The following is a 144,179-nucleotide window of genomic DNA, read 5'->3' on the forward strand; positions in this document are numbered from 1 at the left end:
TAGCGAAAATTACACGATGACCTATTTAGAGCAGCAAAACCCTAAAATCGAAAGCCCTGATACCAAATGTTATGAAACCAGCTCTGATACCAAATTTAGGGTTTCTAAAGACCCCCGAATTACATTCCAAACAGGTCACCTTGGAAAACTCATCATAACTGTCTCTCTGAGCATCATATTGAAATTGTGTAAGAAGTTATAGAAAGATGACGGACTTTAGTTTACCAAACAAAAACTAACACTGAAGCAAAGGATGTTGAGCTTAGAAAAATTCATATAGTCTCTTCAGAACCAATACATAATAAATTGCTACAACCCTCTTCGGTTTTCAATGATCCAATAGCCAGTTTTTTGGATGGTTTCTGCAGTCAAATTTATCCTCCTTTAGATAGTTCTGAGCCTGAAAACATGGGTCATGAAAACTTGTTTTTGTAGCCAATATCATTGTCTTGTCCAATAGCAGTTTCATCACAAAGGTCACATGAAGATTTGTAGCCTTATCATGACAACTGTAAGATGAAAATGCATGAAAGAAAGGATTTAGATAAAAGTTTGTATTCATGGTATGTAGACCACCTAAAGAAGAATTACAATATATTGAATAAGATGAACTTCAATGTTCATTCATTTGAGGATACTTTTGTAGTGTTATTGGAGTTAGCAAGTGGGCCTAAGTTCTTAAATTTTGTCGAAGTTGAATTAGTTTGAAATTTTTTACTGGAGTCATTATTTAGTAGGTTTTATATTTTTCTCGTGAACAAGCACATGCAAAGAACTCAACCATTGGATAAAGTGATTGTGTGGTTAAACAGGTTGTTTGAATTCACTAAATCAAGTAGCTTGTGGATTAGTTAGAGTGGGTATGTGTGATGAATAAGCTCAACACCTTGATCATTATTTTCATTTTCAGTTTTCATTTGGCTTCAATTGGAGAAGGTTGCAGGTCAAAGAATATTGCAGTTGGGAGCAACCCAATGGATTAGGCTACTAGTCTACAGTGATCTTGGCACCTCATAGGGAGGATGCCATCCCCATTGGAGACAATGTTAGGGTCCTATACTATAGGAATCTCAGTCATTTTTCTCTCATTATTAATTTGAGGTCATTTTTGTAAATATCAATGTTGGTTTCATGAGTGATATGGTCTATAGGGGTCTATCTGTCATAATTCAAAGTGTAATGTCATGAGGGATCATCATTAAAAGGGTAATCATAAGGGGTCAAGTTAAATAGGTATAGTGGTCAAGTTGCATCAAGGTAATCATGAGAAAGATTGTGTTGTCACGCTTTTTCATATTGGGCACATAATTATAGGTATTTTGAGTTAGTTTATGTGTCAAATCATGACTGGTCATGTCATCAGAAAGGGTACAACGACCTGTAGTACAAGTGTTGCGCTTTTGCCAAAGTGTTACGCTTTTGTTTTCAAAATTCAAAATCGTGATTATTTCCATAAACTCTTCTCTTGATCATCATGGGAGGTTATTTTCATGGTTAGATTCATCCAATATCTCTTCTCTTTATCATTCTCATCAAAAGCTCGGTGTGTGGTCATTCTTGTTCGCTGCACAAAGGAGGCAGGGGAGGCACCACACTTTTGCTCCAAGAAGAAGGTTTGGGGTTTGAAGGTTTTCATTTGGCCTAGCAGCATTCTTACAAGTTTAAAATGTTGAATGGGTCATTACATGCCATCCCAGTACCCTCAGCATGTCAGATGATGGTCGAAGGTAGTATAAGCTTGGAGCGCTACACTTTTACAAAATCACCATATTTTCACCATATCTCTTAAAACATGCACCCATTTTCCATGAACTTCTTATAGTAGATTATATGGGGGTGATATTAATATGCCCACTTAATTCGAGGTTAAAATGCTTCATGATTTTCGAGAAACAAGTCACCATAATCTACATCCATTTTTTCATTTTCTTGAAATCCATGAGTCGAATGTGGCTCAATGTTTTTGTGGAGAAGTTTTATGATGATACTAACTTGATGTAAAAAAACCAGTTCAATTTGTCTTACCATTTATGAGATATTAAAAAAATAGCAGCCATTGTCCTTCTCTGCTATGTTTTTGGGTGTGGAGATGAATGTTTGGTGTTTTTTATGAAGAAAGGCTTGAGGGAGGTATGTGATATGATCATTTCAATGTCAGCATCATCATCCAAGTGTGAAGCCTGTATGAAAACATCACTAACCACTCAAACTATGAAAAGGAGGCAGGGGCGCTGCATTTCCATAAAGCGTTGCATTTCTCACAAACTGGTGGTCAAATCTCTTTTAGAGGTGAAAACTTAAGCTTATTTCAATACCCTAGTTTTGAATTGTTATCCAATTACATTCATGAGCTAAGAAAATAACATAAAAACCTGCAAGACACCATTTTCATTATCGATGCGCTTTTTCTTATTTCATCGTGCTTTCTCCTAATCGCTACGCTTCTACAAAACGCTCCATCTTTTTCACTTGCCTTTGTTGAACTGTAAAAATTGATTTAAAGCCTCCAATATAAATATACTCAATCCATTACACTGAATTAAAGCTCCTTTTCATAAATTTGTGTGCTTAAGAAGTGTTTGAAAGCCCATTTTCTCGTGCGCTGTGCTTATGGCGCTGCACCTGTCCCTTTGAATTTTCTGCCACCAGTATCAAACATTTGCAAGTTGTTTTAGGGTTTTTCCAAAGAATGTTTGTATTTATTAGTTTCTTTTGTATAATTTCTTTCCTACTCATCATCAGAGGATAATTTGGAGAGTCCTTGTCATTACTCTTACACTGGTTGCACAAAACAAGTTTTCCTTAAACCTTAGACTATTCAATGTTGCAAAACAAGCATCATGTCAACTCTAGAGTAAATAACTAAGAGCCGCTAAAATAATTGGAAGAGAAAGATAGGGGAAGATTAGACCTATTCGTTGAGGCGGCCAAAATTTGAATGTTGGAAGGGGTGAAGTAACACAATTTTTTATTTTTGATTTTACCTGAAAAGTATGCTTGTTTATATGGTTGGGGTTCCAGGTGATATTGTTTGGCACAAATTTCCCCTAATGACTACATCTAGTTAGAACTCTGAAACTATTTTGAAGAAGCATCTTCATAACATTTTGTGCTCTAGCTAGCATTAGGGTTATTGATGTAAAGTTGGACATTTTGCATTTTTGGTTAAGGGATGATGGAATAGGGTATATAGCATGGTCATTACAATGTCAACATATGGTTTCATATTGTCTACAAACATCCTTGACCAATTAAACTATAAAAAGAAGATGGTGTTGTGCTTTTGAGACAGGCGCTACGTTTTTTGCTACATGAGGATTTGTCGGAGTTTGAGGTTTTGTATGGTAAAGGAAATATTATAAAGGGTAAGGTGTCCATATGCAGGTCTATTTGCAAGTGTTGGAGCTATCAATTAGCTCAGGAACCTACCAGAATCCTCTCAACCATCAAGCATTGCACTTTTGCGCTGCATCTTTGTAGTTCTGGAAGTTTGGGAGTTTGCGCAGTGCCAAGCGTTGCTTCTCCAAACAAGGTTACTTTTGAGAGACTTATGTAAGTCTAAACATGATGTAATTTGTTTTTTAGCTGTTATTAATTGTAATAAAACATTTTACACTCACAAGATCAATTTGGGGCCGAGGAATTAATGTAAAGTGTTTAGAAAAGAGGTAGTTATGCATTCCCTAGTTTTAGGCAGTTATGTGATATATCCTCTGAAAATTTTTCCTGTGTCAGATCTTGATGGTGTTGTGCTTCTTTCATGTTGTAAGTTTGTCTTGTGTTATTTGCATCTCTTGTATGTATGTCTTCATGCTTGGATGAACTAGAACATAATTCATAGTTCATTTAAAGGGTGCTCTAACTTAGTTTTACCAAGTGATCTATGTTTTCTTCTTAAAACGACATTCAAATTTTACCTATAGTTTGATACTCATTGTGTTGCTTCCATTTTTTTCACACTCAATGTTGTTGGGAAAAGTATCCAATACGGAATGACCCTATCCCACTCTAAGGGTGATAGTACCTCAGCAACAATCAAAGCAAAGCTATTTGAGATTACTTCTTTATGAGGTGTAAGAGAGAGGAGGAAGAGATCCACTAACTGATGTCTTCCGCTAATGATTGATCCAATCTTCTCTCTTTGCTGCTTGCTCCCAGCTCCTTGCTCTTTCACTGGCCCAGCTACACCAAGATCCTGCAAAATCACAAGAGAGGGAAACTACAAGGAGCATACATTCATAATTGATTCAAGGATTAGAATAAATCAAATATACAAGTATAACAATACACCATTGAGACACATGCATATAGAAGAACCTCAAATGCTTTATTAATGGAAGAAGTAAAGTTCAAGAAGTGATACAACCATAAAAGGCCCAATCCAGCATCACCTCCCAGCAGAAAGAAATCTCCTCTTCACCTCCTTCAAGCAAATCACCCAATAGTTCTATACTCAAACCAACAGCACTTCCTTACATTCACCAGATTCCAGCCCCCCTAGACCTCATGAGAGATCTCTATATATAGGAGTTTTGGAGAAAGGATGAGTCAGCTTGAGCTTGGCATGGAGCTGACTAGTGTCCTCTCCCACTTCAGTTATTCTTCAGTTCTTGAGTCCACTTGGAGGTTCTTGCTTCAACTTGGAGATCTAGACCCTCTTACTCATCACTAGGCGAATTCTCTGATCCAAGTGTCATTTTGGAAGCTTCCTGGGCATTGACACCTTGAGGAATGACTGTGCCACTTGGCCAAACTCGCCCAGCGCAGGTAGCCTTCTTTGCAGTTGACATTCAGCGCAGGTACACAGTGGAGCAGTTGACATTCAGCGCAGATGCTCAGTGGAGCAGTTGACATGATCCAGAATTAGCTTGTTTTTGAGTGTTTTCAGGTGGAGAACTGATATTCAGTGCTGTGGTTTCCTGACCTTGTTCCTCTAGGGGTAGGAACAACATGTTTAGGGACTTTGGATCCCTTAGATTATTGACATTTCATGCTTCATGCTGTAAGGCACAAAAATGTCTATAACACTCACCCTCCTACAATGAATTAATTCCATCACCAAGACTGCCTACCTTGCCCCCGTGGAAAAACCCTTTCTCTCTTCATCTATCACTGGACAAATAATCAATCTGGCATGACTCCATGCCCAATGGAGTTGTCTCCTTTCTTACCAGCAAACCATTGAAAATTAGACATTATTGAGCACTATACCTAGCCTAATATAAGATTAGTTGAACAACCTAAGTGAGGGAGCCCTCTTTAAGCCTAGAAGACCTAGATTCTAGCCTAAAAGTGGTTTGTGGTGACCTCTTAATTTCTCTCGTTAGTCTATGGAAATTACGAAGTGCTAACACACATGAGAGAATTCCAACTTTGAAAAAACACCTCAAATAAATATAAATGACTATGTCAAAAATAAAGCAACGATGGCAAAGAAACCAAGGAGTGCAACATACTCGTTGATATTCTCAATCCATAGATCACTAAGACAATATGTAAGGAATATGTAAGATGTAGAAATTTAAGAACCTACACTTATTTTAAAGTGCAAGGATTTTTTTTTAAGATAACATTTTCCTTTATAATTTTGACGGACCATTTTTTGAATAATGAAAATTAGTAAATATTTTAAAAGGTTAGAAAATTAACTCATAAATTATATATATATATATATATATATATATATATATATATATATATATATATATATATATATATATATATAACTTAATATTTTAATAACATTATATAACTTAATATTTTTAATAATGTTTTTTTCCCATGGACGAAAAGAAATAAGGCTTTTTGAAATCATCCAAAGAGGAAAAAAGAAAAGAAAAAGAAAGATCAAATAGTAGTAAACGAAACAAATATGTCAGTTATTTCCAAGGGTCAAGAATATATTCTTGCACCTACTCAACCTATTTTTTTAACCTTGCATGTGCTTTGGTCCAAATCTAGCTGTGTCTCCAGACATGCTCAAGAGAGATATCAAAGAAAGATGTTCTAGATTACAATTTTTTTTGAAGGAAGAAATAAATAATTTTTTTGAAAGAAGAAATGAGTAATTTTTTTTAAGGAAGAAATGAATAATTTTGTAATTGAGTCATTGTTATCATCCACATAATTAAATTCATTGAGTTCCCATAAATATGCAATTTTTGAAATCCTTGTTCTTTTACCAATTCTAAAATTAATTTAAAGAAAATAACTTTGCAAAATTGTGTGAGGTTGAACCAATATTAGCACACATAATCTAAAAAAATGTTAAAATTCATATCTAAAATCCCACCAACTCCTCTCACACGACTAGAACCTTGAGCTGCACCATCAAGAAAATCCCAAGGGAAGTATGTTTGAATGAAGGCTTCATGAATGAGGGAGTGATTATTTTCCCTCGTTATTTGTTTTATGTCTCTTAGTGTGGATAAAAGTTGTTAATAATTGCTTTGATTGCTTTATGTTTTGGAATTTTGTAATTTGCAAATAGGTTTTGAGATTTTCTTTCACATATTTTGTGTCCAAGGATAAGTCGTTCCTAAGTACTTTTATTCGTTTTGTTTTGGAATTTTGTAATTTGCAAATAGTTTTGAGATTTTTTTCCACGTGTATTGTGTTTTATTCGTTTTGTTTTGGAATTTTGTAATTTGCAAATAGTTTTGAGATTTTTTTCCACGTGTATTGTGTTCAAAGATAAATGTTGTTTTTTCTATTTGGCTTATTTCCTTCTATACTTCTTTAGAAAAAACAATAAATGAGAGATTGATTCAAATTCAACTTTCTTGTGTTTTAGAATTTTGTAATTTGCAAACAACTTTTGAGATTTTCTTCCACATATTTTGTGTCTAAAGATAAGTGTTGTTTTTCCATTTGACTTATTTTCTTTCATATTTCTTTGGACAATGAACAATAAAAGAATAAATGGGAGCACATAAACAAAATATAGTTAGGAGGGTGGTTTAGTCTCCATATTTTGTTTTTGTAAATTACGCTATTTTTCAGTAGAAGCCACATAAATAAAATATATTTAGGAGGGTGGTTTAGTCTCCATATTTTGTTCCTCCATTAGGAGGGAGCCACGGCATCAATACATGTCAATGGGGTGTCATAAATACACTTTAATGCGAGGTATTTGGACTATGAATTTTAAAGTGATTATAATAATTAAATTTGTAGTTTTGGTGAATTGTTTTGGTAGATTAATTTTCTCTTTTAAATGAGTTATATTCCATATGAATACCATGGGTCAATACCATGGCTTTTCAATACCACGGGTCAATACCATGGGCATTTTTATTTTTATTTGATTTTTATAAGGTTATTTTTATTTATTTTTTATTATATTTTTTTATTCCTTTCTTTTATTTTGACAAATTAAAATATTTACATTACAAGAAATTTTTTCTTTAATTTTTATTTTTATGTAATTTGATTTAGTCAAAATGTCAAACATTTTGTTACAACATCTCTACTATATCGGACTTGAAAGTGCTTCTCGAAAATATAAATTTAATTTAACCTTAAAATTTTATATATAACTTATAATTTATAATAAACCAGGGGTTTTGACAACCCCTGGTTTTTCCCATGGTATTCTTAAGCCATGGATTTGCCCATGGTATCCTTCTCTAATATAGCCTATTTAAAGACATAAAATTCCAATGAATTTTTATTGTTATTAGTTTTTGGATTAGTCTCATATGTTTTGGAATAATAAAAATTTTCTGTGTGGTTCAGGGACACTAGAGATTCGTGATTGCTACATAAATGATGGAGCTTCCCTGGATCTTGCCTTGGTTCAAGGACACTAGAGATTGGATGGAGTTTGCCTTGGTTCAGGGACACTGGAGATTGATGATGAGCTTGGGCTGGTTCAGGGACACTGGAGATTGGATGGAGCTTGCCTTGGTTCAGGGACACTGGAGATTGGTGACTACTACGCCCACGATGGAGCTTGGCCCTGTTTTTTCCCATGGTATTCTTAAGCGATGGATTTTCCCATGGTATCCTTCTCTAATGTAGCCTATTTAAAGACATAAAATTCCAATGAATTTTTATTGTTATTGGTTTTTGGATTAGATCTGAATTTGAATTTAAATGGGTGGTCTCAAGCTTGGAAATTGATGTCCTATGGGACGTATTTTAGATTTCAAAACGTATTTGACAATTATTGAAAAATTTTCACCGTCAAATTTGACATGTGTTATAATAAGTAAACTGTCAAAATGACTTCCAATTTTAAAGTTAAAACATCAAAATATATAATACCTTAAGCACAAGTAAAGATAGCCTACAGTAAAATATTATGAATATTATAATACCTCATTCAACTATATGTAGAAATTATAGTACATTACATTAACTTTATGTCAATAGATTGGTGAGAATTTTAACACTGTATTTATGCTCCTATTTATTAGGAAACCAAACCCCTATGAATGGAAGATGGTTGCTATACATCTGTAATTAGTATTATTTTTCCCTTTTTGTTATCGGATTCTCATTCTGAACTTTTGGGGTTCATGAGCTTGTTTAGATATCATCAACAAATATTGGGTTTCCATTAGATGTGGAATGTGCACGGAAATAGTAAGTTCACACTTCCATCCTTCTATGCATCCTTGCCTCCTTGTGCAGGAATGTGTTGGTGAAGAAAGTTTATGAGCTTATGAGCTCTCGGTGCTTGTGATGCTAAAGTGGGACTTCTAATTTTCTCCTCAACAGGGAAGTTATAAGAATTCACCAATCCCATGTGTGTTCGATGAGTATTTTCCCTAACTATTAGATTTATATTCTCCATAATTCTTTGGAATGTTTGACTTCCCTTTTATTTGCTAGACTATTAATGTGTATTTCCCTAGACTGAATGTTTGATTTCTCTCATTATTATTTGTCACTCTCTATTTACATAAAGTAATGAAAACATTTTAGGGATAACTATAAAGCTATCTACTATTGGAAAGTCTCCACCATTATTTCCAATATAACATGAATACGAAGTTAGATGCATGTTTGATTATTGTTAGATATATTTTTTATTATAAATGATTCATTGTTCTTTCACTTGGAGAAAAAACTCTGGGCATAACTGTCTATGTTGACGTTTTAGGGATAACTGTAAAACTATCTACTCTTGGAAAGTCTCCGCCATTATTTCCAATATAACATGAATACCTACTCTTGGAAAGTCTCCGCCATTATTTCCAATATAACATGAATACGAAGTTAGATGCATGTTTGATTATTGTTAGATATATATTTTATTATCGTTTCACAGTTCCGCATAAATGATTCATTGTTCTTTCACTTGGAGAAAAAACTTTGGGCATAACTGTCTATGTTGACTGGTTAAAGAAAGGCACTAACTTTTATTTTGGACTTGTAAAGCTTTAGATTGATATGATTCATTGTTCTTTCACGTTGGACTGGAGAGAAAATCTTGGGCAGAACTGTCTATTGTTCACTTGTTAAAAGTTAAAGGTATTAGCTTTTATTTTGGACTTGTAAAGCTTTAGATTGATGATACTTCAGAACTAAAATAAACATTTGGCAATTGATAATTATGTAGTCACTGGGTTAAGTTCCAACGGTTTTCGAAAAAGGATTTCCTTACCCTAAAACTCGAGGCTTTCCTTACCCTAAAACTCGAATAGACTTATATTGGAGCTTCAAAAAAATAGAAATTGATAACTCCTTTGTATCCATTTATTTAATTTTTCCAATGTGTGTGTAGGGGGATATTCAATGCACTCAACATTTGTGAAAAGGAGGTATTTCTCTTAAGTGAGCAGAGGTTGTAATTTTTTTTTGTTGGTAGAGGTTGCAGTTTTTAGTTGGCATCCTGCACTTTATGAAACCGTTTGGAAAGTGGTTGTCTAATTAGGGAGGTTGACATTTCTAAATTTATTTAGAACGTAAAATGAAGGGCATCGAAAACAGTTTTGAAAGTGGTTGTCTAATTAGAGAGGTTGACATTTCTAAATTTACTTAGAACGTAAAATGGAAAGCATCGAAAATGTAAAAACGTATGAAATTTTTGTTTGAAGGGAAAAAAGATTTGAATGGTCTCATATGTTTTGGAATATTAAAATTTTCTGTGTGGTTAAGGGACACTGGAGATTGGATAGAGCTTGCCTCGATTCAAGGACACTAGAGATTGGATGGAGCTTAGCTTGCCTCGGTTCAGGGACACTAGAGATTGGATGGAGCTTGCCTTTGTTCAAGGACACTGGAGATTGGTGATGAGCTTGCCTTGGTTCAGGGACATTGGAGATTGGTGATGAGCTTGCCTTGGTTCAGGGACACTGGAGATTGGAGCTTGCCTTGGTTCAGGGACGATGGAGATTAGTGATTGCTACACCAACTATGGAGCTTGGCTTTAATGGTGTGAGAATAATGGTGAACTGAATTAGTGATCTCTCAATAAAAAAAAGGTGCTTTAACAATGAGACTCAACCAATTGAGCTAACCCTCAAAGCTTAAATGTATAAATATATATTATATAAATAATATAAAATAGATATTCATTACTTTTACAAAAAACTTAAATATATTGATGTGATGATGGGTTGAGTATACATATTTTTCCAAAACAAAGCTATATCTACATACTCAAACTAAATAAACTAAATAATTTTTTATTATTTAGTTATATCATATTATATGTTTTTTATTATATATTATTATATTATTTTAAGTGTGTTAATGTGATGATGGGTGGAGTGTCAAACATGTTATACTATATAATTATTTATATTATTTCTCTATAGTTTTATTTTATTTTAAGTGTATTGATGTAATGATGGTTGGAGCATTCACACTTTCTCGTATGTTTCCAATTATCAATAACATGGTGCGTTAATTTTTAATGGGTAAAATGTCTACCATAAATGTTGAATTTTTTCAATATCTTTCTAAAATAAAGATTACCAATAACATAATCACTTTTCCTTTTAATTTGTTTTATAAAAAAAATAATAATAATAATGTAATTTTTTTATCAATTATATTTATTTACATTAATTAATATTATAATTTAAATTAAATAAAAATATAATTAGTTTTAATAAATTAATATGAAATTTTATATATATATATATATATATATATGAATGAGGAAATGAATATTTCTATCATTGGGTCCAGAGATAGAGGTGTTGTAAAATAATATTGAATACTTCTTAATTTTGTTTTAATTTCAACGGGACATATTGAAAAATGTTAAATATTAGATCTTAAATATCAAATTTTAAAATCTAATTAAATTAAAAATAATAATAATGTATTTTTAAAATCAATTTTTTACGTTTATAAAACTTAGGAGTATAACATAAACCAATGTTGTTGATGTTGTAATAATATTAAATATTAAATACCTACATTTGTTATAGTAAAGATTTTTTGAGAAAAATGATTTTATTTATTAGCTACTTATTTTTAATTAAAATAAATTAAAAATTTAATCATAAATTTAATAATATAATATAATATATAATTTAACATTTCGCAGATGTTTAAGTAAATTGAAAGGTTTGAATTTAGGTTTTTGTGATTGATATGAAAGTAAGAAAAAATTTGGTAAAAATCATATTATTAGCCGACAAATCTCTCATAAACTTGATATGGATACAGACAAATCTCTCATAAACTTGATATGGATACAGACGCCTCAATTCAACAATTGAATCCTTGCAGGGAAAAACCATTGCAACCAAAGTTCATCATTTTGAACTAGCAGGCAAACTAAATTTAGACTTAAAATGGTACATATAACCAGTATTTTTGATAACAACTAAATCTATTTTAAAATGAGAAAATTAACTTATAAGCAAAACTTAAGAGGATTTTACATATAACTAAAAAAATATTATAGAAAAACATCATGTGATATGTTGAGGTGTCCAACCTATGGGTAAACATAACTTATTATTTAATGAATTTAGATCATCAAAATTAATTATGTTTCATTACCTACCACAAAATTAATTATATTTCACTACTCAACATTTTATTTAATGAATTTTGTCACATTAAAATTAATAATATTTTATTTCTTAACCATTTTATTTTAAGTAACTATGATTTTGGGATTAGGTCTAATCCAAATCAGAGACAGAATTTGATGAGGAAATTTAATTAAAAAATAAAGTGTCATGGTGTAATTTACCCATTCAAGAAATTTCATTTCCATTAATATTTTAATTAAAATAATCAAAGTGAATATTAAAATTTCAAAACTGTCAAATTTAACTAAATGTTCAAGTTTGCAGTTAGGTATAAAACAAAAATAGAATTTCATAAATAAATTTAATGAACAAATTACCTGTTATAACGTAATTTATCCATCTATACAATTTTAGTATCAACCAATATTCTTTATTAAAATAATAAAAGTAAACATTAAAATTTCAAAAACCGGCAAATTTGACAATTGCTCCAAATTTGCAATTACTACCTTGATCTGAATATTGCATATCCGATACACACCAACGTCCTTTACAAGTCCCTACCAAACAAGCACCTCTAACTACAAATGAACAGTAATGCAGAAAGATTTCCAAAAACGCGGATAAATGTTTGGTATAGTTCAAAAACTAGAACAAATATTTTTTTTTTTAACCGTATAGATTCAAACAAATATTCTCTTTAGCCCTAATGAACTGGTCATGGATATTTTTTTATCCCAAATGAGTTTGTAACTCATTAGAGTGATCCGTAAATGGGCCAAATGTTAACTAACTTAACCAGTTTGCATGGCTGGCCAACATCCTGCAATAAATGACTTTTAGCCCTAATGAACTGGTCCTGGATTCATTCAAACAAATATTTTTTTTATCCCGAATGAATTTGTAACTCATTAGAGTGATCCGTAGAGTTTGCATGGCTGGCCAACATTCTGCAATAAATGGCTTCGCCGCCCCGGACGAGTCGGGATAGGAGCCCGGGGCCATTTTTCTATTCGTTTCCCATTTGATTCCTTACGCAAAAATTCCGTATTATCCGGGGGATTGACTAGATCTCTACGTCTATAAAAATTCTAAGCAGTCGTTGTTGCACCTGCAAAGCTTGGGTACTGTGGGATTGACTAGATCTCTACGTCTATAAAAATTGCAGACAACGTGTCTTTAAATGAGGCAGACAATGAGGCACCTCCCAAAAAGAGTAGGAAGACATTTAAGAGTAAGAAGACATATGAGAGTGAGAAGAATGTTTTGCAGCGCCAAACAAGCCAGGCGACCTTAAGGAACCAGACATGGATTCTTTCCTTGCATTGCTTCAATTTCCAGAATCAACTGGACACGCTGATACCAGTGGAACCAATATTTCTTTGCCAGAAGAATGGAATTTTGATGATGAAATGTCCGAATTGGGTTTCTAAGTTAACCAATGCAAGCTGGAATTTTGATGATGAAATGTCCAAATTGGATTTCTAAGTTAACCCATGCAAGCTGGAACTTTGATGATGAAATGTCCAAATTGGGTTTCTAGGCTAACCAATGCGAGCTGGATGTAGCTCCATCAATGTAAAAGGCGACTTGATATGAAGTTTTGACAGTTAGGCAGTGCTGATCTCATTATTCATTTTGTCTCTAGATTGATATATTCAAGGTTTTTTTTTTTGGCCTCATTCAGTCATTTATATGAAGATGTTATTTGTAACTTCTATCCTCTGCACATTATGAAGTTATTTATGCGCCTTGCGGGATGAGCTTTTTATTGGTTTATCTGGTTTTTGTCATCAACATGGTATGCCAGAAAATATTAGACAGCTGTTGTAAACATTCAAAATCAATTTTAAAATTCTGGCTCTTTTTATCAGTTCTGCAATCATAAATTTGTTGATGCTAGATCACGCTGACAGTCAAAATTCAGAAACTTTATGGCTTTTCATGCTCAGCCAGGGGAACACTAAGAACTAGGCACAGTCGTCATAAATGCCTGTTTTGAACTTTGTTTTGGAGTTGTGATATATGGCGCTCTTTTAGAACTTTGTAGTGTTAAAATACCAAATTTATCTGATAAGTTTTGCTTTCATCCACAGGCAAAGAAAATGCTATGATGACTTGCTTTTGAAATTTGAAGTAACAGAAAAACACAGATGGAATGATTTACTTTTTCATCACAATTTTAACAATCTTTTTATCTGGTTGGTTGCGTTCAGAGTAGTTGTCCAATTCAGTATGGAAGAGATGTGGTAATACAAACATAAATATTTGGTTTTGATAACTTTGTTGATTGTTTTTGGGTTGCAGATTTTGATAACTTTTTTGATAACTTTGTTGGGTCGCAGATTTTGATAACCCAAGGTTTTGGCAATAATGTTTGTCCTCATAAAACTTAAATAAGTATGAAAATCTATTATAAAATGTAAGTGTACCAATCTGGTTAATAAAGTACTTCATTGTATCTGGATAACCATTTTTTAAATCTAGATCTGGTTGATATAGTACTTCATTGTATATGGATAACAATTTTTGATGTGAAATATGTACAACAAATTTTCATGTGAAACTGTTTATTATTTCAAAATAAGATTGACCTGTGACAGTGAACTTCAAAAAGAAACAATGCAATTCTAGGAAATACTGCGGCTTCTTTCATGGCTTCTTCTCCCAGTCATGGATTTATCTCTAGCAACATTGATCTCACTATGGCTTGAGCTAACAGAAACAGGTGGTATTAAATAACTCTGTCTACTGCGTCTGATTGGTTGATTAGGGAGGTTGAATCTAACTCCAATGCAGAACTTTGGTCTTCATCCCTTATTTGCCAATCTGAAGCCCATTTTGATTTTCCTGAAGTGTTTTGATTCTCAGCGTGTTTGAGCTTAGAAGATCTTCTGGAACCGCCGAGGCTTAGTTTTTGTAGTGATTTGATGAGCCTCTGAGCTATCCCACCACCTCCACAGCCTTTGGTAACCGAATGTAATCTCTTAAAATCTGAGTTCTCCCTTAATTTATCAGAGAGCTCATCTTCTGCAGTCACACTGTCACTATTATTTTCTTTTTCTCTGATGCTACCATTGATTTTTTTCCTCATGCATGCCATCTCTTCTTCAAGGTTTCCAAGTCTAGAATTTGTTTCATCCATGTCAGACTTCAAATTGGATGCTTGGCCAATTACTGAATTCTGTTTCAGTAGAAAGCCCAGAGAAGAATCTCGGCCCTCATGCTTTCTGCTTTCACTTTTGTTTAATGGGTGTGGCATATCATGTGCAGATGGTTTCTTGTTGTTGCTGACGTTTTTTTCTAGTGTGAGAGCCCTAGCGCTACTGCTTCTTGGCGGCAGCATGGTGATCTGAGAAGTGGGTGTACGGTTTGCCTGCAGTTGATGTATGTACATGGCCTGCACTATCATTCACAATGGCATGAAGTCGTTCTGGACTGCATGAAAGCAAGTCTCCTGTGATAGCTTCTGGTCGAGGGTTTTGCAAATGTCCAATCTCTCTGCAATTGATGTTCTTGTGTAATGACTCCACCTTATTAAATTATAGAAATTACATACCTCATAAAAAAAATTACGGTAACTATAAAGTTTCTCCACAATATTGAATTCTTGGTATACACGCAGCGCGTTTCTCCACAATATTGAATTCTTGGTATACACGCAGCGCTAGATTTTGTTGTAATCACTATTGTACTAGGGGCATTAATAAGTGCTTTAATTCAGAGGGTTTGGTTTTATGCTTGGTGGTCCACAGGGCTTGCATGGTTCTGTGAATGACTCCACCTTATTAAATTACAGAAATTACATACCTCATAAAAAAAATACGGTAACTATAAAGTTTCTCCACAATATTGAATTCTTGGTATACACGCAGCCCTAGATTTTGTTGTCATCACTATTGTACTAGGGTCATTAAATAAGTGATGGTGGGTTGTGTTTCGTACTGGACAGTGGAGCCTCATTCCACATGAGGAGAAGGACCTTCAAATGCACATAGAGATGGGCAATGATGGAAATTACAGTGTTTCGTGAAGGTATGGTTGTGAGGGAGCATGGAGCTACTCTCACCCTGACTGATGTAAATTATGTGCCTAGACTGAAGAAGAACATGGTGTCCGTCGTTATGTTGGAAGACAAAGGCTATAATGCAGTCTTTATTAAAGGAAAGGAATTCCAGGATAGAACAAGAGGATTGGGATTTGAGTAAAGAACTCTGCACGCTGGAGGTAGATGACTGTGTTGCATTGAGTTCCAAAGAAAATTTCATGCAAAGCCAAGATATTGGCGAACTATGGCATAAAATATTGGGCCACTTGCACCATGGGGCCTTGAAGATCATGCAACATATTTCTACCTAACTTCCCAGGGGTAAACTCGAGCAAGTGGATACATGCAAAGGTTGTACGTTGGGTAAGTATGCAAAATCTTCCTTTCGAGCTGGAGCAAACTTGAGCAAGTGGATACATGCAAAGGTTGTACCTTGGGTAAGTATGCAAAATCTTCCTTTCGAGCTGGAGCAATCTTGGAGCGAGTTCATACAGATGTGTGTGGACCATTCTCGATAGCCTCCACCGCTAAACAAAGGTACTATGTTATTTTTATTGATGATTTTTCTTGTAGATGTTGGATCTACTTCATGCAGAATAAGGATCAAACCTTCTCAAGGTTTTGTGAGTTCAAAGCCTTGGTTAAGAAAGAATCTAGAAAGAAAATAAGGACCTTGCGAAGTGACAATGGTGGAGAGTATGTCTCTCAACAGTTTAAGGACTTATGTGCAGTAGAAGGAATTGACGGAACCCCATAATCCACAGCAAAATGGGGTGGCCGAAAAGAAGAACAAAACGATTGTGGGAGTAGCTGCATGACCAAGGCCTACCACTTCATTTGTGGATTGAGGCATGCAATACAACAGTATACTTGCAGAATAGAAGCCCGCATCGTATACTAGGGATAAAGACACCAGTGGAGGCCTGCTTCGAGAAGAGACCAGATGTGAGTCACTTCAAGATCTTTGGATCATCGGTTTATTTCCATGTGACCAAAGATGCCTGGAAGAAGCTAGAGCTAATAGTTGAGTCGGGGATACTTTTGGGGTACACTGATACACCCCACAACTATCGAGTGTTCTTGCCTACCAATCAAAGGACAGTGCTACACCAAGATCTTAAGTTCGACAAGCAGAAGGCCATGCGAGTTTCCCTTGAGAGGGAGCTCAAGTTGCATGCAGAGGAGGAACTTTTGGTTCCTAAGGAGGAGGAGCCTTAGACTACTTTGGAGCAACCACATGTAGAGGATCCACGAGTGGAGACATCCACTCATGCAGAGGCTTCCAAAGATGGGAAGAAACACTCAAGGGAAGCTGACAGATTGGTGATGGATGAGATAGAGAATGTTGGACAGCCATCCTCTCAGTGCAGACAGAGGAGATCACCTGAGCAGTACACTGGTTACATGGCCCTTGTTGGGGAGTGTGTAGAGACCGAACCATCTTCCTTTGAGGAAGCAGTGCAGCAGCCACTCTAGGTTGATGTTATGGTGGAGGAGTACGACTCCATATTTTGGAACAGTGTTTGGGATGTTGTCCCAAGATCAGAGGACAAGTGAGTGGTGAGTTCCCGATGGCTTTACAAGGTAAAGTAGGCAGTTGATGGTAGTGTTGAGAAACATAAGGTAAGGTTTGTTGCCCGTGGTTTCTCATAGGTTGAGGGGATCGATTATGATGAGACTTTTGCTCCTATATCAAGGTACTCATCTATCAGATCGATGTTGGCACTATCGTCATAGATGGGTTGGAAGATCCATCACATGGATGTGAAGACTACACTCCTTAATGGCAAGATTGAGGAGGAGGTGTACATAGAGCAGTTGGAAGGATTTGAGACCTTCGATCATGAGTCGCATGTGTTCGGACTCAAGAGAGATTTATATGGGATGAAGCAAGCGCCTCGTGCTTGGTACACTAGGATCGACATCTATTTCACCAGGTTGGGATTCACAAAGAGTGAAGCAGATGCGAACCTTTACCACATCATGGTAGAAGGTAAGCCATTGATCATTGTTCTTTATGTTGATGATCTGATATTGACAGGTGGTGATCAGTTGATCAAGTCTTTCAAGGAGGACCTTGCAAGAGAGTTCAAGATGAAAGACATGAGTCTCATGCACTACTTTCAAGGCATGGAAGTGTGACAGAAGGATGGGGAAGTGTTTGTGTCTCAAGGAAAGTATGCTAATGAGATACTCATGAGATTTCACATGGAGAAGTGCAAGCCCATGCAGAATCCTCTAGAAGGTAACTGGAGGTAGGAGGATGCTACTTTAGGTGAGGTAATAGCTACTACTGTTTATCGACAGCTTGTGGGTTCAATGATGTATTTAGTGAAAACACGACAATATTTGTGCTTTGCGGTGAACCAACTGAGTCAAGATATGGTTCAGCCTACCAAGCTGTTTTGGAAGGAAGTGAAGCATGTGGTGAGATACCTCAGAGGCACATCTCAGTATGGATTATGGTACAAACAGACAGAGGGAGTGAAGCTTCAGGGCTTCATAGATGCAGATTGGGCAGGGATTCCATCAGGTTGGAAGAGCACTTTAGGAGGAATTTTCAACCTTGGTTCAGTTGCAGTTTCTTGGTACAACAAGAAACAGAGGTCAATTTCACTTAGCTCATTAGAGGCTAAATACATGGCTTCCAGTTAGGTAGCATGTGAGGTCATTTGGATGCAAAAAATTTTGGTTGGATTGTTTGATAAGAGGATGGATCCAACTTTGATCTATTGAGATAAGCATAGTTGTATCAAACTCTCTGAGAATCCAGTATTTCATGACAGGTCCAAGCACATCGATATCCAGTATCATCATCTTCAAGACTGTGTGGTGAAGAGGATCATGTTGTTGGAGTATGTTTCGATCGAGGAGCAGGATGCAGATATTTTGACTAAGGCATTATCAAAATGCAAATTCGAGTTCAACAGAGACAGGATTGGGGTGACAGATAATCCCTTTCTTGTTGAGAGGGAGTGTTGAAAATAGCAACAAGAAATGCTAAATATAGAAGTGCTAAAAATAGCATTGCTATAAATAGCATTTCGGGATACATTCAAATTTTAGTTAGTCCTTGAACTAAAATTGAGAATTAAAAGTTCGAATTTGATCTTAGCATCTCCTTGAAAAATAATTAATTAATTCATTTTGAGTTAATTAGTTGGAGAAAATCAAACATGAAGTCTATATGAAGACATGCAAGAGTTATCCCTTTGATTGAGGAAGTTATCACTTAATTAAGGAGATAAGGATGAGTTGTATTTTTTAGTTGTAATTAGTTAGCTCAGTTAACTAAGTTAAGTCCAGTTAGATTAGTTCCAACAGCTTGTGGAACTGATTATGAGTTCAATTAGTTAATGCATGCATGCATACAACTAGTGTACTTTAGATAACTGAATATTCTCTCATAAATAACTCATGCATGTCAATTCAGTCAGAGACCGAGTTGAGATCAGAGGATGGGACAATGTACTATCAGTGGCAGGAATATTCCATTGAGGATATCTCTTGCATGCAAAAGGAATTCTTTCCTTGAGGATTGCGTAATTATTTCTGAGGTTTGTGAGTAGTGTGTAAGGTAATTCACATAGGTGGCAACTTTTTGACCCCAAGAGAAACTGCGCAAGGAAATAGGAGTCTTGGAGGACTGGAGGAAGGCATATGTTGTGTCTATTCAGTCTGTGAGCAGCATTGAGGGATTGTACTGAGAGCTGGATAGCTTGTGAGCTAAAGCTTCGTGTAATCTCTGGGATATTTCCACTTGTTTGATAATATAGATAGCAGGGTTTTTAGCTGAGACTTTCCCCAGAGTATTCTTCTGTGTTCATGTGTGATTAATTTCTCATTCTATGTTATATGTGTTCTAATTGATCTTGCTCAAAATCGATTAAGCTTCTACAAATTTGTTTGTAGAAGTAGATCAAGTATTTTGCTTTAGTATATTGCACTATAAGGTGATCTACAGTGGGAATTTCTACACAATCTAGTACCCTCTTTCCATCAGGCTACTACCTATAATCTTTGATAGTGGGCTACTACCTAGGAATATCAGAGGGAAGTCATATCTATGACACACATCAACATAGGAGAGCATATCATCAGTGAGAATATATCAACCTAGAACCATATCAAGGAGCATATCTCAACTTAGAATCTCATGGGGGAGCTACCACTATGACCCCATATCGAGCAATAGGTGATATAGGGGAGCTACTACTTAACCTTTCCTATTTCCTACCGACATTCCCAGCAATGACCCACAATAGTCATGTGGTAGAACATCTGCATCATAATTCGAGCTTGGACGAAATACCAAACTTACCAAGAGGTAAGGATCACACACCTCCAAGCCTCCTCAATCTGTTGGCTAGACACAGAGGGACAATTCCAATAAGCCTTGCTTGTGGTATGATGCCAACTGTGGTATACTCTGCAAATACCAAGATAGGGTGAGATACAACTCCAACCCTATGGGTAACAGATAGGGTTCATACCCTATTTTCCAAATTTTCCTCAATCCTCGGAGCCCTCTATCTCAATTCCTCACCCTGGGAACTCAGACAAGGGGCGAAGTTGGCTTAGCGTTCTCAATCAGTCATGCTCTTTGTATATCTATTTAGTCAATTGAGTGTCCTAAATTGCTTGCATAAATTATCAACCGAGGTTTGTAAGCTGATGAAGTGTGGTGCACTATATGTGCTTAGTTAACCTTTTTCTTACTTTGTTGTTTTGTATTTTATGTTGTTATTGGGGGGCTTTTGTTCTTTGATGTCTAAGAATGTACAACCTGAAACTATGAGAAAATTTAAATGAATCTAATGAATTTTAAATGAAAGTAAATGTTCCTAAATTAATTTAATCTCCTAAAAATGGACCAAGAACTGTTGGCTAGTTAGAACCTAATAAAACAAAACAGAGCATTTATCTTATCCTATCATTAGTCCTAATCCATGGATCTAATTCTTAAAACCAAAAATGAAATTGATGCAGAAAGTAACTCAGTAATTACGTTCATTAAACATTCAACCATTCAATTTTGGAATATGATGAAATCAATCTCCTTGAAATGATTATTGGGAATATCAGTGATGCAACTAAGTGAGGATCTGAAAGAAAAAAACAAGTTAAAAGCATGTAAAAATAACTGTAAACAACTAATGTATTTTTTACTTTCTCCAACATTCAAATGTGAAGAATTATCCTCTTGAGGTGTTGTGCAAGAAATCAATTATACCTTAGTTCCTAAGTTCCTAGGAAATTAACAATGTACTGAGTAAATTCAATCATTGTATGAATCAGACATTTAACCATTTAGTTTAGGATCATCGTCATCTTGAAATAGCATTTGAAAACATCCATTAACACAGTTAATTGACAATTCTGTTTTAAGAAAATGAATGACAAAACAGTAAGAAAACTAAGCAACTGTGTATTCTTATTACTTCAGTCAGAATTGAATTTGAAAATAGAGTCGTTTTTCTCCACGAAATATCTTAGAAGAACAAGGCTACAAAATTTTGATTTATCATTATGCTATTGATTAAAAACTGAAAATAAATATCATCCTAATCTGGAAAATAAACTTGTTGAAAACAGAGTAATGGAAATTTAACTAAAAACAACAAATGAAAAACCTCCTTCAGTGCAGGGGCCCTTTGCAACTGACGTGGCTGGAATTCTAGCTAGTTAAGGATGCACTTTAAACAATCATTGGCAACATGAAATTTGTATTATGAAAAAATGAAGTTTGAATACAGAGTATCAGTAAAAAGCCTAAACTTAACACGTAATTCCTTCTAACTTCTAACTCCTCTTGGTTCCATGCAACCGATATTTAAAGGAAAATAACATAACTATTTATGAGATAAACTTACTACACGTGGCTAATTCGAACTAAAATTAACATGATTGTTTATGAGATAAACTTGCTACAGGTGGCTAATTCGAATTGCAATAGGACTGTTTAAACTTTTGATTAGCTACACGTGGCTAATTCGAATTAGATTTGCAACGGAACTATTAGAATCTTGATTAGCTACGAAAGAGAAAATCAAGAGTCATACTACTTTCGGATCACCTACTTTGACTCCATCTTTGAACATGACTTTAGGCTTCCTTTTCCATCGATTTGGACCGAGTGAATAGGATAGAATCCATGTGGAGATGATTCTAGAAATGTCCATGTGGCCCAATTCTTCATTTGACACCTGGAACTTTCCAAACCATGAGAATAGCTACAAAATTCAAAGTTAGCTATAGAATAGGCTGCGTTCTATAGCTAATTTTCAAAAATCTATTCAAATAGCAAGAACATGAAAATATAATATGGTGATTATTTTAATGCTTTCCTTAAGACAAAACCTATAATTTATCATTGATTGGGTCTATAATTTTATGAGAAAATGAGGGGAAAAGGTGAGAAAAAATGTCAAGGAGAGGGTAATTGTGAGGTTCAACATACCCCCACTGCAAAATCATTGCATGTCCTCATGAAATTTTCCAAAAATGTGAGTTCTTCCTCCCTACTGCATTTTCTTAGACACCTCTACTAGTACATCCAATTTCCTTCTTTTGTTCTTCTTTGAAGTGACTGTCATTCTAGGCTTTCTCATAAATATCTTGTACTTAAGTTCAATTACTTCTGTATTCAAAATCTTATTCTTTCTTTTCAATTTCCTATTTTTCTTATACCACAGTCCTAGATGCATAATGGTATTATCGTGAATTGCCTTGTCCAATTTATTTTGTTCCTTCAAGGTCTCATTTTCCTGTTTGATATGTCTATTTAATATCTATAATTCATAAATTTCTTGTTTGAGAGCATCAATTAGAGGTTCTTGTGGATTGAAAAAAGGTTATGGGTTCATTGAGGCACTTCTCTTCTCTAGTGATTCTATATAGTCATATATTTGTTGCTACACTGGGTCTATGCCTGGAGATCTTCTGCTTGGGCTACCTTCAAAATGATGAACAACAGAATTTTGATGATTGTGTGCAGAAGAGATGTTAATAGGAGATGGATCTGGGTTTCCTCATCTAAATTTATAAACTTTGTCCCTTTTGATGATGTTTTCTTTACCAAACCTCAGAGTCTAGAGCTCCATCTATGTTGTGGAGGAATTACATTCTCCTCATTTGTGACATTTTCTCCTTTCTTATCTTCCCTCTTGCCTTGATTTGCTTCCTGATTTCTGTCATTTCTTCATAGATTAACTTTTCATCATCTTTTTGCAATGAAGGCTCAGGTCTGTTTTCAATAGTTATACCAGTCTTCTTTAGGTGACTCTAGTGCTTCTTGGAAATGGTTTCTAATAAGTAAATTCTCCTAGGTATCTCCTATGTTTTTTAAATGAAACTCAGTCAATATATTTATCAACCCATGATGGTACATGGTTGTATCTATGAATTGTATTATCTTTTGTACATTTGAGGCCATCCTTCTTAAAATATTTAACAGGAAGAAACGAAGATTGATTGCTCCATTTTCTAATAAATTCATCAGTAAATGGATATGGTAGACATACATGCAACCAAACCTCCCCTCACAAATGATAAAATCACTGTAAAACCAAGAGCATGTTCCTCCACTTACTTTTAAGAGCTAAAATGGGAATACCTTTTCTAAAACAGAGACATCCATACATGGGTTTTTGAGTATTACTTTCCATGATTCATTGTGGAACTCCTTGTTCTTGAACCATATTTCACCATGCCTTGGAAGTTCTGTAGCCTCGGTCATGAATGACTCAACCATTGCAAACTTGATATGTCCAATTTCTACCTATGTGCCATCAAAATATCGAACAAAGGCTTTTGTACTCTCCTTATGAAAACCATCAAATTTCTCCATGAATTTAAGCCATCCAACTTTTTGCAACATTTCTTTGAGCTGTGGGAATCCTTCCATGTACTTTGCTCCTACTGGTTCTGATCTGACAATTAGCCCCATGCCTTCTACTACACAGAGTTCTAAACCTTCAAAATTACCCTTCTCGGTTTTATGAAATGAATTGGCTGCGAATATGGTGAAAGGAACTGTGGGTTAGTATGAAATAAATAGACGGTAGGGGTTCTAGAGAAATCTAGACAAGTATGTCATGTCGTAGTCATGACCGTTAATAATCAACGAGGGAGTTAATTATGGACCGTTATGTGATAAAGTATGGAGGTTGTGGCAGATATGTAGTATGATGGAGATTGCAATAAAATCAAATAACACATATTTCATTAAACTTGGAATAAAATAGTTGATATAGAATTTTAAAATAGCAAAAAACCTCAATTCTATTGATGTTCTTGTAATATAAATTTTCCAATTTTAATGAAATGTGAGTTAAATGATGATTTGTCAAGGAAACATATGAATATCCATATTATATATGCTTTATGTTTTAAACTTACTATTTAAAATAAATTTTTGCACTTTACCTTTTAGAACTTAACCTTTTCGTTTGTTGTTTTCTTTGGTGTTGATCCATACGTACCCTTTTAGCATATTGGTCTTCAAAACAAGATTCTTCAATTTCCTGCAATCATCATTTGTTTGTAAGCTATATAATTATGCGAGAGCTACTAAATGAGATATGGTTGTAGAATCAAATTAGCTACAGAATGGAATCACCTTCGGAACATGATAAAAAATGAAGTATGGATATGGAACATGAATGTGAAATGAAATGGAAATTGAATATGACAGTGAAATGGAATGAAAGTGGAGTGAGATTATAAAATGAAATGAATTTGCAGATTGTGAACTGCAAATGAATGTAGATTTATGTCACTACTTATTACAGAAAGAAAATGGAAAATGTAGGATGTGAGAAATCTCTGATTTTCACCCTGTATTTTCTGTATAAGTGTGCCAATTAATGATTGGTTTTCATACTTATACATTTTATTATTTTTTTTAATGATTTTTTATTATATATCTATATATATATATATAGGAAAAATAAAAGCTAAGTTAGTGGAGAAGAAGAATTCTTCTTCACCAACTTCGTTTCAGTGTTATCTTGGAAAATCTTGATAAAATCCTCTCTTGAAATTGGCTTATTATATATCTTCAACCGATGACCATTCACAAGAAGAGGTACCTTTCTTTCATCTATTGTCCTTATTCTCACTGCTCCATTTATAAAGACTTCTTCAATCTCATATGGCCCAAGCCAATCAGTCTGAAACTTGCCTTGAAAATCTTTGAATTTTGAATCCAACAAAAGTGCCCAATCCCCTGCTTGAAATTTCTTCTCCTTGATATACTTATCATGTCATTTATCCCTTTACTTTTGGACTATACTGGTTCTTTGAACTGCATCTTTCCTGATTTCATCAAGCCCATTGAGTTGCTCCAATCTATGTTTCTATGCTTCTGATAGATGCAGTCGCAATTGGACTTCCATCTTGAAGGTTCTGAATTGAAACTCTATAGGGAACATGACTTGCTTCCATAAACAAGCTCATAGGGAGTATGTCCTATTGTGTTCCTCCATGTAGTTCTGTAGGCCCGTAAGGCTTTAGGAAGCCTTTCTGCCCAATCTCTTTTGTGTAGATGTATAGTCTTAGTGAGAATTCCTTCAATCACCTTATTGGTAGATTCAATTTGACCATTTTCTTGTGGATGATAAGGAGTAGACTTTCTGCGTTTGATCTTGTAATCTTCCGCAAGCCTTTCCACCATTTTATATGTAAATTGAGATCCCTGATCTATCACAATTTCTCTTAGAACACAAAAACAAGTGAAGATGTCCTCAAAAAGAAAATTAACTACAGATTTTTCATTAGCAAAAGGTAATGCTTTAGCCTCTACCCATTTAGTGACATAATCAGTGCATACCAAAATATACTTCTTTTTTTTAGATGGAGAATTAATTGGTCCAACAAAACCCAAGGCCCATTTTTCAAAAGGTTCAATGAGTATCTGAGTTTGTAGTGGCATTTCATCTGAAGAAGCAAGTTTTCCTACCCTTTGGCACCTATCACACCTTTTGACATATTCTTTGGCATCTCTGAAGATGGAGGACCAATAATATCCTAAATGAAGGATTTTATAGGCTGTCCTCTTGTCAGCAAAGTGTCCACCACAAGGTTCATCATGACATGCCTTAAGAATTTCAGGCATTTCATATTATCGAACACATCTTCTGATCATGAGATATGGACCTGTTTTATACAATTCATTAGTAATCCATGAGTAACTTGCACTTTTTTGAATGATTTTTCTTTTCTCCTTAGGAAACAAAGGTGAAGGTAATTTTTGAGTGACTAAGTAATTGGAAATATATATAAACCAAGGGGTCTAAGTAGTTACTGCAAAAAGATATTCATCAGGAAATTTATCTTCAACTGGAGTGTCATCTTTGATATTTTGAATTCTAGACAAGAAATTAGCAACTGTGTTTTGTTTTCCAGGTCTATCTAGAACAATGATGTTGAATTCTTGCAGGAGTAATAACCATCTTGTAACTATACCATTAGTAATAGGTTTATTCATTAAGTACCTAATTGCAGAGTGATCTGTATGAAAAAAGGTTTCATAGCCTGTTATGTAATGTATGAACTTGTTACCCGGATGCGGGTGTCCTTAAGAGCTGTTAATGCTGGAGCACGCGGAGTCGGCAACTGGCGAGTAATTAAGAAGGGTAAGGCGGTTCGTGGCAGGTAATTAAGCCGCATTAATGAAGGCCCGAGCTCGAGGTACGCAAATGGAAGTCATTAGCATGGCACGCATTCTCGAGGGTTCATTTGTCTTGGTCTTTTCAGGCAGCAATGTAGTGTTTCCGGTTTCTTCTAGCAGAGGTTTCCTCTGGTGGTCATGGTCTCAAAGTCTTAGTGCAACACAGCGAATTTGGAAGCCTCCTTGGTCTCATAACTGCTCCCATTTGGTTGGTTTCAGGTATATAATTCTGCCTCTTTCAGAAAGCGTCGGGTGCATTAAGTTTGTTTTCTCCATTTGTGTCTGGTGTCTTAAGTCAGTCCTCTGGTTCATTTCGGTAAGGGATTTGGTTTTTGTCCATGTCAAAGGTGTCTGGGTTGGGTACTGGGCTTTCTCAGTCGCCATTGGGTATTTTCTTGACGCCGAGTATAGCTTATGTGTGTTGGGCTTCTGGGTCTTTCATTCAAAGGTCTGGTTTTCAAAATGGTTACAATTGGCCTACCCGTTGCTTCTCCCTCACACCCAGTCCTTTAGCATCCTCATTCCACTGTTGTATTCTATTATGGCCTGTCGTAGGGTTATTCCAAGGTGAGGGAGCAACTCGGGATCCCGTGGAGGATCTGGAGGGCGTGGTAGCTCTGCGCCTCATCGTATATCCCCGCTAGCTACTGCTTCACCTTCCTCTCCGCCATCAGACATTTCTAGACCCTCCCTAAACAGTTCCCTTCATACCTCAAGGTTTAAGTTCAAAAGCAGACTCAACAGACCGCTCATCTCAGCTATAATTACTGTCATCTTCTCGGAGGAAGAAGATGAGCTCACAAGCTCAAACGAAATTTCCAAGGAACAGTCGCTTTCTCAGAATTCCAGTGATTCTCAAAGCAGCTTGGCTGGTGCTGTCCTCAATGTTTCTGCTGCGGTGTTCGAAGAAGGTCAACAGGAGGCTTCTCGCCCTCCGACGGACTCTCCTCAAGAACAGACCATAGTTTGTGAGCCAGCGTGCCTCTTTGGCAGTGTACTGCACCTTGTGCCTGCTACAGAAGGAAACTTGATGGAAGTTGAAGATGAGGTGATGGTAACTTGGGAAAGCTCCCCTAATCAGGTTAATGAAAATGCTATGGATGCGCCACGACAAGTTTAATTACCTTTGGTTTCAGCTACAGGACAGTAAGTCCGTTTTGGTTTTCTGGATCTCATGTGTCATTTTCAGTGTGCATGGCTTCTGATACCAATAATATGAATTTGTTCATTCTCCAGGGTACAATTTGGAGTTCATTTTTTGTATTTATGGTAAAGAACAATTTTTTGTAATAGGGCAGCTCACTCTGGAGCGTTTAGCTCTGTTTAGTCTTGGTCCATATAGTTCTGTTCAGTGTTGAGGCCATGATTATCAGTTTTGTAAACAGAAGGAAAAAAGCTACCTGCAATGTTTCTTTGACAGAGGGCAGGCTACGGCCCCCTCAGAGGTTCAAACCTCTTTGTAAATATTTTTTCTCTTTTTAATCTTAATAGAATAGTCTTTACTTAGAAAAAAAAAATGTATGAACTTGTTGATAGCATGAACAACAACTAATAATTCCTTTTCAGTTATAGTGTAATTTAACTTAGTGGGAGTCAAATTCTTGATCGTGTAATAGATGGCATAGGGGATCAAATCTTTTTGTCCTAATACAGCTCCCAGAGTTGTATCTAAAGCATATGTTAAAATGTGAAAAGGTAGTTTCCAATTTGGACCTATTAAGATGGGTGCTTCAGAAATTTTTTCTTTTAAAGCCTAAAATTCCAACTGACAATTAGGATTCCAGTTGAATTACAATATTTGCTGAGTAATTTGAATAGTGGGGATGCTAGTTTAGTGAAATTTTCTATAAACCTTCTATAATATCCTATGAATCCTAGAAAACTTCTAGCATCCTTTTGACAACTTGGAATTGATAGTTTAGAGATGAATTCAACTTTAGATTTATCAACTTTAATTCCATCTCTTGAAATGTGATGTCCTAAAACAATCCCTTCTGTAAACATCATAAAACATTTTTCATGGCTTAGTGAAAGGTTTGCGTCCTTACATATTTTAAGAACTTTTTCCAATTCTTTTAAAGCTTCTTCAAATGTATTCCCATAAATTGTAAAGTCATCCATATACACCACTACACAATCATGTATTAGATTAGAAAAAATTCCTTGTACTGCTCTTTGGAATGTTGCAGGTGCATTGGACGATCCAAAAGGAACTACTCGGTAGGCACAAGTTCCCCATGGATAGGTGAATGTGGTTTTATCTTGATCTTTAGGTGCTACCTAAATTTGATTGTAACCACTAAAACCATCCAAAAATGAGAAATACTTCTAACCTGCTAATGTATCTAACACTTGATCTATAAAGGGAAAAGGAAAATGATCTTTAGGGTAGCTTTATTCAATTCTCGATAATCAATACATACCCTCAATTTACCATTCTTTTTACGCACAATCACTAGAGGAGAAACCCACTGGCTATCTGAAATTGGGTATTTATGAAGTTTACATTCAGCAATTTTTGCAACCCCTCTTTCACAATTTCCCTAAGATTTGGATTCATCCTTCTTTGAGGTTGTCTGACAGGTTTACAATTTTCCTCAATGTAGATGTGATGTATACAAGTCTTATTACTAGTTCCTTTCATGTCAATGTATTCCCACGCATATGCAGAAGAATGTTGTTGTAATGTTTTGATTAGCTTTTCCTGTTGTAATTTTTCCAAGTTCTTGTTTATGTTCAATGTTTTCCCTGGAAAGATTTCAACTGTAGAGCTACCAAATTATTCCATAGAATAAAGAGACATCTGCCTAGATGAAAAATATTCAATATTGAATTTTTCTTGAAATTGATCATGTTCATATTCTGGTGATGATTCAAAATTTTCCATTATATTTAAGATCTGACTATCTTCACTAACGGTTGAAATAGTAACGAGAGGTTGAATATCATTTTCATCATCAATCCATTCTTTGTCATCTATCTCTGCGATTTTTCTTGCTTGAGGATATAGAGTGAATTTCTTATTTGAGTTGCCATTAGAGGTATACATATCACCAGATCTACAGCTAATGAAAGCATCAGTTGTAGCTAGCCAAGGTCTTCCTAATATAAGTGGATGTCCTCCTAGATTGTTCTTAGGGGCTAAGATCATAAATTCAACAGGGTACTCCCAAGAGTTTAAGGACACTGAAATATCTTCTAACACACCATCTCGTTTGATTATATATCTATCTGAAAATTCCAGTAATGTAGGTGTATAAAGAATATTAGGAAGATTGAGTTGTTCAATGGTTTGTTTTCCCATGATGTTTATTATTGCTCCTAAATCAATCAATGTATCTGGAATTTCAACTCCATTGGTATGTGTTTTTACAACTGGACTTCCTGGGTCTACATATTTTTGTATGGAAATTTTTCCCATCATTATGTTTGCTATTTTTCCGGCCATCTGAATTCTTTTTATTTCTTTTGTTTTTCTTCCTGGTTTCTTCATGCTCAACTCCTTTATTGTTTTAGCTAGAATTGGAATCTCCTTAATGGCTTGTAACAAAGGGATTTTCATACAAAATTTCTCATTTAATCTAGAAAATCATAATTAGGAAACATAATATGCTTTTCTACCCCTCTATCAACTTGTAATATTTTAGGAAAAGGAGGTGTAGAAGTAGATATTGGTGGTTGCTCTATGATATGAGTTGATTTTATTGGTTCTTTCTGTTTTTCATTTTTAGTATTATGGTTTTGAAGAGATGTTCCTTCAAAAATTCTATTTGGTTGTAGAGAATATTTCTCAGAACTGTCTTGTTCTTGAATAACTACAGAAGGCTTTTGTTATGAAACCAGCTCAAGAAAAGATAGAAAAGATAGATCAACGCCTTATAATTCAGCCTCTTCAAGGGGGAAACGTCCTTTACATTACATAAATGAACAATTCTTGGATGATTCAAATGACAAAACCTCCTTTCTATATATAGGAGTCTAAGGAGTCACAATATAATCTAGCCGACCTATCAGTAATAATATAAAGCCACAAAAATAACAATACAGGGATTCTATGGGGCACAGAAATAACAATACGGGGGTGATAGGGGCACAACAATATAAATAAGGGGTATAACTATATTAGTAATGGGGTAATCACTAGTATTATAGGGACCCAACATGCCCCTCTCCTTCAAAAAAGTGTTGTCCTCAACGCTTGAGTAATTCTGGATACTTCTGCATAAAATTCTCACCCACCCATGTGGAATCTTCTGCGGATAAATTCTTCCACTTGATAAGATACTCTGAAATTGATCGATTTCGTAGCTGTCGAGTTCTTGTTTCTGTGACTGCTTCCGGTTCCAATATAATTTTTCCTTCCCCGTCAAGTTCTGGCAATATTGTTTGAATTGGGAGCTTGTCGCCTATAACCTTCTTTAAACATGAAACATGGAAAACTGGGTGCAATCGAGAAGCTGCAGGAAGCTCCAATTTGTATGCCATAGTACCAATCTTTTGCAACACCTTGTACGGACCATAATACTTTGGTGATAGTTTATTATCCTTATTAGCTTGCTTTAGGGACATTTGCTTATATGGTTGTAGCCGTAGGAATACCCAATCACCTACATCAAAACTTCTTTCACTGCGATGTTGATCTGCTTGTTGTTTCATTCTATTTTGTGCCAACACGAGGTTATCCTTTAAGAGTTGGAGGACTTGTTGTTGATGTTCGATTTGATGTTCCACTGCCTGAACCTTAGAATTTTCTCTTAAATATGATGTGATGGATGGTGGTTGATACCCATAAAGTGCCATAAATGGGATCATTTTTGTTGCTACATGGAAGGAAGTGTTATACAACCATTCAGCGAGAGGAAACCATTTGAGCCATTGTGTCTGTTTATCAGATACAAATCGACGAAGATATCCTTCCAAACATTTGTTTACTATCTCAGTTTTCCCATCATATTGAGGATGATAAGATGAGCTATGAGCTAACTGAGTACCAAGACAAGAAAATAATTTTGTCCAAAAATTTCCAGTGAAAATGGGATCTCTGTCACTTACAATAATATTTGGGTTTCCATGTAGCTTTTGAACTGTTTCCATAAATGCAGTAGAAACTGTACTGGCTTTAAATGGGTGTGATAATGCGCAAAAGTGTGCATACTTGGTAAGTCTGTCAACTACCACCATGATGAAGCTCTTTCCCTCAGGCTTGGGTAAACCTGTGATAAAATCCATTGAAACCTCCTCCCAACGTTGGCTTGGAATGGATAAAGGTTGTAATAGACCCAGTGTCTTAATTGTTTCAACTTTATTTTGTTGGCAAACCAAACATTCCGCCACAAACTTTTGAATATCTGATTTAAGGCCATCCCAAAAAAATTCCTTCTTAACCCTGTGGTAAGTTTTTAAAAATCTTGAGTGCCCTCCTAAGGGAGAAGTGTGCAATTCCATAAGAATCTTTTGTTTTAGCTGGGAATTCTTACAGAGGTATAAGCGATCTTTGTACCATAACGAATCATTTTTCCAGCTAAATGTATCAGAAGTACTGGAATCTTGTTGTAGCTTTCGAATAAGTGCCCACACTTCTTCGTCATTCTTCCGTTCCTCCCTTGCTTCGTTTATCCAATCTGGTTGGATAATAGAAATGGCACACAACACTGCTTCCACATCCTCATCCTTTCTTGAGAGTGCATCTGCCACCACATTTTGCCTCCCTTTTTTGTAGATGATTTCAAAGTCATAACCCAACATCTTTGTGACCCACTTTTGTTGCTCTTAAGAGGATAATCTTTGTTCTAAAAAGTATTTAAGGCTATTATGATCCGTTTTTTACGTTGAAGTGTCTTCCCATTAGGTAGGGTTGCCATTTCTTAAGTGCGTGGAGTATTGCTAACATTTCCTTCTCATAAATAGCTTTGCTTAAAAAATTTCCCTTGATTGGACGACTTTCAAAAGCAATGGGTCTTTCATCTTGCATTAGAACAACACCAATTCCATTTCCTGAAGCATCACATTCGAGAATAAAGGTTTTTGTGAAGTCCGATGTAGCTAAGACCGGTGCTTGGCACATTGCCTCTTTAAGATGTTCAAAGGCCTTTGTTTCTTCCGGAGTCCATGAAAATGAATCTTTCTTAAATAATGTTGATAGAGGTGCTGCTATTCTCCCATAATTCTTAACAAACTTGCGATAATACCCTGTCAACCCAAGAAATCCTTGCATATGCTTTATGGATGTGGGGATTTTCCATTCCTTAATGGCTTTAATTTTGCTAGGGTCTACCTTAACTCCTTCATGAGATACAATATGACCCAAATATTCCACCTCTTGGACTCCAAAGAAACATTTGGATCTTTTTGCATATAATTGTTTCTCCTCCAATAGTTGTAGCACCCTGTCAACATGTTCAACATGATCCTTCCAAGACTTGCTGTAGATTAGTATATCATCAAAAAATACTAACACAAATTTTCTAAGGAATGGTTTGAAAATTGAATTCATGAAACCTTGAAATGTTGAAGGTGCATTGGTAAGGCCAAAAGGCATGACTAAAAATTCATAATGACCCTCATGAGTTCTAAATGTCGTTTTTGGAATGTCTTCAATCTTCATTCTGATTTGATGATATGCTGAATGAAGATCCAACTTGGTGAAGCAAATTGATCCATGCAATTCATCCAGTAATTCATCAATGACAGGAATGGGGAACTTATCTTTAATAGTGAGCTTGTTGAGCTCCCTATAATCCGGACACATGCGCCATGATCCATCCTTCTTGTGTACCAATACTACTGGAGCTGAGAAAGAAATTTGACTCGGTTGAATTATACCAGCCTCTAGCATTTCTGCAACCATACGTTCAATTTCACTTTTTTGGACATAGGGATATCTGTACGGCCTGATGCTTGGAGGAACACTTCCTGGAATCGGATGAATAGCATGATCATGATCACGCATAGGTGGGAGACCTTTGGGAGTCTCAAATACCTTGGAATGGTTGTCCAAGACTTTTTGGAGATCTGGAGAAATAGATGATTCCAATGTGGAAACATCTAGCGAACATAATTGTGCAATTACACCTCTTTGCTCCTTTTTTAGAAGCTTAGTCATGCCATTAGAGTTGATTATCTTTCCTCGTTTCCCTGCAATACCCCTTAATTCAATGTTATGAAACCAGCTCAAGAAAAGATAGAAAAGATAGATCAACGCCTTAGAATTCAGCCTCTTCGAGGGGGCAACCTCCTTTACATTACATAAATGAACAATTCTTGGATGATACAAATGACAAAACCTCCTTTCTATATATAGGAGTCTAAGGAGTCACAATATAATCCATCCGACCTAACAATAATAATATAAAGCCACAAAAATAACAATAGAGGGATTCTATGGGGCACAGAAATAACAATATGGGGGTAATAGGGGCACAACAATATAAATAAAGGGTATAACTACAATAGTAATGGGGTAATCACTAGTATTATAGGGACCCAACATGCCCCTCTCCTTCAAAAAAGTGTTTTCCTCAACGCTTGAGCAGTTCTGGATACTTCTGCATAAAATTCTCATCCTCCCATGTGGAATCTTCAGCGGATAAGTTCTTCCACTTGATAAGATACTCTGAAATTGATCGATTTCGTAGTTGTCGAGTTCTTGTTTCTGTGACTGCTTCTGGTTCCAATATAATTTTTCCTTCCTCGTCAAGTTCTGGCAATATTGTTTGAACTGGGAGCTTGTCGCCTATAACCTTCTTTAAACATGAAACATGGAAAACTGGGTGCAATCGAGAAGCTGCAGGAAGCTCCAATTTGTATGTCATAGTACAAAACTTTTCGAACACCTTGTACGGACCATAATACTTTGGTGATAATTTATAATCCTTCTTAGCTTGTGTTAGGGACATTTGCTTATATGGTTGTAGTCGTAGGAATACCCAATCACCTATACCAAAACTTCTTTCGCTGCGATGTTGATCTGCCTGTTGTTTCATTCTATTTTGTGCCAACACGAGGTTATCCTTTAAGAGTTGGAGGACTTGTTGTTGATGTTCGATGTGATGTTCCACTGCCTGAACCTTAGAATTTTCTCTTAAATATGATGTGATTGATGGTGGTTGGTACCCATAAAGTGCCATAAATGGGGTCATTTTTGTTGTTGTATGGAAGGAAGTGTTATACCACCATTCAGCCAGAGGCAACCATTTGACCCATTGTGTCTGTTTATCAGATACAAAGCAACGAAGATATCCTTCCAAACATTTGTTTACTATCTCAGTTTGCCCATCAGATTGAGGATGATAAGATGAGCTATGAGCTAACTGAGTACCAAGACAAGAAAATAATTCTGTCCAAAAATTTCCAGTGAAAATGGGATCTCTGTCACTTACAATAATCTTTGGGTTTCCATGTAGCTTTTGAACTGTTTCCATAAATGCAGTAGAAACTGTACTGGCTTTAAATGGATGTGATAATGCACAAAAGTGTGCATACTTGGTAAGTCTGTCAACTACCACCATGATGACACTCTTTCCCTCAGACTTGGGTAAACCTGTGATAAAATCCATTGAAACCTCCTCCCAACGTTGGCTTGGAATGGATAAAGGTTGTAATAGACCCAGTGTCTTAATTGTTTCAACTTTATTTTGTTGGCAAACCAAACATTCCGCCACAAACTTTTGAATATCTGATTTAAGGCCATCCCAAAAAAATTCCTTCTTAACCCTGTGGTAAGTTTTTAAAAATCCTGAGTGCCCTCCTAAGGGAGAAGTGTGCAATTCCATAAGAATCTTTTGTTTTAGCTGGGAATTCTTACAGAGGTATAAGCGATCTTTGTACCATAACGAATCATTTTGCCAGCTAAATGTATCAGAAGTACTGGAATCTTGTTGTAGCTTTCGAATAAGTGCCCACACTTCTTCGTCATTCTTCCATTCCTCCTTTGCTTCGTTTATCCAATCTGGTTGGATAATAGAAATGGCACACAACAATGCTTCCATATCCTCATCCTTTCTTGAGAGTGCATCTGCCACCACATTTTGCTTCCCTTTTTTGTAGATGATTTCAAAGTCATAACCCAACATCTTTGTGACCCACTTTTGTTGCTCTTCAGAGGATAATCTTTGTTCTAAAAAGTATTTAAGGCTATCATGATCCGTTTTTACCTTGAAGTGTCTTCCCATTAGGTAGGGTCGCCATTTCTTAAGTGCATGGAGTATTGCCAACATTTCCTTCTCATAAATAGCTTTGCTTAAAAACTTTCCCTTGATTGGACGACTTTCAAAAGCAATGGGTCTTTCATCTTGCATTAGAACAACACCAATTCCATTTCCTGAAGCATCACATTCCACAATAAAGGTTTTTGTGAAGTCCGGTGTAGCTAAGACCGGTGCTTGGCACATTGCCTCTTTAAGATGTTTAAAGGCCTTTGTTGCTTCCGGAGTCCATGAAAATGAATCTTTCTTCAATAATGTTGTTAGAGGTGCTGCTATTCTCCCATAATTCTTAACAAACTTGCGATAATACCCTGTCAACCCAAGAAATCCTCGCAGATGCTTTATGGATGTGGGGATTTTCCATTCCTTAATGGCTTTAATTTTGCTAGGGTCTACCTTAACTCCTTCATGAGATACAATATGACCCAAATATTCCACCTCCTGGACTCCAAAGAAACATTTGGATCTTTTTGCATATAATTGTTTCTCCTCCAATAGTTGTAGCACCTTGTCAACATGTTCAACATGATCCTTCCAAGACTTGTTGTAGATTAGTATATCATCAAAAAATACTAACACAAATTTTCTAAGGAATGGTTTGAAAATTGAATTCATCAAACCTTGAAATGTTGAAGGTGCATTGGTAAGGCCAAAAGGCATGACCAAAAATTCATAATGACCCTCATGAGTTCTAAATGCCGTTTTCGGAATGTCTTCAATCTTCATTCTGATTTGATGATATCCCGAACGAAGATCCAACTTGGTGAAGTAAATTGATCCATGCAATTCATCCAGTAATTCATCAATGACAGGAATGGGGAACTTATCTTTAATAGTGAGCTTGTTGAGCTCCCTATAATCTGGACACATGCGCCATGATCCATCCTTCTTGTGCACCAATACTACTGGAGCTGAGAAAGAACTTTGACTCGGTTGAATTATACCAGCCTCTAGCATTTCTGCAACCATACGTTCAATTTCACTTTTTTGGACATATGGATATCTGTACGGCCTGATGTTTGGAGGAACACTTCCTGGAATCAGATGAATAGCATGATCATGATCACGCATAGGTGGGAGACCTTTGGGAGTCTCAAATACCTTGGAATGATTGTCCAGGACTTTTTGGAGATCTGGAGAAATAGATGATTCCAATGTGGAAACATCTAGCGAACATAATTGTGCAATTACACCTCTTTGCTCCTTTTTTAGAAGCTTTGTCATGCCATTAGAGCTGATTATCTTTCTTGGTTTCCCTGCAATACCCCTTAATTCAACTTCCTTTCCTTCCACAGAAAATTTCATGAAAAGTTCTTGAAAATTAAAAGCTATTGTACCCAAGGATTGTAGCCATTGGACTCCTAGTACAACATCAGCACCTCCCATTGGAATGGAAAGCATTGGGCTAGTCAATACATATTCTCCCATGGATAGCTTGATATTATGGCACTTTCCAGAATAATTTATTGTTCCTCCATTTGCAATCATCACTTGACACTCTGGTGCTGGATATAGGAAGCAATTCAATTCTTTTGCTACCCTACAATGAATAAAATTGTGGGTGCTTCCTGAATCAATCAACACTATTACCTTTTTCTTCTTGATTTGTCCTTCTATCTTGATGGTTTGAGGAGTGGTAATTCCCGCCAATGCATTACAAGATATGGTCGGATTTATTTGTTCTTCATCTAGGCTTTGTTCCTGGAATATATCCTCTTCTTTTGACCTTTCTTGCTCCTTTTCTTCTTCCTCTTCACAATCTATGTAGAATAATTTCTTCTCAGCACACTTATGACCTTTTGTGTATTTGCTATCACAATTGTAACAAAGCCCTTTTGCTCTTTTTTCTTCCAATTGTTGTGGTGTCAACCTTGTAGGTTGTGGAAGACTATGGGCAACAACACTTCCGTCTTTATAGTTGTGAATGGTATGCTTCCTAGTTGCCATAATTTTGCTTTCCATTTTTCTTGCTAACCTGAATGCCTTCTCTAATGAATCAGGTTCCCAAAGGCGCACATCATGTTGGATATTATCCTTTAAAGACCCTATGAACACATCAATCCTATGCTCCTCTGGAATATCTTTTACCCTTATGTTCAATTTTTGGAACTCCTCAATGTGCTCCATTATTGAACCCTTTTGTTTGAGACTTATCAATTGGCTAAAAAAAGTGTTGCTTTTTGTATCCTCATAATGTGCTATCAATTCTTCCGTAAAAATTTCCCAAGTGATAAATTGTTTACGAGAACAAATCCATTGATACCATACAATCTGATTTGGTTCCAAATATAAAGTTGCCATACGTACCTTTTGTGTGTTTTGCACATTATTGAGATCGAAGAATTTCTCCATCTGTAATATCCATGTGGCGGGATCCTTGCCATCAAACTTCCTCATATCGATTTTTGGAATATGGTGATTCTTCGATCCAACATTAGCGTCTATGGTATCATGATTAACATTTCTTTTGTTCTCATCATGAGTTTCCTTTACTACCTTTTCACCATTAGTGACCCTTTCTTGTAGAAACTTCTTTTATTCTTCCATATCTGTCTTCAAATCTGCCATGTCTCTCTTCAAATCTGTCTTCGAATCATCCATATTAGCTTCCATGCCCTTTATCTTAGATTCCACGCCACTTATCTTAGCTTCTATTAGCTTTTGTGAGCGTGACATTTGTTGCACTTGTTCTTGTAATTTTGATATATCATGTAGCATTTCTTCTTCTTCTTCATGAGTCATGCTAGAGCTTTCAGGTTCCTTACTAGGTGTTTGCATTTTCTTTCCTCGGGGCATCAGTTACCGATAATAATGCTTTACTATGCCCTTTGAATTCCGTTAAACCAAGCTTACACAAAAATTTAAAAAAAAACTACACACCTTTTTTTACTTTATAGAAGCCTGATATTGAATCTGATGTATCTCTGTAATTTCGGATCATCCAGTTCTGAAATTGCTACCTGTAGTAGCCTTCTGCGTCCTCTTTCCAATGCCACAAGTCTGAGCCAAATTGGATTCTCCAAGGAAGAGTTATGTGAAATCTCTTACAGTGACTTTCTTTTAGACTGGTTCAGTAGAGCGAACTTGTATGACGTGCCATGAGTCACTGTTTCAACCTTTGAATCTGCAACACACACACAAGAAACTACGGTCCGTCCTCTTTCTGTACCTTTTTACGAAATTTCAATCCGATCCTTAGAGAGATAGTTATGACGATTTTCCCCAGGTCACCTGTTTTGAATGTAATTCAGGAGTCTGCAAAAAGGCCAACTTCCTCAGATCATATCTCCGAAACTAGCGTGCAAATATATATGAAATTCGGACCGAAGGTTCAGCTCCAATTCTTCTCAAAGGGTTTTTTTTTGCGACTTCTGAAACGTCACAGACAAAAAGTTATAGCTAAAATGCCAAGATGACCTGTTTGGAGCAGCGAAACCCTTGAATCCAAAGGTCTCATACCAAATGTTATGAAACCAGCTCAAGAAAAGATAGAAAAGATAGATCAACGCCTTAGAATTCAGCCTCTTCGAGGGGGCAACCTCCTTTACATTACATAAATGAACAATTCTTGGATGATACAAATGACAAAACCTCATTTCTATATATAGGAGTCTAAGGAGTCACAATATAATCCAGCCGACCTAACAATAATAATATAAAGCCACAAAAATAACAATAGATGGATTCTATGGGGCACAGAAATAACAATATGGGGGTAATAGGGGCACAACAATATAAATAAGGGGTATAACTACAATAGTAATGGGGTAATCACTAGTATTATAGGGACCAAACATTCAACTTCCTTTCCTTCTGTAGTAAATTTGATGAAAAGTTCTTGAAAATTAAAAGCTATTGTACCCAAGGATTGTAGCCATTGGACTCCTAGTACAACATTGGCACCTCCCATTGGAATGAAAGCATTGGGCTAGTTAATACATATTCTCCCATGGATAGCTTGATATTATGGCACTTTCTAGAGCAATTTGTTGTTCCTCCATTTGCAATCATCACTTGACACTCTAGTGCTGGATATAGAAAGCAATTCAATTCTTTTGCTACCCTACAATGAATAAAATTGTGGGTGCTTCCTGAATCAATCAACACTATTACCTATTTCTTCTTGATTTGTCCTTCTATCTTGATGGTTTGAGGAGTGGTAATTCCTGCCAATGCATTACAAGATATGGTCGGATTTATTTTTTCTTCATCTAGGCTTTGTTCCTGGAATATATCCTCTTCTTTTGACCTTTCTTGCTCCTTTTCTTCTTCCTCTTCACAATCTATGTAGAATAATTTCTTCTCAGCACACTTATGACCTTTTGTGTATTTGCTATCACAATTGTAACAAAGCCCTTTTCCTCTTTTTCTTCCAATTGTTGTGGTGTCAACCTTGTAGGTTGTGGAAGACTAGGGGAAACAACACTTTCGTCTTTATAGTTGTGAGTGGCATGCTTCCTAGTTGCCATAGTTTTGCTTTCCATTTTTCTTGCTAACCTGAATGCCTTCTCTAATGAATCAGGTTCCCAAAGGCGAACATCATGTTGGATATTATCCTTTAAAGACCCTATGAACACATCAATCATATGCTCCTCTGGAATATCTTTTACCCTTATGTTCAATTTTTGGAACTCCTTATTGTGCTCCATTATTGAACCCTTTTGTTTGAGACTTATCAATTGGCTAAAAAAAGTGTTCCTTTTCGTATCCTCATAATGTGTTATCAATTCTTCCGTAAAAATTTCCCAAGTGATAAATTGTTTATGAGAACAAAGCCATTGATACCATACAAACTGATTTGGTTCCAAATATACAGTTGCCATACGTACCTTTTGTGCATTTTGCACATTATTGAGATCGAAGAATTGCTCCATCTGTAATATCCATGTGGCAGGATCCTTGCCATCAAAATTCCTCATATCGATTTTTGGAATATGGTGATTCTTCGATCCAACATTAGCGTCTATGGAATCATGATTAACATTTCCTTTGTTCTCATCGTGAGTTTCCTTTACTACCTTTTCACCATTAGTAAGTATTTCTTGTAGAAAATTTGTCAAATCTGTCTTCAAATCTGCCATGCCTATCTTCAAATTTGTGTTCAAATCTATCTTCAAATTGTCCATCTTAGCTTCCATGCCATTCATCTTAGCTTCCACGCCATTTATCTTAGCTTCCACACCATTTATCTTAGCATCTGTTAACGTTTGTGAGCGTGACATTTGTTGCACTTGTTCTTGTAATTTTGATATATCATGTAGCATTTCTTCCTCTTCTTCATGAGTCATGCTAGAGCTTTCAGGTTCCTTACTAGGTGTTTGCATTTTCTTTCTTCGGGGCATCAGTTACCGATAATAATTCTCTACTATGCCCTTTGAATTCCTTCAAAATAAATTTTCAAACCAAGCTTAAGCAAAAATTTAAAAAAATCTACACACCTTTTTTCACTTTGTAGGAGCTCGATATTGCCTCTGATGTATCTCTGTACTTTCCAATCATCTAGTTATGAATTTGTGACCTATAGTAGCTCTCTGCGTCCTCTTTCCAATGCCACCAATCTGATCCAAATTGGATTCTCCAAGAAATATTTATGCACAATCTCCCAAGATGACCTGATTATAGACATTCCCAGAAGAGCGAAGTTGTATGAAGTGCCACGTGTACAATTTTCGATATTTGGTTATGAAAAAGATATAAAAGAAACTACATTCCATCCTCTTTCTATACATTCTTATGAAATTTCAATCTGATTCCCAAAGAGAAAGTTATGACAATTTTCTCCAGGTCACTTGTTTTGAGTGTAATTCAGGAGTCTGCAAAAAGACCAACTACCTTAGATCATATCTCCGAAAATATCGCGCTAAAAGCTCTGAAATTCGGACCCAAGGTTCAATATGATTTCTTCTCAAATGGGGGTTTTTTTGCGACTTCTGAAATGTCACAAAAAAAATTTATAGCAAAAATGCCACGATGACCTGTTTGGAGCAGCGAAACCCTAGAATCCGAAGATCTGATACCAAATGTTATGAAACCAGCTCAAGAAAAGATAGAAAATATAGATCAACGCCTTATAATTTAGCCTCTTCGAGGGGGAAACCTCCTTTACATTACATAAATGAAAAATTCTTAGATGATTCAAATGACAAAACCTCCTTTCTATATATAGGAGTCTAAGGAGTCACAATATAATGTAGCCGACCTATCAATAATAATATAAAGCCAGAAAAATAACAATAGAGGGATTCTATGGGGTACAGAAATAACAATATGGGGGTAATAGGGGCACAACAATATAAATAAGGGGTATAACTATATTATTAATGGGGTAATCACTAGTATTATAGGGACCCAACAACTTTTTCTTTTCTAATATCCTACCAGATCTTAGTTGGACATCATTAAGATCTAGAGGAGTGATAATATAAGTTGGAAATTGTTGTCTTTCCACCATATAGGTATTCTAAAGATTTTTATTGTTTGGGTTTGGTAATGGTTGGGCAGGTAACTGATTTGGTCTCTGTGGGAATGGCAGTGAAAGTTGAGGATTTTGGTTTTGAAGTTGAGGCTATTGATTTTGTTGAGGAATTTGTTGGGGAGGATAGTTTGGATATGATGGAGGATATTGATAGTATTAAGAGAATCTTCCATAGGGATTTTTCATTCCTTGAGCTCAAGGTTGAGATTGAGATTGAGATTGAGGCCAAGATTGCTGCAAAGAATACCAATTTGGTGGGGGTTGAATATACATTTGATTTTAAAACCCTGGTTGTGTGGCCTCTGCCAAGGTCTTCTAGAGATAAAGCAAAGAGATTCTGTTGGATTTGAAATTGTTTCCTTTTGAAAAATAGCCTTAAGACCGGGAATTGAAGGACAACTATTGGTCTCATGGTTTTCTGAACAAATCACACAAGTCTCTATGATTTTTTCATCCAAAGGGCATTCTCTTAAAGCATGCTTCTTTCTGCATTTGGGACAAAATATAGCTAAAGCATCATCCTCATCTTTCTGCTTGTTTTGTAACTTAAGTGTGTCTATCTATTCACTAAGGCTCCCTAGAATATCTATTTTAAATTCATCAATCATGTTTCCAATTTCTTCCCTACTCACTTATCCAGTTGCAAATTTATTCACTCTAGCAAGAGAAGGATCTCTTGGACCTTTCCCATTTTTGGGTTTTCCTCTTGAGACATGAACACATAATTCTCCAATGTCATTTAATGGGAGTTTAAAGATATCCCCCTTCCCCATCATGCTAAGGATATATATCCACTCATCTCTAATGGCTTTTAATAAAAGATCTTTTAAAGTATCTTGATCTAAGTTATCCATTTTTTCTCTTTTTAAGTTATAGTTGAATATTTCAATTAAATCCTCCAAATTTTCATCCTCTCTTTGCATCATTTTAAACACTTCATCTTTGTGATTGATATGAATGCAATAATCCAAATACCTATCCAAAAATGCCCTCTTCATGTCATTCCATGTTCTAATAGACTGAGTGATCAATCCCATGAACCATTTTAAAGCAACTCCTTTCAATGTTGAAGGAAACAATTTAAGTTTTTGAGAGTCTTGTAAATAATCATAAGTTTTGCACAAGACCTCAAATTCAAATAAAAATGTTTCAGGATCTTCACTTTTTAATCCATGAAAATTTGGGAGGACATAAGGTGAGATATTTTTCATTGTGGCATTTGTTTCTTCATCAACTATAGGGAATCCAAAAGAATTATCAACTTCCCTATTTCCTCTACCTTATCCATCATTTCTTCTACCTTCTCCATCATTTCCCCTACCTCTTCCTCTACCTCTTCCTCCTCAAAATAGTGCAAATTCTCCATTCAGAACTCCCTCTCCTTCTTCTCTTCCCGCCATTATAGATTCTTCAGAGTTAATATAAGATTCAACCTACAAGGTTAATTGCTCTTCCTATGGTTACTCTATCAATGGTATGTGGAAGAAAGGTTCTACTTCTCCCTCTCCACTAGGAATTTCTAATTCTTCAGCTAAAGTATGTTCCCCTGTAAAGGTGAAAAAGGATACTCCTTCTGTTGGAAATCCAAGATTTTCTTCCTCTACGACTACCTCAGTAGATGAAGTAGGAGATCCTCTTAATTGGATTTCTGACCTTAGAACTTCAGGAAGTCTATGGCTAGTGAAATGTGGAATATGAGTTTGAGATGGAGGTGTATCCCTTCTTAGTCTTGGTGGAGCAAGTGGTGTTGTAGGAATTAAACTCCTACCTCTAGCTATGAATCTACCCCTAGAGTCTCTTTATCTATGCATATCATTTTTTTAGATGTAAGAGATGAGGTTACCTAATTACACTTCCCCGGAAATAGCGCCAAAATGTTTAGTTAATTTAGTGTCCTAAATTCCTTTCATAAATTATCAACCGAGGTTTATAAGCTAATGAAGTGTGGTGCACTATATGTGCTTAGTTAACCTTTTTCTTACTTTGTTGTTTTGTATTTTATGTTATTTTTGGGGGGTTTCTTTTCTTTGATGTCTAAGAACGTACAATCTGAAACTATGAGAAAATTTAAGTGAATCTAATGAATTTTAAAGGAAAGGAAATGTTCCTAAGTTAATCTAATCTCCTAAAAATGGACCAAGAATTGTTGGCTAGTTAGGACCTAATAAACAAATTAGAGCATCTATCTTATTTTATCATTAGTCCTAATCCATGGATCTAATTCTTAAAACCAAGAATGAAATTGATGCAGAAGGTAACTCAGTAATTGCATTCATTAAACATTCAACCATTCAATTTTGGAATATGATTAAATCAATCTCCTTGAAATGATTATTGGGAATATCAGTGATGCAACTAAGTGAGGGTCTGAAAGCAAAAAAAAGGTAAAAGCATGTAAAACTAACTATAAACAACTAATGTATTTTTTACTTTCTCCAACATTCAAATGTGAGGCATTACCCTCTTAAAGTTTTGTGCAAGAAATCAATTATACCTTAGTTCCTAAGTTCCTAGGAATTAACAATGAACTGAGTAAATTCAATCACCGTATGAATTAGACATTTAACCATTTAGTTTAGGATCATCATCATCTTGAAATGGATTTTGAAACTATCCATTAACACAGCTAACTGACAATTCTATTCTAAGAAAATGAATGACAAAACAGTAAGAAAACTAAGCAACTGTGTATTCTTATTACTTCAATCTTAATTCAGTTTGGAAATAGAGTCGTTTTTCTCCACGAAATATCTTAGAATAACAAGCCTACATAGTTGTGATTTATCATTATGCTATTGATTAAAAACTAAAATGAAATATCATCCTAATCTAGAAAACAAAATTGTTGAAAACAGAGTAATGGAAATTGAACTAAAAACAACAAATGAAAAACCTCCTTCAGTGTAGGGGCCCTCTGCAACTAACATGGCTGGAATGCTAGCTAGTTAAGGATTCACTTTAAATGATTATTGACAACACGAAATTTGTAGTATGAAAAGAACAAAGTCTAAATACAGAGTATCAGCAAAAAGCCTGAACTTAACATGTAATTCCTTCTAACTTCTAACTCCTCTCGGCTCCATGCAACTAATATTTAAAGGAAAATAACATAACTGTTTATGAGATAAACTTGCTACAGGTGGCTAATTCGAATTAAATTTAACATGAATATTTATGAGATAAACTTGCTACAGGTGGCTAATTCGAATTGCAATAGGACTGTTTAAACTTTTGATTAGCTACATGTGGCTAATTCAAATTAGATTTGCAATAGAACCATTAGACTCTTGATTAGCTACGAAGGAGAAAATCAAGAGTCCTACTGCTTTCAGATAACGTACTATGACTCCATCTTTTACCATGACCTTAAGCTTGCTTTTCCATTGATCTGGACCAAGTGAATAAGATAGAATCAATGTGGAGATGATTCTAGAAATGCCCATGTGGCCTAATTCTTCCTTTGACACCTTGAACCTGCCAAACCATGAGAGTAGCTTTGGAATGCACAGTTAAATACAGAATAGGCTGTGTTTTGTAGCTAATTTGCAAAAATCTATTCAAATAGAAAGAACATGAAAATATAATATGGCGATCATTTTAATGCTTTCCGTAAGAAAAAACCTAGAATTTATCATTGATTGGGTCTGTAATTTTATGAGAAACTGAGGGAAAAAGGTGAGAAAAAATGTCAAGGAGAGGGTAATTCTGAGGTTCAACAATATCATAAACATATCATCGTGTTCATATATGGTAATCATCTGTATCAATAGAAGTTGTCTCCTGTTCATACAAGACATAAAATCAAATATCATATTAGAAAAAAATATATCACAAAAAGGATTCCATAGTTATCCTCCCTCTAAAGGAGGTGCCAACCACAAGCTTGAGCTTATCTCGTACAACAACACTGTCTCAATATATGAAGGTAAATCAATCCCAACTATATGTGGGATTCTCTACCAAACAGTTCCCACTCTTTTTCATCATAATATATCCATGTCATATCTAGATCTTGCTCAGATGGCTCTCCAAGGAGCTTCTTCATCCTGCTACATAGCTAGTCATGCTAGAAATATTGTATTCAACCTTAGTTGTGCTACAAACCTCTCATCAAAAATAGCATGGCAGATCTCATACTAAGGAAACATCTAAATGTACTCATCAATAATAATCCCAAACATCGTCCATACATCCATGCAGTCACATATCATAGAATGAATATCTCATATCAAAATTGATCGTCCCATGCAAGTATCTCGAAGCATGCTTAGAAGAAACGCAATGTATATGAAGTAGCTCAATCATGAATTCACTCAAGTTCTATGTACATGATATATATATATATATATATATATATATATATATATATATATATATATATATATATATATATGAACAACTGTTCAAAATGGAACATCAATGCTTCAATCAACTATCAGTTTCCAAGTCAAGTTCAACAATATATCTTCACAACTTCTTGAAATTCAATCAGAGTGTCGAAGGATTTGCATTTCCACTTTCCAAAAATTCTTCAATAGCTTCGCAATATAGATTTTCTTTTTCTAAACTTCAGAAATCGATTCATCATGACATGATTCATTATTTTGAGCTTCAAAATCCATCTCCCTCTTACTTTTATCATCAAAGGCTCATTACCTATCAAGAGTATACCATCAATATATAAAACCAAAATCAAAGCCACACCTTGGACCACTTTTGAAGTAGATGTTTGGATCAACACATCATCTTGAGTTCACCAAATAGTTGTCAATGCAGACATATCTAGATCAGTGAGCTTGCTTCATCTAAATTTTTATGCAAAGATAAAAATTTACCAAGGTAATATGCTTAGCCTTACACAAATCATTGTTGTCATATCAAAACTAATATCGAACTCATCAATATCATTTGTATCAAATTCTTTAGACCAGGTGACATGTAGAGCTCTCATCAAGTCATGACTTCATCTATTATCATGCCAACAAGTTGTCATTTATCAAATAATATCAATCCAAATTTCATCAAGTCATCCTCATGATCATAATATAACTCACTAGATGCAAATGCATACACCAAGAATAAGTTATGCATGTTCCATCCATTCATTGTCACATTGCTTCACACTGAATCACAATTGTCAATACTTCAACCAATGTGCTAAGAACCAGGAGGCTAATACAAAACCATCACCAAATACCAATATTAGTCACTATTCCCACATAGAATTTTCATCAAGGGAAATCATCAGTCGTCAAATCAAATCATTAGTCATCAGGTGAAATCCCAAATTCACTATCGTAGTGAGATATATAGTCCAAAACATATCTCAACATCAAGTCAAATTTCTATGTCATTATAAAGCATCATGTTGAACATCCAAACACTTATCTATATTAAGCAACCAAATTATGTCAAACTCTTGTAGCACAAACTTCAAACATAATGACATATCTATATGCATGTCCCGGTCACCCGCAAACACAAGTTCAGTCTATATATTCATATTATAGTGAACATTCAAACTTTCCTACTCACAGATATTTTTGTTGTTTTCTCCACATTTGTAGGCCTAATATATTTCAGGTGTACTTCTGATTTTATACACATAACTTCATTCTTATGTCTAGCAGGCATAGTCACACCCATAGGCCTTCCCTGCGAGCAGTTGGGAAGCTACATTCATAACCTTCACCTTACTTGCATGCGACTGAGAGGCTACAATCACACCCGTAATACTACTTCCATGTGACTGAGGCTTAGAGTAAGGGAAAACTCTATCTTCTCATATCAGAAATTTGTTGCAGATGAACACTATCATATATTTTTCTATTCGTGCCCATAAATCATACTTCAATAGTAGAGAATATACATATAATTCTAATTGTAATAGGAGTAAGGATATTATGGATATATTATCCCTCTAAATGGGAAGCCACTTCAGTCATATTCATTCGAGTTATGAACCTGTCTATAATATTGTCATGCATTAGTAGATTTGTTAGATCATAAAGTTAGAGTATATCACATATTCATCATGATCATATATGTTAGCATTAGCTACTTCACCATTACATCATGAAATAAATCTTTCATTAAGGGTTAGTTTCAAATAGATAATAGGAGTATACTTCAAGAATCATGATCACCTCATTACTTCTTTGTCACATAACTCAATCCATAAAGTCGGGGCATTCATTTTTACCATATTCGATAATTACTAAACACATCAAAACATAACCATGGTCAATAAAATATCACAAATATTAATCTCATTTTTTTATCATCATGGCTACCATGCTTTTCACAAACAATATCAATAGTATCAAGTTACCATATACTAGAATTAAGGTGCTAGCCTTTTATGGAATCAACATATCCAAAATGATAGATGTTAGCCAAATATCAAGTATACCACCATATCAAAGATCAATATTAAGTAGCTTCATAGAGTCAAGAAATTCATCATGTCTAAAAGGTAAGATACTTGTTTACTATCAAGTGCACCATTTCATTATAAGAACCACGCATCCAAATCATTTTTCATATGCATACATGAGCCATCTGAGAAGGAGACATTCTTATCATAACTTGGGACTTACCTTGCCGTCCAATATTACAACTAAAACATAACATTGAAACAATATACCATGCATACCTTTTAGTATTCAAATACCTATGCACCTTCTCACTTTACATAGGCAACTTGTAGCACTTTGTCACTTTTTCATTAGGTGCCTCATTTTCGAGTTCTTCTCTTCTTATACTAGCCATGGTCCTCAAGAAGGATACACTTATCATAACTCGTAAGGAGGTTAGAAACATACCAAATACTCAAAAATACATGCAAGAAGTATAAGTAATGATCAAAAAAATAATCATATCCATAAGTCTAAACAAAAGTAAACATATAAAGAAGCATAATAAATCAAAAAGTACTTATTTTCAATGAGAGGTGATCATCTCCCTCTTGAACCGGCCTTTAAGAAACATCACTGTCCATTTTCCATATAACAATGCTTCCTTAAATATTTCAACCAACTCTATTAGCAACCAGGTATAATAGAGACTATCCCATCTATGGCTTCATCAACTCTGATACAAGTACTTGAACATTTCCACATTGACATGCTAGATTTCATATCTCATATCTTTTCCATAAACCATAGTTTCTCTCAAACCTTAACCTCATAATATCCATCAAACAATAATACACAAATTTCCTAAGGTTTTCTTCAAACCATAGAATTATTTTAGGTCTCCACAATCCTTTCTTGCATCCATAAATGATGTCATCATAGGGGTTATCTCCATGACTTTTCTTCAGCCCACCTCTGATACCATGTTAATTTCTCATAGGGGTATATTGTTGTTTAATTTGATAATTGCATTTCTTCATTAACACATTAAGTTCACCCCATAAGATCATAACATTATTCATATTTACATCCTTATTCAGTATCATATGTAACTATGTAGAAAGAAAAATATCATCATCATCAATGCAACAAAACATAAAGGAACAATATAAGAAAATAATTCATGGATAGAGACACCAAGATTGGTCAGAGACCAGGGAAAATCCCACTATGGGGAAAACCCTTTCAAATTCTTCTTCTTCTTAGATTGTCATCAAATGATTTAGAAAAAGAGATTACAATGGTCCATATCTTCATCTATGTAACTAACCAGCAAACATAACTACAACATCCATAAATGAACCGAACAAAGCTTATACTCAAAAATTTGATTATTAAGTCTATAATGAACTGTCACTCTCTTCAGTCAACTGTCGAACCCTACGGTCACTGAGAGAAATCTTCAGGCATCTAATATTCCATCATTTAGGTCTTAGTCACATGGAGGAGGAGGAGTGAGAGTGATTATAGTAACCTGGTCATACCCTTAAGCCTGGCATGCAAGTGACTGGGGTCGGATTGGGTCTGAGAGAAGTGAGTGGCCGTGATTTTGAAACCCTAACTCCCAGTCACATGGATAGAGAGTTTTCCATGCACTTGGAAGGCTCCAGTCACATAGATGACCTTATGTGCAAGTGATTGTGGTCGATTTCTTCCTGTGTTGTGCCTGCGACTATGGCCCAAAACTCTAAAACTGAGATGCGAGCTCTGAACCCTACAATTTCACCTCAGAGTGAACTTGTTCCTCTGTGAACGATCCTCAAACCTATGTGAGTCAAAACCCAAGATATAAGAGTGCCTCGTGATGGTGTCTAAATAAGGTAGAGGTTACTTGTATTTATAGGCTTCCAAGGGTGTCCACTTCTCTTTATGGCCAACCTTGTCAAATGTGCACATGTGGGATTTTCTTCATAATTACAATTTCCCTTATCCGTTATGAGTGATATTTAGTTTGATTTTGGTTCTCTTGAAAAGAGGAATTAAATGAAATCATTATCCCCATCAAGTGAGTATTCAAAAATGGAATTTTACCGGAAGTTAAGATGGACATCTAGAATTTAGTAAGTGGAAACCAAAGGGGAGAGGACCAACACTTGTTGAGTCGCTTCCTAGTTGAGAATTTGTCTTTCACCATTATTATAAGGTTCTTGTTTACAATCCTAGAAGTTAGTTTCTTGAACATAGACATAAGCTCCAGTTGGTATAGAAATCGGGGTAGTCTATTAAAATTGAGAAAATTCTCAGCACACCAAATTTATCAAGTATAATTTTGCGGCAGAAGTGATCCATCTAATTTCATCGTGGAGCTAAGAGGATTTATGAAAAGGGAATGAGATGGAAAACTAGAGCCTGAGATTATAGAGGAGGATGAGGTTCTCTTGGTGGTCATTACTCCCGTACTTTTGATAACAACAAGTATACCCCATAAGAATTATGTGGAGCATTTTTCCCCCATGGTAACTCTAAATCCTCTTAGATTCATTTATCTTATAGTTGCTTTCTTTTAAAGTGTGTAGCTTGTTATATTGCCTTTAATCCTCATCTCTCAGTGTGAGTTATATTACTACTTGGTTTAATTGGTTTAAACGAGGCAATTGTGGTAATTTTGAGTTTAGTCCTACGTATTTGGGAATGTTATTAGTTGTGGTCGTCAAGCCCTATGTGACTTCCTACTTATTTTCTCTAGTTTTTTGTTTTACTTTTTGTCTTAGTTGGGTCGGCTTTATTGGGAATTTTGTGCTCCAAACCTAGTCGATGTTTGAAACCTTGTGGTTCTTCACCTGTGTATTGCCTTTTGGCCATATCTAGATTTACCTCCATTAGCGAGACACTATGCAGTGTCAACGCATGAGGAGTAGGAGAGGATGGGGGGAGTTGAGGTCCTCAGAGATATAATTGAGCCAAACAACAAGCCCAAGAGGTTGTTGTGGATTATCATTTCGAAATACCCAATGATATTATTAATGAGGTTTAGACCCTTACAAATAAGCATGCTCTTTTTACTCAGACACTTACTAGAGGAGTTTGGGTAGATGATTTTAAACATTGGACATACCATGGGATGAAAAAAACAGTGCGTCAAAGCTCTATTTCTTTACTGGGATATGGAAACCCTTATTGGAAAGACTTTTATGGAAAGATGGATTGATTAGTATAATATCTTCACTAACCTTGTGGATGTGAAAAGAGAACAAAGAAATATGATGTTCCACATAGGAAGCATGGACTCTCACTTGGATCAAAATTGAGCATCATATCCCATGCATATCCACCTCATCTATTCCCCTAGGATCTAGTGCAAGAGATCTACCACCAATTACTTTTTTTTACTCATAGTTTCTAGATGTTTTCTATTAGTATTTTATGGCATTATGTCTATGTAGATAGTCTAGTTATGTTGAAAATGTTACATTTTCTATAGTTTTGGACTTGTTACTCTATAGGAAAATGGTCAAAAACACTTGGTTTCCCACTTGGCAGGTTGAGACCATCTTCCATAAAGACAGATGATAGTGGATGGTCAACTATGTATTGAAAACATTGTTTATGTGAGGTAATAAAATCTTGGCTTACATAAAATAAAATTAATAATTCATATTTATAATCATTATATTTCAAAACTTCATATTTAAATTTAATTAATAAACACATAAAAACATAATCCTTGTATTGAACTCTCCTCAATTGCGGTGTTAGTGCTTCCAAACACCCTTGACAAGAAAAATATGAGCCCCCCTCAATCCACTCACCTATTCGAGGTATGACAAGGGTCATGTCCCAAATATAAATAGGCATTATGGCTCATTTAATCACCTTAAAGTGCTCCATTAGTCTTCATTTCAAGTAGGGCTTGATGGTTTTAATTTTGGTTATTATCCCTGTGGTTTTTGACCACATGCAAGGAGGCACTACTGATAATTTTCTATGTGGAAACTTTGATAATCCTCTTAGAATTTTCATTTCCTTCAATGTTGTTTCCGTTTTTTCTTTGGGGGATTCTCCCGGTTCTATTCAATAGGCCACATGTCATCCTCTTATCCCGTCTCCTTCCTTGACTTAGATTATGGCTCTTGGGTAAATGTCTTGTGTAGTGATTTGCAACTATGCAACAAGGGATCACTCCTAATTCATGGAAGGCTTATTTTAATGATCAAGTGACTATACTAATCTTCTCGTGCTCTAAGAATTTCTCTTTCATTTTAAGTGTTTCAAAATTCTTGGTTTCAGTGGTCTGTGTTTTTTCCTTCAAGGGGGTTAATTTTTTCATGTCATATCTTCAACCTCCATTTATACTTTCTTCCACTCCTTATTATCATGGGAGATGGGGCCATTCTACCCCTATTTTCTCACCTTTTGATATTCTATCATTGTATCACAACCCGCAGTTGTGGTGTTGTGTTTTTCCCTGACTCTGCATTCAATTCCATCTCTCTTCGATTGGATGTGAATACTTTGTCTTACTCCTTTCTCCACTTGGGAAACCCTTCCTCTCTACATTCTTAACCTTGACACTTAGCTTTCTGGTCAAACTCGTATCCTTCACCACTCTCCATGTATCCTCAACACATAATATGTTGTGACCAAGAGCTCATCATCGATGTGATTCTAAAGGCAGAGGCATGAGAGGTGCCAAGACATGCTCCCGTGCACAAGCTGTGATCTGAAATTGGATTATCTGATTTATTCCTCTTTTCTAAAATCAAATAAAGCAAAAATTAGGACCATGTCGATGCTTTGCAAGATAAAACTGGGTCTTGAAACAAACAAGTTTCCAATATCTCTTCAAGTCATAAATTAGTCTTCATATGTAACTTAACATAATGAACATAACATCAGATAATCCATGCACGCATAATGAAGAGCAAGGCAAAAGGTTTGTTGATAGATTTCACCCCTCTTGAGATACATATTCGGGCATGTCAACATGACTAGACCACTCATATATTCAGTATCAAGTGAAGTACATAAACGTTTGATGTAGGTAAATATGTGGTTATAGGTAATGTTCTCCTACAAAGAACTCTCACAAACAACAAAAACTCAAAGCATCTCCTACAAAGATGACATACTTCAACTGAAATGAACTAAAAAGAGCATGTGAACACTTCAATACCACATTGAAGCACATAAACAAAACTTCATGTTAAGCAAAGTTGAACCTGAGTTGAACTCTGCTGGTTACAACTACTGCACTAGCCTTTTGGAAGTGAGAATACCCCTACAAGGTCTTCTCCATGCCCAAATACCTTCCAGAACTACTTACAAACCCTGACTAATCCATACAACTTTAGTCTAAAACCTACAAAATACTTAGTAGATTTGCTCAAATAAAAAATTAGAGGTTACCAATGCATTCAAAACATCCAAAACCCCCTAAGTGCACTCTTTTTAGCTCAATTTGGATAAAAACTCAAAAATATATGAGCTCCCAAGCTCCCTCATGAGCTTGACTGTTAACCATCCTACAAATTCGGCCTTTTGTCTATCAGTCCAACACATTAACCCTGAAATTCACTAATGGAGTGACAATCTCACTACTCGTCAGTGCATTCTGTTGGATGATTAATTCAACCTCACACCCCTTAATCTGAAAAATAAGGCCACATGGGCCACATAGGGCCGAGGGCTGAGCCTTAATGCCTGCCCCAACTGGTTAAGCCCCTTAACATGGTGACGAGGTCACATAGGGTTCCAAGTGTCCAAGGGTCGGGACAACAATCCACCCTACCCGTCAGAGCCTCTTGGCGCTAACGCGTGGTCTTGTGGTGGCATATAACCTCAAGGCTAGGTTTAACATTTTAGCCCCCTGTCCACAAGCACTTCAACACTCTGCCACCAGTCTCATGCACCTACATATTCCCTAGAGTTGGGCTTACCCATGCTCCCGACTTGTTAACACTCCGTGTTGGTCTCATGGATTTCCATATGACCAGGGTTGGTCCCCATGCTTTCGCCCCTTCGTTTGTTGGCGCTCCATGTTAATGTTGTGGTCTGGAGGTTTTTATAGCGAGTGTCGGAAACTTGGGCCAGGGCTAATCCCGTGCCCTTGACTCCCCTACCTGCAGTCCTATGGCCATGGGCAAACCGTAGCCCTGGGCTTAGCCCCAACCCCATCCCCCAATACAAATTTGGATACATATTAAATATAACTTTGTCACCATGTATATTAAGAACCACCATGCACCCTAGTAGTAAGGCAATGCACTGTTGGATCAGAGGTCTTGTGTTCGACTCTCCCAGAGGCAGTTTGACTGATAACAATATTTTGTACCAATACTGGGATGCCACGTGGTAACCTCCCATTTGGCCATGTGGCTCCCATTCATAGGTCCAACTCAAAAACTCAACCACCAATCATATTTAGACCACGTGTGCAAAAACCAACAAATCAGATCATGCCAAGTATCAGCATCTAGTTGGCTCGTAACTGTATGATTACCTTGCTGACTCAATAGTACAGACTACTAAGTCAGCGTACCTACATCCAATCTGCAAAAATTTTGCATATTTGGGAAAACGATCAGAATGCGATATCCAAAGCATACGATATCGCATTTGAGTGATTCAAGTTGTAATGGATTCGGATCGGCGAGCTCTTCAATTTGGCATAGGTTTCAAGAATTTATAGGCACTTTTATTTTTTAGCGTGAACTGATCACCTGATCACACCTCCCCACTAGGAACTTTTGGAATCTAAAATTTTCTTCCCTAATCAATATAAAGAGGCTGGAACTCAAAAATACCAAAAAAATCAATCCAAAAAGCAAAAATTTGAATTGGTTCCCTTCATGCCCCAATCAAGGCCCTTCACTTATCATGTTCATGAAGACTTGTTGTCCTGTTAAGAATTGAGCCATCATTCTTATCGTTGTTGCAGGAAAAATATAATGATGAGGGGAATTTGAACATTCTCTCTACTCTCATCTTTGCAAGGCCCCAAGAACACTTCATCTTGAAGTTTAGACTGTTGAAGACAAACTTGACTCCATCTTGGAAATCAGAAACAACATAAATTTCCTTTAATGCCTTCAAGCTGAAATTGTACATGAAAAGTACACTACTGCAAAATTTTCTATGATATGATTAGCCTTGCCTACAATACATAGTCATCTTACACAATCTTGAAAGAAAATATTCAATTCACACAACTTTCAAATTGAATACTTGTATTAGGGATGACAACTTATAGACAACTTTGAATGACAATCTTGTACATTCACAAAAGTCCTTGAACATGTGGACTATAACAAGCCAATACATACATCAATGAAAAACATATACTTGTTGAACATAGTGCAATGAATGTTCACTTGTAAAAAGTACCTAAATAGGTAATGGCAACAAGTAATTACAAAATTTTACAAAACAACTCTACAATAAGTCTACCCAAACTTTGCCTCTCCTAGGATTATGGGTTCTCTTCTTGCATCCTCTTTGTCTTGAAGGTCGCTTAGGATTGATGATAATCCTCTTTGCCACATCTTGTTTCCCTTGCATTATGTAGCATAATCTCTTTACCTTTCTTTGAATGAAGCTCTGGGTGCAACTTCCAACATCATTCAGTGTCATGTCCATGCACCTTGCAATGAGTACAAAAGAACTTCCTCTTGTTTGCTGACATAGAAGTTCTCTCATGCAAAAGAGAGTCATTATGCTTGATGCCTAAACTTTTCTTCATTATTTTAACCATTATCATATGTTGCTCACATACAACCACACAATCGTCAAGTGCATCACAAAATGTACAAGGGTATTCATTCGACAAGTATTCAAAATTTCCATGCATTGGAAAACACACTTGAGAGTTATACTTGTCTCTAGAGCTGCACCTTCAACAATTGTTGCAAGGTGGTGACATCTCATGCTTAGATGGTTGATGTACCTCAATCCGTTTGGAGCATTCTCCAAACTTCCTTCAACCATATCCCAATACCATATACTTTTCTCTCTTCTCAACCATAATTTGATTGGTAATACCTTGGTCATTTATGTCAAGGCCTCCACCTTCATATCCCATCTTGGAAAGAAAATTCATACCTATGCCTTTGGTATGTTGCTCGAACACTGCAAAATATTTGTTATGTATATAAATGCAAGTAGTGGTACTTGAGATGCCAATTACCTCATTAAACTTGTCATTCATCTTTTCAGCTTTTGATGATGACGATGATGGCCAACTTGTAGATGACTCTAGTCACCCACTCTTATCCACTAGCATATGGTGTGATTCTTGAACATGTTTACGAAATGCACATGAAACGTCTTCCACATATGGTCCAAAACCACTATTTGAACCATGACCACATACTAGCTTCATTCTGGAGGTTTCACTTGTTGGTACAGGACTAGAAATTTCTGCAACTTGCTCATCAAGTACTTTCTATAAAACAAAGTGCATGTGTCTCTTCTCCTCTTCATCTATCTCTAACATCCCTCCCAATTCTATGTTCTCCATCTGAAGAGCCAAGTTCTTCTCCTCTATCTCTTGAAGATTCTTTTTGCTACCCATTCTTGCAACTTTGTCAACTAGTGCTCTGATACCAAACTGATATGAAATTGGATTATGCGATTTCTTCCTCTTTTCCAAAATCAAATAAACAAAATTAGGACTGTGTCGACGCTTTAAAAGATAAAGTTGGGTCTTGAAACAAATAGGTTTCCAATATGTCTTGAAATCATGAATTAGTCTTCATATGTAACTTAACATAATGAACATAACATCACATAAACCATGCAGACATAATGAAGAGAACAACAAAAGGTTTTTTGACAAAGTTCACCCTGCCTAGGCTACATCTTTGGGCTTGTCAACATGACCAAACCACTCATATATTCAGTATCAAATGAAATACATAAATGTTTGATGTAGGTAAATATGTGGATATTACCCCTGCAAGGTAATGTTCTCCTACAAATAACTCTCACAAACAATAGCAACTCAAAGCATCTTCTACAAAGATGGCATACTTCAATCGAAATGAGCTAAAAAGAGCATGTGAACACTTCAATTCCACATTGAATCACATAAAAAAAACTTCATGTTAAGAGAAGTTGAACCTGAGTTGAACCGTGCAGGTTCTAGCTGCTGCAATAGCCTTCTGGAAGTGACAATACCCCTACCAGGTCTTCTCCATGCCCAAATACCTTCCAAAACTACTTCCAAACCGTAACTGATCCACAAACCTTTAGTATCAAACCTGAAAAAATACTTTGTATATGTACTCTAACCAGAAGTTAGAGGTTACCAATGGATTCATAACATCCAAAACCCCCTAAGTGCACTCTTTCTAAGCTCAATTTAGATAAAAACTCAAAAAAATATGAGCTCCCAAGCTCCCTCACAAACTTGATTGTTAACCATCCTACAAATTCAACCTTCTGTCTATCGGTCCTACAAATCCGCCCCAGAATTTTCTAATGGAGCGACAATTTCACTACCCACTAGTGCATTTTGTTGGATGATTAATTCAACCTCGGAGCCCTTAATTCGAAAAAAACAGGCCACATGGGCCACATATGGTCGAGGGTTGGGCCTTAATGCTTTCCCCCACTAGTCAAGCCCCTTGACATCTAAACGAAGTAACATAGGGTGCAAAGTGTCCAAGGGCCTAGCCAACAGCCCGCCCTTCCCGTCGGAGCCCCCTGGCACTGGCTCGTGGTTCTGTGGTAGTATATGACTCAGGGGCTGGGTTTAACATTTTAGCCTCCTGTTCGTAGGTGCTTCACCGCTCCACCATCAGTTCTATGCACCTGCTTATGCCCGAGAGTTGGGGCTTACCCAAGCTCTAGACTTGTTAACACTTCAATCTGGTTTCATGGAGTGCCATATGACCACGGCTGGTCCCCATGCTTACGACCCTCCATTTGTTGGTGCACTGTGTTAATGTTGTGGTCCAAAAGTTTGTTATAGCGAGTTTGTGCCCTTGTCTCCCCCTCCTGTGGTCCCATGGGCTAGGGCTTAGCCCTGACCTCGACCCCCAATACTAATTTGTATATATGTTAAACATAACTTTTCCACCACGTATATTAAGAAGCACCATGCACCCTAGTGGTAAGGTGTTGCACTGTCAGATCGCAGTTCTTATGTTCAACTCTCCTAGAGGAAGTTTGGGTAATAAAAAAAAAACACCAATAGAGGGATGCCACATGGCAGCCTCCCATTGGGCCAGTGGCTCTCGTTCATAGCTCCAACTCACAAACTCAACCACCAATCAGATTTCAACCATGTGTGCCAAAGCCAGCAAACCAGATCATGCCAAGTGTTAGCATCTGGTTGTCTCATACTTGTACGGTCACCCTGCTGACTCAATATTACAGACTGCCCAATTAGCATACCTACATCCAATCCGCAAAACTTTTTCATGTTTGGGAAAATGATCAGAACGCGATATCAGGAGCATACAATATCGGTTTTGAGTGATTCAAGTTGTGTTGGATTTAGATCGGTGAGGAATTCGATTTGGCATTGGTTTCATGAATATGGGCACTTTAATTTTTTAGCATAAAATTGACCACCTAATCAAGCTGCAGATTGGAAAATTTATTAAACTGAGAGGGGGTGAATCATTATAGTGCATTCATGAAAATCATATTTTCTGTTTAATTTCTTTTTGATATTTACCTAAATTATTAAATGACTAGTAGAACATCATATGAATAGAATATTTAATATGTAAACGACATTTAAATCACAACATAAGAGACACACATAAAAGCAACACATGTGGAAACCACATATTACTATAAACCCATAAACGGAAAAATCATAACATTTTTGTTGTTGTTATGCAAAGGCAAGCTCCTCTATTACATCAAATCTTGGAGGTTCCAACCTCTCTCCTATTTTGCAAGCTACAACTTGTTGGGAAGCTCCTACTCCCTCTAACATTAATTTTATATAGGATTCTACCTACAGGAGGTTCCTATTTCGATTTTGTTTGCAAGCTACATCTTTCTTCGAAGCTCCTACTTCACCTTATAGGATCCAACATGCTATTTTTTAAGCTACTACCTAAAAGGAGAGAAAAATACCTAATACATAAAAGATACACTGCGTTGGTTTACCTAGTTGTTAATTTTTCATACCTTCATCTCTTTGTCTCTGCCTTCTCTTCCCAAAATAAACTTCACATATGCTCTTTTTCCTCTATCTCTATGTGCCAGGTAACTCACGAACTAGGTCTCTCACATAACTCAATCAACTCTCCAATCAACTTTTCCTTCCAAAAGCACATCCTTTTATAAACATAGTTTGCTAATTGTTAGTATTCCATTTAGGAATCTAAAGTGAAAACATTGTCTCTTTTCATTCTACATATTTGTTTCCAAATTATTTCAACTTTTGAATATTAAAACAAAATGATCCTCCAAATAATATTAAAATATTTATATTAACCAAATCTAATTATTCCCTAAACCATGGATAAACTAGTGTCAAGCAAATATCTAGTTAATGTATTTGGAGAATATCAAAACACCTTCATGCACTTGCATCATGTTCATGCACCTTTGCACTTGACCACATATTCCACTAGCACATTCTCTAACAAGCCTCACATACTAAATGTCAATATATTACTCAACAATACATACACATCAACATTAATGAAAAAAGTTACTCATTGAACATTCAAACTAAACTAAGCATATTGTCAATGAACATATGGATAGGAACTGAAATAAGCGAACAAGAATTATACTTTGTGAGAAAAAAAATTTAGTGGACATAGGAACAATGCAACCATTTACATCAAAACTTCTTCAAGCATTTCTTCAACTCTAGACTTTGCAACATACTTCAACAACCTTTGCAACATACATCAACAACCTCTTCAACAAGCATACCTTCAACACCCTTTTCCATCAATGACAACTTCACCAACAATCTTCCCCCTTAGAATTGATGGAAACGCACTGGTCCTCACCCTTTTGTCCTGAGAAAAATTTCTCCTTATTACTCCTAACCTCTACTTACCTCTCCATTTGACATTAATGGAAAGGGGGTCTGAGAAGTAGACATTGTTAGAAAAATATATGTTCTTCTCAACAAAAATTCTTGCTGCAGCTGGCACTGAGGGAGTTCAATTCTCATATCAATGATCTACTAAATACAAACTTACATGTCCTATGACTGAAGTAACATTTCATGTTCCACAATCATTATCAAGTCTTCTACTTGCAACAAATGTGACCCATATAACAGGAAATGCTATAGAACAACATTTGTTGTTCCATCACTAATGTTGCAAACACTTGGCTTATTTTGAATGCCTCTTCAAGTCACAAAACTTAGCTGCCTTTCTTCAACTACTAGTTAGTACTCTGTTTAAAAGCCTCTATCCGTGATGTAATTAAAAAATCTATCAAAATCACTGAGGTTCTAATGCACTGTCAAAGAAAAAATTCATCATCAAAGGTGTGTGCTTCTTTATCACAAAGAACCAATTATACTTTCTCCATCAAAATGGAAACCATGCCAAGTTCAAAAATTATTTTATTTTGCAAATAATTAATATCCATGCTCATTTTATTTTAAACATATAGATTCATATACATAAATTTGTGAGGCCCCTGTTACAATAAAAACCAAGTGATATAACCTTTAAACATTGGGTGAATTACAATTCATAACTCCATAGGTACAAAATATGTTATCTCCAATACTGTGAATGTAATGTGAACTTTGTATATCCAGGGTAACATCCTTTGTATTTATTTTTACATTATGGAAACATCTCCTCTCTCTTATTAGTCATTTGATGAAAAACATGAAATGAGGCCAACCCAACTCACTTTTCAATTTCTCAAACACCTAAATACAACTTCAAACGAACATCTAGAAAGAAAAGAGAACAAATTAATGTATACACTCATTAAAAGAAGTTTTCTATCCTTATTTAAATTAACGATCTCAAAATCCATTTGCTACTTGGGTCCAAACACCAAGAATAGTGGGACTGGCTTTGATATGAGAAAAGTTGTCTATTTCAACAGAGGCTTTATCAAATTGAATTTATGAAAATAGGTGATCAACGTGGGGCTTAAATCCCTGGAAGTCCTCTGCATTCAATCCTGACAAGAGTATGCTCAACAGTGTATCAACTATCTACCACATATTCCCTATTGTAACCTATTCTTTTCTTCCACCACTCTGTGAATTCCGTTCTTTGAATGTAAGCAATAGCTAAATCCAACCTTCAAGCAAGCTTGTGAAGAAAATCAATCAAAATTTCACATCCAATCGAATGGAATGGAGCTAGTCACTTCCTAGAAAACATTTTATTGCACAACGTATTATCTATTGCGCATTTTTACAAAGGCGACCCATACCATCACCTAGCCTTGGCTAGGAAATATTCACACTTACAACAATAATAATAGAGTTTTGACCTCCTCGTTGTAGCATAACAGCAACAACCTCTACACCATACATCAATAACCTCTTCAACAAGCATACCTTCAACACCCTTTGCCTTCAATGGAAACTTCTCCAACACTATCACTCATTAATTCCAAGAGGAAAAACTTGGACCCATTCAACAAGAAATCAATATTGCTTTCCAAGTAACCAATAATGAAAGAAACAAATTTACCAATGATGGAATTATTAGGAAAATGGAAGACTGGATACCTGATCCTGGTCACACTAGGGGGTGAAAAAACCATTATTTATGCACAGTAAAACTCTATTGGCATACCAAGACTCTACTTGGTGAGGATTTAATGGATAAGCGAGAGAACAACACTTAAATAGATATGCAATTTAACATCCTTCGCACTAAAAGCCATCAACTTGCTCATCATCTAGCTCATACTAAGCACTTGCTCACTAAATGTCACGACCTAGCCTCTTCGAGAGACCCCTCTACCCCATTAACGTCTCTACTTTAGCTTTATACTTCACAACTTTTTTTTGTCAATTGGTTGCTCTCATTTAACATCTACTACTATATAGTTGTTGAAGGTTCTTCTCAAAAACCTCTTGTTATTTTGTCTTTTTGTTATCGCTAGGCCTCCATGGACAACTACTATAGATATGTATTTCATAATAGTCAAGGGTATGCTATAAATGTTGGTCGTAAGAAACTATACTTTTGCTACTACTCTAGCATGCCACAGTAGGAAAAGCTTTGAATATAATATGTTTTTATATTAATCTAAAGTTTCCTTTATTTACAAAATAAATACTTGCAATAATATATATATATATATATATATATATATATATATACATGTCAAAGAAAAATGTCAAGCTCATATATGTATGTAACCATCAATGTTATTAGAATTTTATTAAAATTAGAAATAATAATATTATATATATATACACACACACAAATGTAAAGTTTTTTTTTTTTTTAATATCCAATTTTAAGGTCACAGCCAAGCCACACACCAAATTGGTGTATGAGACCCCCTTGTTTGTGGGACAAGGGACCCACCTCCGCGTAGCGATTTTGACTATTAAGTCTACGAAGGCATACATACTCTACCCCCCTCTGGTTTTGAACCTGTGACCTCTTAGGAGAAAACACATGCTCTTAACGATTAGGCCCACTCAAGCTGTATACATATAATAAATATTATTAGGAAACAGTATAGATTCATTTTAATTCCCAATTTACTAAATCTCAAGAGGAATCAAATCTTTTGAGTTGCAAACTTTTTCTCTAATTTTATAGTAAAAAATAATTATATTTTGAGAAATTTGATTCCTCTCAACACTTTATAAATCTGAATTTAAAATTAATATATATATACTGTGTTGTCAAAAATAATTTAAGTGTGGCATTTTGAGGACATTGTGTAAATTGATATGGCATACTCGGTGGTCTATAACTCGTAGTAAATGTCCTTCTAAACTCATTTGAATGTTTATGTTGGCTCTAATTTCATTGCTAACTTGTCAACATATATTAGAGAAATTTTGAGGTCTAAAATTGTACTCCTATGAAATATTATAAAATAATAGTGGAAATAATAAAATAAGATTAAATTACATCATCAAATTTTAGAGGGAAAAATAGAAAAAACTATTTTTTCAACTGATATTTTCAACTTATCTCCCTCTGGTTTTACTCAAATTTTGAGTGGGGTCACTCATTGGATGCATAAATTAATTCCCCATCTAAGGAGTACCAATGTTGCATACTTTTGATAAACTTTTCTACACAAAACATATCACAAATCAATACACCAGTATTCTTGACGTGGTTAAAACCCTCAAAGAGGGAAACAGTCCACGGCCTAAGCCAACGTGGCCACTTCAGGAAATTTATTAATGTAAAAGAAAGAAAATTTACATAGGTTTCTCTCATGAATGGTCACCCTACAAATGAAGCTCCATGCTCTTTAAATTGAGATCATGGACCAATCAGGTGTTAAGCCACAGATCAAGTGTCTGTAATACCGAGGAGAGAATGAACCATCGGATCACTTCATGTCTAGAACATATTGTGACTGTCAAATTGTAAGTTACAAAAGTACATAGTAAATAAACACACTTTACCTAACTCTACAGTAGACCAAGTTATACTTAACTATTTCCTATGTGTCGGAATATCCTAACATCCCCCGTTAAGAAAAACTTGGGATAGGATTGAAGTATGTACAAATATGACACAATAGGATAAGGAAGGAAGCATTAGAGCCTATCCACCCTTAGTGACAAATTCCTGAACTCAACCCATAAATCAAAGTTTAGTAAAATTCGCCTCTGTGAGAGCCTTTGTAAATATGTCTGCAAGTTGATCATCGGTTGAACAATATTGAACTTCAAGAACATGGTCATGAATGAGATTTCTAATGAACTACATGTGTAGTTCATTGTGTTTGTTGCGCTAATGTTGGACTAGATATTTTCATAGTTGAATGGCACTTTGATTATCACACCAAAGTGTAGTCGAATGCTGCTGCTGTAAGCCAAACTCTAACAGGATCTAACGAAGCCACAAGGCTTCCTTAATAGCTTTTACAGCACCACGATACTCTGGTTCTATTGAAGAAAGAGAAATGGAACTTTGTGTCCAGAACCAAGAGTGAAGACATAACCTGCAGTAGACTTCCAATCATCATGGTCACCAGCCCAATCGGAATCAGTGAAGCCAACCAATAGAGGAGATGCTTCTGCACTGTAATGAATCCCCAATTGAATTGTACCTCGAACATAACAAAGTATTCTTTTAGCTTCTTTCCAATGAATTTCATGCGGGTTTTGAATAAACCAAGCAATGAGGCCAACAACAAAGGAAAGGTCAAGATGGGTATGGGTCATATACAAAATTTTTCCTACAAGTTGATAGTATAAGGTAACATCAACTTCAAGGGAAGTACAAGTGATTGAAATTTTAGCTCCAGACTGAAAGGGAGAAGGGGCTGGCTTACAGTCTTCCATGTGAAAGTGGCATAGAATATCACAGGCATACGATTGGGAAAGGGAAATGCATTCCTTTGATTCCAAGACTTGAAGACCAAGAAAATAATGCAAGTGTCTTAAGTCTATCATTTCAAACTATTTTTTAAGGCTAGAATTCACATGGTTTATAAGTTTGGGATCACTAAAAATAAGGATAAGACAATCAACATAAGTAACGAGAATGATAAGAGACTTACCCACTTTCTTGGTGTAGACACTATTATCAGAATGACACCTAGAAAAGCCAATATCTAAAAGAAAGCTATCGATTTTGGCATACCGAGGCTGAGGGGCTTGCTTGAGACCATAAAGGGATTTCTTAAGCTGACATACAAGGCCGAAGCATGTTTGTATAATTCCATGAGGTTGTTCCATATAGATTTCTTCATGCAAGTCCCCATGCAAAAAGGTAGATTTAACATCCATCTAATGGACTTCCATTTGAAAGAGGCAACAAGGGAAAGAACAAGGTGGATAGAGTTCATTTTGGAAATAGGGGAGAAGGTTTTAGTATAGTCAATTCCTTCAACTTCTGAAAAACCCTTAGCAACAAGAAGAGCTTTATGTTTATCAACTTTTCCATCTAGTCCATACTTGGTTCTATAAACCCATTTGCATCTAACAAGTTTTCGTCCCTTTGGAAGAGGAACAAGATCCCAAGTATCATTTGCCAATAATCAACGATATTCTTCATTCATAGCTACATCCCAATCTGGATGGCCTGAAGCTTCTGCAAAGATGTCAGGATCATAATTCGCTGGAGCTTGAGCCAGTAAAGAAGAGGCTCCATCAAACTAAGAATGAGTGCGACGTTGATCTGTAGGATCACCTACAGGAGCACCTGCTACATCCCAAGTAGCGCGGACCCATTTTGGAAGTTCAAGAGCTAAAGGAGGATCCCAAGAAGGTGGGGTAGGATTTTCATTCTCACCCTCATCATCTGAAGAAGAAATATTTTTAGAAGTAGAAGGGATAGAGAGAGGTGGCACAACCGTCGAACTAGGCTCGTAGGACTATATCTTTTCGGAAAACTTTACATCTCTTCTAATGATAACATTTTTGGATTTAGGTGAAAGAAGTCTATATCCTTTGACATCTTCAAAATATCCAACAAAAAAACATTTTTCACTCTTAGGTTCTAAGGCTTTATGTTTCTCATCTATAATATGGGCCCATGCTTCACTTCCAAAATCATGAAAGTGACTGACATCTCGTTTAATTGAGCTCCATGCTTCTTTGGAGTGATATTATTTAAAACCCTAGTAGGAGTGCAATTTACTATGTAATTTTCACATTTAATTGCTTCTTCCCAAAAATTAAGACTAAGTCCTTTAGATTGAAGCATACAATTAGCCATTTCCTTTAAGGTGCGATTCTTCCTTTCAGCTACACCATTTTGTTGTGGAGTATATGGAACAATATGTTGCATTTGAATTCCATGCTCAGTGCAAAATTTTATGAATTTGTTGTTAACATCACCATTATCAAATCCAAGGATAATCTTAGGGGCGAATGTTCGCCCTTTGGCGAAATTAAGGGGTTTTAAATTTTTAGTGGGCGAATATTTTGTATCATAGTAAATTTTTACAAATCACCTCAAATAGCCCACATTATTTTAAGGGAGAGGGTAAAAAAGGTAAATTCAGCCCTTGAAATTAGGACTTACAACCTTTCATTCGCCCATTTTCAAGAATAGGTTTTATTTAAGTGAATCCATTCACCCATTTTTAAGAATAGGTTTTATTTAAGTGAACCCTATGGGCCAAATACCATATTTATAAAAGAGGTATGGTAAATTAATAAAAATATAAATAAATGAGAGGTATGGTAAATAAATAAAACATTTTTTATATTTACTCCATAAGTCACCTTATATACATGTAAGGGTGTAAACAAATAAAAATATAAGTAAAGTGGAGGTATGGTAAATAAATAAAACGTCTTTTTATACTTACTCAAAAGGTATGGTAAATAAATAAAAATATAAATAAACTAGACGTATCGTAAATAAATAAAACCTCTTTTTATATTTAGTCCATAACCCTCATTCTATTTATGAAGGCTCAAGAAAGAGGTTTTATTTAAGTGAATCCTATGGGCCAAATACCATATTTGTAAAAGAGGTATGGTAAATTAATAAAAATATAAATAAACCAGAGGTATGGTAAACAAATAAAACATTTTTTTATATTTACTCCATAAGTCACCTTATATTTACGAACACTCAAAAAATGGGTTATATTTAGGTGAAACCTATGGCCAAAATACTATGGGACAAATACCATGGACTAGATTGTTATTAATACCATGCAAAAAACCATTATTAACCCTAATATTAGAATTAATAAAAATAAAAATGGCACATGGTATTGACCCATGGTATTCACCAAAATGGCACATGGTATTGACCCATGGTATTCACCTGGAATGTAGCCTATTTAAATGGAGGAATTAAACCAGCATGTAGCCTATGCTAAGATTCACTAGGACTTTACAAAGCTTTATTATTTAGTGAAAGACTCGCCAAGATCTTACAAGATTTTATAATTAAGTAAAATATAATTGAGTAAAATATTCGCCATGCCTGGTGAGAGATTCACCAAAAAATTATATATACATATTATATTATTGATAAAATCGCCTTCCATTTTTCCTATATACCATGGAGATTCACCCATTTATTATATTTATAAATTTAAGGGGGGTTCTTAAAATTTTCCCTGATCAAATCTTAGCTTAAGAATTTGATGTCCATATTGTTTTTCAACAAAGGCCTTAAAGGCCAAGAACATGTTAGATACTTCACTCTTGAGTTTTAAGAAGTATACCCAAGTGCATCTGGAGAAATCATCAATGAAAGTTAAGAAATACTTGTAGCTAGAGAATGAAACAACTAGAAGTGGACCACATAAATCACTATGCACAACCTATAAAGGGGCTGAGGCATGCCAAGAGGCACGTTTTTCAAAACTATCTCGATGATGTTTTTCAAGTACACATCCAGAACAAACACCATCTCTGCAAGATGCCATAATAAGACCTATCACCATATTTTATTTACATAGATTGTGAAGGGAACGATAGTTTAAGTGACTAAATCGCTCATGCCAAAGTTTTATCACTTCATCATTATGAGCAACAAATACCGAGGGAAGATTTGATGACCCAAAGGTGTTAAACTTATACAACCTTGTAGAATCATCAACAATGCCAGTAGCTAAAATCTGTTTAGGATCTCTTAGGTCCTTAATTACAACATCGTGAATTGAAAATTCAACGGTTTTACCTTCACCTGAATGAGTTATTTGATATACAGATAGAAGGTTGCAGGATAAGGTCGGAACACATAATACATCACTAAATTGACCATTGTCTAGATGAACAGTTCCAATCCCTACAACACTAAGAGAAATATCATCACCAATATATATATTTTTGGTGTTACAATCATTTAAAGAAGAAAACATGGCTTTGTTTTTGGCCATGTGATAAAAATCTCCAGAATCAATGAGCTACTCATGAGAATGAGAAGAAGAAGATATATTTGGTGCATAACCAGACCGAGATGCTTGACAACCACATGTAAAAAGTTTTATTCCTAAATATGAAGTTGAAGTTAAAGAGTTGTCCAAATGGATGTTATGCTTCTTCATTGCTTCTTCTAAGGCTTCCATCTTATTAAAGCATTTAGATTCTAAGTGGCCATATCAATTACAAAAGTTGCAATGTTTATCAGTATTCTTCCCTTTATTTTTATTTTCCTTATCATTTTGTTGAATTGGTTTTTCATTTTGAGACTAAAATTGCTTAGGACCCTTGTTTGGTTTAGGACCATTCTTTTTAGGATACTTCTTCTTAGGATTCTTTGAATTTGGTTGTTGCTGGGTGGCTAAGGATTTCTTAGAAGATTTTCCAAGATTAAGAAGACCAAGATTGTTATAGACATTTTTGTGCCTTACAGCTATAAGCATGAAATGTCCATAATCTAAGGGATCCAAAGTCCCTAAACATTTTGTTCCTACCCCTAGAGGAACAAGGCTAACAAACCACAACAATTCACAGAAGTTCTCCACCAGAAACTGCTCAAAAACAAGTCAATTCAGGATCAATTCAGTGGCTCCATTAGTTGTCTGCGCTAAATGTCAAAGCCAACACTGGCTACCTGCACTGCAACACAGGTAGAAGCACTACCAGGGTGCGCTGCGCGAGAGTTGACAAATGGCAAGTTCATTCCAAGAGGTGTCAAGACCCAGGAAGCTTCCAGAATCTTCCTCAATGACACTTGCCTCAGTGAATTCGAGTAGTGATGAGTAAGAGGTTCCCAATTTCCAAGTGGAAGCAAGAACCTCCAAGTGGAATCAAGAACTGTCAGAGGGAGAGGACACTAGTCAGATCTCAAGCTGACTCATCCTCTCTCCAAACATCTATATATGGATCTCTCCTCCATGAGATCTGGAGGCTGGAATTTTGTTATTGCAAAGAATTGCTGTTGGTTTGAGATTGGAATCATTGGGTGCTTAATGCTTTGAAGGGGGTGAAGATAGGAATTCCATTTGCTGGGAAGGAGATGCTGGATTGGAGCCCTCTGGGTTGTATCTCTTCCTGAACCTTGTTATTCATCAATAAAGCTATCTTGGTTTCTCCTATATGCTGATGTATCTTTGATGTATGATTGCATTAATATGTTTAGTTTATTTCTAATCCTGAACTAGTTATGAATATGAATCTATGTCTTTGTGTAGTGTTCTCTTCTTGTGATCTTGCAGAGACCTGTTGAAGCTGGGCGAGCGAGAGGGCAAGTAGCTGGGAACTCTCAAAGAGAAGGGAAACTGGATCGAGGGACAAACGGAAGACACCGGTTAGTCCATCCATCTCTCTTCATTCTTAATTCATAAAGGAAGAATACTAGAATAGTTGTCTCTGTTTGTTGCTAAGGCACTATCACACCTTAGGTGGATAGGATCGTCCTGCATAGGCATTTTTCCCAACAACAAATTGGCGACTCCGCTGGGGACATCTATTTAGTCATTTTATTTGTGTTTCTATCATTGTTTGTTTCATAGATTCAAGAGCAACAATCGAACTGCATCTGCTATTTTCAGATGCAAAGTAGACAACTGCTGCTTTGATCCAATCACTGGATTTATCTATGATCTGAACAATGGACTCACAAATGATTTGATGATCCTTTGTGATAGATCTTAGCCCTCCCTCAAAGCATCCCTTTGATTGTACCTTGCTTGTTGCTTTGATTTGGCCTGAAACCGTAGATTAATCAGAAAACTGTGACCCAGAACGCAGTGAGGAACTCTCGTTTCTCCTTCAGCGTAGACTCTGTGAAGAGGTTCTGCATTTCAACGCAGGTCCCGTGAAGGCTACCTGTGCTAAATGTCAAAACCTCTGTGTTAGGGGTGCGCTGATCCAGTTAGGCCTTCTGCAGCTGGGGTTCTCTGCTCTGTTTTGCCTTGTTTTGATCTCTGATTTTTGCAGCCTGTAACCGGCATAGGTACCTGTCTGATAACTCCTTTTCTCTGCTTAAATTCCGCCTCCTTTTGTACAAAAAGACTGTGAGTGTTTTTACGTGTTTGTGGCATCATTTACAGTTTTCCTTTGCAAGAGTGAAATAGTCATCTTGTAGCCCTTGATTCAGATCTGTTGATTGTGATCTTAGGAGAGAGCTCATTGGTTGTTGACAGATTGATTATACATTCATTTTTGCTTTTGGTTTGAGTTTGTCTCTTTTGAGTGTCAAAACAAGTATTCATTTCGAAAATCGTTAAGTGTTGTAATCTCTTCTACCCTTTCTGATTTCGAAAAAGTAAACCTGTTTGTATTTGTCATTTAAAAGAAAATTCAAAGTTGTACAAAAAGCTTTCCTTTTAGGCATCAATATTAAGAAAGCGGAAAACAAACACCTGCATTGTGCATTTTCATCTTGATAGTTTGCATGTTTGATTTAGGAAAAGTGCATTAGAGTGTGTTGATTGCTCTTTGAGAAAAGATGGTGTCTTTCTTTTCCCTTTGTAGCTAGGATTTTCATGGTTGAAAAGATATAAAAAGCTTTCTTATCATCTTTAGACTGCATTTAGGAATTGTATCATACATCTCGTGGTGAACCTCAAAAGGAAAACTTCTAAAAAGATCAACCTAAAATAAATTGAATGAACTTAACAACGCTTTGTAACTTAACGCACAACATAGAGGTCTAGGCTAGAGACGTGTTCCGACGTCGTAAAGCCTGGTGACTGTTGATCTCATTGATGGTGGGTGATTCCTCCTGAGGGACGATAGCGCCAGTACGGATTGTGCTCCCACGTACCGTCAAGTATATATTGGGAGACCCCTATAGGCATAAAACCTTTATCCTTAGGAAGCCTTGTCGGCCGCCCTACTGATCGCAATGCACTGAACACAGCATTCAGGAAGATCGACCGCCCGTACCTTAAAAAGTATTCTGTGGTTTTGCGAAAAGTTTGGCACACCCTCTACCTAGAACTCCAGAGCAGTTCCTTTTGGCCTTTTTCAAACTCTATAACGGAAAAAGTCCACCCGAGCATTTGTCACTTCAGGCTCGTTAAAACATCGAAGGAGACTAGAGTCATCTTTTGCTTTTTCTCGACTCTTTAAAATTGAAAAAGCAGGTTGTGTCTAAGCGTCGTTAAAATTTATTTTTAACGGAATAATCATCACCATTCCCTCGTTGATCTTTGAAGTTAGTCTCTTTTCATCGTAAGTTCTTGTAGAATCGCTAGAAAATCTTTTGGATAGACTAGATATGTCTGAACAACCGTTGACATCCAGGACTGTGTCATCCGACACAGCAGCGGCAGAGCCTCCTGCTGCTACCCCAATGATGTTCGATGGTATACCTTCTGTCCCCGCAAGTTATCAACAACAAGCTGGAGTCCCATCAGGGATTGCTTCGACGACATGGTTAGTTCTTATTTCTTCATCCGGATTATCATCTGGTATTTCTTATGTTGAAACTCAACAAATTGATCCAATGTGTCTTCAAAGGCCAATCTATCCTTTAAGTACTTGATTGCCACCATATGGAGGGCAGTATGCCTTTTCATTGTTCCCTCCCGGAGAACAACCATATGGGAGTTTACAACAAAGTTCAGGTCAAACTGGAATTACATCCAGCGATTGGGTACCAATACTGCCTCAGCAACCAAGGGTTGTATATTCAATGCAACCAGTCCACCCTGTGTCGAATATTCCCACTATACCTGCTATGGTTACTGCGTCGCAAGTACAAGCGCTACCTGTTGTATGTCAACCCCAACAGCCTCAGGTTGCAATACAACAGCCTCTTGTCTCAACGACTCAATCACAACCTCAGGTTAGTGCCTCCTTATCTGGAGTGACTCAGGATCAAACAAGTATTGTGACTCCTCATCTTGGTCAATCATCTAGTATTGGTCAACAGCAAATGGTTCAACAACCAGAGCTGGTTCAAACTCAACAACCCCCATTCCAACAATCATATCAAGGACCTGAGCAACAAGTCTTTGTAAGTAATGGGCAATCGCATTTCCAAAGCGGTAATCAACAACCATATTATAATGGTTATGCCCATCAACCTTGTCAAAGTTGCCAGCATCAAATACATTATGCTGGTAAGCAAAGACCCACGGCTCAGGTGATTCCATCTTATCCTGGGTATGCTTCGCCTAACCTGAATCAACAGTTGTGCTTTGTAGCAACTCTAGAATTACCAGATCTAAACCGGCTGACGAATGATCCAATTGCTTATGCCCCTTTGTGGCTAGCAATTCCGCATAAACTTCCGTCAGATATTCCTAAATTTAATGGAAATCCGGGTGAAGATCCGTCGAATCATGTGATGAATTTTCATCTGTGGTGTTCATCAAACACCCTAAACGATGATTCAATTAGGCTTCGCCTTTTTTAGAGGAAGTTAACTGGTCCAGTGGCAAAATGGTATATTGAATTGCCTAGAGCTTCGTTCGACAACTTCAGTACCTTAGCCACGACTTTCTTAACCCATTTTCAATTACCGATAAGGTATGAAATGGGAACGGAACTCCTAACCAACTTCAAACAGACAACGGCCACTCACATATCTGATCATATACATGAGTGGCGACGTCGTCGTAGGATGGTAAAAACGTACGTTCCCGATCAGCTATTAGCTGAATGGTTTATCAAATCCTTACTTCCTACAATCACGAAAGATGTGGCAAAGGGGGGAGTCGTAACGGAAGAGCAAGTCATCGCTCGTGCGCAATATCTGGACTTCATCTATACTCAGTCTAGCACGCTCTACGACAAAATACCTGACGCCCCTAGACCAGAATTCTCAAATCCTCCTCCTCCTAAATCAAACAATGACTCTCATTCCATCGATGGCGTGATTGGCGCGACAGACACGAAATCGACAAAGGCTACATCTAAAAAGGCCCGTAAGATTTCCAATCAAAATGCAAATGAGGAACTTCTTGCCTCGGAAGTAAATGCTGTGTCGACCGACAAGGGCAAACAACTGAAGCAACCAGGGGGCAAGAAGAAAAAGAAAGGGAGAAAAAGGAAACCCCCTATGGGGTGTCATATATGCGATGAGGATGATTGGACGAGAGATTGTCCACATATAGCTGAAGTAAAGAAACTCTTTAAGAGTTCAAAAACCTCAGCAGTATTGACTAATCCGTTTCCAAGCCCGGGAACCCAAATGGTTGCTAATCAAAATTCTTCTCGATCCCAATTTCTTATGTTGTTTGTCTCAAAGCAGCAAAATGATGCTTTGACAAGGAATAAAGATTACGGGAATCCACAGCTGTCGAATAACAAGGCTAATGGACAACCTAGTAGTTCGACGACAACTTTGACCGAAGTTGTGCCACCCATCATTCCTGAACAAATGATAAAGTCGCCAAAGGGAATAGTACACAAATCGGCATTTAATCCTCCTGCAAAAATAGCACAGAATTATAATATAATAGAGGACCTGGCCAAATCGTCATCCGCTATGTCGACACTTGAGGTACCGCAAAATTGCCCCTCCCAAGAGCAAGCTTTATTATCAGCAATAGGTGGGATTGGCCCAAGGGATTCCAATCTTGTGGCCTTTGATCATAAAGGATATGACCCTCAGTTACCAGCTCAACTAGCTTTCCTTATTCAAGTGAAAGCCCTCAACAAAACTGTTCATCGAACAATTATTTATGAGGGAGCATCTACGTGTATTATGTCGATGAGTTGCTGGAAGAATTTAGGCTCACCACCCTTGTCAATATCGTCAACGACGTTAAAAGCATTTGATGGACGATCATACACTCCATACAGGATTTTATGTAACTTGCAAGTTGAACTAGGGGGCAAAACAGTAGGAATTGATGTTGAAGTAATTGATGGAAACCTCGATTACAACATCCTACTGGGAAGGCCCTGGATATATGCCATGGCCGCAGTTGTGTCGACCTACTTCAGGAAGATTGCATTTCCATTTCAAGGAGGAATTACAGTCGTCGACCAACAAACTTTCCTCCCCGACAGTTCACAAGTTACGAGAAGCATTCCAATGATCCATGGAAGCAATCATTCGCTTCAAAATATTGGAGTAGGTCTCCTAAAAGACCCTGCCTTAATGGGTACCTTTGCCCTACCGCCTGCAAATAATCTGGCGGAAGTGGCCACCGTGGAAACCTACAATATGAAATCTTCTATATCTAATGGATTCGGAAGATTCCTAAACATTTTGTCAGCGTGGATCATCGTCGTAATAGAAATACTGTAAATACAGTGGGCTCCGAGGACGGTTCTAATCTCGTGTCAACCTCGTTAAAAAATGAAACAAGGAGTCATGAGGATAGTTCTTTTACTGTGTCAACCTCATTAAAAAATGAAACAATCTCCTTTCCAAATCTCAAAGGTAAACCTTCATTCCAACCACCAAGTTGAATGCAATGAAGCTTGGGGGGCATGCACCTCGATTTGCGTTGTTATGCTGGGGGCATGCAAACTTATCATCGAGCAGTTTTAGCACACAGTTCATGCTCGTTAAAAAATAAACGCAAGATCCGAGCAGTTTTAGCACATAGTTCATGCTCGTTAAAAAATAAACATAAGATCAAGCAAATGTTTCCACCCGCATTTAAGCTCGTTAAAAAATGAACTATCCCGGTAAATAACCACTGTGAATGTAATATTATCAGCCATTAAAGCCTTGGTCGTGTTTGCACCATCACCTCCACTTTTCCATTGGCCGATCGTTCACCTCCATATGATTGTTTACCCATTTTGAGGAATAGTTGCGAAGAGTGATTTCACCAGCCATCCTTGTGACACTGCCGTGATTGGAAAATTCCAACCTGTACCTGGAATCAGCTGCTAAGCTATTTCATCACTCGTTCCTCAAAAGACGAGTCTTCTTTAAGCTCTTTTCATCTGACTCGTAAAATATGAAAAGATTGTCGAGTCCTTGGCCTTCCAGCTCTTTAAAGGGACAGGAAGTGCTATCCCTCCTCTAGATTTTAATCTTTTTGGACCTGAGGGATTATTGCACAAAAAGATCGAGCGCTTGTTTTATTTGGCTCGTTAAAACTATCGAAAACTCATCCCTTCTGTATTGTTTTATACTTTTTCGGACCTAAGGGATTAGATGACGAAAAAGGACTTTTGGAGTTAACTTTATGTACCTTTTCAGACTCTCTAAAAATGAAAAGGATCGAGTTATCTTTGTCGTTAGAATCGTTAAAATCATTAAATAGCGACAAACTTGTCTTTAGACGAGAACGAGTTTCACTATCGCTAGGCTCGTTAAAACATAGCGATGGGCTTGCCTGAAGGGCAGGTTATAGAACAAGCATATGTTATCCTCCTCAAGCTTGACAAAAATAAAGAGGTACTGGTCAGCAATGACTGGGGAAAAATTGGGAGAAACTCAAGAAAACTTTGATGGTAGCAAGTCGCTCTTGAACATGACACTTTTCCTTCATACCACAATCGGGTTGGGTTGTTTCATTCACCGGTCATATCACCATGGTCTCGCCATACCATCCATATTTGGGGTAATGCTACCGATCCATCGCATCAGTGTCGCCATATGTTCAAGAGAAGTCGTTCAGAAAAGTCAACCGTGTCCCATCCACTGTCGTACATTATCCTTCATCCTTTCATGACCGCCACCCTGAATCATATGTCACAGATCGTTTTCACCTCCATCAAAATCATTAGCTCCGTTCCGTGTCATTGGTGTGGGATTCATTAAGGCCCTCCTTTGATGGATCGCTTCTTGTCGACATCAACTCATTATCCAAGAAGTTGATCTAGGAACAACCCCTTCAGTACTTTGAAGCTTGCATGCCTCAATGGCAAGTTTCTCACTTCCGGCGACAGGTATACATCAATGACCTTCGACCGAAAGATTTTGCATGGTGTTCGACGCCAAGTCCTTTATTCACACCACGTGAATTGTACTGCAGTACCTTGAGGGTCATTATCATTATCGGTGATTCCTCTCGTGCTTGTTAACGGTTTACCTCATTGACCGGTAATCAAGCGATGTCTTTCCATGTTCAACTTCAGAACATTTCTCACATGGATCGACTTGTACTTAGAGTGAAGATCGAACGAGTTTGAAGACCCCGGATCTAGTTTCATCCATCCGGGATGCAATATATATTCAGGAAAGATAAATACATTGACATGTACATCATTGCAGCAGATAATCATCCTACCCAAAGGATGATAATTTCATCAAAATTATCAGTCTACCATCAGACGATTGTCTGTTCTATGTACAGGAAAATAATTTATAAAGTTGAGCATGGGAATGCCCGCCTCAGCTAGATCATGAAAGCAGTATGAAAAATAATGTATTGTATTGTATATTATTACAGGTCTCCTCCCAGCATTGGATGAACTTCAGATCCTCCTGATAAAGCATTTCACCCGATAAACGGCCTCATACTTTAGGGGGCAACTATTATAGACATTTTTGTGCCTTACAACTATAAGCATGAAATGTCCATAATCTAAGGGATCCAAAGTCCCTAAACATGTTGTTCCTACCCCTAGAGGAACAAGGCTAACAAACCACAGCAATTCACAGAAGTTCTCCACCAGAAACTGCTCAAAAACAAGTCAATTCAGGATCAATTCAGTGGCTCCACTAGCTGTCTGCGCTGAATGTCAAAGCCAACACTGGCTACCTACACTGCAACGTAGGTAGAAGCACTACTAGGGTACGCTGAGCGAGAGTTGACAAATGGCAAGTTCATTCCAAGACGTGTCAAGAACCGGGAAGCTTCCAGAATCTTCCTCAATGACATTTGCCTCAATGAATTCGACTAGTGATGAGTAAGAGGTTCCCAATCTCCAAGTGGAAGCAAGAACCTCCAAGTGGAATCAAGAACTGTCAGAGGGAGAGGACACTAGTCAGATCTCAAGCTAACTCATGCTCTCTCCAAACATCTATATATGGATCTCTCCTCCATGAGATCTGGAGGCTGGAATTTTGTTATTGCAAAGAATTTCTGTTGGTTTGAGATTGGAATCATTGGGTGCTTAATGCTTTGAAGGGGGTGAAGATAGGAATTCCATTTGATAGGAAGGAGATGCTGGATTGGAGCCCTCTGGGTTGTATCTCTTCCTGAACCTTGTTATTCATCAATAAAGCTATCTTGGTTTCTCCTATATGCTGATGTATCTTTGATGTATGATTGCATTAGTATGTTTAGTTTATTTCTAATTCTGAACTAGTTATGAATATGAATCTATGTCTTTGTGTAGTGTTCTCTTCTTGTGATCTTGCAGAGACCTGTTGAAGCTGGGCGAGCGAGAAGGAAAGTAGCTGGGAACTCTCAAAGAGAAGGGAAACTTGATCGAGGGACAAACGGAAGACACCGGTTAGTCCATCCATCTCTCTTCATTCTTAATTCATAAAGGAAGAATACTAGAATAGCTGTCTCTATTTGTTGCTAAGGCACTGTCACACCTTAGGTGGATAGGATCGTCTTGCATAGGCATTTTTCCCCACAACAAAGATGTAAGAGTTTTTCTTGTTCTCTTATTAAAGAAACACAAAAGGCATCAAAAGAGGGGGACTTGTAGTCTTGTCCTTGAGAAATAAAGGCTTTTCTAGTAGAATGGAAGGTGGAAACAAACACAGAGTAGGTTGGTCCCAACTTAGTAAGAATGGAATAGATAAGGCTACAATCTTATTTCTTAACCTTAACACCTTTCAAGAGAAGTCTAAGGGTCTTGAACTTGGACAAAAAATCTTCAATGGAAGAAAAATTATTAGGGTCCAACGTAAGCAACTCATTTTTGAGTTGATGGGCTCTAATTTTATTTTTAATTCCAAAAACTTTAGTGAGTTGTTTCATTGCTTCATTAGGGGTATCAATTTTTGCGATATGGAATCTAAGGTATGGAGAAATAGACATCCCTATAAACCCACGTGTTTGATCTTGCTTATTTTCCCATTTTTGCTACCTTATCTTCATCTTTAGGTTTAGTTTCTTAGCATGAGGCTATTCTGTAAAGACCTTTACTTCTAAGTAAATCCACAATGTAGGACCACCATTGGAAGTAGTTGGTGTTGTCAAGAATAAATTGGCATGGACTTTCAATTTTAACAGAAACTGAAGCAGTAGATACTGAAACTAAGTGTTCCAATGGAAAGATCTCAAAAAATTAGGCCGATTAAGAAAAAATGGCTCTGAAAACGGCTTCCAGATGAAGAAGTTAAGACTTTTTGAAGAAAATTTGTTGAAGATGCCAACGAAGTGCATGAATGTGTAGAAGTGAATGATAATGTTGTATTTAAAAAAATCCCACCCGTCCCTCCCCCTTCCAAACTTAATTTAATTAGCTCACTTAAAAAAAAAAAATTATGTGACCCACTTTTATAAATAAGTGAGTCACTTTTACAATGGTACTTTATGAGCTACCCACTAAATTATAACTTAAATAAAAGATAAAGAGACTTTAGAATTATAAGTGACTCACTTTTATAATGGGTGAGAACACTTTTACATAAAGTAACTTTAAAACGTAAGTTACATGCGATTTTTGAAAAAGTAACTCAAAAAAAAGAAAGACTTGAACTCAAGACCTTTATTCTCATAAAATAACTTTGGACCAAATGAGATTTTTTTTTTTTGGTCACTAAAGCTTTCGGGTCCATGCTTACTTGAAAAAACTCTTTTTGCCTACAAAACAGAAAACTAGACAACCCAACATGGACACACAAAAAAAAACCAAACATTATGGCTTGAAGTTAGCTTTCGCCAGAAGCTAAATATTTTCCTCAATGTTTTTGATTTTCCGAGATCACACTAAGGCGCGATGGAAAAGAGCATACTCATGAGAAAAATCCTTCATTTTTGTTTCTGATTTTTCCAGATCGCACAGTCATAGGGTAAAGAGCATACATAGAAATGAAAGGTATAGATCCAGTAATAAAAAACTGAGAGCTAAATAAACTGAAATAAATAGAGAGATGAATAACTAAAACTGCAATTAAAGATTATATACCTCTAGATCTTAAAAATAATGTAGCTAGGGCTACTTGAAACCTTTTTGCGTGAAACAAAAGGGGTTCCTCACTAGAACAGATGCTCCTAACACAATAGAGTAGTACTCTCGGCCCGAAAGCAATCAGAAATAGTAGATCTAGAAAACGACAGTCGCATGCACCTGTACCAGCTTCAGATTTGGATCACCAATGAATATGATCCTCAAATAGATCTGATACCATGTAGGAATTTACAGGGTAAGTTCCTCAGATAGAACACCAAAGGACACCACTCACAAATAGATCACAGAGCAATACACCAATATTCTTGATGTGGTTAAAACCCTCAAAGAGGGAAACAGTCCACAGCCTGAGCCAACACAGCCACTTCAGACAATTTATTAATGTAAAAGAAAGAAAAATTACATAACCTTCTTTCATGAATGGTCACCCTACAAATGACCCTCCATTCTCTTTAAATAGAGATCATGGACCAATCAGGTGTTAAGCCACGGATCAAGTGTCGATAATATCGAGGATGAACCGTTGGATCACTTCATGTCTAGAACATATCGTGACCGTCGTATTGAAAGTTACAAAAGTACATAGTAAAGAAACACACTTTACCTAACTCTACAGTAGACCAAGTTATACTTAATTATTTCCTATGTGTAGGAATATCCTAACAAAAACATTATTGCAATCACATTTTTCATGTATTTTTCTTTTTTTGTGTAGCAGGGTCCAAAGTATGTCACATTAGTACTCCTTGGATGAGGAATTAAATTCCACAACCAATGAGTGCTCTTGCTCGAAATTTGAGTAAAAATGTAGGGAGATTAGTTGAAAATACGAGTTGAAAAAAAATTATGTTCTTTTATTTATTTTTTAATTCTTTTACTTTTTTACTCCAAAAATGGTGAATCATCCCCTTGGTTCATCTTCAATCCTATTGGTTCTTATAGAATTCATTTTAGTTTATTGGTTCTTATGGAATTCATTTTAGTTTTACTTTTTTTTGTTTTGAGGCCCATTTTAGACGTAAAACTTTTTATAGTAATAAAAAAATTACAAACGTTAGATTCCAAGTGAGGTGAGTTGAGAACCTTTATTACTAATTTTATTCAAAATAATCAAAACAAACACATTTTTTTCCTACTTAGGTGAATTTAGAATTTTTTTATTATTAATTTTTATTCAAAACTATCAAAACAAATATTTAGAATTTTAGAATTTCCAAATTTTGAACTAGGTTAAAACAATGATTATCTTAAACCAATTATGAAAAATTAACATAAATAATAAATAGTGGCATAATCTAAATATTTTAAGAAATGATTATTTTGGAACCATTCTAAATAATAAGAAGGAAAAATATATATATATATATATATATACCGAATCATTTTAGATGACATAGTTCCATATTTTAATAGTTAAAATTGCAAAATCAAATGGAAATAGGGGTTTTTGGTTTTTGAGATCTTAAACCATTTTTGTATTAACAGAAATGATTTAACAATCTAAAATTGTAATTAAAAAAAATTGTGACTAAATTTTGATAATATCAAATCAGTAAAGATCAAAATCATATATTATTTGGCCTTCATTAACAATAATGTAATAAACTAACTCTACATAATATAATAAAATTGTAAATGAATGTGCAATAATGAAAAGAACATAAACTAAATTAAACAATTAGATTTATCACTAAAATTAATCAATCTTTTAAAAAAGGTTCATCTATGGCCTAATTTAATCATAAACATATACAATCAAACCTACAAAAAATTGTTTATACATAATAAAGTGCTCACATTGCTAAGGTCCTATATTATAGGAATCTTAGCCATTTTTGTCTCACTATTCATTTGAGGTCAATTTTGTAAATATCAGTGTTGGTTTCATGAGTGATATGGACTAGAAGGTTTTATTTGTCATAATTCAAAGTGTAATGTCATGAGGGATCATCATTAAAAGGGTAATCATAAGTGGTCAAGTTAATAGGTATAGTGGTCAAGTTGCATCAAGGTAATCATGAGAAAGATTGTGTTGTCATGCTTTTTCATCTTGGCCACATAATTATAGGTGTTTTGAGTTAGTTTATGTGGAAAATCATGACTGGTCATGACATCAGTAAGGGTACAACGACCTACAGTACAAGTGTTACACTTTTGCCAAAGTGCTATGCTTTTGTTTTCCAAATTCAAAATCGTGATTATCACCATCAACTCTGCGCTTGATCATCATGGGAGTTTATTTGCATGGTTAGATTCATCCAAGATCTCTCATCTCTTTATCATTCTCATCAGAAGCTCTGTGTGTGGTCATTCTTTTTCGCTGCACAAAGGAGGCAAGGAAGGCGTCGCGCTTTTGCTCCAAGAAGAAGGTTTGGGGTTTGAAGGTTTGCATTTGGCCTAGGATCATTCTCACAAGTTTAAAATGTTTAATGGGTCATTCCATGCCATCCCAGTACCCTTAAAATGTCAGATGATGGACGAAGATAGTATAATCTTGGAGCATTGCACTTTCACATAGTCACCATATTTTCACAGTATATCTTAAATCATGTACCCGTTTTCCATGAAATTATTCAGTAGATGCACGGGGGTGAAATGAATAACCCAACATAATTTTAGGTCAAAATGCTTCACGGTTTTTTAGAAACAAGCCACCGTCATCTATAGCCATTTTTGCATTTTCTCGAAATCCGTGAGTTGGATTTGGATCAATTTTTTTGTAAAGAAGGGTTATGATGATATCAACCTATTGTCAAAAAAACAACTCAATGCAGCTTAATGTTTAGGAGATATTAAAAAAATATTAGTCATTGTCCTTCTCTATTGCATTTTTGGGTGTGGAGATGAATGTTTGGTATTTTTTATGAAGAGAAGCTTGAAGGAGGTATGTGATATGATCATTGTAGTGTCATAATCATCATCCAAGTGTGCATCTTGTATAAAAACATCACTGACCACTCAAAATATGAAAAGGAGGTAGGGGAGTTGTGTTTCCACACAGTGCTACATTTCTCACAAAGCAGTGGTAAAATCTCTTTCACAGGTGAAAACTTAAGCTTATTTCATTACCCTGGTTTTGAACTTTTACCCAATTACATGCATGAGTTGAGAAAATAGGGTAAAAAACCGCAAGACACCATTTTCATTATCGCTGCCCTTTTTCTTATTTCTTTGTGCTTTATCCTAATCTTTGCGCTTCCACGCACTACTCCATCTTTTGCACTTGCCTTTCCTGAACTTTAAAAAATTGATTGTTAACCTCCATTATAAAGATATCTAATCCATTACACTGAATTGAAGCTCCTTGTCATAGGTCTATGTGCTTAAAAAGTGTTTGAAAGCCCATTTTCTCTTGCGCTACGCTTCGGGCGTTGCGCCTTTCCCTTTGAATTTTTTTCCACCAGTATCAAACATTTGCAAGTTGTTTTAGTGTTTTTTTGAAGAAGGTTTGTGTTGATTAGCCTATTGTGTAGAATTTCTTTCTTAATTATCATCAGAGATTAATTTGGACAGTCCTTCTTCTCATTAATCTTACACTGGTTGCACAAAATAAGTTTGCCTTAAACCTTAGACTATTCATTGCTACAAAACAAACATCATGTCAAGTCCAGAGGAAAGAACTAAGAGCCACTAAAGAACATTTAAAGGAATTTCAAGAGAAAGAGAGGGGAAGATTAGACGTATTGGTTGAGGCATCCAAAATCTGAATGTTGGAAGGGGTGAAGTAACATAGTTTTGTTTTTTGGATTTTACCTAAAAAGTGTGTTTTTTTATAGGGTTGGGGTTCTGGGTGATATTTTTTTGCACAAAGTTCCCCTAATGGCCACATCTAGTCAGAAATCTGAAACTATTTTGAAGAAGTGGCTTTGTAGCATTTTGTGCCCTAGCTAGCATTGTGGTTTTTGTTGTGAAGTTGGACATTTTACATTTTTGGTCAAAGGATGATGGAATGGGGTATATAGCATGGTCATTACAGTGTCAACATCATCATAAGTGGGTAAAACTTGTCTACAAACATCATTGACCACTTAAAATATAAAAATAAGATGGCACTACACTTCTGAGACAAGCGTTGCATATTTTGCTACAAGAGGATTTGTCCATATGCAGGTTTGTTTGCAGGTGTTGGAGCTATCAATCATATCAGGAAGTGAACAGAAGCCAATCAACCATCAAGTGTTGCGTTTTTGCGCTATGCTTTTGCAATTCTGAAATTTTAGGAGTTTGCATAGCTCCAGGCGTTGCCTTTCTAGACAGAGCTACTTTTGAGCAAATTATCTTAGTATAAACATGATGTAATTTTTGTAGAAATTTTGAATAATTTAACACATATTCAATAGAGATTATCCTCATCATGTACTATTGCGGAATACATACACAATACATAAGCTCCTCTACGTTGATCATCAATATAACAGCATCAATAACAATAAAACATCAAGAGCATTCACACATTAACACAGTATGTAACCCGGGGAAAGAATCTCGCTAAAAACCCCACACTATCTGTATATTAATGGTTGAGACCATGTAACATTACAAAGTACAATGCTTATCACAAGCAATTCAGTACCAGCTCCACCTGTTACACACAATACAACTAAGATCTGATCTCCAAATCTATTCCACTGCTTGCCTGCCTCCACTGCTCAATACCTGCTCAAGAATGAATGAGAATGGTCTACCAAGCTCGTATTTCACCTCCAAAGAATCACTCACAATGTGTAAGACGTGTGCAGAAGCTACAAACTGGGAAAATACATGAGCAAACTCATTGGCATACTCAATCCCTTGATTGTGCAAGACCTGATGCACAACTATAGTCACAACTGATAGCAATCTGATTCTCTAACACCTGTCCCTGCTGAACTGAACATGCACTGACATGCAACTGAGTTAACTGATGCATTCTATAGTTGTATTATGAGTTAATAATTAGTTTAACAACTCATCATTAGTCTATTTGCAGTTAGACTAACTACAACTAGTTTAACCAAGTCAAACTGAACACAACTCCATCAACTCCACAATCAACTCCACAAAACTCAACTGATTGAGTTCTAACTGAAGTCATGCATGCAACAACTCAACTGACTCATAAGAAAAGCGTACTTCCTTCTGACTGCTGCATGGGCCACATCTGTAGCTCAAACTAAAGTGCTCCCAGAGAATAAGATCAAGTTTATAGTCCAAATATTATTATGAGACAATAATCAAATCATCAACATACAGTACAATGATAAGCAACTTACCCTCCACAACAATCTGGTATATGTTAGGATCCACCTCGCTCTTGGAGAATCCAAGTCCTGTGAAATAGCTGTCTATCCGTGTGTACCAACCATGTGGTGCTTGCTTCAACCCATACAACGCTCTCTTGAGCCTGCACACATGCGACTCGCTGCTGAAGACCTCAAAGCCTTTGGGCTGCTCAATGTACACCTCCTCCTCAATGACTCCATTGAGGAATGTAGTCTTCACATCCATCTGATGAATGTGCCATCCCATCTGCACTGAGAGAGCAAGAATCTTCCGTATGGAAGAATACCTTGCGACAGGTGCAAAGGTCTCCTCATAATCGATCCCCTCTATCTGTGAAAAGCCTCGGGCAACAAATCTTGCCTTGTACTTCTCCACACTCCCGTCAGCTGCCTGCTTGACCTTGTAGATCCATCTCGAACCCACCACTGATTTCCCTTCCGGTCTAGGAACAATCTCCCATGGACTGTTTCTGACAATAGAATCATACTCTTCCACCATGGCGTCTACCCATGCGGGATCCTCCACAGCTTCCTCGAAAGAGGATGGCTCAGTCACAACACACTTGCTCATCAGAGCCATGTATCCAGTGTACTGATCAGGTGACTGTCTCTGCTTGCGTTGGGCTGTAGGTGGTCCTACAACTTTCTCTGCATCTTGAGCCAGTCGCTCAGCTTCTATCAAGCGCTTTCGCCATCTGATGGTTGGCGCTGCATGAGTGGTCTCTTCCACACCATGAACCTCGTCCTGTGGATGATCCACGTCCTGAAGCTCATCATTAGGAACTAATAGCTCCTCATCTGCATGCAAGTGTAGCTCCCTCTCAAGCGAACACTTCATGGCTTTCTCCTCCTGAAATTTTATATCTCGTCACACAAAAGTTTTACCACTGTTTGGGAAATACACACGATAGTTGTGGGGCGTATCAGTGTACCCCACAAATATCCCAACCTTTGTGATAGGCTCCAACTTCTTCCTGGCATCCTTCGTCACATGCATGTAAACGTTAGCACCAAGAATCCCCAAATGAGAAAGATCAGGCTTCTTAAGAGAATAATTCTCCTCAGGTGTACTCATGCCAAGTATCCTATGAGGACAACGGTTCTGCACATAAACTGCTGTATTGCATGCTTCCGCCCACAAGTGAAGGGGTAGGCCCTGATCTTGCAACATTGCTCATGCAGCACCCACAATCATTTTGTTCTTCTGCATAGCTACCCCATTTTGTTGTGGGTTATGGGGAGCTATGAGCTCTCTACGAATCCCTTCTACCTTGCAGAAATCCTTGAACTCGTCCGAGATGTATTCACCACCATTATCGCTCCTAAGAGCCTTCACCTTCTTCCCTAACTCCTTCTCAACCAGTTCTTTGAATTCACAGAAATTTGAATATGTCTCACTCTTCTTCTGCATGAAGAAGATCCAGCACTTACGAGAGAAATCATCAACAAAAATCACATAATACCTATGTTTTGCTGTCGAAGCAACTGAGAAAGGTCCACACACGCCTGTGTGAATTCTCTCAAGGATCGTCGTGGCACGACTATCCTTCTCGTGAAAGGTGGCTTTCACAAACTTCCCCAAAGTACACCCCTTGCACTGATCTGACTGCGCAAGTGTGCCTTTAGGAAGCCATGTAGTGATCTGCTGTAGTATATTCAAGGCTCCATGGTGAAGGTGACCCAATCTCCTGTGCCACAACTCACCATCATCCCAGCTCACCAATCCTTCTGCCTTGCCCGCCATTGCTGCGCATCCATCTACATGCAACTGATAAAGGTTCCTCACTCTAACCGCTATCTTCCGGGTCTCACCAGTTGTCTTGCTGCGCAGGAAAGCCTTTCCCTCACTAAAAACAACATCATACCCCTTGTCTTCTAACATCGCCACTGAGATGAGATTCTTCGTGAATCCTGGAACATGCATGACTTCCTTCAATATGAAGGGTTTACCAGACTCCCTCTCAAAGGAAATGGTACCGATATAGGTCGCACTGTATCTACCATCATCGCCCATATCGATGTGCACTCCAAGATCTTTCTAATCCAGATCAGAGAACAAATCTCTATCTCCCGTCATGTGAAAAGACGCACCATTGTCCAAGAACCACACTGATCCCATCACACTTGAAACCAAGCATGCGATCAATGAAAAATCAAGCTCAAACTGTGAGGCTAGAGCCTCTCCTACTGAAGACCCAACAGCCTGCTTGTTCTTCTTCTTCTGGGGACAGTTAGTGGCATAGAATCCGTGCTGGTGACATTGAAAACACTTCACCTTGGACATATCCTGCTTCTTACCTTTTGCACCAGACTGAGAAGCTTTCTTGCTCTTCCCTTTCTTTTCTTTGGCAGCCAAAGAACAATTTTCTTCATCAACTCCCTTTGACGAAGATCCGTCCCTGGTACTCCGCCTGATCTCCTCCTGCACAAGATCTTACCATAGTCTTTCCCATCCTGGCAATTTCTCCCGACCATTGACAGAGTCCTGATAGGAATTCCACCTCTTCGGAAGACCAAGGAAAGCCAAGCTCACCAAGTCCTCATCATCGACAATAACCCCCACACTACCCAGCTCATCTCGACACTGAGTGAACTTCGTGAGATACTTGGGAATAGTATCACCCTTCTCGCATTTGATGTTTCTGAGTTTATCTTTGAGTGCCAGCTTCCTCTGATTGCTCTTGCTTTGGAATAATTCTGTTAATTATTTCCACATCAAATATGGAGTAGCCTTTCCATGGAGGCTGGACACAATGTGATCCTTCACGCCCTCCAACAGAATCCTTCGACATTTTGCGGTCTTCTTTTTCCAAACTTCTGCCTCAGCAGCATCAGTAGGCTTTGGGATATACATATCTATGAACTGCTTCAGCCCGTTATCATCCAATACTGCCTCCATCCTGTCCTTCCATGCAATATAGTTTGAGCTGCCCTCAAGAGCATACTCCAATCGTAATCCGTTGAAAGACATTACTGCGTTGTCACCAAGAAAACACTGCTGCAAATTCGAATTCCACCAGCAACCAACTCAACCGCCTCAGATCTAAGATTCGTGAGAACACAATATTTCTCATACAGAGATTGACTGTATGGGCATTCACTGGATATCTCACCTTCCAAAGGAAGGCTGAATCCAGAGGCTACCTGGCCCGATTACAGACTCTTCCTGAAGAAATAGAATGTAAACACTTCCTAAATAGTAGATCTGATGATCAAAAGCTCCGATACCATGTAGAAATTTTGAATAATTTCACACATATTCAACAGAGATTATCCTGATCATGTACTATTGTGGAATACATACACAATACATAAGCTCCTCTACGTTGATCATCAATATAGCAGCATCAATAACAATAAAACATCAAGAGCATTCACACATTAACGCAGTATGTAACCTGGGGAAAGCATCTCGCTAAAAACCCCACACTATATGTATATTAATGATTGAGACCATGTAACATTACAAAGTACAATTCTTATCACAAGAAATCCAGTACCAGCTCCACCTATTACACACAATACAGCTAAGATGTGATCTCCAAATCTATTTCATTGCTTGCCTGCCTCCACTGCTCAATACCTGCTCAAGAATGAATGAGAATGGTCTACCAAACTCGTATTTCACCTCCAAAGAATCAATCACAATGTGTAAGACATGAGCAAAAGCTACAAACTATGAAAATACATCAGCAAACTCATTGGCATACTCAATCCCTTGATTGTGCAAGACCTGATGCACAATTATAGTCACAACTGATAGCAATCTGATTCTCTAACACCTGTCCCTGTTGAACTGAACATGCACTGACATGCAACTGAGTTAACTGATGCATTCTATAGTTGTACTATGAGTTAATAATTAGTTTTACAACTCATCATTAGTCTATTTGCAGTTAGACTAACTACAACTAGTTTAACCAAGTCAAACTGAACACAACTCCATCAACTCCACAATCAACTGCACCAAACTCAACTGATTGAGTTCTAACTGAAGTCATGCATGCAACAACTCAACTGACTCATAAGAAAAGCGTACTTCCTTCTGGCAGCTGCATGGGCCACATCTGTAGCTCAAACTGAAGTGCTCCAAGAGAATAAGATGAAGTTTATAGTCCAAATATTATTATGAGACAATAATATTTGACTTTTCTATTTTTGATAGCCAGTCTAAAAATAGACTTTGATCACTCACACTGTGGTCACCCACACTGTGGTCACCCACACTGTGATCACCCATACTATGATCACCCACACTATGATCATCCACACTGTGATCAAAAATATAACTTTGCGCCATAATTTGCCTATGGGCCCACTTAGTGAAGACGACTCTTTTCACTAAGCTCCATCATCTTGTTGCAATCTCAACAATTTTGTTTTAGGTGTTATTAATTTCAATAAAACATTTTCACACTCACAAGCTCAATTTGGGGTTGAGGAAATAATGTAAAGTGCTTAGAAAATATTTAGTTATGTAGTCCCTAGTTTTAGGCAGTTAGTTCTATTTTCCTTGCAGAAGTTAGAAACAACAATCCAAATGAGGAATTTGACCCCTAGAGGTAAAACTGACTCATTTTTGTCTATTTATGATTTGAATGTAATTGAACAAAAGGTTGTTTGGTAAGATTGGAGAGGAAGAGACGTGTGTATGTGATATATTCTCTGAAAATTTTGCCAATGAATGAAAGATAAAAGGTGATTTGCAGGGATTCTTGTGTCATATGTTGATGGTGTTGTGCTTCTTTCATGTTGTAATTTTGTCTTATGTTATTTGCACCTATTGAATGTATGTATTCATGCTTGGATGAACCAGAACTTAATTCAAAATTCATCTAAAGGTTTCTCTTACTTAATTTTACCAAGTGATCTATGTTTTCTTCTTAAAACAATATTCAAAATTTATCTACAATTTGATACTCTTTGTGTTGTTTCCATTTTTTCTCACACTCACCCTCCTACAAAGAATTAATTCTATCACCAAGACAGTCTACATTGCCCCTGTGGAAAAACCATTTCTCTCTTCATCTTATCACTAGATAAATAATCAATTTGACATGACTCCATGCCCAATGGATTTGTCTCCTTTCTTACCAGCAAACCATTAAAATTAGACCTTATTTAGCACCATACCTAGCCTAATATCAAATTAGTAGAATAACCTAAGTGAGAGAGCCCTCCCTAAGGCTAGAAGGGCTATATTCTATCCTAAAAGTGCTTCATGGTAACCTCTGAATTTCTCTCCTCAACCTAGGGAAATTCCGAAGTGCTAACATTTTGGCATTGTTGCAGGGGAACAAAAGGTTTCATATTCTCCAGGAAAGACCATCAACGTTTCAGATCTGATTGTTGATGGTGACCAATAGTCAGACTCAATGAGGTTGTATCATTCACCTAGCGATTCCAATCAATGTTACATTCATATTCAAATCTTAGTTGGCAGAGAAATGGAGGGATATTTCAGAAAGACCAGGTATCGAAGCTTCAATTTTTTGCAACAAATCTTATTCTTTTTCATAAAATACCTCTTGTCCTTTCTAAAACATATTAAAATAAGTTTCCTTTACTTGTTATATTCTAATGATGACCATAATTCTGCATTTGATCCTCCCTCTTTTAAAATTGTAAAGACATCTTCTTTTCCTTTCACTTTTGATGTTGAAAAGGATTCCAATAATGAATATGATCAGTTTTATGAACCTCATGTGTCCCAAGTCGTTGTCATACCCCCTGTATCAAATCCTATACCTTCCAAGTTTCAAGAGAGATATAAACCCCTCAAATTACCTCCTGTCCTCCATGAATTTCCAGTAAATAAATATAAGTATCTCCCTATGTTTTATGGAAGATTTGACAACATTTCAGCTGAAAAACACATCTAGGATTTTGAACATTTCCTTGACCTTTTCGAAGTTGAACAAGATGATGTATGTATGAGAGTTTTTTGCTCAATCATTGCAAGGACAGGCTAAGAGACAGTTTAGAATTCTGTCAGCTAGGAGTATTCCTAATTTCCAGTAGCTTGAGCACACTTTCCTTGACAGATGGGAGGTTAAGAAAAACTCTTTCCATATTCTGATTGAATATGAGAGTCAAAAGAGGGACCTGAGTGAGATAGTTCTGGAGTTTACAACCAGGTTTAATAAGGTTTATAACTCAATACCTACTGATATAAAACCCACCCCACGGTTGGCTATGCTTCATTATCCTGATGGCTTCGATGCTGAGATGGCCTACCAACTAAGGGAGAGAAACTCAGCTACCTTGGAAGATATGCAAAAGAATTTTGCCAATGTAGAAGCTAACTTGCTAGCTGAGAAATCTGAGTTGAAGACTAAAAAGATTGTAACTATCAAGGAAGAAACTTCTAGATCATCAGATGTTAAGTTGGACACTTTAGTGAAGACCATGGACAAGATGATGGAGAGAATGACTCTAGGAGATAGAGCTATTGCAAGGGAACCCCAAGGAGGTCCCCAAATCAGAAATCCTAATTTCAGAAGGCAGCAGATTCAAATTAAGCAAAGAGAGAAGAGGAATACTACTGATCAGCAATAGATAAGACATCCTTTCCAAGAAAATTTTGCAGAAGAAGGAGAGGTTGTTGGCTCAAACAGTTTTGTTCTTAATTCATGTCACCATGGGCTAGAAACTGATTGTTTTATATATTCACTTGAAGATAGTAATGAAGAGCAACCAACGACATGTTCTCAATAAGAGAATATTATTTATAAAATCTTATAGAAAGCAGACAGTCTGTTTGTATCAGTTTTGATAACAATAAATAACATGTAGAAAATACTAAATCAGGTGAAGGAACTTTTCCCTTTCATTTTTATTCATTTCAATTACTAAAGGAGAACTTTCATAGCGTTATAAGTCAGTAGTCTCATAGTATTGACATCAAACATGAGGAAAACAATGATTTTGTTGATGGAAACCCTCTACCCTTATCATTTTTCTTCATTTGAACTGTCGAAAGAAAATTATAAGATTACTAATGAAGCACGCAAGCAAGCTGACAACAAAATAAATTGGAAGCAACCTTCTAATGGATTTGGTGACCATGTTACTTGTTATATGGAAGAATTTTTTAATTCAAAATCACAACCATTGAGTAACCATGAGATTGAAGATGCAGTTGAAGGGTTGAAACATGAAGATAATTGTGAATTAATTCAAGGTAGTTATGTGCCATAAAGTTTTGGCTCATTGTATTTCTTGAAGAAAAATGTTAAAACTGTTATGAAACCAGCTCAAAAAAATATAGAAAAGATAGATGAATGCCTTAGAAATAAGCCTCTTCGAGGGGGCAGCCTCCTTTACATTACACAAATAAACAATTCTTGGATGATACAAATGACAAGACCTCCTTTCTATATATAGGAGTCTAACGGGTCATAATATAATCAAAGCCGACATAGCAATAATACTGTAAGGGCACAATAATAAAAATAGTGGGTTTCTATGGGGCTGAATAATAACAATATGGGGACTACATGGGCACAAAAACATAATAAGGGGGGTGTACTAATAAAAATAAGCGGTTACACTAGTAGTATAGGGACCTAACATGCCCCTCTCCTTCAAAAAGTGTTGTCCTCAACGCTTGAGTAGTTCTTGATGCTTCTGTATAAATTCTTATCCTCCCATGTGGAATCTTCAGTGGGTAAGTTCTTCCACTTGATGAGATACTATGAAATTGATCTATTTTGTAGCTTTCGATTTCTCGGTTCTATGACTGCTTCAAGTTCCAATATGATTTTTCTTTCCTTGTCAAGTTCTCGCAATACTGTTTGAACTGGGATCTTCTGCAACTTTTGAATGAGTTCCCACTCCTTTGGGCATATGGATATATGTAAGGCCTGATGTTACGAGGAACACTTCATGCAATCGAATGAATAGCATGACCATGATCATGAATAGGTGGGAGGCCTTTGGTAGTCTCAAATACCTAAATGTCTCAGATTATATCTCCGAAAATATAGCGAGACAAGATCTAAAATTCAAAGCCAAGGTTCAAACCGATTTCTTCTCAAATGGGTTTTTTTTTTAGCTTCTGAAACTTCGTAGCGAAACAGTTATAGCGAAAATCCCACAATGACCTGTTTTAGTTGAAATTTTGGAGCTTGAAAAAACCCTAACTTCCTCAAATCATATCACCGAAAATATAGCAAGAAAAACTCTTAAATTCGGACCCGAGGTTCAGCACGAGTTCGTTTCAAATGGGTTTTTTCTCGCTTCTGAAACGTCGCAGAAAACAAGTTATAGTGAAAATTCCACGATGACCTATTTAGAGCAGCAAAACCCTAAAATCCAAAGCCCTCATACCAAATGTTATGAAACCAGCTCTCATACCAAATTTAGGGTTTCTGCAGACCCCCGAATTACATTCCAAATAGGTCACCTTGGAAAACTCATCATAACTGTCTCTATGAGCATCATATTGAAATTGTGTAAGAAGTTACAGAAAGACGATGGACTTTAGTTTACCAAACAAAAACTAACACTGAAGCAAAGGATGTTGAGCTCAGAAAAATTCATATAGTCTCTTCATAACCAATGCATAATAAATTGCTACAACCCTCTTCGGTTTTCAATGATCCAATAGCCAATTTTTTGGATGGTTTCTGCAGTCAAATTTATCCTCCTTTAGATAGTTCTAAGCCTGAAAACATGGGTCATGAAAACTTGTTTTTGTAGCCAATATCATTGTCTTGTCCAACAGTGGTTTCATCACAAAGGTCACATGAAGATTTGTAGCCTTATCATGACAACTATAAGATGAAATTGCATGAAAGAAAGGATTTAGATAAAAGTTTGTATTCATGGTATGTAGACCACCTAAAGAAGAATTGCAATATGTTGAATAAGATGAACTTCAATGTTCATTCATTTGAGGATCCTTTTGTAGCGTCATTGGAGTTAGCAAGTGGGCCTAAGTTCTTAAATTTTGTCAAAGTTGAATTAGTTTGAAATTTTTTACTGGAGTCATTATTCAGTAGGTTTTATATTTTTCTCGTGAACAAGCACATGCAGAGAACTCAACCACTGGATAAAGTGATTGTGTGGTTAAACAGGTTGTTTGAATTCACTAAATCAAGTAGCTTGTGGATTAGTTAGAGTGGGTATGTGTGATGAATAAGCTCAACACCCTGATCATTATTTTCATTTTCAGTTTTCATTTTGCTTCAATTGGAGAAGGTTGCAGGTCAAAGAATATTACAGTTGGGAGCAACCCAATGGATTAGGCTACTAGTCTACAGTGATCTTGGCACCTCATAGGGAGGATGCCATCCCCATTGGAGACAATGTTTGGGTCCTATACTATAGGAATCTCAGTCATTTTTCTCTCATTATTAATTTGAGGTCATTTTTGTAAATACCAATGTTGGTTTCATGAGTGATATGGTCTATAGGGGTCTATCTGTCATAATTCAAAGTGTAATGTCATGAGGGATCATCATTAAAAGGGTAATCATAAGGGGTCAAGTTAAATAGGTATAGTGGTCAAGTTGCATCAAGGTAATCATGAGAAAGATTGTGTTGTCACGCTTTTTCATCTTGGGCACATAATTATAGGTGTTTTGAGTTAGTTTATGTGTCAAATCATGACTGGTCATGTCATCAGAAAGGGTACAACGACCTGTAGTACAAGTGTTGCGCTTTTGCCAAAGTGTTATGCTTTTGTTTTCAAAATTAAAAATCGTGATTATTTCCATAAACTCTTCTCTTGATCATCATGGGAGGTTATTTTCATGGTTAGATTCATCGAATATCTCTCCTCTTTATCATTCTCATCAAAAGCTCGATGTGTGGTCATTCTTGTTCGCTGCACAAAGGAGGCAGGGGAGGCACCACACTTTTGCTCCAAGAAGAAGGTTTGGGGTTTGAAGGTTTTCATTTGGCCTAGCGGCATTCTTACAAGTTTAAAACGTTGAATGGGTCATTACATGCCATCCCAGTACCCTCAGCATGTCAGATGATGGTCGAAGGTAGTATAAGCTTGGAGCGCTACGCTTTTACAAAATCACCATATTTTCACCATATCTCTTAAAACATGCACCCATTTTCCATGAACTTCTTATAGTAGATTATATGGGGGTGATATGAATATGCCCACTTAATTCAAGGTTAAAATGCTTCATGATTTTCGAGAAACAAGTCACCATAATCTACATCCATTTTTTCATTTTCTCGAAATCGATGAGTCGAATTTGGCTCAATTTTTTTTTGGAGAAGTTTTATGATGATACTAACTTGATGTAAAAAAAACAGTTCAATTTGTCTTACCATTTACGAGATATTAAAAAAATAGCAGCCATTGTCCTTCTCTGCTGCGTTTTTGGGTGTGGAGATGAATGTTTGGTAGTTTTTATGAAGAAAGGCTTGAGGGAGGTATGTGATATGATCATTTCAATGTCAGCATCATCATCCAAGTGTGAAGCTTGTATGAAAACATCACTAACCACTCAAACTATGAAAAGGAGGTAGGGGCGCTGCATTTCCATAAAGCGTTGCATTTCTCACAAACCGGTGGTCAAATCTCTTTCAGAGGTGAAAACCTAAGCTTATCTCAATACCCTAGTTTTGAATTGTTATCCAATTACATGCATGAGCTAAGAAAATAACATAAAAACATGCAAGACACCATTTTCATTATCGATGCGCTTTTTCTTATTTCATCGTGCTTTCTCCTAATCGCTACGCTTCTACACAACGCTCCATATTTTTCACTTGCCTTTGTTGAATTGTAAAAATTGATTTGCAGCCTCCAATATAAATATACTCAATCCATTACACTGAATTAAAGCTCCATTTCATAAATTTGTGTGCTTAAGAAGTGTTTGAAAGTACCTTTTCTCGTGCGCTGTGCTTATGGCACTGCACCTGTCCCTTTGAATTTTCTGCCACCAGTATCAAACATTTGCAAGTTGTTTTAGGGTTTTTCCAAAGAATGTTTGTATTTATTAGTTTCTTTTATATAATTTCTTTCCTAATCATCATCAGAGGTTAATTTGGAGAGTCCTTGTCATTACTCTTACACTAGTTGCACAAAACAAGTTTTCCTTAATCCTTAGACTATTCAATGTTGCAAAACAAGCATCATGTAAACTCTAGAGTAAATAACTAAGAGCCGCTAAAATAATTGGAAGAGAAAGATAGGGGAATATTAGACCTATTCGTTGAGGCGGCCAAAATTTGAATGTTGGAAGGGGTGAAGTAACACAATTTTTGATTTTTGATTTTACCTAAAAAGTATGCTTGTTTATATGGTTGGGGTTCCAGGTGATATTGTTTGGCACAAATTTCCCCTAATGACTACATCTAGTTAGAACTCTGAAACTATTTTGAAGAAGCATCTTCATAACATTTTGTGCTCTAGCTAGCATTAGGGTTATTGATGTAAAGTTGGGCATTTTGCATTTTTGGTTAAGGGATGATGGAATAGGGTATATAGCATGGTCATTACAATGTCAACATATGGTTTCATCTTGTCTACAAACATCCTTGACCAATTAAACTATAAAAAGAAGATGGTGTTGTGCTTTTGAGACAGGCGCTACGTTTTTTGCTACATGAGGATTTGTCGGAGTTTGAGGTTTTGTATGGTAAAGGAAATATTATAAAGGGTAAGGTGTCCATATGCAGGTCTATTTGCAAGTGTTGGAGCTATCAATTAGCTCAGGAACCTACCGGAATCCTCTCAACCACCAAGCATTGCTCTTTTGCGCTGCATTTTTGTAGTTCTGGAAGTTTGGGAGTTTGCGCAGTGCCAGGCGTTGCTTCTCCAAAAAAAGTTACTTTTGAGAGACTTATGTAAGTCTAAACATGATGTAATTTGTTTTTTAGGTGTTATTAATTGTAATAAAACATTTTCACACTCACAAGCTCAATTTGGGGCCGAGGAATTAATGTAAAGTGTTTATAAAAGATGTAGTTATGCATTCCCTAGTTTTAGGCAGTTATGTGATATATTCTCTGAAACTTTTTCCTATGTCAGATCTTGATGGTGTTGTGCTTCTTTCATGTTGTAAGTTTGTCTTGTGTTATTTTCATCTCTTGTATGTATGTCTTCATGCTTGGATGAACTAGAACTTAATTCATAGTTCATTTAAAGGGTGTTGTGACTTAGTTTTAGCAAGTGATCTATGTTTTCTTCTTAAAACGACATTCAAATTTTATCTATAGTTTGATACTCATTGTGTTGCTTCCATTTTTTTCACACTCACCCTCCTACAATGAATTAATTCCATCACCAAGACTGCCTACCTTGCCCCCGTGGAAAATCCCTTTCTCTCTTCATCTATCACTGGACAAATAATCAATCTAGCATGACTCCATGCCCAATGGAGTTGTCTCCTTTCTTACCAGCAAACCATTGAAAATTAGACATTATTGAGCACTATACCTAGCCTAATATAAGATTAGTTGAACAACCTAAGTGAGGGAGCCCTATTTAAGCCTAGAAGACCTAGGTTCTAGCCTAAAAGTGGTTTGTGGTGACCTCTTAATTTCTCTCGTTAGTCTATGGAAATTACGAAGTGCTAACACACATGAGAGAATTCCAACTTTGAAAAAACACCTCAAAGAAATATAAATGACTATGTCAAAAATAAAGCAACGATGGCAAAGAAGCCAAGGAGTGCAACATACTAGTTGATCTTCTCAATCCATAGATCACTAAGACAATATGTAAGGAATATGTAAGATGTAGAAATTTAAGAACCTACACTTATTTTAAAGTGTAAGGAATTTTTTTTTAGATAACATTTTCCTTTATAATTTTGACGGACCATTTTTTGAATAATGAAAATTAGTAAATATTTTAAAAGGTTAGAAAATTAACTCATAAATTATATATATATATATATATATATATATATATATATATATATATATATATATATATATATATATATATATAACTTAATATTTTTAATAACATTATATAACTTAATATTTTTAATAATCTTTCTTTCCCATGGACGGAAAGAAATAAGGCTTTTTGAAATCATCAAAAGAGGAAAAAAGAAAAGAAAAAGAAATATCAAATAGTAGTAAACGAAACAAATATGTCAGTTATTTCCAAGGGTCAAGAATATATTCTTGCACCTACTCAACCTATTTTTTTAACCTTGCATGTGCTTTGGTCCAAATCTAGTGTCTCCAGACATGCTCAAGAGAGATATCAAAGAAACATGTCGTAGATTACATTTTTTTTGAAGGAAGAAATAAGTAATTTTTTTGAAAGAAGAAATGAGTAATTTTTTTTTAAGGAAGAAATGAGTAATTTTGTAATTGAGTTATTGTTATCATCCACATAATTAAATTCATTGAGTTCCCATAAATATGCAATTTTTGAAATCCTTGTTCTTTTACCAATTCTAAAATTAGTTTAAAGAAAATAACTTTGCAAAATTGTGTGAGATTGAACCAATATTAGCACACATATGCTAAAAAAATGTTAGAATTCATATCTAAAATCCCACCAACTCCTCTCACACGACTAGAACCTTGAGCTGCACCATCAAGAAAATCCCAAGGGAAGTATGTTTGAATGAAGGCTTCATGAATGAGGGAGTGATTATTTTCCCTCGTTATTTGTTTTAGGTCTCTTAGTGTGGATAAAAGTTGTTAATAAGTGCTTTGATTGCTTTATTTTTTGGAATTTTGTAATTTGCAAATAGGTTTTGAGATTTTCTTTCACATATTTTTTTGTGTCCAAGGATAAGTTGTTCCTAAGTACTTTTATTCGTTTTGTTTTGGAATTTTGTAATTTGCAAATAGTTTTGATATTTTTTCCAGGTGTACTGTGTTCAAAGATAAATGTTGTTTTTTCTATTTGGCTTATTTCCTTCTATACTTTTTTAGAAAAAACAATAAATGAGAGATTGATTCAAATTCAACTTTCTTGTGTTTTAGAATTTTGTAATTTGCAAACAACTTTTGAGATTTTCTTCCACATATTTTGTATCTAAAGATAAGTGTTGTTTTTCCATTTGACTTATTTCCTTTCATATTTCTTTGGACAATGAACAATAAAATAATAAATGGGAGCACATAAACAAAATATATTTAGGAGGGTGGTTTAGTCTCCATATTTTATTTTTGTAAATTACGCTATTTTTCAGTAGAAGCCACATAAATAAAATATATTTGGGAGAGTGGTTTAGTCTCCATATTTTGTTCCTCCATCAGGAGGGAGCCAAGGCATCAATACATGTCAATGGGGTGCCATAAATACACTTTAATGCCAGGTATTTGGACTATGAATTTTAAAGTGATTATAATAATTAAATTTGTAGTTTTGGTGAATTGTTTTGGTAGATTAATTTTCTCTTTTAAATTAGTTATATTCCATATGAATACCATGGGTCAATACCATGGCTTTTCAATACCACGGGCCAATACCATGGGCATTTTTATTTTTATTTGATTTTTATAAGGTTATTATTATTATTTTTTTTAATTTTTTTTATTCCTTTCTTTTATTTTGACAAAGTAAAATATTTACATTACAAGAAATTTTTTCTTTAATTTTTATTTTTATGTAATTTGATTTAGTCAAAATGTCAAACATTTTGTTACAACATCTCTACTATATCGGACTTGAAAGTGCTTCTGGAAAATATAAATTTAATTTAACCTTAAAATTTCATATATAACTTATAATTTATAATAAACGAGGGGTTTTGACAACCCCTGGTTTTTCCCATGGTATTCTTAAGCCATGGATTTGCCCATGGTATCCTTCTCTAATATAGCCAATTTAAAGACATAAAATTCCAATGAATTTTTATTGTTATTAGTTTTTGGATTAGTCTCATATGTTTTGGAATAATAAAATTTTTCTGTGTGGTTAAGGGACACTAGCGATTCGTGATTGCTACATAAATGATGGAGCTTCCCTGGATCTTGCCTTGGTTCAGCGACACTAGAGATTGGATGGAGTTTGCCTTGGTTCAGGGACACTAGAGATTGGATGGAGTTTGCCTTGGTTCATGGACACTAGAGATTGATGATGAGCTTGGGCTCGTTCAGGGACACTGGAGATTGGATGGAGCTTGCCTTGGTTCAGGGACACTGGAGATTGGTGACTGCTACGTCCACGATGGAGCTTGGCCCTGGTGTTTCCCATGGTATTATTAAGCCATGGATTTTCCCATGGTATCCTTCTCTAATGTAGCCTATTTAAAGACATAAAATTCCAATGAATTTTTATTGTTATTGGTTTTTGGATTAGATCTGAATTTGAATTTAAATGGGTGGTCTAAGGCTTCGAAATTGATGTCCTATGGGACGTATTTTAGATTTCAGAACTTATTTGACAATTATTGAAAAATTTTCACCGTCAAATTTGACATGTGTTATAATAAGTAAACTCTCAAAATGACTTCCAATTTTAAAGTTAAAATGTCAAAATATATAATACCTTAAGCACAAGTAAAGATAGCCTACAGTAAAATATTATGAATATTATAATACCTCATTCAACTAGAAATTATAGTACATTACATTAACTTTATGTCAATAGATTGGTGTGAATTTTAACACTGTATTTATGCTCCTATTTATTAGGAAACCAAACCCCTATGAATGGAAGATGGTTGCTATACATCTGTAATTAGTATTATTTTTCCTTTTTTGTTATGGGATTCTCATTCTGAACTTTTGGGGTTCATGAGCTTGTTTAGTTATCATCAACAAATATTGGGTTTCCAATAGATCTGGAATGTGCACGGAAATAGTAAGTTCACAGTTCCATCCTTCTATGAATCCTTCCTCCTTGTGTAGGAATGGGCTGCTGAAGAAAGCTTATGAGCTTATGAGCTCTCGGTGCTTGCGATGCTAAAGTGGGACTTCTAATTTTCTCCTCAACAGGGAAGTTATAAGAATTCACCAATCCCATGTGTCTTCGATGAGTATTTTCCCTAACTATTAGATTTATATTCTGCGTAATTGTTTGGAATGTTTGACTTCCCTTTTATTCACTAGACTATTAATGTGTATTTCCCTAGACTTAAATGTTTGATTTCTCTCATTATTATTTGTCACTATCTATTTACATAAAGTAATGAAAACTTTTTAGGGATAACTGTAAAGCTATCTACTATTGGAAAGTCTCCGCCACTATTTCCAATATAACATGAATACGAAGTTAGATGCATGTTTGGTTATTGTTAGATATATTTTTTTATTATAGTTTCACAGTTCCGCATAAATGATTCATTGTTCTTTCACTTGGAGAAAAAACTTTGGGCATAACTGTCTATGTATATTTCCAATATAACATGAATACGAAGTTAGATGCGTGTTTGATTATTGTTAGATATATTTTTTATTATAGTTTCACAGTTCCGCATAAATGATTCATTGTTCTTTCACTTGGAGAAAAAAATTTGGGCATAACTCTCTATGTTGACGTTTTAGGGATAACTGTAAAGCTATCTACTCTTGGAAAGTCTCCGTCATTATTTCCAATATAACATGAATACGAAGTTAGATGCATGTTTGATTATTGTTAGATATATTTTTCATTATCGTTTCACACTTCCCCATAAATGATTCATTGTTCTTTCACTTGGAGAAAAAACTTTGGGCATAACTGTCTATGTTGACTGGTTAAAGAAAGGCACTAACTTTTATTTTGGACTTGTAAATCTTTAGGTTGATATGATTCATTGTTCTTTCACGTTGGACTGGAGAGAAAATCTTGGGCAGAACTGTCTATTGTTCACTGGTTAAAAGTCAAAGGTATTAGCTGTTCACTGGTTAAAAGTCAAAGGTATTAGCTTTTATTTTGGACTTGTAAAGCTTTAGATTGATGATACTTCAGAACTAAAATAAACATTTTGCAATTGATAATTATGTAGTCACTCGGTTAAGTTCCAACAGTTTTCGAAAAAGGATTTCCTTACCCTAAAACTCGAGACTTTCCTTACCCTAAAACTCGAATAGACTTATATTGGAGTTCCAAAAAAATAGAAATTGATAACTCCTTTGTATCCATTTATTTAATTTTTCCAATGTGTGTAGGGGGATATTCAATGCACTCAACATTTGTGAAAAGGAGGTATTTCTCTTAAGTGAGGAGAGGTTGTAATTTTTTTTTTGGTAGAGGTTGCAGTTTTTAGTTGACATCCTGCACTTTATGAAACGGTTTGGAAAGTGGTTGTCTAATTAGGGAGGTTGACATTTCGTAAAATGGAAAGCACCGAACATGTAAAAACGTATGAAATTTTTGTTTGAAGGGAAAAAAGATTTGAATGGTCTCATATGTTTTGGAATATTAAAATTTTCTGTGTGGTTAAGGGACACTCGAGATTGGATAGAGCTTGCCTCGATTCAAGGACACTAGAGATTGGATGGAGCTTAGCTTGCCTAGGTTCACGGACACTAGAGATTGGAGCTTAGTGATTGCTACCCCAACTATGAAGCTTTGCTACGCCAACTATGGAGCTTGGCTTTAATGGTGTCAGAATAATGGTGAATTGAATTAGTGATCTCTCAATAAAAAAAGGTGCTTTAACAACGAGACTCAAGCAATTGAGCTAACCCTCAAAGCTTAAATGTATAAATATATATTATATAAATAGTATAAAATAGATATTCATTACTTTTACAAAAAACTTAGATATATTGATGTGATGATGGGTTGAGTATACATATTTTTCCAAAACAAAGCTATATCTACATACTCAAACTAAATAAACTAAATAATTTTTTATTATTTAGTTATATCATATTATATGTTTTTTATTATATATTATTATATTATTTTACGTGTGTTAATGTGATGATGGGTGGAGTGTCAAACATGTTATATTATATAGTTGTTTATATTATTTTTTTATAATTTTATTTGATTTTAAGTGTATTGATGTAATGATGGTTGGAGCATTCACAGTTTCTTGTATGTTTCCAATTATCAATAACATGGTGCCTTGATTTTTAATGGGTAAAATGTCTACCATAAATGTTGAATTTTTTCAATATCTTTCTAAAATAAAGATTACCAATAACATAATCACTTTTCCTTTTAATTTGTTTTATAAAAATAATAATAATAATAATGTAATTTTTTTATCAATTATATTTATTTACATTAATTAATATTATAATTTAAATTAAATAAAAATATAATTAGTTTTAATAAATTAATATGAAAAGTTTATATATATATGAATGAGGAAATGAATATTTCTATCATTGGGTCAGGAGATAGAGATGTTGTAAAATAATATTGAATACTTCTTAATTTTGTTCTAATCTCAATGGGACATATTCATAAATGTTAAATATTAGATCTTAAATGTCAAATTTTAAAATTTAATTAAATTAAAATAATAATAATCTTAAGTATTTTTAAAATCATTTTTTTAAGTTTATAAAACTTGGGAGTATAACATAAACCAACGTTGTTGATGTTTTTAATTCATTGATCACACATGTAATAATATAAGATTAGTTGATAACTAATTATAATTTAATTTAAATTATAATATTAATTAATTAAATTATAATTGATAAATTACATTAATTATTATTATTTTTATAAATTTTATTAATTTAATAGTAAAAATCAACCCACCATGTTATTGATAATTGGAAACATACGAGAAACTGTGAATGCTCCAACCATCATTACATCAATACACTTAAAATAAAATAAAATTATAAAAAAATAATATAAATAATTATATAATATAACATGTTTGACACTCCACCCATCATCACATTAACACACTTAAAATAATATAATAATATATAATAAAAAACATATAATATGATATAACTAAATAATAAAAAATTATTTAGTTTATTTAGTTTGAGTATGTAGATATAGCTTTGTTTTGGAAAAATATGTATACTCAACCCATCATCACATCAATATATCTAAGTTTTTTGTAAAAGTAATGAATATCTATTTTATACTATTTATATAATATATATTTATACATTTAAGCTTTGAGGGTTAGCTCAATTGGTTGAGTCTCATTGTTAAAGCACCTTTTTTTATTGAGAGATCACTAATTCAATTCACCATTATTGTGACACCATTAAAGCCAAGCTCCATAGTTGGGGTAGCAATCACTAATCTCCAACGTCCCTGAACCAAGGCAAGCTCATCACCAATCTCGAGTGTCCCTGAACCAAGGCAAGCTCATCACCAATCTCGAGTGTCCCTGAACCAAGGCAAGTTCATCACCAATCTCCAGTGTCCCTGAACAAAGGCAAGCTCCATCCAATCTCTAGTGTCCCTGAACCGAGGAAAGCTAAGCTCCATCCAATCTCTAGTGTCCCTGAATCTAGGCAAGCTCTATCCAATCTCGAGTGTCCCTTAACCACACAGAAAATTTTGATATTCCAAAACATATGGGACCATTCAAATCTTTTTTCCCTTCAAACAAAAATTTCATAAGTTTTTACATTTTCGATGCTTTCCATTTTACGTTCTAAGTAAATTTAGAAATGTCAACCTCCCTAATTAGACAACCACTTTCAAAACTGTTTTCGATGCCCTTCATTTTACGTACTAATTAAATTTAGAAATGTCAACCTCCCTAATTAGACAACCACTTTCCAAACCGTTTCATAAAGTGCAGGATGCCAACTAAAAACTGCAACCTCTACCAACAAAAAAAATTACAACCTCTACTCACTTAAGAGAAATACCTCCTTTTCACAAACGTTGAGTGCATTGAATATCCCCCTACACACACATTGGAAAAATTAAATAAATGGATACAAAAGAGTTATCACTTTCTATTTTTTTGAAACTCCAATATAAGTCTATTCGAGTTTTAGGGTAAGGAAAGCCTCGAGTTTTAGGGTAAGGAAATTCCTTTTCGAAAACCGTTGGAACTTAACCCAGTGACTACATAATTATCAATTGCCAAATGTTTATTTTAGTTCTGAAGTATCATCAATCTAAAGCTTTACAAATCCAAAATAAAAGCTAATACCTTTGACTTTTAACCAGTGAACAATAGACAGTTATGCCCAAGATTTTCTCTCCAGTCCAACGTGAAAGAACACTGAATCATATCAACCTAAAGCTTTACAAGTCCAAAATAAAAGTTAGTGCCTTTCTTTAACCAGTCAACATACACAGTTATGCCCAAAGTTTTTTCTCCAAGTGAAAGAAAAATGAATCATTTATGCGGAACTCTGCAACGGTAATAAAAAATATATCTAACAATAATCAAACATGCATCTAACTTCGTATTCATGTTATATTGGAAATAATGGCGGAGACTTTCCAAGAGTAGATAGCTTTATAGTTATCCCTAAAACGTTTTTTCTCACAAAAAAATATATCTAACAATAATCAAACATGCATCTAACTTCGTATTCATGTTATATTGGAAATAATGGTGGAGACTTTCCAATAGTAGATAGCTTTACAGTTATCCCTAAAACGTTTTCATTACTTTATGTAAATAGAGAGTGACAAATAATAATGAGAGAAATCAAACATTCAGTCCAGGGAAATACACATTAATAGTCTAGCGAATAAAAGGGAAGTCAAACATTCCAAAGAATTATGCAGAATATAAATCTAATAGTTAGGGAAAATACTCATCGAACACACATGGGATTGGTGAATTCTTATAACTTCCCTGTTGAGGAGAAAATTAGAAGTCCCACTTTAGCATGGCAAGCACCGAGAGCTCATAAGCTTTCTTCAGCAGCCCATTCCTGCACAAGGAGGCAAGGATGCATAGAAGGATGGAACTGTGAACTTACTATTTCCGTGCACATTCGAGATCTAATGGAAACCCAATATTTGTTGATGATAACTAAACAAGCTCATGAACCCCAAAAGTTCAGAATGAGAATCCGATAACAAAAGGGGAAAAATAATACTAATTACAGATGTATAGCAACCATCTTCCATTCATAGGCGTTTGGTTTCCTAATAAATAGAAGCATAAATACAGTGTTAAAATTCTCACCAATCTATTGACATAAAGTTAATGTAATGTACTATAATTTCTACATATAGTTGAATGAGGTATTATAAAATTCATAATATTTTACTGTAGGCTATCTTTACTTGTGCTTAAGGTATTATATATTTTGATGTTTTAACTTTAAAATTGGAAGTCATTTTGACAGTTTACTTATTATAACACATGTCAAATTTGACGGTGAAAATTTTTCAATAATTGTCAAATAGGTTCTGAAATATAAAATACGTCCCATAGGACATAAATTTCCAAGCGGGAGACCACCCATTTAAATTCAAATTCAGATCTAATCCAAAAACCAATAAAAATAAAAATTCATTGGAATTTTATGTCTTTAAATAGGCTACATTAGAGAAGGATACCATGGGAAAATCCATGGCTTAAAAATACCATGGGAAAAATGAGGGCCAAGCTCCATGGTGGACGTAGCAGTCACCAATCTCCAGTGTCCATGAACCAAGGCAAGCTCCACTCATCATCAATCTCCAATGTCCCTGAACCAAGGCAAACTCCATCCAATCTCTAGTGTCGCTGAACCAAGGCAACATCCAGGGAAGCTCCATCATTTATGTAGCAATCACGAATCTCTAGTGTCCCTGAACCACACAGAAAAATTTTATTATTCCAAAACATATGAGACTAATCCAAAAACCAATAACAATAAAAATTCATTGGAATTTTATGTCTTTAAATAGGCTATATTAGAGAAGGATACCATGGGCAAATTCGTGGCTTAAGAATACCATGGGAAAATTAAATTTATATTTTCGAGAAGCACTTTCAAGGCCGATATAGTAGAGATGTTGTAACAAAATGTTTGACATTTTGACTAAATCAAATTACATAAAAAAAAATTAAAGAAAAAAATTCTTTTAATGTAAATATTTTACTTTGTCAAAATAAAAGAAAGGAATAAAAAAAAAAAAAAAATTAACCTTATAAAAATCAAATAAAAATAAAAATGCCCATGGTATTGACCCGTGGTATTGAAAAGCCATGGTATTGACTCATGGTATTCATATGGAATATAAGTGATTTAAAAGAGAAAATTAATCTACCAAAACAATTCACCAAAACTACAAATTTAATTATTATAATCACTTTAAAATTCATAGTCCAAATACCTGGCATTAAAGTGTATTTATGACACCCCATTGACATGTATTGATGCCTTGGCTCCCTCGTGATGGAGGAACAAAATATGGAGACTAAACCACCCTCCTAAATATATTTTGTTTATGTGCTCCCATTTATTCTTTTATTGTTCATTGTCCAAAGAAATATGAAAGGAAATAAGTCAAATGGAAAAACAACACTTATCTTTAGACACAAAATATGTGGAAAAAAATCTCAAAAGTTGTATGCAAATTACAAAATTCTAAAACAGAAGAAAGTTGAATTTGAATCAATCTCTCATTTATTGTTTTTTCTAAAGAAGTATGGAAGGAAATAAGCCAAATAGAAAAAACAACATTTATCTTTGAACACAATACAAGTGGAAAAAAGTCTCAAAACTATTTGCAAATTACAAAATTTCAAAACAAAACGAATAAAAGTACTTAGGAACAACTTATCCTTGGACACAAAATATGTGAAAGAAAATCTCAAAACCTATTTGCAAATTACAAAATTCCAAAACATAAAGCAATCAAAGGACTTATTAACAACTTTTATCCACACTAAGAGACATAAAACAAATAACGATGGAAAATAATCACTCCCTCATTCATGAAGCCTTCATTCAAACATACCTCCCTTGGGATTTTCTTGATGGTGCAGCTCAAGGTTCTAGTCGCGTGAGAGGAGTTGGTGGGATTTTAGATATGAATTCTAACATTTTTTAGCATATGTGTGCTAATATTGGTTCAACGTCACACAATTTTGCAAAGTTATTTTCTTTAAACTAATTTTAGAATTGGTAAAAGAACAAGGATTTCAAAAATTGCATATTTATGGGAACTCAATGAATTTAATTATGTGGATGATAGCAATAAATAAATTACAAAATTACTCATTTCTTCCTTAAAAAAAAATTACTCATTTCTTCTTTCAAAAAAATTACTTATTTCTTCCTTCAAAAAAATTTGTAATCTACGACATCTTTCTTTGATATCTCTCTTGAGCATGTCTCGAGACACAGCTAGATTTGTACCAAAGCACATGCAAGGTTAAAAAAATAGGTTGAGTAGGTGCAAGAATATATTCTTGACCCTTGGAAATAACTGACATATTTGTTTATTTGATCTTTCTTTTTCTTTTCTTTTTTCCTCTTTTGATGATTTCAAAAAACCTTATTTCTTTTCGTCCATGGGAAAAAAACATTATTAAAAATATTAAGTTATATAATGTTATTAAAAAAAATATATATATATATATATATATATATAAAATTTATGAGTTGATTTTCTAACCTTTTAAAATATTTACTAATTTTCATTATTCAAAAAATGTTCCATCAAAATTATAAAGGAAAATGTTATCTAAAAAAAAATCCTTACATTTTAAAATAAGTGTAGGTTCTTAAATTTCTACATCTTACATATTCCTTACATATTGTCTTAGTGATCTATGGATTGAGAAGATCAACGAGTATGTTGCACTCCTTGGTTTCTTTGCCGTCGTTGCTTTATTTTTGGCATAGTCATTTATATTTCTTTGAGGTGTTTTTTCAAAGTTGGAATTCTCTCATGTGTGTTAGCACTTCGTAATTTCCATAGACTAACGAGAGAAATTAAGAGGTCACCACAAACCACTTTTAGGCTAGAATCTAGGTCTTCGAGGCTTAAAGAGGGCTCCCTCACTTAGGTTGTTCAACTAATCTTATATTAGGCTAGGTATAGTGCTCAATAATGTCTAATTTTCAATGGTTTGCTGGTAAGAAAGGAGACAACTCCATTGGGCATGGAGTCATGCCAGATTGATTATTTGTCTAGTGATAGATGAAGAGAGAAAGGGTTTTTCCACGGGGGCAAGGTAGGGAGTCTTGGTGATGGAATTAATTCATTGTAGGAGGGTGAGTGTGAAAAAAATGGAAGCAACACAATGAGTATCAAACTATAGATAAAATTTGAATGTCGTTTTAAGAAGAAAACATAGATCACTTGGTAAAACTAAGTGAGAGCACCCTTTAAATGAACTATGAATTAAGTTCTAGTTCATCCAAGCATGAAGACATACATACAAGAGATGCAAATAACACAATACAAACTTACAACATGAAAGAAGCACAACACCATCAAGATCTGACACAAGAAAAATTTTCAGAGAATATATCACATAACTACCTAAAACTAGGGAATGCATAACTACATCTTTTCTAAACACTTTACATTAATTCCTCAGCCCCAAGTTGAGCTTGTGAGTGTGAAAATGTTTTATTACAATTAATAACACCTAAAAAACAAATTACATCATGTTTAGACTTACATAAGTCTCTCAAAAGTAACCTTGTTTGGAGAAGTAACGCTTGGCACTGCGCAAACTCCCAAACTTCCAGAACTACAAAAATGCAGCGCAAAAGCGCAATGCTTGATGGTTGAGAGGATTCTGGTAGGTTCCTGAGCTAATTGATAGCTCCAACACTTGCAAATAGACCTGCATATGGACACCTTACCCTTTATAATATTTCCTTTACCATACAAAACCTCAAACTCCGACAAATCCTCATGTAGCAAAAAACGTAGCGCCTGTCTCAAAAGCACAACACCATCTTCTTTTTATAGTTTAATTGGTCAAGGATGTTTGTAGACAAGATGAAACCATATGTTGACATTGTAATGACCATGCTATATACCCTATTCCATCATCCCTTAACCAAAAATGCAAAATGCCCAACTTTACATCAATAACCCTAATGCTAGCTAGAGCACAAAATGTTATGAAGATGCTTCTTCAAAATAGTTTCATAGTTCTAACTAGATGTAGTCATTAGGGAAAATTTGTGCCAAACAATATCACCTGGAACCCCAACCATATAAAAAATTATACTTTTTAGGTAAAATCAAAAATCCAAAATTGTGTTACTTCACCCGTTCTAACATTCAAATTTTGGCCGCCTCAACGAATAGGTCGAATCTTCCCCTATCTTTCTCTTCCAATTATTTTAGCGGCTCTTAGTTATTTACTCTAGAGTTGACATGATGCTTGTTTTGCAACATTGAATAGTCTAAGGTTTAAGGAAAACTTGTTTTGTGCAACCAGTGTAAGAGTAATGACAAGGACTCTCCAAATTAACCTCTGATGATGATTAGGAAAGAAATTATACAAAAGAAACTAATAAATACAAAAATTCTTTGGAAAACCCCTAAAACAACTTGCAATTGTTTGATACTGGTGGCAGAAAATTCAAAGGGACAGGTGCAGCGCCATAAGCACAGCGCACGAGAAAATGGGCTTTCAAACACTTCTTAAGCACACAAATTTATGAAAAGGAGCTTTAATTCAGTGTAATGGATTGAGTATATTTATATTGGAGGCTGCAAATCAATTTTTACAGTTCAAAAAAGGCAAGTGAAAAAGATGGAGCGTTGTGTAGAAGCATAGCGATTAGGAGAAAGAACGATGAAATAAGAAAAAGCTCATCGATAATGAAAATGGTGTCTTGAAGGTTTTTATGTTATTTTCTTAGCTCATGCATGTAATTGGATAACAATTCAAAACTAGGGTATTGAAATAAGCTTAAGTTTTCACCTCTGAAAGAGATTTGACCACCGGTTTGTGAGAAATGCAACGCTTTATGGAAATGCAGCGCCCCTGCCTCCTTTTCATAGTTTGAGTGGTTAGTGATGTTTTCATACAAGCTTCACACTTGGATGATGATGTTGACATTGAAATGATCATATAACATACCTCCCTCAAGCCTTTCTTCATAAAAAATACCAAACATTCATCTCCACACCCAAAAACGCAGCAGAGAAGGACAATGGCTGCTATTTTTTTAATATCTCGTAAATGGCAAGACAAATTGAACTGGTTTTTTTACATCACGTTAGTATCATCATAAAACTTCTCCAAAAAAAAATTGAGCCAAATTCGACTCATGGATTTCGAGAAAATGAAAAAATGGATGTAGATTATGGTGACTTGTTTCTCGAAAATCATGAACCATTTTAACCTCGAATTAAGTGGGCATATTCATATCACCCCCATATAATCTACTATAAGAAGTTCATGGAAAATGGGTGCATGTTTTAAGAGATATGGTGAAAATATGGTGATTTTGTAAAAGCGTAGTGCTCCAAGCTTATACTACCTTCGACCATCATCTGACATGCTGAGGGTACTCGGATGGCATGTAATGACCCATTCAATGTTTTAACCTTGTAAGAATGCCGCTAGGCCAAATGAAAACCTTCAAACCCCAAACCTTCTTCTTGGAGCAAAAGTGTGGTGCCTCCCCTGCCTCCTTTGTGCACCGAACAAGAATGACCACACACCGAGCTTTTGATGAGAATGATAAAGAGGAGAGATATTGGATGAATCTAACCATGAAAATAACCTCCCATGATGATCAAGAGAAGAGTTTATGGCAATAATCACGATTTTGAATTTTGAAAACAAAAGCATAACACTTTGGAAAAAGCGCAACACTTGTACTACAGGTCGTTGTACCCTTCATGATGACATGACCAATCATGATTTGACACATAAACTAACTCAAAACACCTATAATTATGTGCCCAAGATGAAAAAGCGTGACAACACAATCTTTCTCATGATTACCTTGATGCAACTTGACCACTATACCTATTTAACTTGACCCCTTATGATTACCCTTTTAATGATGATCCTTCATGACATTACACTTTGAATTATGACAGATAGACCCCTATAGACCATATCACTCATGAAACCAACATTGATATTTACAAAAATTACCTCAAATTAATAATGAGAGAAAAATGACTGAGATTCCTATAGTATAGGACCCTAACATTGTCTCCAATGGGGATGGCATCCTCCCTATGAGGTGCCAAGATCACGGTAGACTAGTAGCCTAATCCATTGGGTTGCTCCCAACTGCAATATTCTTTGACCTGCAACCTTCTCCAATTGAAGCCCAATGAAAACTGAAAATGAAAATAATGATCAGGGTGTTGAGCTTATTCATCACACATACCCACTCTAACTAATCCACAAGCTACTTGATTTAGTGAATTCAAACAACCTGTTTAACCACACAATCACTTTATCCAGTGGTTGAGTTCTCTGCATGTGCTTGTTCACGAGAAAAATATAAAACCTACTAAATAATGACTGCAGTAAAAAATTTCAAACTAATTCAACTTTGACAAAATTTAAGAACTTAGGCCCACTTGCTAACTCCAATAATGCTACAAAAGGATCCTCAAATGAATGAACATTGAAGTTCATCTTATTCAACATATTGCAATTCTTCTTTAGGTGGTCTACATACCATGAATACAAACTTTTATCTAAATCCTTTCTTTCATGCAATTTCATCTTATAGTTGTCATGATAAGGCTACAAATCTTCATGTGACCTTTGTGATGAAACCACTGTTGGAGAAGACAATGATATTGGCTACAAAAACAAGTGTTCATGACCCATGTTTTCAGGCTCAAAACTATCTCAAGGAGGATAAATTTGACTGCAGAAACCATCCAAAAAATTGGCTATTGGATCATTGAAAACCAAAGAGGGTTGTAGCAATTTATTATGTATTGGTTCTGAAGAGACTATATGAATTTTTCTAAGCTCAACAACCTTTGCTTCAGTGTTAGTTTTTGTTTGGTAAACTAAAGTCCATCGTCTTTCTGTAACTTCTTACGCAATTTCAATATGATGCTCAGAGAGACAGTTATGATGAGTTTTCCAAGGTGACCTGTTTGGAATGTAATTCGGGGGTCTCCAGAAACCCTCAATTTGGTATCAGAGCTGGTTTCATAACATTTGGTATCAGGGCTTTGGATTTTAGGGTTTTTCTTCTCTAAATAGGTCATCGTGGAATTTTCGCTATAACTTATTTTCTACGACGTTTCAGAAGCGAAAAAAAAACCCATTTGAAACGAACTCGTGCTGAACCTCGGGTCCGAATTTAAGAGTTTTTCTTGCTATTTTTTCGGTTATATGATTTGAGGAAGTTAGGGTTTTTGCAAGCTCCAAAATTTCAACTAAAACAGGTCATTGTGGGATTTTCGCTATAACTGTTTCTCTACGAAGTTTCAGAAGCTAAAACAAAAACCCATTTGAGAAGAAATCGGTTTGAACCTTGGCTTTGAATTTTAGATCTTGTCTCACTATATTTTCGGAGATATAATCTGAGACATTTAGGTATTTGAGACTCCCAAAGGCCTCCCACCTATTCATGATCATGGTCATGGTATTCATTCGATTCCATGAAGTGTTCCTCGTAACATCAGGCCTTACATATATCCATATGACCAAAGGAGTGGGAACTCATTCCAAAGTTGCAGAAGATCCTAGTTCAAACAGTATTGCGAGAACTTGACAAGGAAGGAAAAATCATATTGGAACTTGAAGCAGTCATAGAACCGAGAAATCGAAAGCTACAAAATAGATCAGTTTCATAGTATCTCATCAAGTGGAAGAACTTACCCACTGAAGTTTCCACATGGGAGGATAAGAATTTATACAGAAGCATCAAGAACTACTCAAGTGTTGAGGACAACACTTTTTGAAGGAGAGGGGCATGTTAGGTCCCTATACTACTAGCGTAACCGCTTATTTTTATTAGTACACCCCCCTTATTATATTTTTGTGCCCATGTAGTCCCCATATTGTTATTATTGTGCCCCATAGAAACTCACTATTTTTACTATTGTGCCCTTACAGTATTATTGCTATGTCGACTTTGATTATATTATGACCCCTTAGACTCCTATATATAGAAAGGAGGTCTTCTCATTTGTATCATCCAAGAATTGTTTATTTTTGTAATGTAAAGGAGGTTTCTGCCTCGAAGAGGCTTATTTCTAAGGCATTCATCTATCTTTTCTATATTTTTGTGAGCTGGTTTCATAACAATTTTAACATTTTTCTTCAAGAAATACAGTGAGCCAAAACTTTATGGCACATAACTACCTTGAATTAATTCACAATTCTCTTCATGTTTCAACCCTTCAACTGCATCTTCAATCTCATGGTTACTCAATGGTTGTGATTTTGAATTAAAAAATTATTCCATAACACAAGTAACATGGTCACCAAATCCATTAGAAGGTTGCTTCCAATTTATGTTGTTGTGAGCTTGCTTGCCTGCTTCATTAGTAATCTTATAATTTTCTTTCGACAGTTCAAATGAAGAAAAAGGATAAGGGTAGAGGGTTTCCATCAACAAACTCATTGTTTTCCTCATGTTTGATGTCAATACTATGAGACTACTGAATTATAACGCTATGAAAGTTCTCCTTTAGTAATTGAAATGAAGAAAAACGAAAGGGAAAAGTTTCTTCACCTGATTTAGTATTTTCTACATGTTATTTATTGTTGTCAAAACTGATACAAACAGACTGTATGCTTTCTATAAGATGTTATAAATAACATTCTCTTATTGAGAACATGTCGTTGGTTGCTCTTCATTACTATCTTCAAGTGAATATATAAAACAATCAGTTTCTAGCCCATGGTGACATGAATTAACAACAAAACTGTTTGAGCCAACAACCTCTCCTTCTTCTGCAAAATTTTCCTCGAAAGGATGTCTTATCTATTGCTCATCAGTAGTATTCCTCTTCTCTCTTTGCTTAATTTGAATCTGCTGCCTTCTGAAATTAGGATTTCTGATTTGGGGACCTCCTTGTGGTTCCCTTGCAATAGCTCTATCTCCTAGAGTCATTCTCTCCATCATCTTGTCCATGGTCTTCACTAAAGTGTCCAACTTAACATCTAATGATCTAGAAGTTTCTTCCTTGATAGTTACCATCTTTTCAGTCTTCAACTCGGATTTCTCAGCTAGCAAGTTAGCTTCTACATTGGCAAAATTCTTTTGCATATCTTCCAAGGTAGCTGAGTTTCTCTCCCTTAGTTGGTAGGCCATCTCAGCATCGAAGCCATCAGGATAATGAAGCATAGCCAACCCTGGGGTGGGTTTTATATCAGTAGGTATTGAGCTAGAAACCTTATTAAACCTGGTTGTAAACTCCAGAACTGTCTCACTCGAATCCCTCTTTTGACTCTCATATTCAAGCAGAACATGGAAAGTGTGCTCAAGCTACTGGAAATTAGGAATACTCCTAGCTGACAGAATTCTAAACCGTCTCTTAGCCTGTCCTTGCAATGATTGAGCAAAAAACTCTCATACATACATCATCTTGTTCAACTTCGAAAAGGTCAAGGAAATGTTCAAAATCCTAGATGTGTTTTTCAGTTGAAATGTTGTCAAATCCTCGGCATAAAACATAGGGAGATACTTATATTTATTTACTGGAAATTCATGGAGGACAGGAGGTAATTTGAGAGGTTTATATCTCTCTTGAAACTTGGAAGGTATAGGATTTGATACAGGGGGTATGACAACGACTTGGGACACATGAGGTTCATAAAACTGATCATATTCATTATTGGAATCCTTTTCAACATCAAAAGTGAAAGGAAAAGAAGATGTCTTTACAACTTTAAAGAGGGAGGATCAAATGCAGAATTATGGTCATCATTAGAATATAACAAGTAAAGGAAACTTATTTTAACTTGTTTAGGAAAGGATAAGAGGTATTTGATGAAAAAGAATAAGATTTGTTGCAAAAAATTGAAGCTTCGATACCTGGTCTTTCTGAAATATCCCTCCATTTCTCTGCCAACTAAGATTTGAATATGAATGTAACATTGATTGGAATCACTAGGTGAATGATACAACCTCATTGAGTCTGACTATTTGTCACCATCAACAATCAGATCTGAAACTTTGATGGTCTTTCCAGGAGAATATGAAACCTTTTGTTCCCCTGCAACAATGCCAAAATGTTAGCACTTCGGAATTTCCCTAGGTTGAGGAGAGAAATTCAAAGGTTACCATGAAGCACTTTTAGGCTAGAATCTAGCCCTTCTAGCCTTAGGGAGGGCTCTCTCACTTAGGTTATTCTACTAATTTGATATTAGGCTAGGTATGGTGCTAAATAAGGTCTAATTTTCAATGGTTTGCTGGTAAGAAAGGAGACAAATCCATTGGGCATGGAGTCATGTCAAATTGATTATTTTTCTAGTGATAAGATGAAGAGAGAAATGGTTTTTCCACAGGGGCAATGTAGACTATCTTGGTGATAGAATTAATTCATTGTAGGAGGGTGAGTGTGAGAAAAAATGGAAACAACACAAAGAGTATCAAATTGTAGATAAATTTTGAATATTGTTTTAAGAAGAAAACATAGATCACTTGGTAAAATTAAGTAAGAGAACCCTTTAGATGAATTTTGAATTAAGTTCTGGTTCATCCAAGCATGAATACATACATTCAATAGGTGAAAATAACATAAGACAAAATTAAAACATGAAAAAAGCACAACACCATCAAGATATGACACAAGAATCCCTGCAAATCACCTTTTATCTTTCATTCACTCGCAAAATTTTCAGAGAATATATCACATACACACGTCTCTTCCTCTCCAATCTTACCAACCAACCTTTTGTTCAATTACATTCACATCATAAATAGACAAAAAGCAGTCAGTTTTGACCTCTAGGGGTCAAATTCCTCATTTGGATTGTTGTTTCTAACTTCTGCAAGGAAAATAGAACTAACTGCCTAAAACTAGGGACTACATAACTAAATATTTTCTAAGCACTTTACATTAATTCCTCAACCCCAAATTGAGCTTGTGAGTGTGCAAATGTTTTATTGAAATTAATAACACCTAAAACAAATTTTTTGAGATTGCAACAAGATGATGGACCTTAGTGAAAAGAGTCGCCTTCACTAAGTGGGCCCGCAGGCAAATTATGGCGCAAAGTTCTATTTTTGATCACAGTGTGGGTGATCACAGTGTGGGTGACCACAGTGTGGGTGACCACAGTGTGGGTGACCACAATGTGGGTGACCACAGTGTGGGTGACCACAATGTGAGTGATCACAGTGTGGGTGATCAATGTCTAGTTTTAGACTGCCTGTCAAAAATAGAAAAGTAAAATATTATTGTCTCATAATAATATTTGGACAATAAACTTGATCTTATTCTCTTGGAGCACTTTAGTTTGAGCTACAGATGTGGCCCATTCAGCTGCAAGAAGGAAGTACACTTTTCTTATGAGTCAGTTGAGTTGTTGCATGCATGACTTCAGTTAGAACTCAATCAGTTGAGTTTGGTGGAGTTGATTGTGGAGTTGATGGAGTTGTGTTCAGTTTGACTTGGTTAAACTAGTTGTAGTTAGTCTAACTGCAAATAGACTAATGATGAGTTGTTAAACTAATTATTAACTCATTATACAACTATAGAATGAATTAGTTAACTCAGTTGCATGTCAGTGCATGTTCAGTTCAGCAGGGACAGGTGTTAGAGAATCAAATTGCTATCAGTTGTGACTATAGTTGTGCATCAAGTCTTGCACAATCAAGGGATTGAGTATGCCAATGAGTTTGCTCATGTATTTGCCAAGTTTGTAGCTTTTTCTCACGTCTTACACATTGTGAGTGATTCTTTGGAGGTGAAATATGAGTTTGGTAGACCATTCTCATTCATTCTTGAGCAGGTATTGAGCAGTGGAGGCAGGCAAGCAATGGAATAGATTTGGAGATCATATATTAGCTGTATTGTGTGTAACAGGTGGAGCTGGTATTGGATTTCTTGTGATAAGCATTGTACTTTGTAATGTTGCATGGTCTCAATCATTAATATACAGATAGTGTGGGGTTTTTAGCGAGATGCTTTCCCCGGGTTACATACTGTGTTAATGTGTGAATGCTCTTGATGTTTTATTGTTATTGATGCTGCTATATTGATGATCAACGTAGAGGAGCTTATGTATTGTGTATGTATTCCACAATAGTACATGATCAGGATAATCTTTGTTGAATATGTGTTAAATTATTCAAAATTTCTACATGGTATTGGAGTTGTTGATCATCAGATCTACTATTCAGGAAGTGTTTAAATTCTATTTCTTCAGGAAGAGTCTGTAATCGGGCCAGGTAGCCTCTGGATTCATCCTTCCTTTGGAAGGTGAGGTATCCAGTGAATTCCCATATATTCAATCTCTATACGAGAAATATTGTGTTCTCCGGAATCTTAGATCCGAGGCGGTTGAGTTGGTTGCTGGTGGAATTCGAATTTGTAGCAGTGTTTTCTTGGTGACAACGCAGCAATGTCTTTCAACGGATTGCGATTGGAGTATGCTCTTGAGGGCAGCTCAAACTATATTGCATGGAAGGACAGGATGGAGGCAGTATTGGATGATAACAGGCTGAAGCAGTTCATAGATATGGATATCCCAAAGCCTACTGATGCTGCTGAGGCGGAAGTTTGGCAAAAGAAGACCGCAAAATGTCGAAGGATTCTGTTGGAGGGCGTGAAGGATCACATTGTGTCGAGCCTCCATGGAAAGGCTACTCCATATTTGATGTGGAAATAATTAACAGAATTATTCCAAAGCAAGAGCAATCAGAGGAAGCTGGGGCTCAAAGATAAACTCAAAAAGATCAAATGCGAGAAGGGTGATACTATTCCCAAGTATCTCACGAATTTCACTCAGTGTCGAGATGAGCTGGGAAGTGTGGGGGTTACTGTCGATGATGAGGACTTGGTGAGCTTGGCTCTCCTTGGTCTTCCGAAGAGTTAGCATTCCCATCAGGACTCTGTCAATGGTCGGGAGAAATTGCCAGGATGGGAAAGACTATGGTCAGATCTTGTGCAGGAGGAGATCAGGCGAAGTACCAGGGACGGATCTTCGTCAAATGGAGTTGATGAAGAGAATTGTGCTTTGGCTGCCAAAGCAAAGAAAGGGAAGATCAAGAAAGCTTCTCAGTCTGGTGCGAAAGGCAAGAAACAGGATATGTCCAAGTTGAAGTGTTTTCACTATCACCAGCACGGACACTATGCCACTAAATGTCCGCAGAAGAAGAAGAACAAGCAGGCTGCTGGATCTTCAGCAGGAGAGGCTCTAGCCTCACAGTTTGAGCTTGATTTTTCATTGATCGCATGCTTGGTTTCAAGTGTGATGGGATCAGTGTGGTTCTTGGACAGTGGTGCGTCTTTTCACATGACGGGAGATAGAGATTTGTTCTCTGATCTGGAGGACAAAGATCTTGGAGTGCACATCGAGATGGGCGATGATGGTAGATACAGTGCGACTGATATCGGTACCATTTCCTTTGAGAGGGAGTCTGGTAAACCCTTCGTATTGAAGGAAGTCATGCATGTTCCAGGATTCATGAAGAATCTCATCTCAATGGCGATGTTAGAAGACAAGGGGTATGATGTTGTTTTCAGTGAGGGAAAGGCTTTCCTGCGCAGCAAGACAACTGGTGAGACCCGAAGATAGGGGTTTGAGTGAGGAACCTTTATCAATTTCATGTAGATGGATGTGCATCAATGGCGGGCAAGGCAGAAGGATTGGTGAGATGGGATGATGGCGAGTTGTGGCACAGGAGATTGGGTCACCTTCACCATGGAGCCTTGAATATACTGCAGCAGATCACTACAGGGCTTCCTAAAGGCACACTTGCGAGTCAGATGAGTGCAAGGGGTGTACCTTGGGGAAGTTTGTGAAAGCCACCTTTCACGAGAAGGATAGTCGCGCCACGACGATCCTTGAGAGAATTCAAACAGACGTGTGTGGACCTTTCTTAGTTGCTTCGATAGCAAAACACATGTATTATGTGATTTTTGTTGATGATTTCTCTCGTAAGTGCTGGATCTTCTTCATGCAGAAGAAGAGCGAGACATATTCAAAGTTATGTGAATTCAAAGCACTGGTTGAGAAGGAGTTAGGGAAGAAGGTGAAGGCTCTTAGGAGCGATAATGGTGGTGAATACATCTCGGACGAGTTCAAGGATTTTTGCAAGGCAGAAGGGATTCGTAGAGAGCTCATAGCTCCCCATAACCCACTGCAGAATGGGGTAGCTAAGCGGAAGAAAAAAACGATTGTGGGTGCTGCACAAGCAATGTTGCAAGATTAGGGCCTACCCCTTCACTTGTGGGTGGAATCATGCAATACAACAGTTTATGTGCAGAACCATTGTCCTCATAGGATACTTGGCATGAGTACACCTGAGGAGACTTATTCTGGTAAGAAGCCTGATCTTTCTCATTTGGGGATTTTTGGTGCTAACGTTTACATGCATGTGATGAAGGATTCCAGGAAGAAGTTAGAGCCGACTGCAGAGGTTGGGATATTTGTGGGGTACACTGATATGCCCCACAACTATCGTGTGCATTTGCGAGACAATGGTAAAACTGTTGTGCGACGGGATATAAAATTTCAGGAGGAGAAAGCCATGAAGTGTTCGCTTGAGAGGGAGCTACACTTGCATGTAGATGAGGAGCTATTAGTTCCTAAGGATGAGCTTCAGGATGTGGATCATCCACAGGACGAGGTTCATGGAGTGGAAGAGACCACTCATGCAGCGCCAACCATCATAGGGCGAAATCGCTTGATAGAAGCTGAGCGACTGGCTCAAGATGCAGAGAAAGTTGTAGGACCACCTATAGCCCAACGCAGGCAGAGACAGTCACCTGATCGGTACACTGGATACATGGCTCTGATGAGAAAGTGTGTTGTGACTGAGCCATCCTCTTTCGAGGAAGCTTTGGAGGATCCCGCATGGGTAGACGCCATGGTGGAAGAGTATGATTCTATTGTCAGAAACAGTGCATGGGAGATTGTTCCTAGACTGGAAGGGAAATCAGTGGTGGGTTCGAGATGGATCTACAAGGTCAATCAGGCAGCTGATGGGAGTGTGGAGAAGTACAAGGAAAGATTTGTTGCCTGAGGCTTTTCACAGATAGAGGGGATCGATTATGAGGAGACCTTTGCACTTGTCGCAAGGTATTCTTCCATACGGACGATTCTTTCTCTCTCAGCGCAGATGGGATGGCACATTCATCAGATGGATGTGAAGACTACGTTCCTCAATGGAGTCATTGAGGAGGAGGTGTACATTGAGAAACCCAAAGGCTTTGAGGTCTTCAGCAGTGAGTCGCATGTGTGCAGGCTCAAGAGAGCGCTGTATGGGTTGAAGCAAGTACCACGTGCTTAGTACACACGGATAGACAACTATTTCACAGGACTTGGATTCTCCAAGAGCGAGGCGGATCCTAATCTATAACAGATTGTGGTGGAGGGTAAGTTGCTTATCATTGTACTATATGTTGATGATTTGATTCTAACGGGTGATGAGCTGTTGATACTGTCATGCAAGAAGGATCTTGCTACAGAGTTTGAGATGAAGGACTTGGGCCTCCTTCACTATTTCCTAGGATTGGAAATATGGCAGCGTAGTGGTGGAATGTTTGTTTCTCAGGGCAAGTATGCTTGGGAGATACTGGAGAAGTTCAACATGCATGGCTGCAAGCCTATTGATACTCCTCTTCCTGGAGGTTGGAGGAAGTAGTATGCCACTTCGGGAGAAGAAGTGGATGCCACTATTTATCAACAGTTGGTGGGGTCGCTGATGTATTTGGTCAATACATGACCTGATATATGCTATGCAGTTAACCAACTTTCACAAGCTATGGTTAAGCCTACCAAGTTCTTCTGGAAGGCGGGCAAGCATGTATTGCGCTACTTGAGAGGCACATCGGGATATGGTTTGTGGTACAGACAGGAGGATGAGGTGAATTTATGTGGCTTCACAAATGCAGATTGGGCAGGGAGGCCAACGGACAAAAAGAGCACATCAGGAGGGGTCTTCAGTATTGGATCGACAACAGTTTCTTGGTATAGCAGGTTGCAGAGATCCGTGGCACTTAGTTCAGCGGAGGCCGAGTATATGGCAGCAAGTTTGGCTGCATACGAGGCTATATGGATGAGGAAGATCCTGGTTGGTTTGTTCGGTTCTCATTTGGATCCTACTGTGATTTACTGTGATAACCAGAGTTGCATTAAACTCTTGGCTAATCCTGTATTTCATGATAGATCTAATCATATTGACATCAGGTACCATCATATCAGAGATTGTGTGCAGCGAAGGATCATGTTGCTTCCATACATTCCAACAGAGGATCAGGATGGTGATATTCTGACGAAGGATCTCACCAGGAGCAAATTCGAGTACCATCGAGGCAGGATAGGGGTTGCTGATAATCCATATCTTGTCGAGAGGGAGTGTTGAGATTGAAACAAGATGATGGAGCTTAGTGAAAAGAGTCGCCTTCACTAAGTGGGCCCGCAGGAAAATTATGGCGCAAAGTTCTATTTTTTATCACAGTGTGGATGATCACAGTGTGGGTGATCACAGTGTGAGTGATCACAGTGTGGGTGACCACAGTGTGGGTGACCACAGTGTGAGTGATCACAGTGTGGGTGATCAAAGTCTATTTTTAGACTGGCTGTCAAAAATAGAAAAGTCAAATATTATTGTCTCATAATAATATTTGGACTATAAACTTGATCTTATTCTCTTGGAGCACTTCATTTTGAGCTACAGATGTAGCCCATGCAGCGGTCAGAAAGAAGTACGCTTTTCTTATGAGTCAGTTGAGTTGTTGCATGCATGACTTCAGTTAGAACTCAATCAGTTGAGTTTGGTGGAGTTGATTGTGGAGTTGATGGAGTTGTGTTCAGTTTGACTTGGTTAAACTAGATGTAGTTAGTCTAACTGCAAATAGACTAATGATGAGTTGTTAAACTAATTATTAACTCATAATACAACTATAGAATACATCAGTTAACTAATTTTCATGTCAGTGCATGTTTAGTTCAGCAGGGACAGGTGTTAGAGAATCAGATTGCTATCAGTTGTGACTATAGTTGTGCATCAGGTCTTGCACAATCAAGGGATTGAGTATGCCAATGAGTTTGCTCATGTATTTGCCCAGTTTGTAGCTTCTGCACACGTCTTAGACATTGTGAGTGATTCTTTGGAAGTTAAAATACGAGTTTGGTAGACCATTCTCATTCATTCTTGAGCAGGTATTGAGCAGTGGAGGCAGGCAAGCAGTGGAATAGATTTGGAGATCAGATCTTAGCTGTATTGTGTGTATCAGGTGGAGTTGGTACTGGATTGCTTGTGATAAGCATTGTACTTTGTAATTTTACATGGTCTCAACCATTAATATACAGATAGTGTGGGGTTTTTAGCGAGATGCTTTCCCCGGTTTACATACTGTGTTAATGTGTGAATGCTCTTGATGTTTTATTGTTATTGATGTTGCTATATTGATGATCAACGTAGAGGAGATTATGTATTGTGTATGTATTTTGCAATAGTACATGATCAGGATAATCTCTGTTGAATATGTGTTAAATTATTCAAAATTTCTACAAAAATTACATCATGTTTATACTAAGATAATTTGCTCAAAAGTAGCTCTGTCTAGAAAGGAAACGCCTGGAGCTGTGCAAACTCCTAAACTTCCAGAATTGGAAAAGCATAGCGCAAAAATGCAACACTTGATGGTTGATTGGCTTCTATTCACTTCCTGATATGATTGATAGCTCCAACACCTGCAAACAAACCTGCATATGGACAAATCCTCTTGTAGCAAAATACGCAACGCTTGTCTCAGAAGTGGAGTGCCATCTTATTTTTATATTTTAAGTGGTCAATGATGTTTGTAGACAAGTTTCACCCACTTATGATGATGTTGACACTGTAATGACCATGATATATACCCCATTCCATCATCCTTTGACCAAAAATGTAAAATGTCCAACTTCACAACAAAAACCACAATGCTAGCTAGGGCACAAAATGCTACAAAGCCACTTCTTCAAAATAGTTTCAGATTTCTGACTAGATGTGGCCATTAGGGGAACTTTGTGCAAAAAAATATCACCCAGAACCCCAACCCTATAAAAAAACACACTTTTTAGGTAAAATCCAAAAAACAAAACTATGTTACTTCACCCCTTCCAACATTCAGATTTTCGATGCCTCAACCAATACGTCTAATCTTCCCCTCTCTTTCTCTTGCAATTCCTTTAAATTTTGTTTATTGGCTCTTAGTTCTTTCCTCTGGACTTGACATGATGTTTGTTTTGTAGCAATGAATAGTCTAAGGTTTAAGGCAAACTTATTTTGTGCAACCAGTGTAAGATTAATGACAAGAAGGACTGTCCAAATTAATCTCTGCTGATAATTAAGAAAGAAATTCTACACAATAGGCTAATCAACACAAACCTTCTTCAAAAAAACACTAAAAAACTTGCAAATGTTTGATACTGGTGGAAAAAAATTCAAAGGGACAGGCGCAACGCCCGAAGCGTAGCGCAAGAAAAAATGGGCTTTCAAACACTTTTTAAGCACATAGACTTATGACAAGGAGCTTCAATTCAGTGTAATGGATTGGATATATTTATAATGGAGGTTAAAAATCATTTTTTTAAAGTTCAGGAAAGGCAAGTGCAAAAGATGGAGCAGTGCGTGGAAGCGCAACGATTAGGAGAAAGCACAATGAAATAAGAAAAAGGGCAGCGACAATGAAAATTGTGTCTTGCGGTTTTTTACCCTATTTTCTCAACTCATGCATGTAATTGGGTAAAAGTTCAAAACCAGGGTAATGAAATAAGCTTAATTTTTCACCTGTGAAAGAAATTTTACCAGTGGTTTGCGAGAAATGTAGCACTGTGTGGAAACACAACTCCCCTGCCTCCTTTTCATATTTTGAGTGGTCAGTGATGTTTTTATACAAGATACACACTTGGATGATGATTATGATACTACAATGATCATATCACATACCTCCTTCAAGCTTCTCTTCATAAAAAATACCAAACATTCATCTCCACACCCAAAAATGCAATAGAGAAGGACAGTGACTAATATTTTTTTAATATCTCCTAAACATTAAGCTGGATTGAGTTGTTTTTTTGACAATAGGTTGATATCATCATAACCCTTCTTTACAAAAGATTTGATCCAAATCCAACTCACGGATTTCGAGAAAATGCAAAAATGGCTATAGATGACGGTGGCTTGTTTCTAAAAAACCGTGAAGCATTTTGACCTGAAATTAAGTGGGGTTATTCATTTCACCCCCGTGCATCTACTGAAATAATTTCATGGAAAACGGGTACATGATTTAAGATATACTGTGAAAATATGGTGACTATGTGAAAGCGCAATGCTCCAAGCTTATACTATCTTCATCCATCATCTGACATTTTAAGGGTACTGGGATGGCATGGAATGACCCATTCAACATTTTAAACTTGTGAGAATGATCATAGGCCAAATGCAAACCTTCAAACCCCAAACCTTCTTCTTGGAGCAAAAGCGCGACGCCTTCCTTGCCTCCTTTGTGTAGCGAAAAAGAATGACCACACATAGAGCTTCTGATGAGAATGATAAAGAGATGAGAGATCTTGGATGAATCTAACCATGCAAATAAACTTCCAGGATGATCAAGCGCAGAGTTGATGGTGATAATCACGATTTTGAATTTGGAAAACAAAAGCATAACACTTTGGCAAAAGTGTAACACTTGTACTGTAGGTCGTTGTACCCTTATTGATGTCATGACCAGTCATGATTTGCCACATAAACTAACTCAAAACACCTATAGTTATGTGGCCAAGATGAAAAAGCATGACAACACAATCTTTCTCATGATTACCTTGATGCAACTTGACCACTATACCTATTAACTTGACCACTTATGATTACCCTTTTAATGATGATCCCTCATGACATTACACTTTGAATTATGACAAATAAAACCTTCTAGTCCATATCACTCATGAAACCAACACTGATATTTACAAAATTGACCTCAAATGAATAGTGAGACAAAAATGGCTGAGATTCCTATAATATAGGACCTTAGCAATGTGAGCACTTTATTATGTATAAACAATTTTTTGTAGGTTTGATTGTATATGTTTATGATTAAATTAGGCCATAGATGAACCTTTTTTAAAGGATTGATTAATTTTAGTGATAAATCTAATTGTTTGATTTAGTTTATGTTCTTTTCATCATTGCACATTCATTACAATTTTATTATATTATGTAGAGTTAGTTTATTACATTATTGTTAATGAAGGCCAAATAATATATGATTTTGATCTTTTCTGATTTGATATTATCAAAATTTAGTCACAATTTTTTTTAATTACAATTTTAGATTGTTAAATCATTTCTGTTAATACAAAAATGGTTTAAGAACTCAAAAACCAAAAACCCCTATTTCCATTTGATTTTGCAATTTTAACTATTAAAATATGGAACTATGTCTTTTGAATCAGTAACCGGAGAATCCACAGTATGAACATTTGTATACCAACGTTTCAAATCCCAAATGGGATCCATCATCAGGATATTTAGAATGATGATAGAAGAAGAGCAATTTTTGAGAATAAATAATAATGAGGAAATTTTTTTTATGGAACCTCATACTGTCGGCTTGGAATAATAATCTGATTTTTATTAATTTCTAATTATTAATTTAAAATTTTACTTTTATTTATATAAATTACTTATAATTTTATAAGTTAATAAAGAAGGGTTAATAAATCAAAACAAAACCTAAAGATGAAATTACGGAAAAGAAAAATAAGACAAATATAATAATTTCCATATAAATTAAATCAATATATTAAACTACTTTATATTAACAATTATAAATAATGAATATTTATAATTGGTTAATATAATAATTAGTATATTAATTAATGGTTATATCGAAATTATTATATCAAAGCATAAAAATGCCAATCCTTATAATAAGAGGAAAAATAAAAATATGGGAAACCTATGCTAATTTCTATATAAATAAAACTAATTTATTACACCAAATTATATTAATAATTATAAATAATTGATATTTATAATTAATTAATATAATAATTAATATGTCAATTCATAGTTGTATAGAAATGAATAAAAATAGAATTTTATGCTAACTTTTTAACCTATGAGAAAAATAATAAGACTAATATAATAATTTCTATGTAAATTAAATTAATAAATTAAACTACTTTATATTAACAATTATAAATAATAAATATTTATAATTGGTTAATATAATAATTAATATATTGATTAATTGTTATATTGAAATTATTATATCAAAGCAACAAAATGCCAAAATTTTTAATAAGAGGTTAGAAAAAAATAATTAGGGAAACCTATGCCAATTTCTATATAAATAAAACTAATATATTAAACTAAATTATATTAACAATTATAAATAATTAATATTTATAATTAATTAATATAATAATTAATATATCAATTCATAGTTATATAGAAATCAAAATATTAAAGAATTTTATGCTAACTTTTTAACCTTGATATTAATAAAAGGTACAGGCTAAAAAGGAGAGGGAAAACTTACTTGTTGAATGCTTTACCTGGGGATGCGTTGGCGTCTTTGGCGTTTTTGATTTCCCTGATCAAGGGAAGCCAGCTACCGCTAATCTCCATACCACTGTCTCTGTTTAGATTTGGAGGATGCTTGATAATTTCAAGTGCTTCTCTGATCTTTCGTCTCTGATGCTGCTCTTCCCTTGCGATAATGGACGTGCTTTCTAGGCAGATATGGTGTTTAGTCTTTAAGGAGTGCTCTGCCAAGGCTGAAGTACGAGATCTTCCATTTCTAATATCAGCGCCATGTTCCTTGAGCCTTGTCTGGAGGGAGCGACCTGTTTCACCTATGTAGCTTTTTCCACAGGAACAATCTATTTTATAGACTCCTTTAAGCTGATGCTTGTCAATATGATCTTTTACAGACTTCAAACCTTGCCTGATCATACCAGGGGCTGAGAAATGAGTGATAATGTTTTTCTTTTTTATAATTTTTGCGATTTTGTCTGTAACCCCATGGATATAAGGAAGAAAAACCTTACCATACTGAGGTTGGTCCTGAGCTTTGGGCTCATGAGATGACAACCTTCTTTCAGCTTTTTCTATGGCTTTTTTAATTTCTTGTTCTTTGTAGCCTATATTCTTAAAAGTTGAAACTAAATGCTTCTTTTCATCGATCAGATGCTCTTAGTCAGAAATTCGAAGGGCTCTGATGGCAAGGTTGTTTAGAACACCAAACTTCTGGGCTGGGTGGTGGTGGGAATCAGCATGGAGGTAACTTTCTGTGTGGGTTGACTTCCTGAAAACCTTATGGCCTAGCGAGCCATCCTCCTTCCCGATGATTAGAACGTCTAGAAAAGGAATGCTCATGTTTTCTTCAAGCTCCATTGTAAATTTTATTTTTGGGGAGATGGAATTTAAGTGACTAAAAAACTTTTCAAGTTCTGCTTTACCATGAGTCCATTTTATATTGGTATCATCGACGAAACGCTTCCACCAAGCTAGTTTTAACGGATAAGATTCTGAAGCCTTCTTTTCAAAATATTCCATGTATAGGTTGGCCACGATTGGCGAAAGGGGGGATCCCATTGCCACACCAGATGTCTGCTCATAAAATATTCCTTGGAAGGTGAACACAGTTGACCTTAAGCAGATTTCAGCCAGCTTTGCAGTCCCTGGATCAGTAACATCTTTTATAACTTGAATGGCTTCATCGAGAGGAATCTTTGTGAATAATGATACCACGTCAAAGATAACAAGGATGTCATCACTCTCCATCTTTTCATTTTTGATAAGATTCACAAAATCCTGGGTGTCTTTGATGAAGGAATCAGTATTTCCGACGAGGGGTTTAAGAATTTTAGCAACATATTTAGCAAGTTCATAGGTAGGGGAACCAATAGTATTGACTATCGGTCTAAGGGGGACCCCTTCCTTATGGATCTTGGGTAATCCATAGATTCTAGGGATAGTTTCACAAGAGGGGATTAATTTCTTTTTTAATTTTTCGTCAAGGTTTGAATCTGAGATGATCTTTTTTACATCCTTCATGATTTTGGGAATGGGATTACTGTTCAGCTTCTTATAACTACCACAATTTAGGTGATCATTCATTTTACGAACATATTCTTCTTTGTCTAAGATGACCGCTGCTCCACCTTTATCTGCTTTAAGAACCACGATCTTGTCATTGCTCCGCAAGGATTTGAAGGCTTTTTGTTCTTCTTTACTTAAGTTGCTTTTGGGAGTTTTGGCTTTCCTCATGATGAGAGAAAATTCCTGTCTCAATGCTTCTTTATCATCCAGAGAAAGGTTACTGATACCATCCTCTATGCTACATATCATCTATTCAAAGGGAAGGCTTTTAGGCGCCACCGCAAACCCCAAACCTTTATTGAGAACATTAATGGCAATAGGATCTAATTCTTGGGAGGAAAGGTTGACCACTTTTCTTTTTAATTTTGACTCATAAGTGCTTTTTGAAGACAGGCTTTTTCTTTTTCCATGGTCATCATTGCTTGGTGTGTTATCTTCGACCCTTTCATACTGGCTAAAACTGTCATTTTTATTTCTTATGTTATGAATTTGCGCACCACCATTGCTGACTAAGTCAAGAGAAACTACTTTAGAATCCTGCATCCCTTCCAGAGTATCTTTGCCATCTGTGCTGAGATTGTTTACTGTAATGTGCCAGTCGAGGGTTAATGTATTAACACCGGCATTCTGCGCCCTGTCCAGCGTGATGTCATAATCAGTCTTGTTGTTTTTTGTTTTGTGCCCCCCATTATGCTTATCATCACCTGCGCAGTTTGTAATGGACCTGTTATCGACGTTGTCATCCATTGAAATAATAGTACATGTGTTAATGTTTTCACGATGTCCTTTATTAATCTCCATTTTTATGTATTCGCTCTGACTCTGGGAATAAAACACGTTGTCCTGAGTATTATCCAGCAAGCAGTCAAAACCAGCAGCGCTGTTTTCATTCACCATACTCGGTTCTGGTGAATTATCTGCGCAGCTTGTAATTTCGTTTCTACAGCTGACAGTTTTTGACTCGTTGCCATTCTTTACGCTCTGACCGTGGGTGTTAAACGTATCGGTTTCAGTGAACTGCGTTATATTCAGCATGCTCTCACAATTAATGACGTTGTTTGTCACGTTGCTTGGATCTGGGAACTCATTTCGTTTAATAACTGCGTCATGTTCTCCAACGTTGACATCTTTCCTCTCTGCGCTATGACTGCTATCAATGCTGAGCGAACTGTGGTTTTTCAACAGCTTTATTATGGAGTCCTGCGTCCTATCCAACGTGATGGTATTTTGATCAGGTCTCTTGTTGAGTTCAATGTCCATTGCGCAGTATTTATTGACATTATCATTACTACTGACATTTTGTGCAGGTTCAATGGCGGGGTTCGGAGTTTTGATCATCACCTGAGATCTATTTAATAGCTTGGACAGTTTCTTGCGCTGTCTTGCCTGAGCATTCTGTCCCTCATTATCTGCTTTCAGAGCAGTTCTGGCGTCGATAATAACCCAGAGATTCTTATTAATGCTGTTAGCTAGTTTAAGGTGGGTTGAGAGGGCTAAACGTCCAAGATTTTCCAGAGAGGCCCTAACCCTTCTAATTTCTGACCGAATTAGAGAGAAGCTAAGTTGAAGAAACGCCTTATTATCGTATCTGTTCTGTAATCTATGCTTTATTTGTGCAAATGGAGGAATAAGATTGTTGTCCCGACAGTTTTTAAGAAAATGCAGATCTGCAGCCCTTCTTGCTATCCTTACTCTAAACTTTTCGAGTAAAAGGAATTCACTCCAAGTATCCCCTCCGTACAGGGACAAGATTTTGGATTTAAGAGATCTGTGGTTTGCATCTTTTGAATCAGTAACCCGAGAATCCACAGTATGAAAATTTTTATACCAACGTTTCAAATCCCAAATGGGATCCATCATCAGGATATTTAGAATGATGATAGAAGAAGAGCAATTTTTGAGAATAAATAATAATGAGGAAAAAAAAAATTTATGGAACCTCATACTGTCGGCTTGGAATAATAATCTGATTTTTATTAATTTCTAATTATTAATTTAAAATTTTACTTTTATTTATATAAATTATTTATAATTTTATAAGTTAATAAAGAAGGGTTAATAAATCAAAACAAAACCTAAAGATGAAATTAGGGAAAAGAAAAATAAGACAAATATAATAATTTCCATATAAATTAAATCAATATATTAAACTACTTTATATTAACAATTATAAATAATGAATATTTATAATTGGTTAATATAATAATTAGTATATTAGTTAATCCTTATATCGAAATTATTATATGGAACTATGTCATCTAAAATAATTCGGTATATATATATAACTTTTCCTTTTTATTATTTTGAATGGTTCCAAAATAATCATTTCTTAAAATATTTAGATTATGCCACTATTTATTATTTATGTTAATTTTTCATAATTGGTTTAAGATAATCATTGTTTTAACCTAGTTCAAAATTTGGAAATTCTAAAATTCTAAATATTTGTTTTGATAGTTTTGAATAAAAATTAATAAAAAAAAAAATTATAAATTCACCTAAGTAGGAAAAAAATGTGTTTGTTTTGATTATTTTGAATAAAATTAGTAATAAAGGTTCTCAACTCACCTCACGTGGAATCTAACGTTTGTAATTTTTTTATTACTATAAAAAATTTTACGTCTAAAATGGGCCTCAAAACAAAAAAAATAAAACTAAAATGAATTCCATAAGAACCAATAAACTAAAATGAATTCTATAAGAACCAATAGGATTGAAGATGAACCAAGGGGATGATTCACCATTTTTGGAGTAAAAAAGTAAAAGAATTAAAAAATAAATAAAAGAACATAATTTTTTTCAACTCGTATTTTCACCTTATCTCCCTACATTTTTACTCAAATTTCGAGCAAGAGCAGTCATTGGTTGTGGAATTTAATTCCTCATCCAAGGAGTACCAATGTTACATACTTTGGACCCTGCTACAGAAAAAAAGAAAAATACATTGAAAATGTCATTGCAATAATGTTTTTGTTAGGATATTCCTACACATAGGAAATAATTAAGTATAACTTGGTCTACTGTAGAGTTAGGTAAAGTGTGATTCTTTACTATGTACTTTTGTAACTTTCAATGCGACGGTCACGATATGTTCTAGAAATGAAGTGATCCAACGGTTCATTCTCTCCTCGATATTATCAACACTTGATCCATGGATTAACACCCGATTGGTCCATGATCTCTATTTAAAGAGCATGGAGGGTCATTTGTAGGGTGACCATTCATGAAAGAAGGTTATGCAATTTTTCTTTCTTTTACATTAATAAATTGTCTGAAGTGGTTGCGTTGGCTCAGGCTGTGGACTGTTTCCCTCTTTGAGGGTTTTAACCACATCAAGAATATTGGTGTATTGCTCTGTGATCTATTTGTGAGTGGTGTCCTTTGGTGTTCTATCTGAGGAACTTACCATATAAATTCTTACATGTTATCAGATCTATTTGAGGATCATATTCATTGGTGATCCAAATCTGAAGCTGGTACAGGTGCATGCGACTGTCGTTTTCTAGATCTATTATTTCTGATTGCTTTCGGGCGAGAGTACTACTCTATTGTGTTAGGAGCATTTTTTCTAGTGGGGAACCCCTTTCGTTTCACGAAAAAAGGTTTCAAGTAGCCCTAGCTACATTATTTTTAAGATCTAGAGGTATACAATCTTTAATTGCAGTTTTAGTTATTCATCTCTCTATTTATTTCACGTTATTTAGCTCTCAGTTTTTTATTACTGGATCTATACCTTTCATTTCTATGTATGCTCTTTACGCTATGACTTTGTGCGATCTAGAAAAATCAGAAACAAAAATGAAGGATTTTTCTCATGAGTATGCTCTTTTCCATCGCGCCTTAGTGTGATCTCGGAAAATCAGAAACATTGAGGAAAATATTTAGCTTCTGGTGAAAGCTAACTTCAAGCCATAATGTTTGGTTTTTTTTTGTGTGTCCATGTTGGGTTGTCTAGTTTTCTGTTTTGTAGGCAAAAAGAGTTTTTTCAAGTAAGCATGCACCCGAAAGCTTTAGTGACCAAAAAAAAAATATCTCATTTGGTCCAAAGTTATTTTATGAGAATAAAGGTCTTGAGTTCAAGTCTTTCTTTTTGTTGAGTTACTTTTTCAAAAATCGCATGTAACTTACGTTTTAAAGTTACTCTATGTAAAAGTGTTCTCACCCATTATAAAAGTGAGTCACTTATAATTCTAAAGTCTCTTTATCTTTTATTTAAGTTATAATTTAGTGGGTAGCTCATAAAGTACCATTGTAAAAGTGACTCACTTATTTATAAAAGTGGGTCACATAAAATATTTTTTTTAAGTGAGCTAATTAAATTAAGTTTGGAAGGGGGAGGGATGGGTGGGATTTTTTTTAAATAAAACATTATCATTCACTTCTACACATTCATGCACTTCATTGGCATCTTCAACAACTTTTCTTCAAAAAGTCTTAACTTCTTCATCTGGAAGCCGTTTTCAGAGCCATTTTTTCTTAATCGGCCTAATTTTTTGAGATCTTTCCATTGGAACACTTAGTTTCAGTATCTACTGCTTCAGTTTCTATTAAAATGGAAAGTCCATGCCAATTTATTCTTGACAACACCAACTACTTCCAATGGTGGTCCTACATTGTGGATTTACTTAGAAGTAAAGGTATTTACAGAATAGCCTCATGCCAAGAAACTAAAACTAAAGATGAAGATAAGGTAGCAAAAATGGGAAAATAAGCAAGATCAAACACGTAGGTTTATAGGGATGTCTATTTCTCGAGACCTTAGATTCCATATCGCAAAAACTGATACCCCTAATGAAGTAATGAACCAACTCACTAATGTTTTTGGAATTAAAAAATGAAATTAGAGCCCATCAACTCAAAAATGAGTTGCTTACGTTGGACCCTAATAATTTTTCTTCCATTGAAGATTTTTTGTCCAAGTTCAAGACCCTTAGACTTCTCTTGAAAGGTGTTAAGGTTAAGAAATAAGATTGTAGCCTTATCTATTCCATTCTTACTAAGTTGGGACCAACCTACTCTGTGTTTGTTTCCACCTTCCATTCTACTAGAGAAGCCTTTATTTCTCAAGGACAAGACTACAAGTCCCCCTCTTTTGATGCCTTTTGCGTTTCTTTAATAAGAGAACAAGAAAAACTCTTACATCTTGGTCTTCTTAATCTTGGAAAATCTTCTAAGAAATCCTTAGCCACCCAGCAACAACCAAATTCAAAGAATCCTAAGAAGAAGTATCCTAAAAAGAATGGTCCTAAACCAAACAAGGGTCCTAAGCAATTTTAGTCTCAAAATGAAAAACCAATTCAACAAAATGATAAGGTAAATAAAAATAAAGGGAAGAAGATTGATAAACATTGCAACTTTTGTAATTGATATGGCCACTTATAATCTAAACGCTTTAATAAGATGGAAGCCTTAGAAGAAGCAATGAAGAAGCATAACATCCATTTGGAGAACTCTTTAACTTCAACTTCATATTTAGGAATAAGACTTTTTACATGTGGTTGTCAAGCATCTCGGTCTGGTTGTGCACCAAATATATCTTCTTCTTCTCATTCTCATGAGTAGCTCATTGATTCTGGAGATTTTTATCACATGGCCAAAAATAAAGCCATGTTTTCTTCTTTAAATGATTGTAACACCTATATATATATATATATATATATATATATATATATATATATATATATATATATATATATATATATATATATATATATATTGGTGATGATATTTCTCTTAGTGTTGTAGGGATTGGAACTATTCATCTAGACAATGGTCAATTTAGTGATGTATTATGTGTTTCGACCTTATCCTGCAACCTTCAGTCTGTATATCAAATAACTCATTCAGGTGAAGGTAAAACCGTTGAATTTTCAATTCACGATGTTGTAATTAAGGACCTAAGAGATCCTAAACAGATTTTAGCTACTGGCATTGTTGATGATTCTACAAGGTTGTATAAGTTTAACACCTTTGGGTCATCAAATCTTCCCTCGGTATTTGTTGCTCATAATGATGAAGTGATAAAACTTTGGCATGAGCGATTTAGTCACTTAAACTATCGTTCCCTTCAAAATCTTTGTAAAGAAAATATGGTGATAGGTCTTATTATGGCATCTTGCAGAGATGGTGTTTGTTCCGGATGTGTACTCAGAAAACATCATCGAGATAGTTTTGAAAAATGTGCCTCTTGGCATGCCTCAGCCCCTTTATAGGTTGTGCATAGTGATTTATGTGGTCCACTTCTAGTTGTTTCATTCTCTAGCTACAAGTATTTCTTAACTTTCATTGATGATTTCTCGAGATGCACTTGGGTATACTTCTTAAAACTCAAGAGTGAAGTATCTAACATGTTCTTGGCCTTTAAGGCCTTTGTTGAAATACAATATGGACATCAAATTCTTAAGCTAAGATTTGATAATGGTGATGTTAACAACAAATTCATCAACTTTTGCACTGAGCATGGAATTCAAATGCAACATATTGTTCCATATACTCCACAACAAAATGGTGTAGCTGAAAGGAAGAATCACACCTTAAAGGAAATGGCTAATTGTATGCTTCAATCTAAAGGACTTAGTCTTAATTTTTGGGAAGAAGCAATTAAATGTGAAAATTACATAGTAAATTGCACTCCTACTAAGGTTTTAAATAATATCACTCCAAAGAAGCATGGAGCTCAATTAAACTAGATGTCAGTCACTTTCATGATTTTGGAAGTGAAGCATGGGCCCATATCTTAGATGAGAAACATAAAGCCTTAGAACCTAAGAGTGAAAAATGTATTTTTGTTGGATATTCTGAAGATGTCAAAGGATATAGACTTCTTTCACCTAAATCCAAAAATGTTATCATTAGAAGAGATGTAAATTTTTCCGAAAAGATATAGGCCTACGAGCCTAGTTCGACGGTTGTGCCACCTCTCTCTATCCCTTCTACTTCTAAAAATATTTCCTCTTCAGATGATGAGGGTGAGAATGAAAATCCTACCCCACCTTCTTGGGATCCTCCTTTAGCTGTTGAACTTCCAAAATGGGTCCGCGCTACTTGGGATGTAGCAGGTGCTCTTGTAGGTGATCCTACAGATCAACGTCGCACTCATTCTCAATTTGATGGAGCCTCTTCTTTATTGGCTCAAGCTCCAGCGAATTATGATCCTGACATCTTTGCAGAAGCTTCAGGCCATCCAAATTGGGATGCAACTATGAATGAAGAATATCGTTCATTATTTGCAAATGATACTTGGGATCTTGTTCCTCTTCCAAAGGGACGAAAACTTGTTAGATGCAAATGGGTTTATTGAACCAAGTATGGACTAGATGGAAAAATTGATAAACATAAAGCTCTTCTTGTTGCTAAGGGTTTTTCAGAAGTTGAAGGCATTGACTATACTAAAACCTTCTCCCCTATTTCCAAAATGAACTCTATGCACCTTGTTCTTTCCCTTGTTGCCTCTTTCAAATGGAAGTCCATTAGATGGATGTTAAATCTGCCTTTTTGCATGGGGACTTGCATGAAGAAATCTATATGGAACAACCTCATGGATTTATAAAAACATGCTCTAGCCTTGTATGTCAGCTTAAGAAATCCCTTTATGGCCTCAAGCAAGCCCCTCAGCCTCGGTATGCCAAAATGGATAGCTTTCTTTTAGATATTGGCTTTTCTAGGTGTCATTCTGATAATAGTGTCTACACCAAGAAAGTGGGTAAGTCTCTTATCATTCTTGTTATTTATGTCGATTGTCTTATCCTTATTTTTAGTGATCCCAAACTTATAAACCATGTGAAGTCCGGCCTTAAAAAGTAGTTTGAAATGACAGACTTAAGACACTTGCATTATTTTCTTGGTCTTCAAGTCTTGCAATCCAAGGAATGCATTTCCCTTTCCCAATCCAAGTATGCATGTGATATTCTATGCCACTTTCACATGGAAGACTGTAAGCGAGCCCCTTCTCCCTTTCAGTCTGGAGCTAAAATTTCAATCACTTGTACTTCCCTTGAAGTTGATGTTACCTTATACTATCAACTTGTAGGAAAATTTTTGTATATGACCCATACCCATCCTGACCTTTCCTTTGCTGTTGGCCTCATTGATTGGTTTATGCAAAACCCACATGAAATTCATTGGAAAGAAGCTAAAAGAATACTTTGTTATGTTCGAGGTACAATTCAATTTGGGATTCATTACATTGCAGAAGCATCTCCTCTATTGGTTGGCTTCACTGATTCTGATTGGGCTGGTGACCATGATGATCGGAAGTCTATTGCAGGTTATGTCTTCACTCTTGGTTCTGGACCTATTACATGGGCTTGCAAGAAACAAAGTTCCATTTCTCTTTCTTCAATAGAAATAGAGTATCGTGGTGTTGTAGAAGCTATTAAGGAAGCCCTGTGGCTTCGTTAGATCCTGTCAGAGTTTGGCTTTCAGCAGCAGCATTCGACTACACTTTGGTGTGATAATCAAAGTGCCATTCAACCATGAAAATATCTAGTCCAACATCAGCGCAGCAAACACATTGAACTACAAATGCAGTTCATTAGAAATCTCATTCATGACCATTTTCTTGAAGTTCAATATTGTTCAACCGATGATCAACTTGCAGACATATTTACAAAGGCTCTCACAGAGGCGAATTTTACTAAACTTTGATTTATGGGTTGAGTTCAGGAAGTTGTCACTAAGCGTAGATAGGCTCTAATGCTTCCTTCCTTCTCCTATTGTTTCATATTTGTACATACTTCAATCCTATCCCAAGTTGTTCTTAATGGGGGATGTTAGGATATTCCGACACATAGGAAATAGTTAAGTATGACTTGGTCTACTGTAGAGTTAGGTAAAGTGTGTTTATTTGCTATGTACTTTTGTAACTTACAATTTGATAGTCACAATATGTTCTAGACATGAAGTGATCTGATGGTTCATTCTCTCCTCGGTATTACAGACACTTGACCTGTGGCTTAACACCTGATTGGTCCATGATCTCAATTTAAAGAGCATGGAGTGTCATTTGTAGGGTGACCATTCATGAGAGAAACTTATGTAAATTTTCTTTCTTTTACATTAATAAATTTCCTGAAGTTGCCACGTTGGCTTAGGCCGTGGACTGTTTCCCTCTTTGAGGGTTTTAACCACGTCAAGAATACTAGTGTATTGATTTGTGATATGTTTTGTGTAGAAAAGTTTATCAAAAGTATGCAACATTAGTACTCCTTAGATGGGGAATTAATTTATGCATCCAATGAGTGATCCCACTCAAAATTTGAGTAAAACCATAGGGAGATAAGTTGAAAATATCAGTTGAAAAAATAGTTTTTTCTATTTTTCCCTCTAAAATTTGATGATGTAATTTAATCCTATTTTATTATTTCCACTATTATTTTATAATATTTCATAGGAGTCCAATTTTAGACCTCAAAATTTCTCTAATATATGTTGACAAGTTAGCAATGAAATTAGATCCAACATAAACATTCAAATGAGTTTATAAGGACATTTACTACGAGTTATAGACCACCGAGTATGCCATATCAATTTACACAATGTCATCAAAATGCCACACTTAAATTATTTTTGACAACACAGTATATATATATATATATATATATATATATATATATATATATATATATATATATATATATATATATATATATATATATATATATATATATATATTATATTTTAAATTTGGATTTATAAAGCGTTGAGAGGAATCAAATTTCTCAAAATATAATTATTTTTTACTATAAAATTAGAGAAAAGGTTTGCAACTCAAAAGATTTGATTCCTTCTGAGATTTAGTAAATCGGGAATTAAAATCAATCTATATTGTTTCCTAATAATATTTATTATATTTATACAGCTTGAGTGGGCCTAATCGTTAAGAGCATGTGTTTCCTCCTAAGAGGTCATAGGTTCAAAACCAGAGGGGGGTAGAGTATGTATGCCTTCGTAGACGTAGCAGTCAAAATCGCTGCACGGAGGTGGGTCCCTTGTCCCACAAACTAGGGGGTCTCATACACCAATTTGGTGTCTGGCTTGGCTGTGACCTTAAAATTGGATATTAAAAAAAAAAAAAACTTTACGTTTGTGTGTGTGTATATATATATAATATTATTATTTCTAATTTTAATAAAATTCTAATAACATTGATGGTTACATACATATATGAGCTTGACATTTTTCTTTGACATGTTTTATAATTTAATTTTTTAATGTTTATATATATATATATATATATATATATATATATATATATATATATATATATATATATATATATATATATATATATATAGATATATAGATATATATATATATAGATTATTGCAAGTATTTATTTTGTAAATAAAGGAAACTTTAGATTAATATAAAAACATATTATATTCAAAGCTTTTCCTATTGTGGCATGCTAGAGTAGTAGCAAAGGTATAGTTTCTTACGACCAACATTTATAGCATACCCTTGACTATTATGAAATACATATCTATAGTAGTTTTCCATGGAGGCCTAGCGATAACAAAAAGACAAAATAACAAGAGGTTTCTGAGAAGAACCTTCAACAACTATATAGTAGTAGATGTTAAATGAGAGCAACCAATTGACAAAAAAAAGATGTGAAGTATAAACCTGAAGTAGAGACGTTAATGGGGGTAGAGGGGTCTCTCGAAGAGGCTAGATCGTGACATTTAGTGAGCAAGTGTTTAATATGAGCTAGATGATGAGCAAGTTGATGGTTTTTAGTGCGAAGAATGTTGAATTGCATATCTATTTAAGTGTTGTTCTCTCGCTTATCCATTAAATCGTCACCAAGTAGAGTCTTGGTATGCCAATAGAGTTTTACTGTGCATAAATAATGGTTTTTTCGCCCCCCTAGTGTGACCAGGATCTGTTATCCAGTCTTCCATTTTCACAATAATTCCATCATTGGTAAATTTGTTTCTTTCATTATTGGTTACTTGGAAAGAAATATCGATTTCTTGTTGAATGGGTCCAAGTTTTTCCTCTTGGAATTAATGAGTGATAGTGTTGGAGAAGTTTCCATTGAAGGCAAAGGGTGTTGAAGGTATGCTTGTTGAAGAGGTTATTGATGTATGGTGTAGAGGTTATTGCTGTTATGCTACAACGAGGAGGTCAAAACTCTATTATTATTGTTGTAAGTGTGAATATTTCCTAGCCAAGGCTAGGTGATGGTATGGGTCGCCTTTGTAAAAATGCGCAATAGATAATACGTTGTGCAATAAAATGTTTTCTAGGAAGTGACTAGCTCCATTCCATTCGATTGGATGTGAAATTTTGGTGATTTTATTCGCGAGCTTGCTTGAAGGTTGGATTTAGCTATTGCTTACATTCAGAGAAGGGAATTCACAGAGTGGTGGAAGAAAGGAGTAGGTTACAATAGGGAATATGTGGTAGATAGTTGATACACTGTTGAGCATACTCTTGTCAGGATTGAATGCAGAGGACTTCCAAGGATTTAAGCCCCACGTTGATCACCTATTTTCATAAATTCAATTTGATAAAGCCTCTGTTGAAATAGAAAACTTTTCTCATATCAAAGCCAGTCCCACTATTCTTGGTGTTTGGACCCAACTAGCAAATGGATTTTGAGATCGTTAATTTAAATAAGGATAGAAAACTTCTGTTAAGGAGTGTATACATTAATTTATTCTCTTTTCTTTCTAGAGGTTGGTTTGAAGTTGTATTTAGGTGTTTGAGAAATTGAAAAGTGAGTTGGGTTGGCCTCATTTCATGTTTTTCATCAAATGACTAATAAGAGAGAGGAGATGTTTTCATAATGTACAAATAAATACAAAGGATGTTACCCTGGATATACAAAGTTCACATTACATTCACAGTATTGGAGATAACATATTTTGTACCTATGGAGTTATGAATTGTAATTCACCCAATGTTTAAAGGTTATGTCACTTGGTTTTTATTGTAACAGGGGCCTCACAAATTTATGTATATGAATCTATATGTTTAAAAGAACATGAGCATGGATATTAATTATTTTCAAAATAAAATAATTTTTGAACTTGGCATGGTTTCCATTTTGATGGAGAAAGTATAATTGGTTCTTTGTGATAAAGAAGCACACACCTTTGATGATGATTTTTTTCTTTGACAGTGCATTAGAACCTCAGTGATTTTGATAGATTTTTTAATTACATCATGGATAGAGGCTTTTAAACAGAGTACTAACTAGTAGTTGAAGAAAGGAAGCTAAGTTCTGTGACTTGAAGAGGCATTCAAAATAAGCCAAGTGTTTGCAACATTAGTGATGGAACAACAAATGTTTTTCTATAGCATTTCCTGTTATATGGGTCACATTTGTTGCAAGTAGAAGACTTGATAATGATTGTGGAACATGAAATGTTACTTCAGTCATAGGACATGTAAGGTTTAGTAGATCATTGATATGAGAATTGAACTCCCTCAGTGCCAGCTGCAACAAGAATTTTTGTTGAGAAGAACATATATTTTTCTAACAATGTCTACTTCTGAGACCCCCTTTCCATTAACGTAAAATGGAGAGGTAAGTAGAGGTTAGGAGTAATAAGGAGAAATTTTTCTCATGACAAAAGGGTGAGGACCAGTGTGTTTCCATCAATTCTAAGGGGGAATATTGTTGGTGAAGTTGTCATTGATGGCAAAGGGTGTTGAAGGTATGCTTGTTGAAGAGGTTATTGATGTATGTTGCAAAGGTTGTTGAAGTATGTTGCAAAGTCTAGAGTTGAAGAAATGCTTGAAGAATTTCTGATGTAAATGGTTGCAATGTTCCTGTGTCCACTAAAAGTTTTTTCTCACAAAGTATAATTCTTGTTCGCTTATTTCAGTTCCTATCCATATGTTCATTGACAATATGCTTAGTTTAGTTTGAATTTTCAATGAGTAACTTTTTTCATTAATGTTGATGCGTATGTATTGTTGAGTAATATATTGACATTTAGTATGTGAGGCTTGTTAGAGAATGTGCTAGTGGAAGGTCAAGTGCAAAGGTGCATGAACATGATGCAAGTGCATGAAGATGTTTTGATATTCTCCAAATACATTAACTAGATATTTGCTTGACATTAGTTTATCCATGGTTTAGGAAATAATTAGATTTGGTTAATATAAATATTTTAATATTATTTGGATGATCATTTTGTTTTAATATTCAAAATTTGAAATAATTTGGAAACAAATATGTAGAATGAAAGGAGACAATGTTTTCACTTTAGGTTCCTAAATGGAATGCTAACAATTAGCAAACTATGTTTATAAAAAGATGTGCTTTTGGAAGGAAAAGTTGATTGGAGAGTTGATTGAGTTATGTGAGAGACCTAGTTCGTGAGAGACAAAGAGATGAAGGTATGAAAATTTAACAACTAGGTAAACCAACACAGTGTATCTTTTATGTATTAGGTATTTTTCTCTCCTTTTAGGTAGTGGCTTAAAAAATAGCATGTTGGATCCTATAAGGTGAAGTAGGAGCTTCGAAGAAAGATGTAGCTTGCAAACAAAATCGAAATAGGAGCCTCCTGTAGGTAGAATCCTATATAAAATTAATGTTAGAGGGAGTAGGAGCTTCCCAACAAGTTGTAGCTTGCAAAATAGGAGAGAGGTTGGAACCTCCAAGATTTGATGTAATAAAGGAGCTTTCCTTTGCATAACAACAATAAAAATGTTATGATTTTTCCCTTTATGGGTTTATAGTAATATGTGGTTTCCACATGTGTTGCTTTTATGTGTGTCTCTTATGTTGTGATTTAAATGTCGTTTACATATTAAATATTCTATTCATATGATGTTCTACTAGTCATTTAATAATTTAGGTAAATATCAAAAAGAAATTAAACAAAAAATATGATTTTCATGAATGCATTATAATGATTCACCCCCTCTCAGTTTAATAAATTTTCCAATCTGCAGCTTGATTAGGTGGTCAATTTTATGCTAAAAATTAAAGTTCCCATATTCATGAAACCAATGCCAAATCGAATTGCTCACCGATCTAAATCCAACACAACTTGAATCACTCAAAACCGATATTGTATGCTCTTGATATCGCGTTCTGATCATTTTCCCAAACATGAAAAAGTTTTGTAGATTGGATGTAGGTATGCTAATTGGGTAGTCTGTAATATTGAGTCAGCAGGGTGACCGTACAAGTATGAGACAACCAGATGCTAACACTTGGCATGATCTGGTTTGCTGACTTTGGCACACATGGTTGAAATCTGATTGGTAGTTGAGTTTGTGAGTTGGAGCTATGAACGAGAGCCACTGGCCCAATGGGAGGCCGCCATGTGGCATCCCTCTATTGGTGATTTTTTTTTTATTACCCAAACTTCCTCTAGGAGAGTCGAACATAAGAACTTTGATCTGACAGTGCAACACCTTATCGCTAGGGTGCATGGTGCTTCTTAATATACATGGTGGAAAAGTTATATTTAACATATATGCAAATTAGTATTGGGGGTCGAGGCCAGGGCTAAGCCCTAGCCCCTGGTCACCCCACCTATGGGACCACAGGAGGGGGAGACAAGGGCACGAACTCGCTATAGAAAACCTTTGGACCACAACATTAACATAGTGCACCAACAAATGGAGGGTCGTAAGCATGGGGACCAGCCCTGGTCATATGGCACTCCATGAAACCAGATTGAAGTGTTAAGAAGTCTAGAGCTTGGGTAAGCCCCAACTCTCGGGCATAAGCAGGTGCATAGAACTGATGGCGGAGCGCTGAAGCACTTACGAACAGGGGGCTAAAATGTTAAACCCAGCCCCTGATTCATATGCTACCACAAAACCACAAGCCAGTGCCAGGGGGCTCCGACGGGAAGGGCGGGTTGTTGGCTAGGCCCTTGGACACTTTGCACCCTATGTTACTTCGTTTAGATGTCAAGGGGCTTGACCAGTGGGGGAAAGCGTTAAGACCCAACCCTCGACCGTATGTGGCCCATGTGGCCTTTTTTTCTCGAATTAAGGGCTCCAAGGTTGAATTAATCATCCAACAAAATGAACTAGTGGGTAGTGAAATTGTCGCTCCATTAGCAAATTTCGGGGCGGATTTGTAGGACCGATAGACAGAAGGTTGAATTTGTAGGATGGTTAACAGTCAATTTTGTGAGCTTGGGAGCTTATATTTTTTTGAGTTTTTATCTAAATTGAGCTTAGAAAGAGTGCACTTAGCGGTTTTTTGGATGTTATGAATCCATTGGTAACCTCTAACTTCTGGTTTGAGTACATATACAAAGTATTTTTTCAGGTTTGATACTAAAGGTGTGTGGATCAGT

The sequence above is a fragment of the Pinus tabuliformis genome, chromosome J, assembly GCF_031772625.1.
Source record: "Pinus tabuliformis cultivar Carrire ecotype Pingquan chromosome J, CPIR1, whole genome shotgun sequence".
NCBI lineage: Eukaryota > Viridiplantae > Streptophyta > Pinopsida > Pinales > Pinaceae > Pinus > Pinus tabuliformis.